Raw genomic sequence first — 140,632 nt, forward strand, 5'->3', positions numbered from 1 at the left:
AACCAGCATCCTGCACGGCTCTCCAGAGCTCGCATTGGTGCAAAAGCAAAGGGTGAGCAAAAGCCACAGCGAATGTTTACATTTTTAAAATTATTACAGTAAAAGACACAGTGCCATTAACCCCCCGAGACACCCCACACCGCCTTGCCTCTTGCACTCCCTCTTTTATGTCTTCGAAGAGGTGTGATCAAAAATACAGTGAATGCTACTGCCGAGCGTCATCCAACCAAAAGGCAGGTTGGAAGGAAACATTATAGTGCATCCTTACCCGCTTAATTCAGGGGATCTGGCACCAGGCAACTTCTGAGTCTTCCCCAAAGTCTAAATGCCCCTGAAAGGTAAATGGTTTGCATGGAGTCTGTATACTGAGGCAGCCAGGACAGAGCCAGTAAAGACAGGAAAAGAGACTTCTAGAACTGCTTCACAAAGTGACAAGGCCATTGGCATGAGTGAGTCCCAGGGAGCGGGAATATTTTGAGGGGGGATTAATTACAATGTATCTTTCACCACAATAATTGTTTAAAACTCTAAGCACGCGCCCTGTTTTTCGGTCACACCTCATCGTGGGGTCCCCGAGGTCCTCTGAGAAGTCGTGGCTGGTGCACCCCGCGCCCAGGGTGTGGGAATCTGAGTTTGCACCAGCAGCCGGGCTGGAGCAGCGGGACACCGCAGGGAGGCGCCGAGGCTCCAGCTCGGCGGCTGCTCGGGGCCACCTGCGCGCGCGGGGCGGGGCGGGGCGGGGCGGGTCCCGGCGGGCAGCGTGGGCGGCGGCGGCAGTGGACACCGAGCCCGGGAGCGCGGCGGGGCCGGGAGGCCGAGCGGGTCGCCGAGCAGGTAAGAGGCGCGGGCACGCGGGCACCTGCCCGGCGGGCGAAGGCGGGCTCGGGAGGTGGGCGTGAGGGGTCCGCAGTGTCTCCTGATCTTTGAGGAAGGAAGCGCCCAGCGTCTGCGCGCCGGGGCGGTGGTCCTGTGTGGCGGGAGGGAGGCCGAGCTTTCCCATCTTCCGTGGCCTCGGACCACGAGGGTGACTAAGGACACCGGGGTGCAAACTCACATGCACCCCACAGTCAGCCCGCTTTGGGAGGGAGCGCGAAGTGTGCAATCAACAAACCTAAATTCCCCAAGGAAAAGCCTAGAGGTAGTCGGGCCTTTGACCAGCGCTTGTCTCCTCAGTGCAAACGGTGTCCTAGCGGTAGACCTCTGCGGAGGCCGCCCTTGAGGATCTGAGGTTCAGTGAAAAGAAAACCCCCTTCACCGGGGTGGGGGAGCCCAGGGTTCCAGTTCAGATCAGCAAATTCAAGTGGATGGAAAAGCTGTGGGGGTGCTCACTGAATAAGGGAAGAAAGATGCAGGGAGAACTCCAGTCCCGGGGTACCCGCGGGAGGAAGGAACGGCTGAGACAACAGCACGCGGACTTAGAGAGACCCAGGAAGTCCAGGAGCCTGGGAGGAAGGTTCCCGGAGGGCTCCTTGGAGGAGGTGGGATTTGAGAGGTCTGTGCTGTAGAATCAGTGTGGCCCTGAAGTCTGGGCGGTCTCTGTCTTGGGCAAAGCCCCTTCCTCCCTCTGCATCCTTCTGTGTCTGTGCTCCTGAAATGATGCAGTTTCTCAACCAACTGTCAGATAGGTCTGTGTATAGTAAGCACTCAATAAATGCAGGCTGTTAATTTCTGCTAGACAGTGGCTCCTGGGGCAGGGACTACGTCATCGGTCCATGTCTGTGTCCCCAGCAGCAGCCTGGCACCTGGTTCCTGGGAAGGTGAGCTCAGGGAGGTGGCAGTGGGTGGAGCCACCCCACTCCTCCTGAGGCCAGCCGGGCTTGAGGAACTGGGCTAGGTCCCGGGGGCACCTGATGTCTTGGTTTCATTATCAACAGCTGATTCCCCTTGACCTCACCACAGTACTGGTCACTTCCGCCTTGGCCCTAGAGGAAGCTGCATTCTTGAGACAAAGTTAGGTGCCTTTGGTTTTCTGATAATCTTCGGGCACCGCACGGGGGTTCCTGCCCTCTAAGGGTGACTGGGAATATGTGAGAAGCAAAGGTCTGAGGCAGAAGAGGGAGAGACATCCGCCGAAGCCACAGACACTGTATCCACAAAAGAGCCACAAAGAGCCACAAAAGGCTTCATGTAGTCTTTTCTGTAAGTGCTTATGCTCATTCATTCACTTGAGATCCGTGCCTTGCTGAGGATTCCGTGGGCTCAGGGACCAAGCCTGCCTCACCCCTCAGTGCCCCACCAGGCAGAGCAGCTGGCACACAGTAGGTGCTCAGAGAGCATTTGTGCAATGCACACAGCTCCACTGTGGACTGGGGCTCTTGGCTCCGAGACAGGAGAGCCCCAAAACTGACCTGGAGCTTCTTCTTCTTCTTCTTTTTTTTTTTTTTTGTCTCATCCCCACTCACCTCCCACCGGAGGGGTGTAACCCCTCTGATCCGTCTCATCAAAGTGTGACACGGTACAGCTGGGGACAGGCTGGGTACTCTGTGGCTGCTCCTGGTTCAACCCAGAGAAGAAAGCATCGTACATGATGACCCCACCCCACTGCACCAGAGCAGTCATGGAACGGTAGAACTAGTGGAACCCCAGAATATAATAGAGGGCACCCCGCATCTCAGAGGTGAGGAGACCGGGATTCACAGAGGGTCAGACGTAGTCTCCATGATTCCTAACTCCACATTCTTTTGTCACTAGGTGGGCTGGGAACTGTACATACAGCAATACTTCTGTATTTCCTAGTCCCTCAATAAAGTGGGATGAAATACTAGAGGGAGAGATAGAAAGGTAAACTGGATTTCAAGTTGCTCGGTAAACTTTTTTTTTTTTTTTGTATCAGGGATTGAACTCACAACCTCACACTTACCAGGCAAGCGTTTGAGCTAAATCCCGAGCCCTAAACTTTTATGTTTTAAAAACCTCACCTCTCATGAAAAGAAAACCACAATTATGCATGTTTCATTTTAAAAGATTTGTTTTTATTGTTGAAGAGCTCTCCGTGGGGCTGCGCTGTGGCCGGCCAGCTGCGCCCGGGTCCGGAGGTGCACGGTGCGCACTGCCCAGAGCCAGCACTGCGGCCAGCCTTGGAGCCGCATGCGCTGTCGGTGCAGCCGCCCAGCCCGCCCTGGGGGCCCTGTTGGGTCTGTTAGGATGGAGCCTTCTTCATTGCTGTGAAATGGACCCCTGGTCCCCAGTGTGGATTCTAGGTGCGCAGGAGGAGGAGACGGGAAGCCAGGAAGGGCGTGGAGCCAGGCTCTGGCCGCCGGTGGGGCTCCTTGCATTCCTGAGCCAGGCCGGGCATAGGTGAAGCGGAGAGGCAGGAGCCGGGCAGCGCAGCTGGAACCTCTCATGTGGTTTCACGCGCCCAGGGGTGGTGGCTGCAGTTTGACCTGAGGACAGAAAAGAAGCTATGCCAGTGGCTCAGACAGAGAGGCTTGTTCTGTAGCTGGCCCTGGCCTGCTTGAGGGCCTCCTGCCTGGGCTGGGCACACCTGAGCCCTGGGGCCTTGGGGGGGGGGGGATGGCAGAAGCACAGCCGGCCAGGGACCCATGTGGACCCTGCAGGGCCAGCCTTGCCCTGGGCAGCGGTGCAGCAGTGAGGGGGAGACACACAGGGACACTCTCCTCTCCTGGGCTCTGGTTTAAACCAGATCAGCATCCCTGAGCCTCGGTTTCCTGCTTCATTACCCAGAGGTGAGAACTTCCAGGGCCACCACTGTCCAATTAGCGCGCCTTCGGGGGACCTCGAGTCTGGGGCCTGCTAAGCAACTGTTAGAGCAACTGACCTCGGGTTGCCCGTGACACTTGCTGCACTGGGAGTCTGGAGGGGACAGTTTCTGCTGCTGCATTGGGCGTGGCAAACCCCTGGAAACGGGTGGCCTCCCTTTGAAGCTTCCATCTGTCTCCACCTGGTGGCGTCTCCCCAGTTGTCATGCAGTGAAAGCATCTGTGTGACTTGCCCCCCTCTGCTGTACCCCACCCCTCGTCCTCCCTGGAGGTCCCTGGGTGCTCAGCCTGTAGTTTACAGAGGCCAAGGAATGGTCAGCGCTTGTTTGCTGAGGCATCCCTTTGTGCCCACACAGGAAGGGCTACATGCTCCGCATGCCTCAGCCCCCGGCCACCCACAGCTCCCTCGGAGGGGCTGTGCCTCCCTGGTTCTCTGCAGAGCTGGAGAGAGATGAAGTAACCATCACACAGGCAGCCAGGGAGGCGTTGGGATTCCCTCTCTGAGCAGGTTTGCGGCCCCACACCCTGCTGGAGGAGCCCCAGACTCCTCACTGCGTGGTGAGTGAGCGAAAAACAGAGATGCCAGCCAGCCTGGTGCTGAAGGGTCGTGAGTTCAAAGGCAGCCTGGGCCACACAGCAAGACCCTGTTTCATAAAACAAAAGAGACGTGGGAAAAGGGAGGAAAGGAGCAAAAAACTAGGAAAAGGGGCCACTTAGTGGAAATTGGAGCAGCTTGTGGTGTTGATAGTTTGTTCTGAAAAATGGACTTAGTTGGTTTTCTCCTCCTCCTCCTCCTTCTTCTCCTTCTCCTATTTTTCTTTTTCCTCCTCCTCCACCTCCATGTCATGCTGGTTTTCTGAGAGTCAAATCCATTCATCCTCTCATTCTGAAATTCTAGATGCCCCAACCCAAGCTTCTCTCTAGTTGGAGACCTTGACGGTGACCAGTTTGCCCACAGGACCAAATTCCAACCTCATCTCTAGTTATGATGATATTAATCATCATAATAACTACAAGCTGGGTGTGGTGATGCATGCCTGTAATCCCAGAAAACAGGAGGCTGAGACAGGAGGATTGTTGTGCATTTCAGGCCAGTGTAGGCTATATAATTCAAACCCAGCCTAAACTACATAGGAAGACCTTGTGTCAAAAACAAAACAAAACAAAACAAAATAAAATAACAACAATAGTTAACATTTTTGAGAGCTTTCTGTGTGTTAATCACTTGGCAGCATTTTCTCCCGAAAGCCTCCGGCTCCCAGGGGATATGTGCCGTGTCCTTCTCCAGTCTGCAGGTGTCCTACAGGTACAGAAACTGAGGCTAAGAGAGACTGAGCTCTCCAGGTGGCAGTGCCAGGGTTTAGGTCTGAGTCTATCGTCAGATTGCATCTCCCCTGAGGGCAAGGACTGTGCCCAGTTTCCCCGACTCCCCATCAGCTGCACGGTACTTTGGGACATTGATATCTCTGGAGAATTCAATCCAGCCCCCCCCCCCATAACAGCATCTGGTTCCTCAGGTCCCTTATATAAAAACGGTAAAATGGTATAGTGTTTGCATAGCACCTCTGCATACCTCCTGCATACTTTAAATCATCTTTAGTTTGCTTATAATACATAAGGCAGTGTGAATATAAATGGAAATAGCTGTTAGATTGTATCATTTGGGGAATAATAACAAAAAAAAAGGTCTATATAAAACCAGGCTTGGTGGCTTACGCCTGTAATCCCAGCACTCAGGAAGCTGAGGCAGAAGGATTGTTGCAAGTTTGAGACCAGCCTGGGCTACAAAATGAGCTCAAGGCCAACCTGAACTGCATAGTGAGACCCTGTCTCCAGAAAACCAAAAAGCAAGAAAAAAAAAAATGCTGTACATATTGGGTACAGATGCAGGGTTTGGGAGATTTTTTTTTCAATCCCTGACAAGCTGTATCCATACTTGTGGAGCCTACAGATAGAGGCGGCCACTGCCTGAGCCCTCTGTCTGGAGTGAATGAAAGCTTGAAAAACCACAGCCTGGACTTGAGCCCTCCCGTTGCCTGCCTTCGAGGAACCTCACCTTCCAGCGTTCTAGTAGCTGTCCAACCCCTTCATGCAGAAATGGGCAGCAGTGGCCCACAGGTAGTCTGGGCTGCTCAAGGCCTTGTGCAGAAAGAAACTGATAAAAGCAAATACTCATTTCCCCACCCACTCACCCCCACCCCCCCAACCACACCCTACCCCACCCCCAACCCCCCATATTCAACCCTGACAGTCAAACTTGGCAGAGTGCCAACTAAAAGTTCCCAAGCATGCTCATCCTAGGGTGGGATCCTTCTGCCCTAGATTCATCCTACTCTTATCCCAGTCCCTTTCTCTCTCTCTCTCTCTCTCTCTCTCCCTCTCTCTCTCTCTCTCTCTCTCTCTATATATATATATATATATATAGATAGATAGATAGATAGATAGTAGGCTGGCCTCACACTCAGGGCGATCCTCCTGCCTCAGCCTTCCAGGTACTGGGATTACAGATGTGCACCACCGTGCCCAACCTTAGTCCCTCTTACACTTCAGCTGTTCCCCCACAACACAATGCAAGACGGGCAGTTGGTGCTCCTAGGAGAAGCTCAATTCACCTTCCCACATGTATACCTGAGTATACTACTCTTAAGAAAAAGACATCAGCCACCTGAACCAGAATTGTTGAAGCGGGTAGACTCAGATTTTTTTTTTTTTCTTTTTGAGACAGGGTCGTGCTGTGCAGTTTGGGCTGGCCTTGAGCTCACTTTGTAGCCCAGGCTGGTCTCGAACTCACAATGATCCTCCTGCCTCAGCCTCTTGAGTGCTGGGATTACAGGCGTGAGCCACCATGCCTGGCTTAGACTCAAATTTTAAGTAAAGCATGATACTAGCACTTAAGGAGATAAAAGAGGAAATTTACGAACTCTTGAGAGAACAAGAAGTCACAGATTCATCCCTTTTTCTACCACCACTGATGCAGCGGGGGCCAAAATGCAGTTCAGTCCCTCGGTGACTCCTGACTTGGGCACGGATGGTAAAAAGCATTTCAGCGCACCTTGCCTTGTTCAAAGGAGGGTTGCTTCCCCTTCTCTGTTATAATAACACACATTCAGCTCATGCCACCCGCAGGGATGGTGAAGACGTGGAGATCAGAGAGTTAGCAGAGTGGCCCAGGTTTCCAGGAAGAAATACGTCTCCTGTGTTGTGCAGGTACAGGAGGCAAAGGCTGGTGGTGGGACCTTCCATGTGGGTCTTTACCCTCCAGGAAGGCTGTCACCAGGCCACAGCCAGACAAGGACCCAAGAACAGACCCTTGAACTCGAAGCTAAATCTCATCCACTAGGAAAGGAAAAAGGAAAAACAAACAAGCAGACAACTGGGGAGACAGAGGAATGAAATCACCTGCAGTTTTCATTAAAAACTGCTTACAGAGCTGGCCATGTTGGTGCACGCCTGTAATCCCAGCACTCGGGAGGCTGAGGCAGGAGGAGCATTGCGAGTTCAAGACCAGCCTGGGCTACAAAGTGAGCCCAAGGCCAGCCTGAACAGCACAGTGAGACCCTGTCTCAAAAAGACCAAAAACAAAAACAACAACAACAACAAAACACTGCTTACAGTGAAGAGAAAAAGTCTTACGTGAGAACAAAGTCAAAACATTAGCTAAGAAAAAAAACTATTTAAAATAATAGATACTGTCAATGGCATACAATATGAGGATGGATTCTGTTGAAGAATTAACTGATGGACAAAATGAGCAGATTGGAAATTATCCTCAAAAGCATCTGGGAGCTACCTGTGGTGGCACATGCCTGTAATCCCAGCACTCTGGAGGCTGAGGCAGGAGGATCACTGTGAGTTCAAGGCCAGGCTGAACTGCATAGTGAGACCCTGTCTCAAAAAGACTTTTTAAAAAAGGTTAAATATTTCAAAATTACAGAAAAGTGAATGAACACAGGTTGGAAGGACTCAGAATAACCAACAATAGAAATAAAGAAGAAAATTACACAGAGATATCAGGTTGAGAATAAAAATACAAAACCCAGAGGAAGAGCAGAGAAAATAACAGACCACTTACACAGGAGCAAGAATCAGCAACACTTGATAGAGGAAGTAATATTGCTCAGAACTGAAAGAAAAGAACTTGTTCAACCCAGAATCTTCAAATCAGCCAAGCTGTCATTTAAACATGAGGTCATAACAAAAATACTCTTAGGTAAATAAAACCTCAGAAGGTGGAGCACACAAAGAGCCACACTGAAAATACTCTGGGAGGAAAACCTTAATAATAAAAGAAACAAATCTAGGAGATCCCACGCAGAGCTGTGAAAAGTTACACACTGCGCAGGGTGTGTAAATCAGGTTCCCATGCCAGAAACAGAAAGGTATTCAGCACTTTAGGAAGGAGGGTATTTTACACACCTCATTCTTTTAAAACACTGGGAAATCTTGAGGCCCTCTAAATATGCCCAGATCCCTGGCCAGGCTGGAGAGCACCAGTGACCGCCAAAATTGGGTAGAGGAATCACAAGACTTCCTGGAACCCTTGAATTCCAGAACCTGGGACTGTCTTCCAGATCCAGGAATACAAGGCTGGTGGCTGCCACTCCCAGATCCTGGAACTCCCAGTGTGGTTGCATATGTCACGTGAGGTCCTTTGACTCAGTGATAATAGAAATTAAAAAGTAGGCCAAGAAATGTGAGTATACAGGCAAAGCTTTTTTGGTTTTGTTTTGTTTTGTTTTGTTTGTCTTTTTTGAGACCAGGTCTCGCTATGCAGTTCAGGCGGGCCTTGAGCTCACTTTGTAGCTCAGGCTGGTCTCCAACTCACAATGATCCTCCCACCTCAGCCTCCTGGGAGTACAGGTGTGAGCCACCATGCCCGGCGCTTGGTTTTGGTTTTTTAAAGACAGCTTCTTGCTATGTAGTGCAGGCTGGCCTTGAATTGCTTGTGTAGCCCAGGTTGGGCTCAAACTCATGGTGATCCTCCTGCCTCACCCTCCCAAATGCTGGGATTACAGGTGTGTGCCACCATACCCAGCAAGCAGGACTTTTCATTGAGAAGGAAGAGAAAATGATCCAGGGGACTTTGGCTCAAAGAGAGGCACTGAAGGGGACGTAGCAGTGACAGAGCAGATCAGGCCTACAAGGTAACAAAGGAACAGGGCCAGCTCTCATAGGGTTGCTGAGGGGGCAGGATCTGGTTGTCCACTCTCAGACCTGGCTCTGTGCAAGAGATCCTTGCGGCCTGGAGCAGTCTGGTGCCATTGAGATGATCGCTGCTGCTTAGTTAGGGAGGTGACCTCAAGCTGGGGTGGTCCGTCTGCAGAGGCTCTGCTGGAATCCAAAGTGACCACCAGTGTGGAACAAGGACTAGAGGCTTCTAGACACCACACCAGGGGATCTATAACAGGGATTTGTAAAAAGTATCAGTTGAAAGTCCCAGCAATTCTTGAAAATACCTTACTTACTCTTCTCTTGATGTCCTTGGTCTTGCAGGGGAATGAGATAGGTTGGGTACACTTGAGGTTAAGAAGCAAGTTTCAAGAGCAGTGCTCCTTAAATGAATAGTAGGCCCCCATGCGGAGCAGAGCAGGAATCCGGTCCAGCAGGTGCTCCTCATGCTGAGGTAGGAAAGGAGACAGGTACAAAAGGAAGACAGAGACAGAGGCCAGGCCTGTTCTGTGGACTGTCTCTGACTGTCAAAAAGCCGGAGGGGAACATGTGTGGAGCTTGGCCTGCTGGGTGTCACTGCAGTGTAACCACTTGCTTGGTGGCTTCCAACAATAGCTTGGTATTTACCCTTTTTTTAAATTTTTTTTTTTTAAAGACATTAAGACAAAAGGGGACATAACAAAGCAGATCAGATCAGAACAATGAAAAGTAACATAGTATTTTACCACAAGACAACCCATAATTAACAGTAACTACCATAGTGTCTCTTTCTTTGAAATAGTTGAACATAGTTTCATATACAACAGTATCAAGCATAACAAAACAGTATAAAGCCATTCAAGAGAATGAAAGCATTACAGGGCTTTCAGAACCAAAAAGCAGAGGACGAACAATGGCTACTATATTATCTCATTTTCCATAGAAAATTTGTTTATACTGTCACACATAATAATATCCAATAAGATATAACAGGATAGAACCAAAGGCAACAGAAAAACAGAAGCACAGTAGGACTTCAGAGTAAGATGATACTAAATCAGCTCTGGCTATTCTAATGTCTTCTTTTCTTTAAAGTAGCTGTTTATACTATCACAGATAATAAAATCAAACAAACTAGGATAAAACCACTCCAACTAATGAATGCAGACATTATAAGGCTTCAGAGCAATGTAATGGGGGATCATGATTACTATAAACTCTTACTATTTTTTTTTGTTTTTTTTTTTTATTTAAAGAGAGAAAAAAAGACAAAACAAAGCAGTAAAAGGGTACAAGTAATACAGAATTTCAAGAAAAAAAATACAGTAAGAAATCACTAGTTAATAGATTACATGTTGTCATCTTAGAAACAGTTGTCCAAATTACAAAATTAAAGCATACAGAGTGGACATTCATACAGTGAGATTGCAGACAGTTCTGTTCAATGATTCAACAAAAACTCAGTAATATGGTTTTCTATCCTACACATTTAAATATACATGCAGTTATACCCTTTAGATCACTTTATTTTCCACTCTTTTTTACAATAACAATTACACTTTTTGGGTTTTATTACTCCTACAGTTTTTTTTTTTTTTTGGAGGGTTTCTTTTTGTATTTAAGGAGAAAAAGAAAAAAAAACAGAAAAAGGGTACAAGTTATACAGAATTTCAGAAAAAATAAACAATAGGAAATCACTAGTTAATAAATTACATATTGTTATCTTAGAAATAGTTGTTCACGTTACAAAATTAAAGCATATAAAGTGGACTTTCAAACAGTGAGACTGCAAACAGTTCTGTTCAATGATCCAACAAAACTCAGTAATACGGTTATCTACCTTATACACTTAAATATATATGCAGTTATAATTCTTTAGAGCACTTTCTTTTCCTTTCTTTTGTACAATGACAATTACACATTGGGTTTTATTACTCCCACAGTTCTTATTACTTTTTTTTGAAGAGAGTAAAACCAAATGTGACATAACAGATCAGAGTCAGTCAAATCAAAAGGATGGACAAAATAGATAATGTAAAAACAAAATACTAGGTGATCAACAATGGTTACCATACTGCCTCTTGCTATCTTAAAAAGAATTGCCTATATCATCAATTATAATAAAAACTCCCACAATTCTTATAACATTTTTTTGAAGAGAAAAAAAAAAATGTGACAAAGCAAAACAGGGTCAGAACAGAAGGATGGACATAGTACATGATGCAAAAACAGAATACCAGGTGATCAACAATGGTTACCATTATGCCTCCCTCTTACTATCTTAAAAAGAGTAGTTGTCTATATCTTCAGGTATAGTAGAATTGAACAAAACAGTACAGAACAAAAAAAAAAAAATAGTACAGAACAAGACCAATAAAACCTACATTCGAGACCTTACAGGACTTCAAAAGAAGATAATAGTCAAACCACAATGGGCATCATAGTAAATCTTATTGCCTTCAAAGTGGTTGCCTATACCCTCAAACTTGATACTATCAAACAAAATATAGTAAAATCAGTCAGAACAAGATGGGGTATTTACTCTTACGCCCCATGAAGTCAGCTGGGCCAGGCGGGTGGTCTCGTGGTTTCGGTCAGATGTCTGAGGGCTTGTCTGCTCTAGGTGTCTGAAAAGGTCTCTCACATGGCTTCCAGTGATGCTGGCTGTCCCTTGGGAGCTCAGCTGGGACTGTCAACTAGAGCGTCCACCCATGGCCTTGCCGTGGGCCTGGGGACTCTCACAGCATGGCAGCTGGTTCTGACAGGGACAGCCCCCAGGGCAGGGCTTCTGAGGGGCAGATAGCAGAGGCAGCCATGTAAGGACAATTCCTAGAACTGCCAGCATCACCTCTGACATGTTCTGGTGGTCTTTGCAGGCACAGGGGCCACCTAGGTCCTGATGGGCAGAAGAGGAAGTGGGGTGGGAGCCATCTCTGGAAGTGACAGGGGGCTGCAGCTGGGAAGCACTGGCGCATCTGGAGACAAGATGCCACTGTTCTGAGATGGCAGGAGGCTTTGAGCAGGTGTGGAAGGCAAAGAGATCTGACATCGGGGTGCCCACCTGGCTCTGGCACTGGCTCGCTGCTCAGGCTTCCTGTGTTGCCACGAGCCTGATGACTCCAAAGCCTTGTCCACGCCTGGTGGACACAGAATGGCTAAGTAATCAGCCCTTGTCATTGACAATGGCTGTCTCTGGTGGTCACAACAAAGGATGAGCCAGGAGCCACAAAGCCCAGTTGAACGTGGAGGAAACAGCCGTGGAGAGCTCATGAGGCTGGGGTGCTGTCACTAAGCCAGTCCATTTCCAGAGTCCCTTCTCTGTCTGCTCTGCCACCTACCTGTGCATGGGACAGGGACCAGAGGACATTCTGAGACAGGGGACAGCACCTTGAGGGAAAACTCAGTCGTCCCCAGAGCCCAGGAGGAGAGAGTGTAGGTGTCAGGATGGCAGGAGACAGGCAGTGTCCGCATTGGAATGGCCTTCGCTCTGTCCATGGGGACACAGCCTGCAGCCCCCAACCTCCCGGCTGGACTGGACCTCTCCCCCAGGTAACGCCACCGTGAAAACTCACGGCTAACCAGGTGCTGACTTGTCCACTTTCACGGCCTTTGGGACCCAGCCAGGCCTGGAGGGAGGGCCTCCTGACACCGCCTGGCCCCACCCTCGCTCCAGACTTGGCCTCCTCCTCTTCCTCCCTGCCTCGTCCCTTGCAGGCCCTGTGTTTGCTCAGAACCTTACCCCAGGGCAGAGAGCACAGAAGTATTTACTTATGTCACTGCCAGCCACCCTCCTGGAGGCCCTAGGGGGACGCCCTGAGAAGCTGACTTACATAACCTGGTCCACACTGCAGGAAGGAGATGGAAATAAATACCTCTCCCCCTGTCTCAGATGTGTTTCAAAACGGGATAGCTGGACATTCCCTTCCCTTCCCCTCCCTCTCCTTAGCACCATCACTGACTTTAGTCTTGATTCTGGTGCAGCTGGGGGATTGTGGAGCTCTTTTTAGCGGTAGAGAGGGGAGAGAAATGAAATACCCTAAAGGTGCTGCATGCCCAACACCACCAGGACCTTTATTTATTATCTCATTTCTTTCCACCACACTCCCGTGCAGGAGGCCCCGTTATTACCTCCATTTCACAGGAAAAGAATGGAAGCACAGAAAGGTTAAGAAACTTTCCAAAGGCCGCTCAGCAGAGCCAGGCCGGTCTGGCCCTAATGTTCTTAGTTTTCAGACGTCTCACCTTGAATCCATAGCATGGGCATTCTTGAGACAGCAAAGTGTGTCAGTCTCTCTCTGGGGAGGCTTAATCAGTGCTTCCGGCATGACTCATCTCCACTCGGGCCTTCCCTGGGTACTGGGCTTGGCTGTGCTGGGTGTCTCATGGCCCCGTCCTCTCACCAGATCCCACACGTCTCTCCCTGAGGTTTCCCTGCCCTCGCCCCAGACTCCTGTAGTCCTGGAATGTAGCTCTTCCTTTCTCCACCTCGCAAAATCCCAGTAAAAACTACAGTCTCATCCACTGAGCAAAGCAGTGAAGTGGAGTGGTTGAAAGCTTGAACCCAGGCCAGGTGCAGTGGCACATACCTGTAATCACTGGTCCTTGGGAGGCTGAGGCAGGAGAATTGCAAATTCAAGGCCAGCTGGGAACTTCGGCGAGAACTTATCTCAAAAATGATGAGTGTGGCTCAGTGGAGGAGTGCCCGCCTAGCGTGCATGTGGCAGCCCTGGGTTCAGTCCAGCACAGTGGGGAGGAAGCCTGAATGCTGGAACATTCGGTGTCAGTTCCACCTCATTCTGCCCACTTACACTGCCTGAAACTGCTAGACAGTTATTGCAGCTCCCTGAACCTCGGTTTCCTCACCTGTCAGGTGGAAATGATGCTGTCCACCTCCGGCCACATGAGGCTTATTTGTGGCACACAGCGGGCACCCGTTAAGTGTGCATTCTCACCATAGAAGCCTCTGCATGTAGATCAGATTCGGAGTCAGATTCTCTGGGTTCGCACTCTGCTCCCTTGAGAACCTTGGATCAGAGACTTTGTCTTCCTGGGTCTGCTGTGTAAATTTAGATGGTTGTATATGCTCTGTTGGGGTGAATGGTGCAATCAAATACAGTTCTTAGTGGTGAGGGGAAGAGGAGTTAGGAACAAGCCAACATGAGCTATTGTTATATCCCTGGGAATCTCACCCTGCTGCCCGAGGTTACACTGACCACCCAGCACCACTCAAATGCTACCACCACTCATGACCTGTTTTTCTCTTGTTGCTGTGACAAAATACACAGCACCCAAAGTTAAGAAAGGAAAAGTTTTTAGCTCACAGTTTGTGGAGGTTCCAGTCCATAATCAGCGTGCTCCGAGGTGGGGTGACTCCAAGGTCCATGACTGCGTGAGGCTTTGGGGGATATTCAGACACAAACCATAACACGACCCTTCTCTCACAGCCGTCCCAGGTTCAGTGTCACATCTGCACCATGGTGGCGGCCATGGGGTTGGGAAATGCCAACAGGCCCTCTGCCCAATGCTGCAGGTCAGCCACTGACTCCTGGACACCCACTGCTCATTCGCATTGATTTATCCATCCAACAATCATGTCTTCATTCCTACAATGTGCAAAGAGCACCCAAAGTATCAGGGATTGAGAGGTGAAAGAAACCATGCATAGCCCCTATACTCAGAAAGCTCAGGGTCTTGGGTGGGACACGGCTATTCCTCAAGTAGGAGATGCCAACTGTAAGCTCTGATGAGAGAGGAGCCCAGAGTCATCAGAGGGTACAGTGTTGGGGACTGGTATGACCCTGGGTTAAACATCAGCAGTGTCAGTTGGGGAGGAAAGAGTGAGCCAACATAGTCAAAAGCCCTGGGGCAGGATTGGAAGGGACTGACCGAGTTAGGCTCAGACAGAAAGGAAGCTGCAGGAGCTCCAGCCTCCAGACCCTGCATGGCCTCGCTGGCCAACCTGAGTTCTAGTGTGACGTAGCCCTGAGGCTTTTAAAGCTTCATGAGGCTGCATGGTGGGGAAGGACTGCAGGACACAGAGCAGAGGCAGGCTGAGCAGGACCCAGGCCAGGGGAGACAGGAACCCAAAGCTGGGCAGGTGGCAAAGGCAAGGGACTTAAAAAAATGTGTAAGAAATGATGACAAATCTAAAGGGGCTTGGCGACTGGGGTGGTAGACTGGTGACAGGCAGTGAGGTGGCTGCCACTCTAGGGACTCAGGTCTAGACGCTGCTGGAGAGGGAAAAGCCTGCTAAGGAGTTTGGAGTTGGGTCATCTTAGGCTAAGAGGCCATTGGACACCTGGGCAGATTTGTTTCTAGAAAGTTCTCTGGGCTGGCTGTGCAGCTGGTAGGATTGAGTGGAGAGGGCCCTTCCATCCTCTCCCTTTGGGGTGGACAGATTGCACCGAGCACACGCCCGACCCACCTGCCTGTGGTGTGAGTCGGGATAGAGGTGGGCGCCCTTCCCCAGCTAGGAATCTCGCTCCGAAGATGAACGTGCAGCCCCAGGCTCCTGCCCTGCCCGCAGACACCTCTTCCTGACTCTCAGCGGCCTCTTCCACGGCAGCCAGGTCCCCGCATGGGGCAGGCTTTGACCGAGCTCTGCGTCTGCTGAGGCTTGTGGGTATTTAGCAGTGGCTGGCCTGGCCAAGGTCCTCACACACCCTGGGCAGCTCTGGACACTCACACACACGCACACACTTGCCTCCCCCTGCCCAGCCCGCGTCCCTCAGGCCTGGACGGGGCCCCTGTGTGACCTCACACCCAGCCCCTTCTTCCCTGCCGGGGTCCCTTTCTTGCTTTCTCATGTCTCCAGGACCCCTGAGTCACACTTGCCCGCCCATCCCCATCCCCTCACCCTGAAGGTCTCTTTTCCATTCCCATCCACGCTTTACTGCAGAGCAAGGTGGGTCTGGGAAGCAGAAGACCGGGTCCAGATCCTTCTGCAGCAGCTCTGTGACTTTGGATGAGTTCTTGGGCTCTCTGAGCCTCAGTTTCCTTCTTGTGAAGCAGAGTGGGTGTGGTGAGAATTTAGTGGGATCATGAAGGTAAAGCCCCAGGCGTGGTGGTCACTATAGAAGAAGGGACCAGCGAGTGACTGTGAGGGGCAGTGCTCCTCCTCCGCCTGCCCGGTGCCTTAGAGTCGGACCCAGTCCGCACGACTGGGCTCCCAGCTGTGGGTGCACCTGGATTCCGCCAGCCTCACACCTGTGCTTTAAGCACGAGACCGAGAGTTTCCACACAAACAGGTTCCAAGCGTGGCCCTGTGGGGTGTGGGGCACCCTGGGGATCCCTGATGGACCTCAGAGACAGTGTCTAGGACAGGTCAGCACCAAAAGAACTCAGAACCAGCAAAGCCACCAGGCACAGTAGATAAAGCCCACAAGACTTTAAGGACCTCAAGAAGGTTTTAATTTCTTTTAAAAGGAGAGGGCACTTGTTAAGGTAGAAGAAAATACTTTGCATTTTTTATTTTATCTTTTTGTTTTGTTTTTGGTACTGGAAATCGAACTCAGGACCTTGCACTTGCCAGGCAGACCCTTATACCACTGAGCTATAGCCCCAGCCCAATATTTTGATTTTTTTCCTTCACACTGGGAGCAAAAAAATTTTAGAGGCTAGGAAAATGTACTGTGGCTGGCTGGACTCCAAAAGTTACAACATGGCGCTGACCAGCTCTTCCTGCCTCAGCATTTGCCACTGGTGTTTAGTTGGTCTTTACAACCCGCATGGGGACACGAGAACGAGGACTTCCGTGTCCACAGTGATGAGAGAGGCAGAGGTGGGATTTGGACCTAGGTCCCTGAGCCCACACTGCTGCGATCTAGTACACCATCCAGGCCTTTACCAGGTCATTATTTTCTCCAGTGGCGTCCTTGAAGCCTAAGGACAGGAGAGCCACTGCCCTTCAGAGCTGAGAAGCCGAGGCCTGGAGAGGAGCTGGGAGTCCCTGGCCAAGTCCTCGGCTAATCAGGGAGAGAGTGTAATCACCCCTGACCAGCTTTGCCCTGTCCAAACCTGCCCTGTCCCTCCATGTGCACCCTCCCCATGACTCCCTCCCCAGATGGCCCCTGCCTTCCTTCTGTCTCCTTCCCTGCCCAGGCTCCCGGCCCCCAGGAGGACGCCCAGTTCTGCGTGGTATCCATGTCCCACCTCACGACCCCATGTTCCCCCACCCAAGCAGGCTGGGGGCTGGCGCTGTGCCGGGGAAGGGTGTGCGGAGAGCGCAGGTCTGCATGAGGCGTGAGGCCCCCGGACAAACGCCCCTCTGTGTCTCAGGCCCTGTTGTGACTGGCCACCGGCCAGCTCCCACCACAGCTGCTTGAACAGCCGGGCTTGTTCCTCTGTGTGTCCTCCCTGGAGCCGGGCTCCGGCAGGAAAGGAGAGGCCCGAGAGGGTGGGAGGCAGGCAAGTTGGGGGGGAGGCCCATGTCCTGGCCTGCACAGTAGCCTCGAAGGTATAGGATGGAAGGGCCTGAGAGGGAGGTCACTGAGCCCCAGCCACCCATTTTGTAGAACAAACTGCAATCCAGATGGAACAAGTGGCTTCTCCATGGTCACAGGCTAAGTGACAGGGTCAGGCCAGAACCCAGGACTCCTCACCTGCAGCCAGGGCTCTTGGCCCTCACATTCATATTCCAAGGTGGCCCTGCTGGGAGGTGAGGCGATCAGATCCGTAGACCTTAGACTAGGTCCATAGACCAGAATGAATGCCACATGCTAAGATTACAAGCACTCTAGAAGCCCGAGTCAGGAGTATTGCAAGTTCAAGCCCAGCCTAGGAAACTTAGTAATTTGAGATAAGCCAAGCTCCTGGAAAAGGCAAGATGTAAAGCCAGAAAGCCAAAAGCCAGACCACCTAAAGGTCTATTAGGAATAAACTCAGATTTGTGGAGACTACAAGCCTGCACCACCATGCCTGGCTTGGCCTTGATTCTTAACCAAATAAAACAAATAGGGGTCGGCCCAGGAGCACCGAGGCGATTGCTGACGCCGCCTGGCTTTGCATTGTTTCCTGCCCTCTCGCCTCCTATTTTCCCCCCAGAAACTTGCAGTTGCTTTGTCCATGGTGTATGAAATTCAGTTACATCTATATAATCTTGTTTTAGTGGGTGACGAATACCCCGAGACCTAGTACAGGGAGAGCAGGAGGCCCCGGGAAGGCACAGGCCAGGCGGAAACTCAGCATGCTGGGGGGTTCCCCCATGGTTCCCTTAGGGCTGGTTGGGTTCTTGCTGCTGGTGGGTTACCGTGGAATCCTAGGAGGCCACCACCTCTGCCAAAGGTGGAAAATGGGGTGGAGGTGGGGCTGAGGCAGAGGAGGGACATTTCATTCCCGTTTGGAGGGCTCCCCTTTTGGAGGGGCTTAGCTTTCTATCCTCAATGTAACCCCACTTCTGACAGAAGAGGAGAGCAGCTGTCAGCATGAACAAACACGTCAGCAAATTTACTGCTGTCGTCTTTTTCCTGGGCTGCAGGGTCCCCATCTTCCCCCTCACCCCTCGGCCAGACTGGTTGCTCCCCTTGTGCTGCCCGGGCTTGGCTCACCCTGCTCCTTCCTGTTGGAACCCCAGGCTCGCTGTCCCTCTCCGGCTCTGTCACGGTCGCGCACTCCCACTGTGGCGGGCACAGGGTCCAGGAGCTTCCTGGGGAGGCAGTTGTTCTGAAGCCTGTGTGTCCCAGTGTGTAGGTGTCCACCCTCACACTTGACATTTAGTGTGGCTTCCACACTCCGTAGGCTGGGGCGGTTTCCAGAATTTTGCAGAAAGGTCTCAGAGCTTCTAATGTGACTCCTGTTCTGGGTTCATCTGAGTGCTGATCCTTAAAAAAAAAATACATATATATGTATAATTCTGGAGTTTTTCCTGTTAGGAAGTCAGACCTCCTGGAACAATCCATTTTCACCTACTTTTTATCTTTTTTGTTTCATTTAATGAAACATTTTCTGAACTCTCTTCTAACCCTTCTGTTAATCCCCCTCCCCTATACTGGCTCTGAGAATTAAACCCAGGGTCTTGGCATTGAGCTACCTCCTCATCCTGTTCTTTTTTTGGTTGGTTGGTTGGTTGTTTTGTTTTTTTAGACAAGGTCTCATTATGCAGTTCAAATTGGCCTTGAACTCACTATGTAGCGCAGGCTGGCCATGAACTCACAGCAATTCCCCTGCCTCAGCTCCCAAGTAGAGGGATCACAGGTATGTGTCACCATGCCTGGCTCCTTTTTATTTTTTTATTTTGAGACAGGGTCTTTACCAAGTTGCCGAGGCTGGGCTCTAACTTGCAGTCGTCTTGCCTCAGCCTCCCAGCGGCTCTTTCGTCATATTTTAAATTTCCTGGAACATTCCTTTCTCCTAGCATCCTGTTCTCATACAGATGCAAATCTTATCTCTCCTAGGGATGCTGAGGTTCTCTTCTGCTCCCCGTATTGGCTGTGTTAAACACCTCCACCCGTTGTTGATTGGTCTCATTAACTGTCTCTGCATTTTATTTGTGGTTTTTTGACCTTCCAAAGGTCTGCAGGTGTTTGATGATCAGTTCTTAAAAGTTCTCTCGATGTAATGCAAACCGAATCTGTCCTCCTTATCTGTGGCTTTCCTGCAGGGCAGGAGATTCGTTGTATCCGAGGAGCCTGGAGAGCCCATCCCTAAGTCACAGCTGAGGCTGAGTTGCTGGACCGAGTCAGAGGCTCTGTGTGTCTGGGGACCGAGGCCCGGCTAACCAGCCAGCTGGAGATGGGACTGGTGCACTCCTGGAGGGTCCAGCCTGCGGAGACACCTTGCAAATCCGACCTGGTTAGGGAGCCAGGCACAGCATGAGAGGCCTCCTAAGCTCTTGGCAGAGAAAAGGCTTGCAAAGGAAAAGTTGAGAATGGTTATGAGTTAACTGGGAAAACGGATTAACTGTCCCAAGGATGGGACAGAATCCTGGCTGGCATGGCCGGATGGAGTGTTCTCGTGCTTCCGGGGAGGGTGGGGAGCAGATGCAGTGGAGGTTAGGTGGGAGGTGGGTGCTGCAGAGCTCATGAAGTCAGCTTGCTTGGCCAGGAAGGAATCTGCTTACCCCATGGCCTCCTGAGCCCCCTGAGCCCCCTGAGCCCCCTGCCCACATCCTGCCCCAGCTGGCCGGGGACCCAGGCCTCTCCCTCTGCTCCTGTCACCAAGCTGCTCCTGGCTGTCTCATGCTGTGGTGCTAATGCTGACCACCCCCATCTGATCTCTCGGGTTCTCTCGGGGTGCTGTGTGTCTGAGCTCAGGTGGTACAGGGGAGGCTACAGAGGCAGTGGAGAGCATCAGCCTTGGGATCCGCTATAGAGGAAGCCAAATCCTGTGTATTAGGCTGAGCTTTGGCCTCCTAAAGACATCCTCATCCCAATCCCAGAGCCAGGGACTTAGTTTACAAGGTAGAGACTTCGTAGTAGGATGACGTGATGCCTCTCTAGATGGAGGGTAATCCTAGATTAAAGGAATCACAAAGGTCCTATTACAGGGGGTTGGGAGAGTCGAAGAGAGGAAGAGGGGCTGCACAGCTGGTTTGAAGACGGAGGAAGGAGCCGCAAGTCGTGAAACACAGGCCGTTACAGTCTAGTTTTTCAGTGTATGGACGCTGAGAGCGAGTAACCTGGACTCTCTGAGGCTCAGCGCCTTCATCTATAACACAGAGAAATTGATTTCCTAGCGTGGTAGCTGATAGGACTAAACCCTTATCACATGGTACCTATGAGGCCAGACATGTGGTCCTGTAATTCCACTATGGGGAGAGTGAGGCATGAGGGTCACAAGTTCGAGGCCGGCTCCGGACAACAGTGAAGCCCTGTCTCAAAGTAAAAATCAAAACAGGGCTAGGGATGTAACTCAACATTCTCTGGGTTCAGTCCCCGGTTCCCACTTTCCTCCTCCACAAAGAAAGATATCAATTGTGTTTGTGGTCACTGTCCGTCTCCTCATCTTCACGATTGGTTGTCTACATGCAGATGCACGGACGGCCGGGACATTTTCCATCTTATCTGGATCTTGTCAGAGGCAGAGCCTATGAAACTTAAGAACAGGCCTAACAGCTTCACCCAGTGGTTCTCAACCAGGGGCAGCAGGGCTTCCCAGGAGGCATTTGGAAATATCCACAGACATTTTCGTTTGCAACATGTAGTGGGAAGAGGCCAGGGATGTTGCTAAACAGCCTGCGGTGTACAGGGTGATCCCCGTGACGAGGATTATCTGCCCCAAATGTCACTGAGAAACCCAGCCATTCTCTAAATGGCTCAAAATATGAACAGGCAAGAAGAGTGATGAGCAGAGTTCTTCCTCAGCAGGCTGCTGACCCTCACGGGGTCCCCAGGCCTCCTCTTTACCTCCTTAGGGTCCCCCACTTGCTACTAGATGTGGGGCAAACCACTCGATCTCTCTGAGCCTCTGCTTCACAGCAACAAAATGGCACTCAGAGGCCCTGCCTTGTATTGAGTCAGCATGGAAACACAGTGCCAGGTATTTTGTGGCCCCTTAAATGTGAGCTCCCTTCCCTTCCTGATTAGAATGCCGGTGTGGAATGTTTATCCTCCACCACACTCACTGAGAGGCCTAAGCTCTTTAACTCTGTGGCCTCCCTGTCCATCCCTGCCCAGGGCAGCGGGACACCAGGAGAAGCACACAGAAGCTCATATGGCCCCTTCAGTCTCTTGAGAACTGGGCCTGTAGCTCAGGTCCAAACGCTGAAGGCTGAATGGAAGCCTCAGGCCACATTCCAGCTCTCGTCAGTCTCAGCTAAGGCACTGGGCACAACCTGCCACCTGGGACTTCTCTGTATAACAGTTCACACACAGATCTCAGCATGTCTGCTGGTCTTAGGTTAGAAGCTCCCGAGTCCCCTTTCCTTATACCGCAGGCCACAAAAATCAGAGAGGACCATCCAAGAGATCGCTCCACAGGGCAGGCCAGTGTTCCCGAGCTACAGCCCCTCCTCTGCCATCGGACTCCCCTGGGGTGTTGGTCAGACACCTCTGTGACCAGTGCTGGAGCAGGCATGGGGGAGAGAAGGATGTACAACAAACGTTGACTGAAGGAAAGATTATGGAAGGAGACGATTCCATGTCTCATCTTCTTTGATCTCTAGAATGTTCTCAGTACTGTTGGGTTGGGGGAGCCCTGGTTGACTGAATGATGAAGAGCAGGTAGGTGGTGATACGGGAGGTCAGAGAAACAGATGGATAAATGAAGTAGAAAATGTGCTTCCTGGATTCTGAGAGCCAGGTCTACGGAACATATAGTTGACATTTAATTGTGTATGGCCTCCATGTCAGCGGAACCGAGTTGAATTCAGAGCCTATCTTTGGATGTTGGTGTGGTGGAGGCTGAGGCAGGAGGATTGCCATGAGTTCAAGGCCAACCTTGGGTATATATCGAGTCCAAGGCCAACCTGAACTATAGAGAGAGATCTTGTATTAAAAATAAACAAAAAACTAAACCAGCTAAGCAAACACACCACAAAATAACCAGAGCACATCTTGGGGAGTTACGAGACATAGAGGCACAGAGCCCTCAACAGACAGAATAGATGGGGTGAGAACAGGGTAGCTTGTGAACTTAGTACACAGAGAATGCAGGAAGTGACCATAGGATTCAGGTAATTTGAATTACTGTGACCTCAACAGAAGGTTCGAAGATTCATTCCCAGGGGTTCCCTATGTACTATTGCTGATCAGACTCCTCCATGTTGTTCTCCTGGGATTGCTCTAGTCTTCCAGGAATGTGCTCATGCAGATTTCCCTCTTCTAACACCCACAAATCAGTATTTACAAGGAAGGGTAAGTTTTGGGGACACCCAGCTATGAATGGCTGCTCCAGGCACGAGAATCACAGGTTGAAAAGGAGCTTCAAAATTATCTCCACATGGGGCCCTTTTGGACACAAAACTCAAAGCCCAGCAGAACAGATGACTATTCAAGTCACACGGCAGGTGGAGATCCTGGCCCCCCGAATTTTATCCCAAGACATGAATCTGCAGCTTGCTCTTCCTCAGCCACCCAGCAGCCCCTGACCATCCCTTGGGATTCTACACCTCCCCAGGGGGAGCTTTCACATTTCCTCTGCCCCTGCCCAAAGTGGAGGTACCAGGGAAGTTCTGGGGAGCGCCTCTTCCAGCCCCCTCCCTGTGAGCCCCTCCTACCAGGTCTGGCTTCCCAGCCTCCCTGTTTTTGTGCTCAGCCAGGTAAAGTCCAGGAGGAGCAGAGAGAAACAGGACTAAGACGGTAGAGGGAAAAAGGGGCTGGGGATGCACCCACTGCACCCCAGGGGCTCTGCTGGGCACGTGTGGTCCTCAGGGATTCTTACAACCCCACAGCACAGCACATGTGAGCCCTACATTACAGATAAAAATCTTGAGCCCTGCAGAAGTGTCTCAGGGAACTGGTCAGGGATTCAATCCAGGTCTCCTTGACCCGAAGCCTTCACTGGGTCATGAATTACTCAACAATGTACTGTGTTCAATGCGAGCAGGCATTCTCGAGAGCCACCCAGGAAGAGCTGGGACTGCTCTCCCGAAGGCCCACATCAGCAAGGTCAAGACTGACAAAGACGAATGCAGAGTCCTGCACTCTGTTTCCAAAAGACGCCTGCACAAATGTAGAGTGGGGCCCAGGGCAGTGGACTCGTGAGAATAAACACCGTTCCTCTGCCGCACTGCCCCTCATTTTCCACAGCACTCGCAGTTTATGATGTCCTTTCTCTGGCTCGTTAGGGTTCTGACTGATCATGAACAAGCACAGTCTCAGCAAGAGTGCAGGTCAACCGTGTCTGTGAGCAGTGCCACGGCTGCTAGGAGCTGTTTCTTTTAGTGACCCCGTGTAACATCAACACATTTTGTGTCCAGCCACTATGCTAAATATAGGACGTGATAAGCCTGACCTGGTGGTACACAACTGTAATCCCAGTACTCAGGAGGCTGAGGCAGAAGGATCCATGTGAGTTTGAAGTCAACCTGGACTACAAAGTGAGCTCAATGCCAGCCTGAGCTGCATAATGATACCCTGTCTCAACAAACAAATATATATATATTTTTTTCACTACCAGAGTCACTATGGATATATATATATATTTATAATATATATATAATATATATAGTGTTTCTTCAAGTTTTCACCCCCCAACACCCCATAGGGCTGTGACTATTCTGCTTTACAGATTAGAAAGCCAAGAAATAAAAAAAGTTGGTGAAGGTTACACACCAATAAGTAGTAAAATTCAGGTTAAGGACTGAGAAATAGCAAGACAAATGTCATTCTGAGCATTTCATGCCCCTTCAGAATCGCATCTATTTTTGTAATAGTTAAGGTAGACAGAGGAATGATGGATACCATCACCATATGAATTCTCTGGAGGACCTGAGAATATCCCAGAAAAGAAAACTGTCAAAGATCATACAGTTGCTGTTTTCAAAGGCAGAAAGTTCCTTTTCTTGAGTTTAACCAGCAACCTGCAACCAACAGCTGTTGCCACCTACTGGTGGGAGGTAGCATCGTTGCGCTGAGAGGGGTTACCTAATTTAGAGCCAAGTTTGAACTCAACTTTTATACACAGAGGTGCACTGAGATCTGACAGGTCGTCATTCGGAAGGGACAGAAAGACAGCAGAAGAGGACGAGGACCAATGGGTGAAAGCTACAAGGTGCCACCACGATGGGCAGTTTTCTGACAAACCATGACAGTAACTCTCTGGACCGGGTAGGAATGTATGGTGAGGCTCCTGTCTGTGGAAGAGATAAATTGTGCTGAATCTCCCATCTGTGAGGTGCCTGGTGGAAACCAATCTCAATGTCTTAGGACATCAAGGGCTCTCTTTTTTATGGTAGTACAGAAATACATTTTATCTATCAAGCTTTTTGAGATTATTTACAAAAAGTGGGGTGTAGAAAATATAAAAATTGAACAGTATCATTACAAACTTACTTTGTACATTATCAAATATTTCTAGTAAACGATTTTTTGTTTGTGTTTTGAGGCAGAGTCTGGAGATGTAGTTCAGCCTAGTCTTGAACACATGATGATCCTCGTGCCTCCAATTCCCAAGTGCTGGGATTACAGGACTGTGCCACCACACCTGGCATCACAGTTATTTCTTATCCAAACACAATCTGACTTCAGGACATGAAGTTATACATGTTTACATTGTCTAGAATAAATACTTAACTCCAAATTATCTGACAGTGCCTATCATAGTTACTTCTGTCTTGGTGCTGGGATAAAATACCTGACACTCAAAATTAAAGGAGGAGAGATTTATTTAGCTCACAGTTTGTAGACGTTTCAGTCCATAATCACCCGGCTCCAAAGCAGGGTAGTGTGGCAGAGGGGCAACAGTTCATGGCTGCAGAAGCCAGCAAAAGCAGTGAGAGAAGGGAGGGAGAGGGGAAAGGAGGGAAGAGGGGGAAGGAGAGGGAGGGCTCTTTCTTCCCCTTATATGTATCCAGTCTACAGGATTAGGGCGGTGCCAGTCCAATCAGTGGGCTGATCCAGCAATCACCCGCTTTTAATCCCAGCATTGCACCTTCAATCAATCGCACATTCTAGCTTCAGCCTCTGATAAAGAGCCATCTAAAACCACATGAGGCTTTGGAGGAACATCTAGACCTAAGCCATAACAGCGCCTTTACCAGATATATTCAGAAAACACTTTAGGCATTGAGCAAAAGGATCACAATTAATTAATTCCATGGCTTGCAAAGTTTGATTATATAACTATAGGCAATGAAGCTAATTCCCAGTATTTTCACTGCATGGAGTAAGTCACAGTAGGTCACTGGTTTGTGCATGTTGATAGACTTACTGTAGAGAAATTTGGGGAAGTTATCCTCCGTTGCAGGGAAATCCATTTAGAAAAAGATTTTTCAAATTAATCTGGTTAAGTCTTCCCAACCAGTATGTGAAAACAAATTACTGCAGTGTGGAATGTCTTCCAGAGATATGAATACAGAGTCCAGCACATGGCCAAGTGGATTAAGAGGACCCTGGAGACAACCTGATCATCCCAACTGCATGAACTGACAGCATCAAGGGCTTTTGTGGGTTACCTACTCTGAGCTGCAGTTGACCGTTCCTGGGTGTCTGCTGGGGTCGGGAATGTGTGTGTTGTCATATCCAGGGAGGAATTTGGGAGTCGGGCAGGAGGCAGAGAGAGTGGCACCATTTATCTTCCAGATAATGGCGCTTACGCTTGACCAAGGGCCGGCCAGAGAGCCATGAGTCAGTAAGTAAATGATCCTAACCCGCGGCCACTTCCCAAACTGACTTCCCACTCCAGGCCATTTGTAAACAACCCGGAGGAACAACAGTTCCTTGTAGATTCTGTAAATGTGACTGGAGCTTGGCCAGAGACAGAGACTCAGAGAGAGGTCAAGGGCAGGGACCAGGCGGGCAGGAGTCAGGGCCAGGCGCCCAGGGCAAGGGCTCTGGCTCTGGGCACTGCACCCCAGTCCGTGTGGGTTACCTCCTTGCTGTGCTCCCCTGGGCCTGTGCACTTCTTGGGAGGGTTTGTGGAAAAAGAGTTGTGACTTCAGACAGACCCCAGGCTGAATCGCAGAACGCTTATTGCGTCAGCCTTGTGAACTTAGGGGGTCTCTGCGCTCCTCTGGGCCTCAGGTCCCCTCTCTGCAGAATCTTCCCATTGACTGGATAGGACTGAGGGTTAAATGTGGTCACTCACGAGAATCACTGAGTGCGTGCTGTTTTGCTGTTGCTGCTGTTGTTGTTAAATAAACCTGTCCCTGTGAAAGCAGACCTCGCCCTGCCTAATCCTTGTTTCCTGGGGGGACCCCCCCCCCCGCTGCACCTCACTGGCAGGCACTGGGGCCCACACATGACAACTCCCACATCTTTGGCTTCGGTGTTCCACCACCCTCCCTCCCACCTTCGCTGATGGCAGGAACAGAGATGTCATTGACAGCCTGCAGCCTGGCGAGATCTGCCCTGGGGTTGCTCACTCTTCTAGAAAGAGGAGAAACAGGGTCCACCCAAGAGGGAGTCCACACCTGGAACTCAGCACAGGGAGGTCATCCCTGAAGGCCCTGCGGAGGAGCCTGTGTCCTGTGACCTTAGGAGGCAGCGTTACCGGTCAGTGCTTGTGTGTGCAAGTGTGTGCATGCCTGTGTGTGTACATGGATTCTTGCAGTGACTGGGGCACCTCGGGGACAGTTTGCAAGGCCTGGATTGAAATGCCAGCTATGCAGGCTCCCAAGCTGCATGATTACAGAGATGGAGCTTTATGGCCGCAGGTCTCAGAGTCCTCCTTCAAAATGAAAAGAGGGCCAGGGATACAGCGTAACAGCACAGTGCCGGCCTGGCCAGCACAAGGTCCTGAATTTGATTCCTGGTACCGGAGGGGGGAAAAACAAAACAAAAAAGAAAAGAAACAAAGGAAAGGAAGTCCTGTCTTAAATAGCATTTTGCTAATTAAATCAGCACATGATTGAGAAATATCTGGCACAGTCATGACAACTGGCAGCTGTTTTGTCGGTGGTGTGTTATTTTTGTGTATGTTGGGTTAATTGTGGGTTTATCCAATGATTGTGTTACATCTTTCTCACTGAGCGACTCGGTCAGTGCCCACCTACTCGTATTTCTATTTTTATCTATTTTATTTATTTACTTATTTATTTAGGTACCAAGAATTGAACTCACAACCTCACGCCTGTCAGGCAGGTGTTGTGCTATGGAGCTGTATCCTCGGCCCTTCATATTTCTGTTTTTAAAAGGAATTATAAAGCCAGGCACGGTGGCACACATCTGTATCCCCAGTACTCTGGAGGCTTAGGCAGGAGGATCACAGGGAATACAGGGCTAGCTTGGATTACAAGATGGGAGTTTATCTCAAAAACATAGCACATGCAGTGCGAGGTGATAATTGTTACTTGAGCCCCAGAATGGCAAGACCAAATCTAGGTCCTCGCAGTAGAGCATGAACTTCCAGGGCAGATTTTTCTTTCATTTCTAGTGTATTCCCAGCACCCGGCACATCCCCAGGTGGCATAGTGGCTTCTCAGTGGATATTTGTTTCATAAATATGCAGCACTCTGATATAATGTTTAGGTATATGTACATGTGTAACAAATATTTTAAAACTTTGTGGAGACAGTGGTCAAGGTAGCGGTTACTTGAGGAAGAGAGGAAATGGGACTGAGACAGAAGAGATTTAAACTTCATCTCATTTTTTAAAATAAAGAATTCATGGGCTGGGGATTTAGCTCAGTGGCATAAGTGCCTACCTTGCAAGCAGGCAGTCGTGAGTTCGATCCCTGGTACCGATAAAAAGGAAAAAGATAAATAAATAAATAAATAAATAAATGAAAGAAAGAAAGAAAGAATTCATGTTAGGTACTGTGATACACACCTGTAACCTCAGCCACTGAGGAGGCCAGGGCAGGAGAATCACAAATTGAGCCATGCTGAACAATTTACTGTAAAGGCCCTGACTTCAATCCCCAGTCTACCAAAACAAAACAAGAAAACAAACTGAAGAAAATACAACTGTCACTATTTGTTGGGTTAAGGGGGTATAGCTCAGTGGCACAGTGCTTGCCTGGCAAGCGCAAGGTCCTGAGTTTGATTCCTAGTTCTAAAAAACTTTTTTTTTGTTAAACCTGAGCGATACATATGTGGGCTCCTATTATCTAAATAGTCATAACTTAAAAAGTTCTTAGCCAATTGCAGTGTCACAATCTGAAATCCCAGCACTCTGGGAAGCTGAGGCAGGAAGATCCCAGCCTGGGCAACTTAGTGAAACCATGTCTTAAAATAAAAATATTAAAAAGGCTGGGGATGTAGCTCAGTGTAAAGATCTTGAGTTCAATCCACTGTACTGAAAACATTTTCTTACTGTTATAAAATAAATGTATGCAAAAATAATTTTTAATGTACAGACTCTCTCTTCTCCAGAAGATGGAGTGGCTGTGCTGGGGCCCCAGAGCACCCCAGGGTTACAAGAGTCCTAAAGAATTCTCAAGGTAGATCGCCCATGAGCCTGCACATCGCCTGTAGCTACAGGAAACTGTCACTTGGAAATGGTGTTTTGTAGCCAGGAGGGGTACCAGGGAACTGGGAGGCCAACTCTCAGGAAGCTGAGGAAAGAGGATCATTTGAACACAGAAGTTGCAATATAGCAAGACTCTGTCTCAAAAAATCTGATTTTTTATTTTTTCTTAGTCCTATAGTTTTTTGGCTGGGGGCAGGGATTGTTTGGGGTTTTTTTGAGGCAAGTTCTCCCTATGTAGTGCTACCTCACCTTGAGCTCAATACATAGACCAGGTTGGCCTTGAACTCCTGTCAGTCCTCCTGCCTCAGAATCCCAAGAGCTGGGATTACAGGCATGTGCCACCACACCTGGCTTAATTTTAATTAAGAAATAGAAATACTTTTTCAGGCATTGTTGCAGGCTGTAGAAAGGAGCCTAGGATGGGAGGTGGACAGACTGGGCGAAATTCTAATAGGTAAACTTGGGGTTCCGTGTAGCTTTGGGTAATTCAGTTTCATCAGCGGAATAGCAATGGTAACTCACCTCACATGGTTTTTAGATCAAAGTAGACATTTGGTATGAAACGGGAGGAACTGGGTGAGTGTGGTGTATACCCCTGAAAGGTCACAGTGCAGAGTTCATGGCTTCAGTTCTTGGTGGGTTTTTTTATTTTTCTTGGTGGATGTTGTTATTTTTCATTAGAACCTAGCTAATAATTTTGTGCAAAAAAACCCCCAAATGTCATGGAAACTGAAAATATTTTCTGCATTTGGGGGACCACCGTTCTCACTTTTGCCCTTCTTAAATCCCTGAGGTTCCTAAGATGCCACCAAAACATCCTGCACCTTCTACGGCTTTATGATGCAGTATTTTATTAAAGTAAGCTGCATAACAGCAGGTTTAATAAATTAGAGTTTAAACTATAAAAATAGGCACTTACAGGCATTTTTCAGACCATATCTGAGATTCTTGGTTTTTCACAATTGGCTGGTGCTCCAGAAACATAACCTCGTGAATTTCAGGGATCCACTGTACTGGTGAATAGATTTGAGAAACGAAATTCCTTGGAAATCTTGAGTATTATCTGTAATCCACCCCCCAATTCTAGGATTTTAGTCATGGACCTCGTGCTGTCAAGAAAGGACAGCACGGGAGACTATTCCACAGCCATCCAGATGCAGACCAAACGAGGCATCACACAGGCATGATGAGGGTCACTGTGGGTTTTGAGTGAAATTTCTCTTTCATTCTCACCAGGGTCGAGATGACCACTCCCACCACTTTGGGGGATTCCACCTTCTTCTCGTTGAACATGACCACGAGGGAAGAAGATTTCCTCTATAAGAGTAAGGTCAACCTGGCTTGAAGGCACGGGAGGGTCGGCAGGGTATGCCGGGGTCCCCTTGGGGCACAGAGGTCAGATGCGGGCCTTGACACAGGGGCTGGCTCTGTGCTGACCCAGTTCCACCACTTGCCACGTGCATGGTCCTGAACACATGAAGTCTATGCTCTGGGCCTCAGTTTCCTCATCTGCAAGATGGCGATATTCATGAAACTGCCACATAAAACAGTTATGAGAACTCCAAGAGATGCCTCAGTCACATACAGGTCCTAGAACAGCCCCGTGATCTCCAGTGAGACTCGGTGCCTAACCAGCACCATTTTTGGAATCCCAGATACTGCTGTTGTTTTTGTGATAGGGTCGTAGAGAGCAGTAGGATTTGAAACTCTTTCAAAATGTTTCTAGCTGGGTGTGGTGGAGCACAATCTGTAATCTCAGCACTTGGGAAGCTGAGGCAAGTGGATTGCCATGAGTTTGAGGCCAGCCTAGGCTACAAAGTGAGTTCAAGGCCACCCTGAACTTCATAGCAAAACTCTGTTTCAAAAATCTAATAAATAAATAAGAAAGAAAGACCTGATTGTATAGGGAGACTCTGAGTGCCTTTCTGCCATTTCCTTTGGCTCTGTGAATATGACACAGGCTTCCCCTCACACAGAGATGCCCACCTCCACCACCACTCCCTGTGATAGACTGCCCCAGCCTGGCACCTACAGGGGGCTGGATTAAGGGCAGGAGACCCAGAAGGGCAGCTCTTAGAACAGGCTCCCCTGGTTATCCTGCTCCCTGCCAACTGAATAACCCGACCCACTGAGACACACTGCATGCATCTCTAGAAAGTTTCAAGGGGAGGTCCAGGGTGGGCATGGTGACAGCCAGCAAGATGGGAATGTTTTTACTTAACCAAGCTAGTGGCTCTTCATTAGGCAATTATGCTCTCCTGGGCAGTTACCAACTTAGCAAATAAAGGCATTTTAGAAAGGTTTCTGTTCATTCACACAAATGCACAAATCATAAGGGGGGTAAATTGTCACTAAATACACACACCAGTGTAACCATGCCAGGAAACAGAACTCGCTGTGTAGCCCAGGCTGACCTTGAACTCACTCTGATCCTCCTGCCTCAGTCTCCCAAGTGCTGAGATTACAGGTGTGCACCACTACACCAAGTTCATTTGCATTACTCTTACACGCAGTATTGTAATATATAACAGAACATAAAACTACAGTAAAAATCACAGTACTGTATAAGCAAAGCGTACTATCCTTCTTGCAAGAAAAAACCATACAGGTGATAAGTCCAAATAGCTCCCCTTGATTGTAAGTCTGAGCAGTCATTAAATGGGTATGTTGATAAGTGAGGAATATCTGCACTTTTTACCATGCACGAGGCCTTGGGTTCAATCCCCAGGACTGCAAACAAGAAAAAAGAAAAACCAACAGCAGTGAAAGAAAAGGTAATTACATGGAAAGAAGTCTACGAGCTTATTATAAAACAGTATGTAGAAGAGGTTTATATTTTTAGCAAGTGCTTATTTTTCCACATTTAGGAATATTTTCTCAGGATCGACTTTTCAGATATAGGATCGATAAATTATTTTACAAATATTAATAAACATTCAATATGCAACTGTAACTTTTGTATTATCCAAAGCAGGGAGGCCGGGTGTGGTAGTACTTGCCTATCATCCCAGCACTCGGGAGGCTGAGACAGGAAGAGTGCTGTGAATTTGAGGCCAGCCTGGGCTGTATAGTAAGACCTGTCTTAAACAAAAGCTGGGGAGCTGTTCACATGTCTGTTTTACACGAGACGTTTGAAGCTGCGCTGATGCTCTCTCAGCCTAGGACAGAGTCCGGCAGATGACATGCTGGGTTGTGGTCCTTCAGGCCCTTCTGGGTTAGGGGTGCATGGCCACTGCAGAGGTGCCACTGTCTCAGGTCATCAGTGAGGCCTCTTCCTTCCCTTGATTCAGAGGGGGAACCTCAGGTACCATAGTGGGCCCCGCCCAGCCTGCATTCAGCCTGCGCATGCGCCCTGTTCCCTCTGCAGGTGCTGGAGCCATCATCGCCGCCATCGTGGTGGTGATCATCATCATCTTCACCGTGGTTCTGATCCTGCTGAAGATGTACAACAGGTACGGGATGCCTGGGCTTTGGAACTGCCTGATCTGTGCAATTGGAAATAATTCACATCCCTAAGGGTTGCGCAGTCCTAATTAGCAGAGCTGAGGTTCAAACCCAGTCTATCTGGTTTCAAAGAAAATGCTCACCAAGCCCCTTTGCTAATTGTAATCTGGGTGAAGCCCCCCCCCCTAATCTGAGACAGCTGGGTTCTGTCAGCAGAGCGCTGTATGTTTATGCACGCATGAAGAGGAGAGAGAACAAGAAAACAACAATTTGATGAATTTTTCAGTGAAGGACTGGGGGGTATTAATTATACTATTTGTGCAACTTCTCTGAGAATTTGAAGGTTGTTTTTAAAAAAAGAATTATGACATAGCAATAAGGTGAAATATCATGTAGACATTAGAATTCATGATTGTTGTTAGGCGCTGAATTTTATGGCGCGTGGAATGAAACCAGCATTCACATTTGAAGCACAATCTCTTAGCTATGTAAAAAGCTTTTAAATAATGCCAGCGATCAATCTAGCAAGCATAAGGATCCTGCAAAAATGTAACTCACACTAAAGCTTTGAACAGAAAATATATACAGTAATATTTTCATTTTGGCTTGAATGTGGCCACTTCTGTCACACTGTACTTATTCGTTAAGAGCAACAAATAAAAGTAAATGTAATCTAAGCTGAGCAAAAAATGCAGGGTCAGTCCAGTTGATGTCTAAATTCTCTGCCAGTGGTAAAATCCCATGGCTGGCAATTAAGCAGCATGAGTTCACAGTGACCGCATCCATCTCTTGGACCCAGAGCCTGTTCCCCGTGCCGTGGGAGGAAAGAGACTCAGCCCTGCGTATCTGTGTCGTTACAGGAAAATGAGGATGCGGCGGGAGCTGGAGCCCAAAGGCCCTAAGCCAGTTGCTCCTTCTGCCATGGACCCAAACAGCAACAGCAGCCAGCAGCCTGCAACGGTGACCTTCAGCCCTGTTGACCTCCACTCGGAGGCTCGGTGACCCCATGCTGCCACCATCTCTGCCACTGTCCAAAGAGCTTTCTCCAGGGTGCACACCCGGAAGCACACTTCTCCGGCAGCTTTACCACGAGTTCCTTGCGGTCAGGCCGACAGAGCATCTTTCATACAGTCCCCGCTTCTTCCTTAACTGCGTCCTGCCCTCGCTCACCCTGACCGTGTCCACAGCCCCGCTGCCACCCTGTCAAAAAGCTGTGGATGTTATTTTGTCATCAGATGAGACAGAGCTCTGCTGAAACCCACCAAAGTGGATCTGGCTGACTCCTGACATGTGCGATAGCTAACAGACAGACAAGCTTGCAGGAAGACAGACAGACAGCCCTGACTCTTTTGATCAGGAGTTGGGTCAGGGAATGCTGCCAAGAGTGTCGCCCAGGGTCTACCACTGGCCTCATCTCAGATGAGTGCCAAATCCATTGCTTTGCAGAGTGAAATGCTCAACCCCATCATCAGATGCTGGGGAACTAACTTGGACTAACCAGAAAGCCAACTTGTTTATATGTAACCTCTTCCACTATTAGATAACCCCTGGGTGATCAGTGATTGGTTAATGTATTTCTCTCCCTTGAAGAAAAGTTACAAGAAAAATGGACTATTTTTTCACCCAGAGGTTTATGCTTCATTAGTAGAGTCAGTAGAAGGCAGGACGACCTTGAGACACCATGGCCTCTAGGATCAAAGCTTGTTGCCTTGACCAATCCTGGTAGCCGGTCAGGGATCCTTCAGGAGGAGGGTGGACCCCAGCTCAGTCTCATTTCTTAGCTCCCCAAGAAGCTCTTATGGTCTTGTTAACCCCTTACCTCCCAGGACCCGTAGTTGGACACTGATTACACTGCACCTCTGTCCTTCCTGGGCACTGGGAAGAGACTCTAGACACATCTGAAGCAGCCCATTCCCGGACCATTTCTCTGTAGAGAGCTAGGCTGGAGAGCGATCTCCAGAAAAGGGGAAGCTTTGGCGCTAAGGAAATTTGCCCTACTTCCTGATGGGTGGCTTTGGGAAAGTGACTCCGCCTTTCCATGTTTGGTTTCCTGACCATGAAGTAGAAATGGCAGCACTTGCCTCTCTGGGTTAGTGTGAGTCAAAGCAGCTTAAATACAGTGCCTGGTGCCAAGGAGATGCCCGCTAAACAGCACCCAACATTACACAAAGGCCCTGGGTTCAATGCCTAACACTTAAAAAAAATCAAATGGAACGAAACTCCCTGGACTAGCTCTGGAGAAATACCAGTAAACTCTCCCTTCTTCCTTCTCCTCCATCTTCTCTTCCATCTCTTACGTCTGTGCTTAAATTTCCTGTAAGTACCAGGCACTCTCCAAGTCACATCAGTTATCTCACAGGATTTAATTTTCCCAATAGCCCTGGGAGGTATTATTTCCCATTCACAGGTGTGAATTTTCAGATCAAAAAATATGCACTCTCCCCGAGTCACACAAGCAGCTGGTAAGTTGCAAAGCCAGGACAACACCAGGCTTCTTTGAAGCCAGAGTCTATCTTTCCATCGTATCACTGTTCCCTGCCATCCTGGGCTTCAAATGCACAGATTCCTTTGTGAGCTGAACAGAACAACAGGCTTGTCCATGATTTGTGAGGTGCTCAGAGACCTGGTTTCCAAACTGAAAGGAGATGAAGCCATTTTGGCGATATCCTTTGGGTTTCCATGATCGGAGCCAAAGCAGCCATTTCTCAACCCCCTGGGGCTTGATTCCTGCTTCACCTACTGCTAAAGACTCAAGGAGGAAAGGTTTAGAAACCAAGACAATTTTGTTTCTTTGAGAGCTGAACTCGGCTCCCGCCAATGTATACGATTTCTGGGTTTTTTTTTTTTTTTCTTTTTTCTAAAATTATCTGGAATGTTCCAGACTTTTCTGCCCATAGTGAAAGCTTCCTAGAAGCAAACAAAGGGGTATTTGTGTCTCATTTTTTATTAAAGAAGGTAGCTCAATAAACATACCCTGGAAGGGCTCTTTTATGAAAGAAAGCTGAGGTGCTACTAAACACGTGCAGACAGGTCCCTGCGCCCCGGGAGCCGGCAGCCGGGCTCCAGGCAGGGGTTATATAACACAGCTATGCATTTTGTTTGTGACCAGGTGACTTTCTTAACTGAGTGGACGCTCCTTCATTTGGGCACTGAATCGATGAAGGGTATTAAACACAAAAAAATGTTTAAAAATAAAAGAAGTTTAAATCAAACCCGTTTGGCATTGATTTCAACTAATTGAAAGCCATCAGCTATCTCTTGTAACACTACCTTTCCCTGACAGCTTCCCTAGGTGCTATGGGATACCGAGTCTCTGCACCACGGTGTTATTTCTGCAGGCTGAGGGCCAAGGTGGCTGCTGCCAACAGACTTCTCTGTGAGTTAGAAACGTTGTACAATTGCTCGAACATGACAAAGGGAATCTACTTCGACAGCCTGCAGGTAAACATGAAATGCTGAGCAGTCAAGCTATGCAGAGCTCCGGGGCCATAGGAGAATGAACTTCAGATCCCCAGTAATGATATTATCATAAACTACAAGGTGTCTGATAGACCCTTTCCACCCGAGAGCTCCTTTGGCCCTTGATAACGCCCTTTGGGAGGAACCATCACCGTCTCTACTTTATGGATGAAGAAGCAGGCTTGGGGGGTAACTCTCCTTGGTGATGCAGTCAGCAGCTTTCATTCTTTGGTGCCCACTTCTGTGATATTTGGGGAAACCCTCCCCCCGAAGAATCAAGACTGCTGGGCATGGTTGCACATTCCTGCAATCCCAGCACTGGGGAGGCTGAGGCAGAAGAGTTGCCATGAGTTCAAGGCTAGCCTGGGCTATATAAGCGAGTTCAAGGCCAATCTGAACTACATAGTGAGACCTTGCCTCAAAAAGCAAACAAACAAACAAACAAAAAAAAACAAGACTATCTAATGCTATAAAAGCTTTAAAAGGGGGCTGGAGACATAGCTCAGTAGCACAGCACCTGCCTGGCAAGCCTGACACTCGAGTATCTCCTCAGAATCCCTTGTAGCTAGGATAAAGGCACATGACCACTCACTCTACTAATCAGGCACTCATGCCATGGTGACTCAGCATAAATACCCAGGGACATAAAATGACAGGGTCTGTGCAGAATCTGCCCTGGTGGCAGGTGTGTCACATCCTCTATTTCAAGAAGCAGCAATGCTATAGGCAGCATCATTAAGAACCATCCGTGAGGGGCTGGGGATTTAGCTCAGCAGCATAAACGCCTGCCTTGCAAGTAGGCAGTCATGAGTTCGATCCTCAGTACCGATAAAAAAGAAAAAGAAAAAAAAAAAAAAACTATCCGTGAAGCTGGATCTGTGACTCAACAGTAGCAGCATGGCATCTGTGGCAGGCTGGCACCTTCGTATGACTTTAGCCTACCTGGCAGCGTACCTGTTAGCCTGGCTCCAGGTTTTTTTTTGTTTTGTTTTTTGTTTTTTTTTTTTTTGGTACAGGGATTGAACGCGCGACCATGCACTTACAAGGCAGGCACTTATGCCGCTGAGCTAAATCCCCAGCCCTGGCTCCAGTTTTCTGACAATGCCAAGAACTTCGGATCCCCTGTTCTGCTTAAATCAGCAAAATCACATCCTGCTGTGTTAGCAGAGAACTTTATCTCCGTGAGAGATTAGTTCATGGTCGCCCCCCTGGAAAGTGGCTGAAACTGGAACCCAGGTCTCCAAAGTGCTGCTATTGCATGCAATTGTTTATAGCTAAGACTATGTCACCAAAGGGTTCCACAAAGTGCTGTGGCGTCAGAGAATTAGTTACCTTCAATTACAGGCATCCCAGAGACCTCATGACTTCGCAAAGGTTAATAAAGAGACATTTAGAAAGAGACCAGGAAGGCGGGGATACAGCTCAGTGGCACAGTGTCTGCCTGGCAAGCATGAGGTCCTGAGTTTGATTCCTGGTACCAAAAATAAATACACAAATAAAAATAAAAAGAGACTAGGAGACTAGATAGAATTTTATAAGTAAATTTTTATATCAAAGTACAACACGGGTACACAGAACTTGAATGTATTCATAGTTTAAGTTTTTTTCACAAACTGATCACACCCTTGCAATCAGCATAAAGATAAAGAAATAAAACATTACTTCACCCAGAGGCCTCCCTCCTCCTCCTCCTCCTCCCTGTAACCACCACCCTGAGTCCTACCGCCCTACAGCACCCTGAGTTTTTCTGTTCTGTTGATCTAAATGTAACTCCTTCAATTTTTTTCTGTCTTCCATATGTTTCTCTTTTGAAAGATTACTCAGGCTATTTGGGTCTATGTATCTCCATATAACTTAGTGTCCTTTGTGGATTTGGGTTTTAGAGTAATACTGACCTCCTAGCAATTTTGAGAAGGCAAACAAGATTTTAATAGGGATTGCATCAAATCTGTGGTTCAATTTAGTAGTACCATTTTAAGATTTTTTTGTTTTTGTTTTTGAGATCAGGCTCTTGCTAAATTATCCAGGCTGTGTTTGAACTTTCGGTCACCCGACCTTAGCCTCCCAGAGTGCTGGGATCACAGGCGTGGGCTTCCATGCCCAGCTAATACCAAGTCTTTTGATCCATGAGCATGGATGTCTTTATCCTGTATTTTCTTTACCTGTTTTCAAAAAACTTTTAAAGTTTTAAGTGTTTTTTAATTAAAATTATTCCTATTTATTCTTTTTGATGTTATTTAAATGGAGCTTTCTTAATTTCCTTTTCAAATTATCCATCACTAGTACAGAAGAATGTAATTTGTTAAATTTGTTGACTCCCACTGGTTTTTGGGGGAAGTAGGGGAATCTTAAGGGTTACATATGTGATTGTCTTCTGAAATAGAGATTTTACTTTTTCTTTTGTAATTTGAATGCTTTTTTTTTCTTTTCTTTTCTATTGTTTCTCTGCCTATAACTTCCAGTACTGTGTTGAACAGAAGTGTTGAGAATAATCAGTCTTATCTTTTTCCTGATCTCAGGGGAAAACAAGTCACTATTAAGTGCAATATTAGCTCTGAGTTTTTCATAAGTGGTCTTCATTTGGTTGAAGGGTTTTTATCAGGAAAGAGCATTGGATTTGTGGAATGCTTTTTCTGCATCTGTTAAGAAGATAATCACTTGTCTTTTCTCCTCTATTCTTCTGATATGATATATTACATTGATTGATTTTCATATGTTAAGTCACTTTTGTATTTCTGAGATAAATCCCACGTAATCCTGGAGTAAATTTTTTGGTTTTTGATATAGAGTATCACTATGCAGTTCAAATCGGCCTCAAACTCACTGAGATCTTTGTGCCTCCGCTTCCCAAGTGCTAGGATTACAGGCATACGTCACCACACTGGGCTTTGTGAATTTTTTTACATATTGCTGGCCTTCGCTAGCAGTATCCGGCTGAGGGTTTTTCTGTCTATGTTTATAAGATACAGTGGTCTGTAGCATTATTTTCTTATGATGCCTTTGTTGATTTGGGTTTTAGAGTAATACTGACCTCCTGCAGTAAGTGTTCCTGCCTCTTAATTTTTGGAAGTGTTGGTGTTGACTTCAAATATTTCACAGAATTTACCAGTGATGCCATGTGGATCTGGGCTTTATTTTTGTTGCTTATTCATTTTGTAATTTTAATACAATTACAATTCAAACTGTTGTTAAAGGTCTATTCATATTTTCATTTCTTCTTAAATCAGTTTTATTGATTTTTGTCTTTTTAGGAATTTGTTGGCCAGGCTATAATCCTAGCTCTCAGTAGGCTGAGGCAGGAGGATTGCTGCAAGTTCAGGGTCAGCTGGGCTGCATAGGGAGTTCAGGACCAGCCTGAATCTAGTGAGACCCTGTCTCAAAAAAAAAAAACGAAAGAAAAGAAAAAGAAATTTGTCCATTTTGTCTGAGTTAGCATTCAATTTTTAGTGTTCCGCTACAATTCTCTTTGTTTCTAAAATACCAATAGTGGTGCCCCTTCTTTCATTCTTGATTTCAGTAATTTGAGTGTTCTTTTATCACCCCCGCAGCTCTGTTTGGTGCAGCTAAAATTTTGTCAATTTTCTTTTCTTTTCTTTTTCCTTTTTTTTGGGGGTGGGGGTGGGGGGGTAGGACGCTATCCTCACATAGCTCAGGCTAGTGCTGGCCTTGGTGTGTACCCCAGACTGGCCTCAAAATTGAGATCCTCCTCAGTTTCCTGGCATTGGGATTACAGTATATGCCACTAACTCTGGCTAAATTATTGTACCGTTACAAAATTGGGGGGTTTTTTTGTTGGTTTGTTTTTTGAGACAAGGTCTCACTATGTAGCCCAGGCTAGGCTCAGACTCACAGAGATCCTCCTGCCTCACCCTCTCCAGTACTGGGATTATAGGTGTGTGCCACCATGTCCAGCTTTGTTGGTTTTTTCCTGTGGTAATTTTCTATTCTATGTCTGCCTTTCTAAATCTCTTAATGGTATTTTAAATGAGTAGTCTGTGTGTGTATGTGTGTGTGTGTGTACTGAGAATCGAACTCAGGGCCTCACACTTGCCAGGCAGGTGCTGTGCCCCTGAGCTATATTCCCAGCCTGAATGGTATTTTAAATGAACACAACTTTTTAATTCAAATATTGCATCAATCAACATTTTCCTTTGTATCCTGCCTAAGAAATCTTTGTAACCTAAAAGTTATGAAGATTTTTCTCCTTCATTTTCTTTCAAAATCATGTTTCTTTTACTTTTTCCATTTAGATATATGATCCATCTGAAATTGATTTGGGCTGGGGATATAGCTCAGCAGCACAGCACCTGCCTGGCAAGCACAAGGTCATGAGTTCAATTCCCAGTACCAAAAAAGAAAAGAAATTGATTTGGGTTTGGGTTTGTGTATAAGGTAGGGTCAAGATTCCTACTTCCTAGATTAAGATATATTAAGTACATATAGCAGCTCCCTACAAGGAATACAAGCATTACATAATACCAACATTTGCTAAAAAAAAGAAAGAAAGAAAGAAAGAAAGAAAGAAAGAAAGAGAAAATAAGAAAGAATATTTAAAATATTTAAAATATTTAAACAAAAGCTGGGCATGGTGGTACATGCCTATAATCCCAGCACTTGGGAGGCTGAAGCAGGAAAATTGTTGTGAGTTTGAGACCAGCCTGGGCTACATACTGAGATCAAGGCCAGCCTGAATGCCATAAATTGAGACCCTGTCTCAAAAACAACAACAACAAAAAAAAAAAACCCAAAATTTAAACTAAACCAGGCATGGTGGTGCACACCTCTAATCCCAGCATCTGGGAGGCTGAGGCAGGAGAATCTTTGCAAATTCCAGACCAGCCTGAGCTACAAAGTGAATTCAAGGGCAGCCTCAACTGCATACTGAGACCCTGTCTCAAGAAGACAAAAAAAAAGTTTGAACAGCAAATATCATGTATGTTTTATCATCAAAAAAGCATTTCAAGTGGCCACAGAGTTGCTCTAGAGACTCAAAGATACTATGAGGTGCTAAGACCTGGAAATGCTCAGAAAATGTTGGCCGTCTGTATCCTCTTTTCATCCTCCTCCCCATCATCAGATTTTCAGGTTCAGAAAGGAATTCAAGCTGACCTGATCCAACCTCGAGTAGGGGCACAGCCACCGAGCCTGTCCAGCATGGCAGCCACTAGCAGCCTGGGCTCTTGTGCCCTTGCAGTGCAGGTCTTTCCAACTGTGACATGCCACAAGTGTAAAGTGAAAACTGGTCTTCTGGCTGGGCTCTGCGGCACATCCCTGTTATCCTATAATCCCAGCACTCAGGAAGCTGAGACAAGAGGGTGGTTGTGAGTTCGAGACCAGCCTGGGCTACAAAGTGAGTTCAAGGCCAGCATAAACTACACAGTCTCAAAACATTAATTAAATTAAATTAAAACACAACCTAGAACACATTCTTTGTGACAGGAGGAAGTTCCAGGTGATGGGTAAATATCTTGGTGAGGCATCTAGTTCCTGTCAGGCGCTATCTCTCAATAAATCTTTCCTACTTTTTTTTTCAAGACAAGTTCTCACTATGTAGTCCAGGCTGGCACTGAGCTCACTATGCAGTCATGGGTGGCCTCAAACTCACAGTGACCCAAGTGCTGGGGTTACAGGTATGCACTGCATCTGACATCTGGCAGGTTTTGTCTGTCTTATATCAGAAGCACTCCAATGCTTGGCAACTTCAAAGCAAGGGGGAGCCACCACAAGTGCTGGAGCAGGGAAACCAGGAGACCACATCCGCGCTCTCAGGAAATACATCCTGCCACGGTGTGCAGAATGGGTTGGTGTGGGAGAGACTGGAGGCAGGGAGAACAATTTAGAGTCTATTGCGAGAAGTAACAGGCGCATCTGTGGATCTGTCGGCTGTTAAATGCCTATTCTAAATAGCCCTCCAATTGTCAAGTTTTTCTTCTTTTCTTTCTTTCTTTTTTTTTTTCAGTAGCTATTTGTGGGTGTACAGTAACCCATCAAAAATGTCTCCAGGAATCGCTCAAGCCCACTGGATGGGAGTGCACAGCAGGGCCATTGTCTCAGTTCTGTAGCCCTTTGTCCTGGGACACCGTCCCCTCCTCGGAGAATTTCCTGGCAAAGATGCAAAGAGCTGGGCTCATCCTGTAGGACGATGACATATCCCGGTCTGGGACTCTGACGACTCCACACTCACGAGAGGCAGGTAGAAGAAACAAGCCTGACCTTCAGGTCGCTGCAGTCTAAATCCTCCTTGTCTGGGGACAGCCTGATTATTATCGTGGAGGGTTCCTTCCTGGTTTATGTTCCGTGTCTCAAATAGATTTCTCCTGAGCTCTAGTGCTTTGACACTGTGCATTGACTGGTCTCAGAGAAGTATAACAATTTTTTTCCAGCTTTACTCTCACTGGGAGTGAAGAGATTTAAAAAAAAAAAAATCATTGAGTAGGCCGTGGATTTAGCTCAGTGGCACAAGTGCCTGCCTTGCAAGTACGTGGTCGTGAGTTGTAAGACTTACAAATATATAGGCGGTTTGCTCTACATTATAAAGGCCAGGAGAGTCCTGTTGGTTTTGTTTGTGCTTATACCGCCTTCCGCGGTAGCCTCTTAAAGCTCTTTCCGATCTCTTCAATCACCCTAAGTTAAACCCCTGTCACTTCTGCCCATACACTGGGACAATCTCCCAACACCTCTCCCACTGTCTAGTCGTGCCTCTGAACAATACTGTGTTGATCTTCTAAAACCAAGTGACATCAGAGTCAGTGCACAGCTGTAATCCCTGTGTGATCAGGCTCGCCCATCAAATGTTCCCAGGTTTTGTGCGACTCGTGTTTCCTTCAGGAGTTAAATTCCAGGTTCTTCTTATCGAACAAAGAATCGAATTGAACAGGCAACAAGCACTGTCAAAACTTATTTGAAAAAAAATCAAGAGTGAGAGAGGAACTGTGGAGTGAGGGTGACCTGAGTAATTAAGAGGTTGCTTTTCCCTCTTAATTACAGATGAAGGTTCATTCTGGAGACAGCAGGGCAGGCTCTCCTGAGCAAAGCTCTGCTAACAAGCTCCTCTTGGTGTCTGAGTCCTTTTATAATATCCTAATCTCAAGGAAATGCACAAGAATTTCTACATTTGGGTCTTGAGCAGTGTTGCTGGGATCCCACATCTCAGGTGGAGGCCGTTCTATTGAAAATCTCAAATTCTCAGAAGTCTATGTGCAGGGCTTTGGAACTGTTCTAGGATCTTGTAACTAACAGTTCATGCCTACTTCCCACACAGCTTTGTGACATCCTGATCCCCTATGTCACCAGCACTCAGGAGTCTGAGCCTGTGGATGGTCATGAGTTCAAGGTCTTCTTGGCCTCCATAGTGAGTTCAGCTCCAGACTGACCTACAAAGTGAGATCCTGTCTGAGAAAAACAAAGATAAACAACAAACACTAAGCAATATTTCATTCTTCTAAAAGTATCTGTTGGAGTCTTATTTTATTGTGGGCAAAATCCTAAGCATTTATAGGAAGTGAGAAAGTTGTGACAGGTGATATCCTGTGTGATCTTGTTGCAGGCAGCTGAGTTAGTTAGAAATATTATAGGCAGTGAGACAGGGCCAGGTCCTCAAAGGAGCCAGTGCAGAAGCCCAGGATACCTTGCAACTGCTGGGGAGACTGATGCCTCCTGCTGTGGGCCAGGCCTCAAGACAAAAGATCAAACAAATACACTCATATCCTAAGGACTGATATTGTAATAGTTTTCTGTCACCCTGAGGAAGCCAGAAGTCACCATCCCAACCCTCTAGGGAAGAGTCGGGGCTTTTTGAGAATGCCCAATTTCCATGTGACTCCCTTCCCCATTTGTATCCAATTTAATCAATTTTACCTGAACTACTAATCTTATTGGCTAACCATAATTCTGTCCACCTTATGCCCGTCTGCCTTGTGAGTTCCCATCTTCCCCCACCTTGGACCCTTCTCACCCCATGATTTTACTCTATAAAAGTCCCTGGAAAAGACAGAGTCCTTGGCAACCTGCTCGGGACCCCTTCTGCCTCTCTCAGACAGAAGCTTGCTTTCTCTCAATATATTCTCTTCTTAACCTCTGTTGTTCCTGAAGTTCATTCTTCAATTTTATAGAACATGAACTCGTACCAGACACAGTAGGTCGGAGTTTCGTTCCTCTGTATCAATCTCACCCCCCAGGACCTCCTCACCTCTTAAGACTCGTTCCACTGCCCACATCTACTAGCCTCCTCCATGTCCCTTGAACATCCAAACAGCCTCCTGATACCACATGGTGGATCCATGACAGACAGATGCGAGGATCTTGGGTACAACAGGCAAAGAATTGCAAGTGTACCCCCAATGGCAAAAGAAAAGGTAGCTACATTCATTGAAGATAATGGGAAGACAGGGCTGCTCGGGGCAAGTCTGCGCCAACAGAGACAAAAGGTAGCACCAACAGAAAAGTGGTTTGTTACAACAGGAAGCTAGCAAGCATGAATTTTAAAAGCAGTGCACCAAGCCCAGTTATCTCTCATGACATCTCTAGATAATATTTGCAGAAATGATTGACAGTGGCTGAGTCATCTCCAGGGCTTCCAACATGCAAGCCTGTCCCAGAATCTACCCAGATTAAATTACATACATGAGATGCAGGCCCTGTGCATGAACCATTAATAGAGTTTGAGTGAGGGAAAATGGGACAGAAGTTCTGGTCACAAGATCTAGCAGATTGTACCTAGAGCTACAGAGATTTCCTGAGTCTTTGTTATTTTTATTTCTGCTTCTACTAGAATGACAGAAGGAGGATGAGGCCTGGGGTGTTGCCCAAATTCAGTTGGGTGGAAAAAAAAAAACCACCTTGGGCTAGGGATTTAGCTCAGCAATACAGGCTCCTGAGCCCTGCATCTGGGGCCAATCAGAAAGTCCCAACTTCCATTCTTCTGGTGCACAGCCAAGCAGGTTTTTGATAGGATGGTGTAGATCTGAAGTCAGCCTGAGGAGTGGGAGACATATAAGATGATGGCCGGTACCCCTGTCACTACTGTAAGGTCACTAGTGGTCTGCTGTCACCCTGCAGAGCATGCTTCTTTTCCTACTTTGGTTGACCCACACTCGCCCTGCAAAGAATATTTCTTTTGCTACCTTTAACATAGCATCTCACTACTTTTGTGCATATCTTGACAATTTATTCAGGACAACAAAAACCTGCCCACAGCACCCCAGAACCTCAATAACATTTTTGGCAAAGCCAGCCAGCTAAGGCCCTCTGGGCATAGTTTTGTTTCTCTAACGTGTGGATTTCGGCAAAGAAGGAATGAGATAGAAGATTAGGGCATGGCAAAACTGGTTGGGGACGTGGGGGTGACCTGTTAATTATAAGATCTTGTACACAATCACAAACCAGTTCCCAAACCCCTACGCATGGACTTCTCACTGAGAACTCAAGTAGGTTTGCGATGGGAAGGCCTAGACCTGCCATCAGCCTGAGGCATAGCATCCAGCACCTCCCCTCAGGACTGTAGGTAGAAGCTCCTGTAAGTTTCCTCAACACTGGGACAGCAGGAAAGGACAGAGACTCCCCAAAGAGCCTGCAAGCATGGTTTCCCTTATGATATCCCGTCCTGCTTTCTCCACGGGGTACTTTTATCTTGCTTTTCCTCTGTTACTCAGGCAAAGCTCACTCCACACAGCCCTGTTTCTTCCTCACTCTTTGATTTCTTTCTTTTTTTGTACCAGAATTGAACTGATAACCCTGCACTTGCCAGGCAGGCATTGCACTGCTGAGCTGTATCACTGGCCCAGGTTTCACTTTTTCAAATAAACTTTCCTCCATTTTTAGCTTGTGTTATTCAATTCTTTGTTTCAGGTGAGAAAAACCTGGGAACTAACTCCAGGAGATATTCTTGTAATCCACAAGTGAGACCCCCAGAGTTCCCAACCTCAAGCCCAAAAATGGGGCAAAACATGTTTTTTAAAAAGCAGCGCTGATTTATTCTATCCTGGGCCCAGCGACACAGTGCAGTTGGAGTTTGAACCTGATCTTTGACATAGTTTACCAATTTGTTTATAATACAAGGCCCAATAGGAGGATTAACAAAGGTCTTGCAGCTGCCATTATTAAAGCTGTTAACCAAAAGGAGAAAGAAAACCAACATTTAAATTTAGACAGAGGCCTCCTTGGGATCTCCACAAGGGAGAACACAAGATTATCAGTTACATTTGGCAATCTTAAGCTTTAAAGAGTCCTTGGAGGGAGCGACAGTACACTTATCTTTAGGTTGATCGCCTTCGGAAGCCAGGACCTGCTTGAAGTGGGAATGATGAATCCAGGCAGGCTTTCTGGCTACTTTGATGGCAGTTGGAGTGCTGAGGACTACAGTGTAGGGACCTTCCCATCGAGGCTCAAGAGATTCACGGTGATGCCGCTTGATAAGGACTGGTGTCCCAGGCCCCACAGCAGGGCATTTGTCCTCGCAGTGGGCCTCAAGCAGAGGATATTGTTGTCGAAATAACCAGTGGATGGAAGTCAGAACGGGCTGAAGAGTCTGGAGGGACTTAATAAGATCTTGATTAGCTAAATCAGCTAATTTTTTCTCAGAAATCTTAGGGATAAGAGGGGGAGGTCTCCCATATAAAGCCTCAAAAGGGGAAATACCAGTAACGTAGAGGGTACATCTCCACATGAGAGGACAAAAAAGGAAGGAGACTCACCCAGTTTTGCCAGTTTCTAAGGCCATTAGTTATTACCATCTTTAAAGTCTGGTTCATCTGGCTGCCACATAATCAAGTCTCTTGGAAAGATAGGCAACAGGCCTCTGCCAGAGTCCCAAACTCTGGGTCAGTCCTATGGCTCCTAGAAATTCTCGTACTTGCTTTTAGTCACAGGGACTGGAATCTGTTGGATGGCCCTGCATCCGCTGAGAGGAAAAAGTCTTATTTTTCTTTATAGAGAGTCTAACAACCAATGCAGTTTTTCTGCCCAGCAGAAACCTCTTAAGCCTGGTCTTTAGGGTCCTCCCGGTTGTCAAAAATCTTTTAAGCAATCTCTAATAACTGACTGAAGGGCATTTCCTCAAATCTCTCAAGCTTTTGCAATTTTTGCTTAATATGAGGGGCCAACTGGGTTACAAAGGCAATATTAATGGCCCTTGCATTTTTAGGTGCTACCGGTGTATAAATGTGATAGGCCTTTTGCAATCTTTTCAGAAAACCCCGAGGGAGACTTATTAGCCAATTGCCTCACCTCTGCTATCTTGGGCACATTGGTGGGTTTTCTGGAGTGCCCTAATGGCTACCAAGAACAACTGGCGATACTGATCGGAACCTCCTTACCTCTGGTCGTCCGACTGGGGTGGGACAAAAGGAAAACAGGGTTCTGGCATTCTGGATCAGAGGGCAGGTTTTATCTGGATGGCACACTGCTTTTTTTTTGCCCCAAGGTACCAGGTGGCAGGCCATTGTTTTACTGAAATTATATACTTAACAAAAAGGGCTTTTTCATAGGTAACAAAATTATTTGTGCCTCATAATCTCCCAGATGTCCACAGCACACGCAAGAACTTGTATTTTATCTCTATAATCTCCAATCACATTAGGCACAATAGTTTTTTTTTTTAATTTAGATTGGCTTTTTCCAGTACAAGCCAATTGTTCCTTTTTCTCTTTTTTTTTTCCAGTAATCAAAATCTCTACTCTGTCTTTATAATCTATAGCATTCCTGGAAATTCCCCTCCCCGCAAACTCACAGTATTGCAAATTATCCTGTTGGGCTCTTTGCTCTTGATTTGCCACATAAAGCTGGCTAAGAGCCCCCAACAATAGCCATGCCACAGAAAGCATTTTTTCTTTTACATTTTTGCTCTAAGACAAACCACTTTTTTTTACTTTACCAATCAATTACTTTTTCTCTTTCTTTAGACAACATTAAAACTTTTAACAAAATCCTTGAAGATTTTCTTTTCGTAGTCTAAAACATATTTAATAATTTCATACCTTTTCACCACATTAAAATGCTACATTTTAAAAACTGTAACTTTTTTAATTGGCTCAATTACAGTATGACCTGTTTTTACTTGGTAAAGTTTATATGATTTTCAAAAACCAGAAATATATTATATATATATGTATGTATATGTATATATGTGCACATATATTCACATTTTAACCAGAAAGAAAAAAACTTTTTAAAGACATGCCAAGGTTGCAAGTAATCAAGGACTAAAACATTAAACAAGGCACCACAAAAGACAAGACTGATAGGATTATTTCCAAAAGACGAAAAGTATTTCCAAAAGATGAGAAGTATAAAACAAAAAGTGGGCTTTATTCTGAGAACACGGAGAGAGATGACCGGTACCCCCACCACCACTGGCATCCGGCCATCTCTCTGGTGGGCATGTGGCGTGGGGGTATGTAAGTAGCCTCGGTTTGGGGTGGAACCTAAGGCAGGCATTAGGGATGCACAGGTAGCCCATTGGTCCTAGGTTTGGCGCCATAGGTAAATTCCCAGGGGCGGGAAGATGGTGTCACAGGTAAATTCCTAGGGGGTGGGGGAAATAGGGGCTTCCTGCTTCCGGTTGAGGCTTTCCTGGCTACAGTGTCCTGTCTGGGCCAAAACCCTTTCAAAGACCAACATTAAAGACACAAACGAAAGTTTTTTTGTCCATAGTTTAGCAAGCTAAAAGGGAAATAATTTTTATTATGAACCTTGAGTCTAATAAGCCACATGGATGCTGCAACAGAAATGGGCAAGGAGCCCCTAAATTAGTAACAAAACTTTTTTTATTGGTAGCAGGGATTGAACTCATGACCTCACACTTGCCAGGCAAGCGCTTATGCTGCTGAGCTAAACCCACAGGCCCTAGTAACAAATTTAACAAATTCAAATGGTCAAAAAAAAAAAAAAAAGTTAGTAACAGATTCAAACAGGTAGATAACCCCAAAGTACAAAAAACACTAAACACCAAGACAAATGGGCAAAAATGAGCCCCAAAACACAAACAGGCCCCAACGCCACACACACACACACACACACACATGGGCCTAGGCCCCCCACACGGGCCTAGGCCACACACATTACAAACGGGTAAGAGCCCCCAGAATCCAGTGCAGAAGGAGCACTAGCTCATCTGCTGTCACTGTGTGCATCCAAATTATAAACAGGCAAATGGGCCAAAGCCCAAAGTTATGAATGGTCCCCAAAGCTCTAAATTACAAAAGGGCAAAAAAGCCCCGGAAGTTGTCTCATTCTATCTGCAGTTACAAATGTGCACTCAGATTACAAACAGGCAACAACAACAAAAAACAAATACTTACAGATGTTTAGCTGATTGATCGGTGACAAAATAATGGGAGGGATCCCCCAGTACTCCCAGACGAGCCCCCAAATCTTGTAATCCACAAACGAACCTCCCAGAGTCCAAAAATGGGGCAAAACATGTTTTTTAAAAAACAGCACTGATTTATTTTATCCTGGTTCCAGCGACACAGTGCAGTTGGAGTTTGCAAAAGCTGTGTGTCTCCCTCAAAACTTTCCAGACTTTTTGTAGAAAGCACAGTTTACAAAGTAAGGGGTTATGGGCACGGATCAGGAAATCTGCTAAGGAATGAGGAAGACCTTTGTTTCCCTTTGCAGAGCACAGAGAAGTCTAGCAGGAATTAACAATCTTTTGTCAACCTATTTTAGCACTCAGTTTTAGCTAACATCTGTTATTTGTAGAGGGCAGCAGTGGTTAACATATCAACTAGGTCAGGTTCCCAGGGATTTGCAATTCTTTTTTTTTTTTTTTTTTTTGTCTTTTTGAGACAGTTCAGGCTGGCCTTGAGCTCACTTTGTAGCCCAGGCTGGTCTTGAACTCAAAAGGATCCTCCTGCCTCAGCCTCCCAAGTGCTGGGATTACAGGCATGAGCCACCACACTCGGCTCGGATTTACAATTCTTTACAGCAGGGAGCATTGATTAACATATCAATTAGGTCACCCAGAAATAATGACACATACAGAGCAGTATGGTGGCATTACAGGTACTTTGGTCATATAACTTAGGCATTGCTTAACACAAACATAATGAAGCTCTTTTTGCTAGCGTACAGCAATATGAGCACCATGAAACCCCATAATGTCTAATTGGCAAGTCACTTTTAGCAAGAGCTAATGGAGTTCACTGCTTTACTTTCTTTTTTCCCTTTTCTCTCTCCTAGTAGGGTCCTGATCCCCTTCTTATTTTGTTTGTTTTTATTGTTTGAGGTAGGGTCTCACTATGCAGTTCAAAATGGCCTTGAACTTGCTGGGATCCTCCTGCCTCAGCCTCCTACATACTGAGATTAGAGGCGTGCACCACCACACCTGGCCCCTGATCTCCTTCTCATCCCTTCTCTCCCACTTGGGCTTTCATCTGTTGAAGGGTTAAAATCTTTTATCCTTTTATCTCATGCTTCTGGGACTAGTTCCCTGGTGTGTCTCACCTTGAGGGAGGGGAATGTGTTACAGGCAGCTGAGTCAAATAGAAATATTATAGACAGACAGGGCTGGGTCCTCAAAGGAGCCAGAGCAGAAGACCAGATACCTTGCAACCTTGGAGGGGGTAGACACCTCAGTTGCAGGCCAAGTTTCAAAACAAAAGGCAAAACAAGTGCAACCACACTCTAAGGTTAAATATCAAGGATTGATATTCTAAATAGGTATCCATCACCTCAAGGAAGCCTGAAGAAGCCACTAATCCAACTGGCCACAGGCCAAGGCCCTGTTGCCCCTTGCTACATGACTCATTTCCCATTGGATCCTGATTTAATCAATCTTACCCAAGCAATTATACTCATAATCTTATTGGCTGCCCATAGTTCTGTCCCACCTCATTCCTGCCTGCCTTGTGAGTTTCCATTTCTCTCCAATTTGGACCTGCCTCCCCTTGAGGTTTTGCTCTAAAAGCCCCTAGAAAAGACAGAGTGTTTGGAAACCCACTTGGGTCCCCTTCTGTCTCTCTCAGACAGAGGCTTTCTTTCTCTCAATAAATATATTCTGCTTTTAAATTCCTTTATTCCTAAAACTCATTCTTTGATTTTAGAGAACAGGAAATCATACCAGACATTTAGCAGGTTGGGAGTTTCTACAACCAAAAGAAAAATGGCAGTTTTTAATTTGAGAGGTAATTGTATGTGTCCAGTAGCAGAGATTAGTGACTTCCAACACAATCTTAGGGAGAATTTGCAATTCTGAACCATGCTGTAGAAAAATATTTCCAGCTGTCTGTGCAGGACTTATTCCTTGGTAATAATTGCACTTGTTGCTGAAGGAAACTTAAACTCTTCTGCTGCAAGATTTAAAACTGTCATGAAAGGCACATTTTCAGAGAACCCTGGGCACTTGGTACACAGCTGTGGATCCGACATCAGCATGATCTTAAAGGAAACCTTGGACATGGTGCACCAGGCCTGGACAGACATACCACCCCAACTCCACAACCTACCCACTTCTGGGCAATTAAGGAAGCCCGTCTGATCTCTTAAGAGTTTCTTATTTCTTCGGCTGGGTGACTTAGCTCAGCTGCATAAACATCTGCCTGGCAAGCGCAAGATCGTGAGTTCAATCCCTGGTACCACAAAGAAAAAAAAAAAAGAGTTTCTTATTTCTCAAAGGATCAGATGGAGCCCCTCCAGCAGGTTCTACCCTAACCGTTTGTCAACTCCACCCTGATCTTTTAGGAGTTAATTCAGGTAGCTATTTGGAGCCCAAGGATATGAGAGTAAAGCTCCAGTATAAATTACTGTACATTTATGGCGGTGGTCTAACATGGCGGAAGGCCAAAGCAGGAACCACTTCGTCCTTCTTCTTCAGCTCTAATTGCGACTCCCCTTCCTGTTTGCACACACAGAGAATTCCGGTTGGTCCCTCACACGTCATCAATATCTGCCCATGTGCCAATTCAGTCCAGAGGTCATGTCTCCCTCTGCCTCTGTATCCAGTCAAAGGACACAGCCCCTGGGTTACGGGCTCCTTTGCACATCTTCAACTCAATAAACCTGTTCGTTTTGTACTTCTGCTTCTCTATTGGGTCAGAATACTCTAAGAGAGTTCTAAAAAAAATACGAAGCCATGGGTATAGCTTTGCTAGAGACATTAGGCGGGTGGTACACGTGAGTCTCACAAAGGATGTTTCTGGGGTCTGAACTTCTGCATGAGATGCCATCTGAAGGACCTCAGACCCAATCTCTGTCTTTTCATGGAACCCCATTGTTGCAGGCAGCTGAGTTAGTTAGAAATGTTATAGGCAGTGAGACAGGGCTAGGTCCTTGATGGAGCCAGTGCAGAAGCCCAAATAAATTGCAACAAGGGGAGATAGACCCTCCTGCTGTGGGCCAGCCCTCAACACAAAGGATCAAACAAATACATCCATAACCTAAGGACTGATATTCTAATTAGTTCCCTATTGTCGATGTCCGCTCCCGGCCGGCAGGAAGGACACACGACAAAGTCTGGCAGTGGACAACCTTTTCTTTTATTTTTCTTCTCCGTACAGCCTGCCCTGGGATCGCTCCCAGCCGAAGCCTCCTTTGGTCCGCTCCCCGCGGCTCTTTCTGGGCTTCTACTTCCGGGCTTCTTCTTCCCCCCCAGGGGTGGCACCAGTATATATACGGATACAGTGTCCAATCATGTTAAAGTAAGCAAGGCAAGCTGATTGGCTAACATCATCAGTTGCCAGGCAGACTATATTGTTGAGCGGGTTGCTTACGCGGTAAGCAGGAAACTAACGTGCTCGATGGGAGGGGTAATCTACCTCAGGCTTTACTCTTTACTACAGGCCTCACGTCCGCCAAATGAGGCGACCGGGCTCGGGGCTGCGGCTCCCAACACCCTATCATCTTGAGGAAGCCTGGAGTCTCCATTCCACTTGCCCAGGGAACAGTCACTGCTCTCTAAGAATGCTCTCTTTCCACTTGACTCCCTTCCCCATTTGTCCCAAATTTAATCAATTTTACCTGAATTATTAATCTTATTGGCTAACTATAGTTCTGTCCCACCTTATGCCTATCTGCCTTGTGAGTTCCCAGTTTTCCCCACCTTGAACCCGCCTCACCCCATGATTTTACTCTGTAAAAGTCTGTGGAAAAGACAGAGTCCTTGGCAACCCGCTCAGGATCCCTTCTGTCCCTCTTCAGACAGAAGCTTTCTCTCAATAAATATATTCTGCTCTTCACCTCCGTTGTTCCTAAAACTCATCGATTTTAGAGAACACGAACTCACGGACATAGCAGGTCAGGAGTTTCATTCCCCTGTATCACCGTGACACACCGTGGGGAAAACCCTGCAGATAGCAGCCGCCTCTCTGTTAGGCTGTATCCTTAAGACCAGCTTGAGCCTGAAGGAGTTGTGTGGGCTGCAGAGTATGGAGAGGTCTCAGGAAGGCTCCTCATGCGTACACTTGGTCTTCCCCACCAGCGCACACAACTCCCGCTGGCTCTTGAGTATTTGCTCTGGGGCAATGAAGACTGAAACTGACCAAGCAGTAATGGTAAATGGTGGGGACCGACCAAATGCGCAATGTACATTTATTGGAAAGAATAAAAGGAAAAGCTCCGCACTTGTTTATGGAGATGTTCCATAAGCTGTACACTGTAGCAATTAAAGTCCATCAGCTTTGGGGCTGGGGATTTAGCTCAGCGGCATAAGTGCCTGCCTTGCGAGCAGGCAGTCGTGAGTTCGATCCCTGGTACTGATAAAAATGAAAAAGACAAAAAAAAAAAAAAAGTCCATTGGCTTCTTTTTCCTCTTCCTCGTGTACTTTTTTAGTTATTTTTATTGTTGCTGCTTTTTTTTTTCTTTTTGTCTTTTTGAGAGAGAATCTCACTATGCAGTTCAGGCTTGGCCTTGAGCTCACCCCATAGCCTGGGGAGCCTCGGACAATCCTCTGCCTCAGCCTCCTGAACGAGTGCTGGGATAACAGGCTTGCACCACCACATCCGGTGTGCTGTTTTTTGCCCCCCTCGGTACCAGGGATTGAACTCACAAACTTCTGCTTGCCAAGCCTCACTCAGAACTATGCTGATCCAGTTCAGCTGAGTGTTTCTTACTCAAGCAGACATGTGTGTTAACTGTCACAGGCAGATACCCATGCACAACACTCTTAGGCCCATGTTGAGAAGATCCTGGTGGGTTTGCAGATAGGCTTCAAATTCTGGCCTGGCCTTTGAACCACAGTGGTGAGATGTGCAGTTTGTCTTCACCATTGCTATGCCTCAGTGCCCGCATGGCCCAGCTGCTGCACATGGCCGTTTCTATGCTCAACAATTAGGATCTAGATAAGGATGAAAGGAGAAGGCCGAGAGACAGATAGGCCAAACTTAGAGCTGCTGCAATTGGCAATGCTTTACACACACCTGAACTGTCCAGAAGAAAACAGCTGGACGTGTGCTTATACCAAGCTACCACCTAAGGTCTGCTCCATGTGTCAGGTGACTGATGGGCCTGACCTGTAGGACTAGAGGACTGAATGTGCCCACTCCCAGAGAGGGCCTAGGCCGGCCAAAACCCCCACTTCCTGCTCTGAAGAAGAGGACTAGCTGGGCGTGGTGGTGTACCCATGTAGTTCTGCCACTCAGGAGGCTGAGGCAGGAGGATCACTGTGAGTTCAAGACCAGCCTGAACTTCAGAGTGAAGCCCTGTGTCAAAAAGACAAAAAATAAAAATAAAATGAAGTCAAAGATGATTTGAACCACGGATCACTTATGACCATCACTACTGGAATAAGTGTAGGCTTAAAGGTGAAAAAAACCCACCCAGGGGGCTGGGGATTTAGCTCAGCGGCATAAGTGCCTGCCTTGCAAGCAGGCAGTCGTGGGTTTGATCCCTGGTACCGATAAAAAGGAAAAAGACAAAAAAAAAAAAAAAAAATCCACCCAGGTCTCAATCCACCTGGGCCTCTCTGGTTTTTCGTTTTTCTCACCTGGGTTAGGCCACAGACTGGTTGGCCAGCCAGGTTAAGGAAGGCTTGTTTGTTCATGGACCAGTAGGATAAAAATCTGTCTCTATCTCCTCCTCCAGCCATTTGCTTAACATGGACATGAGTGACCAGCCATTTGTAATGGTGTGGCTTCAACCCCAAGCAGACGGACCAGACTCTGCAAGTGGGTTCTGTATGCTTGACTGATACGTGATTTTTTAGTAACTCATTTCTTTTTGAACCTCACTTTATGCATTTGTAAAATGGGGATAGTGTCTATGCATTAGTGTGCTACGGTTGTCCCAACAAAATACCACAGACTGAGTGGTCTAAAAATCAGAAATATGTTTTCTCACAATTTAGGAGGCTAGAAATCCAAGACTGGGCATGGTGGCACATGCCTGGAGTCCCAGCACTCAAGAGGCTGAGGCAGGAGAATCACTGAGAGTTCGAAGCCAGCCTGGGCTACATAGTGAGTTCATAGTGAGCCTGCCACTATGGCCAACCCTTCCTGCGTCCTTACCTGGTCTTTCTTCTTACATATTTGTGTGCTAATATCATTTATAGGGATGCTTCATTTTACTGGACTAGGGTCCTCCTGGTGATCTCATTTTAACTTAATTACTTCTTTGAAGTCCCTGTTTCAAAAGCGTCCCATTTTGAGCTACTATAGATTAGGAAGGAATTCAATAAGGGAGCGAGGGTGTGTGGGACAGGATTCAGCTCATAACAACCTGCTAATTATCGGGAGGCTATTATGTGTTTGAAGCAATAATACAAAGCTTTATATAATACACACACCCCTTCCCCATGAGTATGAGACCTGTAGAAAAGAAAGACACTGTCATCTAAAGCCAAAGACAAGAGAGATAGGAAGAGTGGTCCCATAATGGCTTCTCTACCCCATCTGACCAGCACTACTCTTGTTCTTTTTTTTTTTTTTTTTTTTTTTGTCGTTTTCATTTTTACCGGTACCGGGGATCGAACTCATGACCGCCTGCTTGCAAGGCAGGTACTTATGCCGCTGAGCTAAATCCCCAGCCCCTACTACTCTTGTTCTTGAAGGCCTTATTTTAAAAATATGTTAAGACAACTGGGGATTAGCTCAGTGGCACAAGTGCCTGCCTTGCAAGCAGGCAGTCGTGAGTTCGATCCCTGGTACAGATAAAAAGGAAAAAGACAAAAAAAAAAGACCAGCCTAGGCTACAAAGTGAGCTCAAGGCCAGCCTGAACTGCATAGAGAGACCGTGCAAGACCAAAAAAAAAAAAAAAAGTTAAGACAATGTGGAATATAACATAAATGGGAAAAGAAACAAAACTGATTTTTTTTTCGTACCAGGTATCAAACTCATGACCTTGTACCTGCTAGGCAAGCACTTACGCTACTGAGCTAAATCCCTGGCCCACAAAAGTGACTATTACAGGTTTCTTTCCAGCTGTTCACCTCCTGGCTACACTGTAAACTCTCTGAGGACTGTTAAACTTCCTTCCTGTCTCTCACTGAGGACACTGTGATGACCAAGTAGTGAGGACTCAGTAAAAAACAACTAACCAAACTATAGATTCTTGTAATAGTTTATGTATTTCTAGCAAGTCCCATTTCATCAGCACATAGACCTTAGAGGGAAGAACGCCATCTAGTGATTTCTGTCCTTAAAAACCTACAAGTGTCACATTCAAAACCCCATCCACATCCATGTCTCAGCAGTTTGATTTTTATATGTGCGAAAACTAGAAATCTTCTTATAGAGTGATAACTTTATATGTTAGTGACAAATATAACTAAGATTTTATTTTCCATATTTTCAAAAGATTTCTGAGGGATTGGGGATATATAGCTCAGTGGCTGCCTGGCAAACACAAGGTCCTGAGTTCAATTCCCAGTACAAAAAAAAAAAAAAAAGATTTCTGGCCTTTATATAATTATAAAGTGAATTTATTGTTTTTTTCTTTTTTTGTCTTTTTCATTTTTATTGGTACCAGGGATCGAACTCACAACCGCCTGCTTGCAAGGCAGGTGCTTATGCCGCTGAGCTAAATCCCCAGCCCATAAAGTGAATTTATAATTGGTGAATTTGATTACTTATAAAAAGAAAAAACAATGCAAATGTTTTGGAGTTTATCACTGACAATGGAGTAACTATGGAGAATGCCACAAGGAATTCAAGAAGCATAAAACATTTATTTAGCCAAGCGTGGTGGCACACACCTATAATCCCAGCACTTGGGAGGCTGAGGCAGGAGGATTGCTTTGAGTTCAAGGTCAGTTTGGGGTCCATAGTGATGATTTCAAAACCAGCCTGAATTACATAGCAGAACCCTGTCTCAAAAAAAGTTTTTTTTTAAATAAATAAGGCAAATGAAGTTGGGAATGGAGGCACACTCTGTAGCATTTAGAAGACTGAGGAGCTCAAGGCTAGTCTGGGCTACAATAAGATTCTATTACAAAACAAAAACCCAAAACCTTTTTTTCTTTTTGCATTTTTGAGATAGCCTCGGGAATTACAGGCATGTACCAACATACCTGACTCTTTCATTCGATTTCAGTTAACTTTATTTTTTTTTCAGTTAACTTTAAAAGGCACTCATTTTGGAGGTCACGCAGCTCAGCCATGTATTTCCAGTCTTCCACCAGCTTTTTGTGGGTCATGACTTATAAGTTGTCTGTTAGTTTTCTTAGACCTGAAGGGCACTTTTGTTGAAACAATTGACTCTTCACTCAGGCCTGTGCAGGTGTCAGATGAATGACCTCTTTGATGTCAAGAAACTGAAAACCCTCTCTGAGCACACACCAGCACCGCCATCTTCTGCCTGCACACCCTCTGAGGAGCCATGAGGCTGCCTGCATAGGCTACTGATTATCTTACTGCCAGTCAACTTTTCTCATGCCTTAAATCACCCTGCTTCTGGCCACTATGTTCTCTCTTGCTTGGATGGCCTGCCCTTAACTGTAGGGAATATTTTTCTACTTGACCCAAACTCAGTCTATAAAACCTGTTTCTTTTCCTACTTTTTATGAAACTTCGCTACTGTTTAAAAAATCACCATGCTTCTTTATCCCATAAATACAGTCATATTCTTGGCACTGTACTGCTTTGAAACTTGAATTTGGTACCCGAAGCACTTTGACATGAAAATGTCCTCTGGTTCTCTTCCTATATTTGCTCCTCTGTACAAAGGTTGACCTTGTGGGGTTGATTGCCTTTGTGACCCCTACCTTTTCAGCCAAAACAACTTATTTTGTTCTCATCATTTTTGCTACTTGCTATATCACGAGGAGCCAACTGACAATAGGTCCTGTAATGGTTCATACATTGTGTCAACTTAAGAAGTTTAACTAAGTGACTCACCAAGGAGCCAGGGTCCTCACTTCCTAAACATCCTCACCTTGTGCAAGAGGTGGAGAGGGAGATGGTGTGAGTGCTGCACGCACCATAGTGGGTAGCCTGCTTACAGTGTAAGGGAGGAAAAGAGGCTTGCTCTCCCCCTATTTTTTCACTCTTGCTGCTTCTGCTGCTTTCTGCTATGAAGAAGTATTGCCCCAGGGGCTGGGGATTTAGCTCAGTGGCATAAGCGCCTGCCTTGTAAGCAGGCAGTCGTGAGTTCGATCCCTGGTACCGATAAAAAGGAAAAAGACAAAAAAAAAAAAGAAGTATTGCCCCTGTGCCACGCTACCCTGCCTTGGAGCCAGCTGATTAGGGAGAGAAACCTCCACAAACTGTGAGCAAAATTCCTGTCTTACTTATGGGTGTCAGGTATTTTGTCTCAGCAAGGAGAAAAAAATAACCAAGACAAGTACCACTACATCCCTAAACCTTATCCACCATGCCTGGCTAATAAACTCTTGCAAAATTAGTTGTGATTAAATGGGTCTACTTCATTAGTATAATTATATCTATTGTGAAAGTTACACTTTTGATGTAAACATCTTTTTTTTCTTTTTCTTTTTTGGTACCAGGGATTGAACTCATAACCTCACACTTGCCAGGCAGGTATTTTTGCCCCTGAGCTAAATCCCCAGCAAAAGTTACAGTTTAAAAAAATTTTCTTACTGTTAAATTTCATACTTCCTTGACAAAAGTTTATTCTTGTAACCCAAAGGTTTGTTCTAGGATGAAGATATTCAGCTTGATACAATATTGTTTCTAATTCAACTATTGTGCACTGGCCAAAAAGTGTGCTAAACTCTGGTTTGGGTACTAAGAATAAAGAGCACAAAGACATGGTCCCTGTTAGGGTTTTTTGGCATGGTAGAAAAAGAAAGGCAGAAAAGGAAAAAGGTCTTTATCACAGGCACAGGAGAGCTGTCAAAGAGTGCAAAATCCCTCCGAGATAGGCAAGCTGCCGGGCTTTTATTAGGTTTGATAAGGGGTTGGGTGTTGAAGGGGTGGGCAGGATGATGTATTGACAGCTGATTGGGAGGTCAAAGAGGGCTTGGAAGAACACAGAAATCAGTATTGAAACAGCCCTTTTAGAGTCCAGCGCCATGTTGGGCAGGCACCACAATGGGCCTGATGCACCCATCAGTTCCTGTATTCAGAGTTTATCTTATGGAGTCTAGTACAATGGTGCACACCTGTAACACCAGTTATTCAGTAGGCAGAGGCAGGAGGATTGCAAATTCCAATCCAACTTGGGCAACTGAGTGAGACTGTTTCAAAATAAAATAATAAGGGGTTGGGGTATAGACAGGTGATAAAAGCATTTGCATCACCTATAAGGCTCTGTATTTAATCCCCAGACACACACACACACACACACACACACACACATATACACACACACACACACGTTTATCTTATGAGATACATGATTATAATACAGTGAAAGCTGGGTGTGGCGCATGTCTATACCTTAGCCCTTGGGAGGCTGAGGCAGGAAGATTGACACAAGTTTGAGGACCGTCTGGGCTACACAGAGAGGCCCTGTCTCAAAAAACAAAAAAAAAAAAACAAAAAAAAAAACGATGGAAAATAGGTAAAAGCATAAGTGAAATATAGAATCCTTTTTGAAGTCATCTAGACCCAGGGATTTCTACTTATTTATTTAATTTTGGTGCTGAGGACTGAGCCACCCAAACCTATGGCCTTGCTAGGTTCAGGCTCTATCAGTGAGCAACACCCTAAGCACCAGTCTAAGATTTTTGGAACACTCAGTAATTGTTTAATTATTAATCAGCCAGGAAGTACTGAGCATTACTAAGCAAAATGATTCCTGGTGGAGACCATATCTATAGTAAATCCTAAAGGGAGAATTAAAACTGACCTTTAAAAGTTAAAGGTAACTAGCAAGGCCAAACCTTGCTAGCACATGGCTGTAGGCCCAGCACTCAGGAGGCCAAGGCAGGAGGTTTGGCTAGCTTGGACTACATAATTAGTTGAAGATCATTCTGAACTACATATGAGACCCTATCTCAAAAATAAATAAAAAGGTTAAAGATAAACCGACAAGTTGGGAAAGGAAAAAGGCTGAGAAGAAACAGTGGCTTCAGTCCAACAGAACTACACAAAGAGCCTGAGAGAAGCCGCTCTAAATCTAGAACCATAGAAAGCAGCTGTACTTAGACATTTCAACTTACAAAAACTTATTGTGTAGGGGCTGGGGATTTAGCTCAGCGGCATAAGCGCCTGCCTTGCAAGTGTGTGGTCGTGAGTTTGATCCCTGGTACCGATAAAAATGAAAAAGACAAAAAAAAAAATAGGAAAAAAACCTTACTGTGTGACTAGCCTCTCAGAGTCCCTACCCACCCATGACATCCTCTGCTAGCGCTCATGTCCCGCTACACTGCCAACAGCGGTGAGAGTGGGCCTCTTGGAAGCATGTAAGCTAAATCCAGTTGACTAAATCTCAACTGCATCCTTTTCAGAGATGCTGAGCCATAACTACCTCTCTGAAACAATCCTAGATTCCTAATGCAAAGAAACAGCGTGATGATAGGTGTTTTGTTTTGTTTTTCGAGACATGGTCTCACTACATTGTCCGGACTGGCTTTGAACTCACTATGTAGACCACGCTAGCTTTGATCTTGCAGTGATCTCCTCCTGCCTTAGCTCCTCCAATGCTAGAATTAACAAGCATCCAGCTAATGCTTTAAAAATAGCTCAGTCAAGCTGGATGTGATGGTGCTACACACACACACACACACACACACACACTCGGTAATCTGTTACACAGTGATAGCAAATACGCTTACCAATGTGCTCAAAGACATTCTCCAGGGAAAAATGTATGTTTCTTTCTACCCATCAGTTATTTTCATCTCTGTTTTTGGATTAGTCTACAGTTCACTAGGTAGGTGTCAGACTCCTGAAATGTGGTTTAGTTTAGTTTAGTTTTTGAGATTTTAAAGAGTGTTTCCTTTTAAATTTTTTTTTACTTATTTAGTGTGTGCGTGTGTGTCTTTTTGAGACAGGGTTTTACTATGCAATTCAGGCTGGCCTCAAATTGACACTGATCCTCCTGCCCCAGCCTCTCAAGTGCTGGGATTGCAGGCATGCACTACCACGCCCAATTGATTTTGACATTTAAAAAGACCAAGCCTATGAAAACACTGGTGGTTTCACTGGGGATAGCGTCTTAGTTTTAAGACCTATTTTGATCATCACAACATCAAAATAAGAAAAAGCCAGGCATGACAACGCAGGCCTGTAATCCCAGCACTTGGGAGGCTGAGGCAGGACTATCATTGCGAGTTTGAGATCAGCCTAAACTACAAGTTAGTTCAAGATCAGCCTGAACTGCACAGTGAGATCCTCTGTCAAAAAGACCAAAAAAACAAAAAAAATCAAAATGAGGAACTTTTTTCTACAAAAATCTTTACTGCCAGCCAGCTAAGGCAGGAGGATGGCTGCAAGTTCGAGGTCAGCCTGGGATACACAGTGAGTTCAAAGCCAGTGTACACTACAAAGCCAGACACTGCCTGAAAAAAAAAATCTCTACTGCCAACTAACTTTCCACACCTACAGAGTTCATCAGAGAGGTGGTTCATTTGTCTCAGATTTTCCAGTGTAGGCTGTTGGTAATGGAATCAGTTGGTTGTAACAATTCAAGAAACAGATTCCCTCATTAGTAGAAAAGCCTTTGTGGGCTGAGCCTTACACTTCTCTTTTTTCTAAGGCAGGGTTCCCCTATATAGTTGAGATGGCCTCAGTCACAGTGATCTTCCTGCCTCAGCCTCCCAAGTGCTGGGATTACACCAGCTGTCTATTTTTTGGAAAACTGGTCAGAAAAACCTTATCTGAAGGGACATTTGTGAGTTACTTCTTAGTCACTGCAGGTTCAAAAACACACAAACCAAGAAACTGCCATTGCAGACCTAACCTGTATATGGATAAGTGTCTGTAATTCAGTATGGCTGCAGGCTCCTGAAATGTGGAAAAGGGAGGAGTAGTCAAATCAGAAAGGGCTTTGCAGGTCACAGTAATAAATTTGGGCTTTACCTGGAGGATAATAGTTGGGAAATCAGTAAAAGGCTTTAAATTGAGGAGTGACAGGTTCAAAACAATCATCTTTGCCAGGTGTGACAGTGCACGCCCATAAACCCATAATCCCATCGTTTGGGAAGTTGGGGCAGAAAGACCAAAAGGATTCCAGGCCAGCCTGAGCTGCTCAGCGAGTTACAGGCCACCCTGAACTAAATAGCGAGATCTAGTCTCAAAAAACAATTATAAAAAGATAATTATCTTAGAAAGGAAACGTGGATATAGGGTGAGATATCAACCCTGAAGGCAGAAGTCATGATTAATAGTTTGTTTCAAATATCTAGACCTTTCCGTCACCCCATCACCCCAAAAAAGGAGGAGAAATAATTTAGAAATCCAGACAACAATCCAAATGGCCAAAATTAAAGAGACAAGGAGGGATAAAAAAAATTTAATTCACAAGCTATTACCTATTAAGAGAATAGGCAAGACTTGGGTGGTTGGGTATGAAGAGAAAAGCTGCCTTGTTCATTAAGAATGAAAAACAAAAAGTTGAAGCATATGAAAGTGGATTCATTTTGAGACACACTGAGTCTGAGGTCCCTACAGGACATCTAAGCAAATATAATAGCACAAAGTTGAAAATATAGGTCTGGGGTGGGCCTGTGCCTAGAATACAGAGGTTTGGGATATGAACAGTAAATGAAATCAAGATAAAGGCAGGTAAGTCACTTTTGTGAAGGAAGAGAAAAAGGGTCAATGCCAAAATCAAGAGGAAGGTATTAATAAACTTGGCAACAAAAGGACAAGGACAGTGAAACAAAGTAAAACAGGCTAATCAGAGCCATGAAGAGCCAGGGCGGTGAGGCACTGTGGTTTTACACTCTCATTTGGTCACATGGTTTGTTCTAAAGAGGTCACTCAATTCCTTTTCTTTGACCAGCTGACAAAACTTTCATTCCTTCAATAAATTTTTGGGTTTGGACTATAGCCACTGTTTCAATTCTACAAACACATTAGTATTTAACACACACACACACACACACACACACACACACACACCCTGATTTGAGAGAACTTACTAGTGTGGGGAAAGACGATAAACATTAAAAATAGGTTAAACACACACTAGAAGGTGACAGACAATATGGGGTAAAAAGTCGAAAAAGGGACACTCAGATGTAGAGAGGACGTGTGATCAATTTCCAATGGGAAAGTCAAGAGGCCTTCCCCAGCAACAAAGGCTGTGCAAAACAAGGTTACCAAGATACCCAGGGACAGGCCATTCTGGGCAGAAGTTATATCCACAACAAAAGCCTTGAAACAAGTTTAGGGAATTCGGGCAAACTTGGTATTAGAGGTCAGAGAACAGGTGACTTTGAATTTGCTCTGATTAAAATCAGAGGCCATTCGAGTTTTCAGCAGAAGAGCGTCAGAAGATTCTGACATGCTCAGTGACAAATGATCAGGTGCTGAGCGACCGGGGCAGAAACAGGAAGACTAGCTACAAGGCTGGGGCACCAGTTTGGCCAAAAAGATGCAGTGCCTTGCACCATGACGACATTGTAGGTTTCTTGGCGGTTTGGAAGTGGGATGTCAAGAATGATGCAAGGGTACTGTCCTAAACAGAAGGACAGATGCTGCAGTGACTAAAACAGGGAAGCCTTTGGGAGGCGCAGGTCTTTCTTCTTCTTGGCTTTGCTTTGTTTTGGGGGATCTGAGCGAAGACTGAGGAGCCGAGTCTAGGCATGTTAAGCTGTGATGTCTTATCAGGCGTCCACGTGGAAACGTCAACCCCGCAGCTTCCTAAGAAGCCTGAAGTCCAGGAAACAAGTCTGAGCAGGCGAGGCCCTGCCCCACCGCAACCACAGCTCTCGGAGGCTTCCGGCCTTTCGGCGCGATTGCGACAAACGCATCTAACTTCCAGCTTCTTCCAAAAGCCGAGCAATTTGGGCTAGAATGCAAATTTCACCACATACCTCAACTACGATAACTGATATAATTCATAAAACCCAACCACAGCTTTTACAATGACAGGAGAGGCCGCAGGCTTCTCGCTAATTGACGGGCCACTTCACCAGTGTCACTCTGAGGTAACTTTTTCTCTTCCACCGTTCGATGGAACCCTAAGAGCCGGAGGCCTCCCCAATTACGGATCGAAAGACGGGTCATGCTACTTTGCTTGAACAGGACTGGTCACGCGCCACAAAAGGATTCGCGGGGGCGGAAGGGAGGAAACCATACGATTCTCTCTCCTGCTCCCATTGGTAGAGGTCGCCGGGTTTCACGACCCCATTGGCTACTGGGGAGGCTCTGGACCGGTAGAAGCCCGTCCCCTTGACTCGCGTGCGCAGGCGTAGTTGACCTTCTGCGCACTGAGCAGGCGCGATTTCGTGTTGGTTGCGAGGGACGGGAGTAGCGGCGCGCGCTGCGTCCTGGCGCTCCGCTCCCCTTCGTCGGTCCCGCCCTCCGTCGCGGCACCGCGGTGCACTCTGGGATAGGGAGCGATCTCCGAGCGAGGCAGCAAGATGGACGCGGGATTCTTCCGCGTAAGTAGAAGCACAGGGATCTGGGGAAAGGTGAGGGGCTTCTAGGTAACGCCAGGTAAAAAGCCTAAACTCGGGGCAGAGTGGCCCGCGCAGGGAGGTCTCGTTGATCTTAAGGATCCTCGAGGCCGGCGACGCTTTCCCTTGCGCTACGGAGACCGGTGCGCCTCTGCGCAGTCTCCTCCTCCGGGATCGTCCCCCCTACGCGGCGGCGATGGCCGGAAAATGGCGGCGGGAATGGGCCAGGGCATTTCCTCGCTGCGCGCCTGGCCCGGCCTGTAGGTCTAGCGTCGCGCCTTCCGCGGGGTCCTCGGGCCTAGTCGAGTCTGGAGGAGGAAGTCTTTAAGGGGAGGACGGAGGGAAGCCAGAGGGGACTGGCGGCGGGCGGGCAAGTAGAGTAGCGTTTGGGGGTATACTCCAGGGGAGCGCCTTTAGGCGAGGGGCACGGGGCGAGGGGTTTTTAGCGGCTTCTTCTAGCAAGCGGGTGCCTCCTCCCACGTCCTTCCTCTTGGTCTTGCGCCTCAGCAAAGGCGCCGGGTCAGAGTTCTCGAGAGCTCCCGCCCAATTTGATATCCCTTCCGGCAGGGAAAGGCAGATAAATCGGAGTTGAGACGTTTGCGTGGGAGGCGGAGGGCAGACGGTGCCACGACAAGTATCTGTGTGCGGAGGCAGGTTACGGGGTGTACCAATTTTCCCGCCCTTCACTATATCCCCCCCCCCATATTGTACTCGAAGTCCGCTGGCGGAAAGGTTACTTTTCCACAGGCGCTGCGGCAGGGGAAGAAGGTACCTTGGGGGTAGTTGAACTTAGGGGTCTAGATTTTATCACTTACCAGACTGGTACTGGGAACTGTATGCCACTCCTGTTGGAAATTAGCTCCAGGTCAGGATTCACAGGAGTGAGAAGGAACACTTAACAGAACTAAAGTGGAATACTAATAATCGCTTTAATTTTCAAAGAAATGTTAAGGCAAAATAGAACCACCTAGAGGCCACTTAGATTAACCAGAATCTCCTCTTTGTGTAGTAAGGTGGATTTTTATCACTTTGGAAAATTTGCTGTTTTCTGTTTTTAGTAGGTTGGTTTTTTGATTTGTGAGTTATTTTGGTTTGTTGGTTTGTTTTGAGACAGCGTCATACTATGTGGTACAGGGTGGCCTCGATCTCACAGCGATCCTCCTGCCTCAGCTTCCCAACAGTTGTGGGCCGCCTCCACGCCACCCCACCCTGGGGTTTTTTGGTGTTTATTTTTGCTTTTTTTTTTTTTTTTTTTTAGAAAAAAGTGGGGGAAAGGCCACAATTTCAATAAAGATATGTCTCGACACTCGAATACTGGCATTGAAGGGGTTTGGGTTTTGTGTGTATATGCTTGATTTTTCGAGACAGCGTCCCACCATGTAATTCAGGCTGGCCTTCATTATGTAGCCCAGGCTATTCAAACTCGATGATTCTCTTGCCTCAGCCTCCCAACTGCTAGCTAGCACTACAGACAAGGGCTGCCTTGCCTGACCTTAAGTTCTTTAAATGGCTTTTAAATATGTTTCTCATCAAAAGTTGGGTGTTATTTCACACTTTTGACCTATGACACTTATTTGACTTACTAGATCCTGCAAACAGTAAGATGATTATTTACAGAATAACAGTTTGAAGTGAACATGTATTTTCATACTGCTGATGAACTGCCCCTTTTAATAATTTATGTGGAGGCATTTTGTGAATATTCATTTTTTTCCTGTGATGCAAAAGTAGTACCTTGAAAGAGGTAGAAATTTGGGGAGGGGGCTAGGTCACCTGTTTCTAGTGGAAATGAGATCCTAGTAAAGGAGTGAGGTGCTTGATAAAAAAAATTTTAAGCTAGCTTTTGAAAGTTTTTTTCCTACTGCCTGCATTAGTTTATTTATTTATTTAGGTTCTTGAGAAAAGGTCTGAATAGGCTGCCTTTGAACTCACTGGGTAACTCACCATGCCCTTCCCTTATGAGAAAGAAATTAACTGAATTAAATTATCTGAATTGAAAGATTATAGAACTGTTATCTAGTACATTGCAAATCAAATTATAAACTGAATATTTCATATTAGAAATGAAATTTTTCAACCTGCCACAGTGGTGGACGCCTGTAATCCCAGCACTTGGGAGGCTGAGGCAGGAGGATCACTGCAAGTTTGAGGACAGCTTGGGCTATACATACTGAATTGAAGAACACCTTGGACTATATATATAGTGAGACCGTCTCCCAAAGAACTTCCATTTTCTGAACCACTGCCACAATTCAAGTATTTGGCATTTCATTTCTGATGTATGCAGCCCTACAGGATAGATTTCATTATACTATTTTAATTTTTAATTGTCATAGTAATTGTAGATATTTATAGAGTACAGTATGACATTGCAACATGTTTGTGAGTAACTTTGTATAAGCAATCCAAGCAGTGTAATTGACATTGACAGTTGTTTCATTACCCTAATCTTTTGTTATTTACCCATTTTTGGTTTTGTTTCCTTTTTTATTAGCCCCGTTTTAGCAAGTAAGGAAACACCTTCAGGAAGGTTAGGTAACTTGTTCTGGGAATTTAAGGCTAAATTGTGGGGTGAAGGCTCTCATTCAGGTTCCTTAGGTTTCTAAACCAAATTTTTTTGATCGCTTCCAAAGGACTGTGGCGGACTTAGTGAACCAGTCAGTAGAATTCAAATCACACAGTTATTTATGTCTGTGTTTAATGGGGTCAGTGGGAATGATAAAACAAAAATTAATTAGTGATCACTTGAAGGTCTTTTTTAGTATGTGTTGCTAAAGCAGGCATTAATCTATTTTTAAGCCTTTATTTTGCTAAGATAGTCATTGAAATTGAGTTTAGTAAAACCTGTATCTGGGCATTTCAGATTCTTTTAAAGTTGTTGAAAACTAACAACATGGTCCCAGGGTATTGTTTTTTGTTTTTCTCTCTGCTAATATATATTACCACAGTAAATCTGAAGCTTGGTTGCTATTGGTTTTGAGAAGAGAGTAAAACATCAAATACTTAAGTACATTCCCACTTACACTGAAAAACCTCACATTTCTGTTAGCGCAGAAAAGATATGAAAGGCTGCAAATCAAACTTAACATTGATTATGGTGAAGTGAAGGTGTTTCATGCAGCATATGTTGTGTTTGGCTTGTGATAAGCATATATTTTGTAATATTAAAATACCAAGTTTTTAAAATGTCTGCTGCATTGGGAAAGGGTTTATGTTTCACATCTGTCATTGTTAGTTGTAGTGTTTCTGTTTACATTAGTTATGTTAACAATTTACTAGAATACTTTACCCTATTTTTACTATAGAGGTCATCAGCTGATAAAAGGTAAGAATTTAACTTAGAACCCTTCTGATGTTGTATTTCTCTTCCTATAGGGAACAAGTGCAGAACAGGATAATCGGTTCAGCAACAAGCAGAAGAAATTACTGAAGCAGCTGAAATTTGCAGAATGCCTAGAAAAAAAGGTAATTTTCTGCCTAAGACTTTAGCTTTTTTCTTCTTGACAGGATTTTACTCTGCTGTTCAGGCTGGCCTGGAACTAATTTTATAGCCCAGGCTGGCCTCAAACTCTCTCAGTGATCCTCCTGCTTCTGCCTCCTTAGGGCTGGGATTATAGGCATATGCTACCGCCCATGGCTATAGCATAAGTGATTCATACATTTGGAGAGTTTTCTGGAGATAACATAGTAATCTGAGCAATGAGAAAAACATTCCTAATAGGACATTTGCCACATTTTTACCATCATACATAGAAAATAGCCAAGTAAGAGGGGTAGGTTACCATAACAAATGAAAAGATGGTGTAAATCATGCATGTTGCTGCACACCTGTAATCGAATTGCTCTTGAGGCTGAGGCAGGAGAATCCCTGAAAGTTTGAGGTCAGCCTGGGCTATTTATGTCTTTTTGAGACAGGGTCTTGCTATGCAGTTCAGGCTGGCCTTGAGCTCACTTTGTAGCCCAGGCTGGTCTTGAACTTGAAATGATCCTCCTGCCTCAGCCTCCCAAGTGCTGGGATTACTGGTGTGAGCCACCATGCCTGGCTTAGCCTGGGTAATTTAGCAGTTTATGAGACCCTGTCTCAATTAATGATGAGGGAGAGGCTGATGTCTAGTGCAGAGGCTCTGGGTTCGACCTACAGGTCTTAGAATAAAGGAGGATTTCATAAGCTAAAAGAAATTTTGGATGTAAAGTTGGACTCAATAGTTGTTTGCATGTTTTATTAGGTGGACATGAGCAAAGTAAATTTGGAGGTTATAAAGCCTTGGATAACAAAACGAGTAACAGAAATCCTTGGATTTGAAGATGATGTTGTGATTGAGTTTATATTCAACCAGCTGGAAGTGAAGGTACTAATATACAAATGGCCTCTTATTTCTGAATATGTGACATAATTTGTGAATATGAAAACTGAATTTTTCTATGGAATACAAATATAGGAGGGTTATTTTACAATGTTTGTTGTGAAAAGAATTCACTATGTAAACAACTGTTAAGGCTGGAAGTTTAGTGAAGGTGCATAGTTTTGAAAGCTACACAGGTGAAGAATCAAACTTATTGTTTGTAATTTTGCTGTTACATGTTAAGTTACTTTGACAGCAATTTTCTAATGATAATGTGATTTATGATTTAAAAGGCCTGAACCAAAATGGAAGTTATTCCTTGCGTCTGAAGTATAGCACCATCACCTTATTAGGTCACAGCAGAGTGAGTGTCCCAATGTCGCTCTGACCCAACTCCCTTGATGATGCAGTGTGTATTTGGAGGTGAGTTGTGTACAGTGGCCAAACATCAACAACAACAAAAAAACACAAACAGGAAAGAGCAATTGGTAAAGCTATACACTGCTCTTTTAAAATACTCTTATGAGGTGGACATTTTATGTGAAGCATGAGGGGCAATTCTGATGATTGGATATTGTTTTTAAAAGAACTGAAGTCTTTAGTGTCGCTGCATGTCAGCTAGTCATCAGTTATATCATAGGCACAGGCTTTTTGTTTGCATTATAGTTAAACTTCAGACAAATTGGTACTGTTGTTAGAAGCATTAAATATTATTGTTCCTTTCTTCATACCTGAGATAGTACAAGATGATAGAACTGATGCTTTAAAACTTTTTTTGTTATAAAATAGTTTGCTCTTTTGCTACAGCATTTCAAAGGATAGTTAAGATGTGCCATGTTACTTTTGGCAAATATACCAATGTAAATTTACTTTTACATTAATCCTTTTTCCAAAGAGTTCGCCCTTGTGTTTTGACAGAACAGTTGGCATTTCAACTGATGAGGTATTTCAAACTTAAAATAATTATATTTTGTTTTAAATGTTTTTAAAGACTTAATTTTAAGGACGCTTTCTATGAGTATGTTCAGTTTACCTAGAAAACCAGGGATATGGGAGGATGCTTTTTAAATGATGATTAAAGATAGATTTTATTAGAAAAATGTTTTGTTGATATGTGTTTTAGTGTATTTAAAAGACCTAAATATCTGGTAGTATTCCCCTTGTAGTGAGCATGAGATTAAAGTTTAGAACTTTTTAAAACAATCTTTTCTTTTTTGTGGTTGTGTACTCATTATTGCTTGTTCGTCTTTTGCAATTTAGATAAATGATATAACATTAAACTCAAGGTGGTTGAGTTGCAGTAGGGAGTCGGAAGCAAGCCAAGGGAACATCTTTCTCTACAGGGGACTTGGCGATTCCAAACCCCCAAGGTTCCAAGAAGAAACTGAAGACACCTGGAATCTGTACTTGCTTTGTGCTATTGAGCTGTGCTTGTTCTACGGACCTTGTTGCTTGACCAACAGATTTAGTGTTTAAAAACCCAATTATTTTTGGAGAAATCTTGACCTCTTAGCCCTTTGTGGACAGTTGATATTTGAAGCATTGTTATAATAGATTTTCCTTATGTGTTAGTTAGGCTTTTAGTTTAGTCTTCAAAAGTTACAGAGTGCATGCATAACTTGTTAGTTTTCATAACAATAGATATTTTATAGAAAGTTTTCTACAGTGTTAGAGAAGTGAACAGTTTATATATTTTTTTCCATTTCTCATTGGGGGAAATTCTCCAGTCAAGCAAACATTTTTCTTGTTAGTAAATGCAAGAATTTGTGGATGTTTCATGATGGTTTTTAAAGTTGATAAATAAGGCCCACTAACAGCCATACAGTCTAAAACTACTTATAAAATCCACAAAGGATTAACAGGCTGCTCTGATGCTTTTAGTAGAGAGAGAGAGAGTTTGGTAATCTGCTAGAGATTTTATTGCTGAGAAGTTATTGGGGAAAACTTTAAAATAGTAAAGACTATATATGTATGTAAGCCCCTTATGGTAGATTTTAAAGTACTAATTTAAATGAATTTTAGGTTGCTTGTTTGGTTGCAGAGTAACCTGTTTTTCTTCCTGTCATGTCTTTTTGCAGAATCCAGATTCCAAAATGATGCAAATCAACCTGACTGGGTTTTTGAATGGGAAAAATGCTAGAGAATTTATGGGAGAACTTTGGCCCCTGCTGTTAAGTGCACAAGAAAACATCGCTGGAATCCCTACTGCATTCCTAGAACTAAAGAAAGAAGAAATAAAACAAAGACAGGTAATAACTTTTGGGTTTTTTTTTTTTTTTTTTTGGTCTTTTTGAGAGGATTTCACTGTGTATCACTATGCAGTTCAGGCTGGCCTTGAACTCACAGTGATCTTTCTGCTTCAGCCTCCCATGTGCTGGGATTACAGGCATGTGCCATACCGCTGGTTTACTTGCTTTTTGTTTTTAGTTACAGTCATTTGAGACTACTCAAAAGACTATGTTTTGCATGAGCTGATTGGGATCTGCTCACTGTTTGTCTGTTTAACAGGCTCTTACTCTGTTCAGGCTGGTCTTGAATTCATTATGTGGCCCAAGCTGGTCTCAGACTCAGGGATTCTCCTGGCTCAACCTCCTGAGTGCTGGGATTATAGTTGTGCACCACCACACCTGCTTGCTTTTTGTGTTAGCATAATTGCACTTGAACATTTAGTTGTGATTCACTATTCCTCAACCCAAATAAAAGACTTGGAGTCCAGTAACTTGTTAAATTGTTTTATAATTCTTATAAGTACAAGTGTATTAAAAGAAATACTAAAAAAAAAAAAGGTAAACTAAATGTAAACTTGTACAGCAATGTAAAAAGTAAGGGCAGGTAGCTGTTGTGGTGGTATACATGCCCCTTATCCCTAGAAGCTGATGTAGGAAGACAGAGATAAATTTTTTTTTTTAAGTATTTGCTTATAAACAGGTATCTAGTTTTCACTGTGTGCCTGCCATGTGAGTGAAACAGTCTTGTTCAAAACACAAGGCTGATGAAATGATACTTGTAACATTGGTTTTTATCAGATGTGTATTCTTTGGTTTGCATGTTCCCAAACACTCAACTGTGTGTACTTTGAAAATCTGACCTCGCAGATTGAACAAGAAAAATTGGCATCAATGAAAAAGCAAGATGAAGACAAAGATAAGAGGGATAAGGAAGAAAAAGAAAGCAGTAGAGAAAAAAGGGAGCGGTCTCGAAGCCCCAGAAGGTATTCTATAAAGAAAGTGTATCTAATGTTTTTATAGGCATTCTAGGTGGTCTTAAATTCTGTGACATATATATCTCAAAGTTAAAAAGATAGATTTAGCAACATTATTCAGGCACTTTCTTCCATTTTAATGATTGAGATATGGTTTGCCTCTAGATTAAAAGAATCTTTTATGTTTTGAGACCGATCATTTGACTAAAATGATCCTGTCTAAAATTTTGCTAAGTTATCTAGCTCTTCATTTCTAAATAAAAATTGAGGCTTTTCCTATATTGCTTTAGTTTAAATACAGTGTTTAATTTTTTATTGTATTCTGGCTCATTCTTTTTTCTTTCTGTTTTCCTTTTCATTAGAAATCTGTACTCAGCCATTCATATAATACTTACCTAATTCCCTGTTCTGCTTTCCTTAGATGGTTGTACTGAACCCAAACTTCAGATCATTTATTTGTTTTCTTCCTTCCAATGAGACTATTGTTAGGTTCACATTTTTAAGTCCACGACTCAGCTTCTACTATGTTTGTGGTAAGAGGTGAGAATTACATTAGGCTTCTCATTTTTAGGATTTTTTGTATTTCATTTGTAAATCACTGTTAGAATTAATACATAAAGGGAGGAGGAGGAACATTCTTTGTCCTTTCGGTTGTATTTGATATTAAAACCTCTTTAGAGAAGTAGTATTTCTAGAGGTAAACATCAATCCTGATGGTAACAATTTGACTATTGATGGACTTGGTCTTGTTTCACTGTAAATAAGAAATACCATTTTCAAGTTACCCAAATTCCTATTAAAGAGGAAAGGGGTTTTTCCTCTTCTCCAAAAGGTAACTTATGCAAGTTTTGGTGTTTTTCTTTTGAGCATACCGCCTTAATTGCACCAGTTGTGTTTTTGACGTGTGGAGCTTCTGCCTGCTGAGACAGGTGGTGTTACCTGTCTGTATCTGAACACTACTATGTTAGGATTGATTTTTTATTCTTGAGCATCTTTCTTTCCTCAGAAAGAAACAGTACCTGGGGATGATTAAGAATCTTAAGTCTAGTAGCTCAGCGGCATAATAAGCATGTGCCTTGCAAGCACGTGGTCATGCATTCAATCCCCAGTACCAAAAAAAGTCAAGTCTAGAGTTCCAAGTCAGTGCTTTTTTCTTGTAACTGATGCACTTGAGGATGTTATCTTTCATTTGCTTGTGCTCTGGTTTTCTCTTGGTCCTTTCTCTGTCAAATACCTGACAGATACCTTCCTTATGAAACCTTAGACTAATTAATGGTATGACTTATAAGGTTAATCTTTCTCCCTTTGATCTCTTCCAATCCACATTATTCAAAAACCTGAAAAACTTGCTTTTATCCTAGACGCAAATCCAGATCTCCTTCCCCTAGAAGACGGTCTTCCCCTGTCAGGAGAGAGAGAAAGCGCAGTCACTCTCGGTCTCCCCGTCACAGAACCAAGAGCCGGAGTCCTACCCCTGCTCCAGAGAAAAAGGAAAAGACTCCAGAGCTCCCCGAACCTTCCGTGAAAGTAAAAGAACCTTCAGTACAAGAGGCCACATCTACTAGGCAAGTACATACTTCTGTAACTATCTGTTTTAGACTGAGTAATTCCTGCAAATTTGACATCCCTGCTTTCATTCATAAAGTTGTAAAATCAACTCAGTAAATTGAAATTTGTATGGGACAGCTGCTGGTAACTCATATCTGTAATTCTAGCACTTGAGAGGCTGAGGCAGAAAGGTTGCTGTGAGTGCCAGGCCAACCTGGGCTACATAGTGAGACCTTTTATCAAGAAAAGGAAGGAATTGTATGGGAGAATATAAGAATCCCTCCCCCACAAAGGTGACTGCTGTCTGTTACATCATTTCTGATATATACTGTAAATTGATTTTTGTTTTTGTTTTGTTCAGGTTTTTTTGTCTTTGAGATAGGGTCTTGCTGTATAGTTCGGGTTGACTCTGAACTCAGTATGTGTCCTATACTGACCTAGAACTCAGTGATCCTTCTGCCTCAGCCTCTGGAGTGCTAGGGTTATGGGCGTGCACCACCACACCTGGTATATTGAGAACAATTTTGTATTTTTAAAATATGTATGTAGTTAGAATTTGTATGCTATTGACCTGTGTGTTTCTTTTGGAGCCAAAAAGAAGTCTCCTGGATTTTGAGCCCATTTTTGAAAGAGAAATATGTGATTTCATTGTATTGACTTCAGTGACTGAGTAAAAGAGTAGGAAAAAAATAAGCTTTTGTTTTCACAGTGATATCCTGAAAGTTCCCAAGCCTGAACCCATGCCAGAACCTAAAGAACCTTCTCCAGAAAAAAATTCCAAAAAAGAAAAGGAGAAGACCCGGCCAAGATCCCGGTCACGCTCCAAGTCAAGGTCACGGACCCGCTCCCGCTCGCCTTCTCATACTCGGCCAAGACGGCGCCATAGGTCCAGATCAAGGTGAGTTGTAGCCTTCTCATCAACCTGCATCTCAGATTGTAGTGTGCTTGTCTCACTAATTTCAAAATAGTAGAAAATATTTAATAGCAGTGTTGTTGTTTGCACTTACATGGGGAATTTATAAACTTGTTTTTCTGTGTACCATAAAAATGCATATGTGAATTGAAAATTGTGACTCTTAGAAGTTGTTTTTAAGCCAGGCATTGTGATACATACATACCTGTATTTCCAGCACTTAGGAGGCTGAGATAGGAGCATAGTGAGTCCAAGGCCATACTGGGGTACAGTGAGACCCTGTCTCAAAAGTTCAAAAATTTCACTCAAGAAAATATTTAGGGAAAAAAAAAAAGTTCAAAAATTTTATTTTTAAAGTTGAATGATTATGGCGTGGCATGGTGACATATGCCTGTAATCCCAGCACTTGGGAGACGAGGCAGAAGAATCATTGCTAGTTTAGGACCAGCCTGAGCTACAAAGTGAGCTTGAGACCAGCCTGAACTGCATAGCAAGACTCTGTCTCAAAAACACAAGGGAAAAAATATTTAGTAATTGGGGCCTGGCATGGTGGTCTTAACTGTAATCCCATTGGTAGGCTGAGCCAGGAGGGTTACTGTTCGAGGCCAGCCTGAACTATCTAGTGAAATCCTGTCTCAGAAAGAAAAGGCAGTGATTGAAAAAACTAAAGAAATTCTTTGTCCGATGTGTATTCAGTTGAACTGTGTTTGTTATGGCAGATCATACTCACCTAGAAGGCGGCCAAGCCCGCGAAGGAGACCATCTCCTCGAAGAAGAACTCCACCTCGACGCATGCCGCCTCCTCCGAGGCATAGGAGGAGTAGATCTCCAGTGAGGAGGTGAGGTGTTCCGTTGTTTTAGTTTGGAAGTGTCAAAAATTTTGACACTTTAGGATAATCTTTATTTTGGGATAATGTATTATCTCACTGGCAGAAAGATCTTAGAGGATATTGTCTTGTAAAGAACCCATTGTAGTTGAAGTGTAATGCTGTTTATGAGTTGTGAGAAGTGTTTAGTGCAGCTGGTTCACGAAATTCACCACCTTGTAAGGTACTTTATTTTTAGGACTTGGTTAAGAAATTCTACCAAGTAAGAGAATTGGCCATCTTCCTTTTGACTTGCCACTGACTTCTGAAAAGTGGCTTATTACAGTGCAAGTCAGCTACATTTATGAATTTTAAAATAATAAATACTAGCCAGGCATAGTGGTGCACACCTGTAACCCCCTACCAGAAGGATTAGACGGGAGGATTGTTAATTCAAGGCCAGCCTTATAACAAAAAAATTAACTAAATCTCCCCAAACAGACCTGGAGCACTGGTAGCAGTTTTTGTGACTTGTTTGTGTTTGTTTTCTGAGACAAGGTCTTACTATGTTTAGGCCTTTAACTCACTGTGTATCCCAGGCTGGCCTTGAACTCCTGCTTCAGCCTCCTGCTTCAGCCTCCTGAGTGCTAGGATTATAGGCATGCACCACCATGCCTGATTTGTGCCATCTCAGTAATACATGTTGGTTGTTTTGAAAAAACTATGACGAGAGGCTGGGGATTTGGCTCAGCGGCATAAGCACCTGCCTTGCAAGCAGGCGGTCGTGAGTTCAATCCCCGGTAAAAAAAAAAGAGCTATGACTAAATTTAAGATTAAATTTTGCACAGATTTTTCCTTTTTTTGTGTGCGCTGGTGATTGAACTCAGGGTCTCAGTCATGAGTACCAATGAGCTACACACCCCAGCCTTGGACAAGATTTTTTAGGGTTAATTCTTTTTTTGCGGGAGGGTAATTAAGTTTTTTTTTTTGTTTTTTTTGTTTTTTTTTTTTTTCTTTTCAGGGAAACAAATCAAATATAAGTAAAGAGGGAAAATATCAAATAACCTCAGTGAAATTTACCTCTGCAGTTAGGTTCTATAGAGCTCCATACTTAACAAAAAAGAAAAACAAAACAAAAAACTTACTTTGGGAGGAAGAGGTTGTCAAGTTATATCGAACACTTACTGCCACTATTTAGAATTGCAGACTTGATTTTGCTCCTTACAATGAGACTATTAATGTAAATGGTTAGTCATTTCAGTTACTACACTTTTCTAAAAATTTTCTGAAATTGCTTATTTCTCTTTAGGAGAAAATAATGCTAGTATATTACAAAATTAGTGGAAACAGCTATTTCTTCTATTGGAGTTTTGCAAACAGCATGTTTTAATTGTGCTTAACTAAGCCATTTAACAGTCAAAATATTTTACAGATTGTGTAAGATTCCCTTTCAGCCAGTTTTTAATCTCACACTTAAGGTAGGGTTTCTTTTTTTCAGGTTCTCAGGAATTCTTCTGCCAAAGGTGAATTCTGCAGGTACACATAATTGCAACCAAACTTAACCACAGATTTTGCCGCAGAATTCGAGAGGCCCCTGCTTCTAAGTTTATGTAGCTAAATGAATTCCTAATCTTGCAGCTTTTTCTAAAAATGCAGAATAAAGGTTGCTCATTGTTGTGTTATTGAATGAAAAATACTTTTACACTCAATTTTGATTGCAAACTCCAAAACACTAAGGTCATTCCTAAAGAACAGAGACTGGTTAGTTACTGTATTACATAGCACTCAACAAGTTTTATAACTTGAGAGACAACTCAGAAACATCACAAAAGTTATTTCTATTTAGTCTCAGAACTAGCTGTTTCCTGTGTTAGGTTCTGGTTTTGTTTCTCATTTTTTTAAAAACTCATTTATATGCTTAGCTACATAAACTCAAAAGTTGGATTAAAAATAGCTATATTTTTGTGTAAACTATATGTATCTATAAGGTCATTTTTTGTGAATATGCAGTTCGTGAATATGACACATGCTTTATTCCACAGAAGAAGGCGCTCATCAGCATCCTTGTCTGGGAGTAGCTCATCATCCTCATCATCTCGTTCCCGGTCACCACCAAAGAAACCTCCCAAGAGGACCTCTAGTCCCCCTCGAAAAACTCGTAGGCTGTCTCCTTCAGCAAGTCCTCCAAGGCGAAGGCACAGACCATCACCTCCAGCTACTCCACCACCAAAAACTCGTCATTCCCCAACACCCCAGCAGTCAAACCGCACAAGAAAAAGCCGTGTTTCTGTGTCTCCAGGGAGAACTTCAGGTAAAGGTAAAAATCACATAAAAATATTGTTCTCTTAGGCTACAAAGAGTGTAGTGTCGTCCCCCCCCATATGAAGCAGGTTCTTCATAAGTTTGCCTTTTAGCTTATGTTTCTTTCCTGTATTGAATCGTTGGGCTTCATTAAGAGTTTACTTGTAAAAGCTACTTGCTTTTGGACTTGCCCAGCAATAGTCTCTTGGAGTTGCGGTCACTCATCGGAGTTTGTGTTGAACGATAAGGCTTTGTTTTATTATTGAGACCAGTTAACCCTATATTTCCTGGTGACTTTTCTTTTGAAATTAGAAGATTTTGTACTCTGTTTTACTTCTCTTTTGGCCACATTGTATTTCCAAGGAGAGGACACAGTGTCCTCTTAAAAATTTGTGGTTTTTGGGTGTGTGGGTTTGTTGGTTTTAACTTAGGCACTAGGTGAAATTCTTCTGAGTCTTGTCCTTCATTCTGTAGATTGATTTCTCAGGAATTTGTGATCTGTGATCCTGCTAAGCAAGTGCAAATCTGTTTAGTCCGAGTAAAGAGAGTGTGTGTGTGTGTGTGTGTGTGTGTGTGTGTGTGTGTGTTTTGAGAATTGAACCCAGGGCCTTCATACTGCTTTTAATACTAAATGTGAAAAACTTTAGGACTCTTGAATAATCTGTGGTGGTTAGGGCTGAAATTATATATACAGGCTGAAAGACAAAGAGAGGAATGGCAGGACTATAAAAAGTGCCGTGGTACTGGTTGCATTTTAAAGAGCAATCTGTAGGTTAACATGCTGGTGTTCTGTTGACATTAATGTTTTCAGATTAGAAATAAGCAAATGAATGTTGGCAGAATTTCCATAGTCGGCCTCTGGAGACTGAAATTTCTAGTTAGTCGCCCTGCTGCTGTGCGCTCATGCTGCACTCGTTCCCCCAGACTCCGCAGTGTGATGATATTTGGAGAAGCGGCGCTCTTTGTAGTGCAGGCATAGATAAACTGTGAGAGCCAGGCATGGTGGCACATGTCTGTAATCCTAGCACTCAGGAGACTGAGGTACCAGGATCACAGTGAGTTCAGCCCCAACCTGCGCTACATAGTGAGACCCTGTCTCAACTCCCATGCCCCCTAAAAAGTTAGCTGTCAGAGAGGAAGTAAGAGGACTAGCAAATACTATAATGGCAACCTCACCCTTGTGAAAAGTAATGTGGGAGCACAGGGATTTAGTTCAGTGGCTCAAGCGCTTGCCTGATAAGCATGAGGTCATGAGTTTGAACCCTGGTACCAAAAAAAAAGGGAATGTGTGTTTTATTTTTCTTTTGGTTGTTGTTGATGGTGGTGGTGGTTTGGTTTTTGGAGATAGGTTTTCACTGTGTGGTCCAGGCTGGCCTTCAACTTCTGGCAATCTTCCTGCCTCAGCTCCCCAATATGCGCCAGTGTGCCTGCCTGGGTTTTTGTTTGTTTTTAAACTGAAAGTTTTATTTGGTGATACTAAGATATGATCATTTATGGGAGATAATCTCAGTATCACTTTTTATATATACATTCATAAATTTTTTGTTCAATATTAGAGAATTTTAGTCTACTCATGATTTCCAGTCATGTCTAAGTGTCTGATGCTCTCTGTACTGATCTTTGTCTTCTGTGAGGTTTGCACTTCTGAATATTTTCTTTGTCTGGAACCAGAAAGCTCCCTAGGGGAGAAATTCAAATGTTTCTAGTATTGCTTTGTAAGAACTCAGGTTCTAATTTTCATCTCAGCCATAGGGTTGTAACAGTTGCTAAACACAAGAAGTAAATCCTTGTTAAAATAGGATAGTTGCTAAGAATTATTAGTTACCTTTTTTTTGAGACTGGTTCTCACTACAGTTCAGGCTGGCCTTGGACAGCCCAGGCTGGTCATGAACTTGAAACAATCTGTCTGCCCCAGCCTCCGATAGTTATCTTTTTAAAAGAGGTTACAAAGGTCCCAGCACATGGGAGACTGAGGCAGGAGGATTGCCACTAGGAGACAGCCTAGGCTGTAATAGTGAGTTAAGGCTAGTCTAAGCTACATAGTGAGACCCTGTTTCAAAAAACTGAAAGGATGGAGATGGATGGATGGATGGATGAATGAATGAATGAATGAATGAATGAATGAGGTTGAACAGGTGCCAGCTTCTTATGTTTTGGTTTATGCTGTTAGCAAAGAGACATGTGCATAGGAGAAAAGTAACAGTGGAGGACAAGGGACTAGTTGTGTTTTTGTGGGTCCTGAAACAGTTTCCCTATCCCAACAAAACCTTGCCAAAAACATGCTCTAGGCTGTGTAGTCAGAGGCTGTTACAGCCTGTGAAGCTAAATATAATATGAGCTATAGGAATGACCTTTTTTTTTAATGTAATTAAAACGATCTCGGCCCTCTAAAGAAAATCAAAAGGTGGAAAAGACCTTAGAGAATGTTATCAAGAAATAGGTTTTTAGATTAAGTGACTTGGTCAGGTCAGCTAGCCAGGAATAATACACTTTGTTTAGCTTTCCTATCCTAAAATGCCTTTGATTGCTAAAGGAGGCTAAAAGTACAATTTTAGAAATTCTTTCATTGTGATTTCCACTTAATATCAGAACAGTGGGACCACTGAAATGTGATGGATTCACGTTTGTATTCTGTGGAATAATCAGGGTTCAAGGGTTCTGCTGTTTGTGTGCCAAAGAAGTGGGAAGGAGAGGGAAAGTGTTCAATGAAATGTTTCACAGGGGTGGTTGTCCCTCTGGTAGTGATAATTCCTAATTTATTTAAGTAAATGTAGCCGTATTAAATACACTGTATTGGCAGGTGTGGTGGCACGTGCCTATAATTCCAGCACTCCAGAGGCTGAGGCAGGAGAACTGCCACAAATACAAGCTAAACTGCATAGTAAGACCCTGTCTCAGCAAAACAAAAAAGTAATCTTACCACATAATTTACTGTTTCTGGTCACAAAGTGGCCTGCCTTTATAAGTGATCTTTTGGGCATTTGAGAGATTGATAAATAGGATTGTTGAAGTAAATTTAAAATTCTGTTTTTAGAGTTGCCTATTTGATTTTCTGACTTCGTGTCAAACTGTAGCACGACAATGATTAAATACAGTTGGCTTAGTGAAAACTGAAATCATGATAAAACATCAAATGTGTTTTTCCGTTGGGAAAAAAATATTTGCTTAAGTAGGCATTTACCAATTATCTTGCAAACATATCCATATTTTTAACAACTTTTTTTTAGAGGAAAATGTATTATATCTAAAAAGCAACTTCCAAAACAAGTTTTGAAACAGTTCTCAAAGGTGAAAACTTGGATGTTTGGCTTTATGGATAACTGTATATCTTTTTTTTTTTTTTTTTTTTTTTTTTTTTTTTTTTTTTTTTGGTGCTAGAGATCAAACTGGTGACCTCGCATTTGCAGGCAGACACTTAAGCCACTGAGTTCTATATGTCTTTTTATAGGAATTGAGGATTACTCTTAAAAATAGAGGATATGGACTAGAAAATAGTCTCAAATAGTTAAAAAATGTTTTAATTTGTTTCATTTCTCTACATTTGCTAAAGTACATGTTTTAATCTATGCCTACTATCAAAATTCATGCTAATTAGATGCTAATGATTCTTTACCCAAACCAGTGATCTGTCCAAATGGTTTATTAAGTAGGACAATTAACAAAGTTCTGGTCATTGAAAAAGGTATTTTCAGCTTGAGTATTTTTAGCAAAGGCGAGATTGTGATTTTGCTGCTGTTGCAGTTCTTGATAAGTTTCAACTGCAGTCTGAACTAAACAACCCATGATAGTTGCATTTATCATGTAAAACTAATAGGAATCTCTGGGGTGTCACATCGTTTATAGATTTAGTTACTAGAGGTGTTTCAAATTAACCTGCATGATTAATGGTTATCATTGCATATAATTACCATTTTGGTTGTAATGGAATGATACTGTAAGCAGAGATAGTGGTTGTTGGAAGTCAAAAGTTGAAGCCCTGATTAGATGGTCTCAAATACAGATTTAACCCTTAAAGAGGGTTAATGTAATGCTCTGGGAGGAGCATTACAGCTTCATTTCCTGCTGGGGTTAATTGAGAAATCCTGGCCATTGTGTCTGTAAGGACACTTGAGATCTGCCGTGTAGACAGCAGAGAGACTGAAGGCTGTGTAGTGAAGGCCTAACCAGCCCTGGGAACCAACACGGTGAGTTCATACGTCAGAGGTCCGCCATTAAGAGGTAGTTGTCGTAGTTTTTCCTTATAATTAGTTACAAGATTATCAGGTAATCCTGCTCCTTTCAGTGCAGAGCTGTATTGAAAGTTTTGAGTAATTTTTATAATTGTGATCATCTGGATATTAACTTAAATCTCCCATGTCCTTCTGAACATAGGTGGTGCAGCATAACAAGCATGGTGCTTTTGGGTGGCTAATTATTCATCTTTTGGGGACCAAATATCTTCCTGTTAGTTTCATTAGTTTGGTTTTATGTTGAGGACTACAGATTCACAGAAGCTAGTTCTGCATATTTCCCTGTGGATAAAAGGAAGGATTGGAATTAGTGGTACTATCCATCTTGAGATTTCCTGTTGACTCTTCTAAGCATAAAATCATCTACGCCTTCTTGAGTCATTTTAGGATTGTACTCCAGGTCAAGATACTTTTAAGCGTTAAGATTATCTATGCCATCTTGAGTCTTTGTCTTCTGATGAATTGTAATCCTTCGCTAGCCCATTACTGTGTACGCCTAATAAACAGTGGCTGCTTTGAGAGGGGAGGAGGCCAATCCAGAGACATTGACTTCCTAGCCATTAATGGAATACTGTACTTGGCTGTTTTTTATTTTCTCGCTGCATTCATAAAACTGATGATTGGGACTCTTGGTCGGGTTCCCAAGGGAGGGATTGAACTCAGAGCCTTAACTCTGAGCTGCATCTGCAGCAATTTTATTTAGTTACAGGGTCTTGCTAAATTAATTCCCTGTGTTGGGCTCAAACTTCTACCCTTCATCCCTCAGCGTCCTAGAATGCTGGGGTACTAGTGTGTGCCACTGCCCAGCCTGTCGGTTGCTTATCTGTGGTATCTTTACTGCCTGGTGGTGTTTTGTGTGTGGGTGTGTAGTGGCATTTTGTTTTGATGTGTGTTTATGTAGTGGTTTTTTGAAAGCTGTGTTGGTAAGAGTCTCTGAAGTTTGAATATGTATTTGTTTTAGGTTGTGGTAATTGACTTACACTCAGATTTATTTTCCTGAGTTCAGTATAACATAGAGCTCGTTCTACTTATCACAGTTCTCAGCTTCTCATAACTGTCAACTTCTTTTTGAAGCTCAAGCAAACCACTGTAGACAGTTTTGAAGTTTTTTAACCAACATACAAAATTTTTTCTGCTTAAGATGCAAATTCTTAGTAAATTCTTTTTGGGAATAGACATACCTTTTTTTGTACTATTAAGAAGGCTTTTTGGGCTAAGGATTTAGCTCAGTGGCACAAGCACCTCCCTGGAAAGTGTGAGGTCATGAGTTCAATCCCCAATACCAAAAAAAGGAGGGCTTCTTGTATTGTCCTTATTGTATGTAAGTGGGGGTTTTCTTGGTTTTGCTTTGTTTTTAGTGACAAAACATAAAGGTACTGAGAAAAGAGAATCACCATCACCAGCACCAAAGCCTAGAAAAGTAGAGTTATCTGAATCTGGTAAGTCTTGTTATGGTTTTCTTTTTAGGTTGATTTTACCTTTGCATATCTGGTCACTTCTTTCTGATTGAACTTTAAGTTATGCTTACTGAGGAAGAACTAAGATTGAAGTTAGACCTGGTTGGAATCTCCAGCTGTAACTAACAAATTTTTTTGTTTAAATAATTAATTATCTGAGTTTGTTTCATCTTTGAAATGGGGAAATATATAGATTTCTGAGAGTTAACTGTTTGACTTACAGCCCAACCTGTAATTCCTAAATAAGGTTATTTTGATTTTATATCATAGTTGTATTGCCTGACCCAATCAGATAAAGGTTAAAGAGACTATAATGTTGAAATTATCTGTATGGGTAACTAAAGAAACACTTTCTAAATGTGTCCATCTTTCAGAAGAAGATAAAGGTGGCAAAATGGCTGCAGCCGATTCTGTGCAGCAGAGACGCCAGTACAGACGACAGAACCAGCAGTCTTCATCTGGTATGGCACTGATGAGCTCTTCAGCCTGCATTTTTAAGTAACAAATGCTTAAACAATAACTATCCATCAGTGTGTAGTGATTATACTTCAGAGAAATATTTGTGCCACATAGAAATCTGGAGGGACAAAATTGTTTAAAAATGGAACAGTTACGCTATATTTGGTGGTGCGTATCTGTAATCCCAACCCTTGGGAGGCTGAGGGGGAGGATTGCTATGAGTTTGAGGCCAGCCTGGGTTACATAGTGAGTAAAAAGAGGAAAGATTCAATACTTTTCTCCAGTCCCCCAATCTTATCCACCAAAAGCTGTTATTCAGAAAGTTTTGGTGCATATCCAGAGATACATGACTTTAAAAGGGGGACACTTTCACTATATATGTGGAACATGTTTGTTTATTCTTAGGAGTCTTCATTCTTTCACCAGCCACAATGTTTTTTTATAAGAATATACCATAAGGGCCGGGCCAAGGATTTAGCTCAGCGACATAAGCACTTGCCTGGTGAGCTCTAGGTTGTGAGTTCAATCCCTGGTACAAAAAAATGAAAAAAAAAGAAGAATATACCATGATTTATTGACGATAGACAACTGACATAATAAATTATGTATATTGTAAAAATTGTTAAGGTGGTTTCTAAGATTTTTTTTTCCTTGTATATAAATGCATATAAATCTGTAAAATAAAATTAGAATTGGATTTGTTAGATTAAAAACTATTCCACAGCCAGGAAATGTAGATCAGTAGCACAGTGCCTGCCTGGCAAGTGTGAGGTTGTGAATTTGATTCCTGGTACCAAAAAAAAATAAAGAGAATCTTCCACAGGAGGCTGACTCAAAAGGACCACAAGTTGAGACCCAGCCTAGACTAGTTAGTTCAAAATCACCCTGACCAGCACAGCAAGATCCTAACTACAGAAACAAACAAAAAATACTATTGCATAGGAACCTGATTCTTCCATCCAGGTGCTCTGTTCTTATTAGTTTATTTGGTAATTGTGATGAGTAGGCTGTATGTACTCTGGCGTTTCATTTATAGGGAATACAGGTCAGACCATCCTACAGTAGCCTTAAGAGCTTAGAGTAACAGGCTTCAAGTTAGTTTCTGAGATGCTTTCTCACTTGGTTATTTGGGAAATCACTAGACTTTAAGAGATGTTCTTATAGTATCATTGATGCCTGATCGGATTGTACTATGGAAGTGATTTTTTGTATGATCCTATATAGTAACGTAGGCTTGGCTTTGAAGTCATTGAGTATACATGGATTCTATCTTGGTCCAAAACTTGGGGGTTGTATACATGTTACTTGTGCTGTACTCAAGATTTGGACAGGCTCTGCTAAGCGCAGATGGTGTGTATCATATGCCTTTACTGTGTAATTGTAGACTCTGGCTCCTCGTCTTCCTCTGAAGATGAACGACCCAAGCGATCCCATGTGAAAAATGGTGAGGTGGGCAGGCGGCGGAGACATTCCCCTTCCCGGAGTGCATCTCCATCGCCACGAAAACGTCAGAAAGAGACTTCTCCTCGGTAATGATTTTGTTTAATGGTCTTTGCTGATGCTATGTAGTTATAATGAAGTTCATAACTTAAAGGGTGGGTTGCAAGATTATTCTAGAATCTGGTTAACTGATAGGTCAGATTTTGTTTGGGTTTCATAATTTTGAGTCTTTGTTTTACTTTGTTGGTAGTTACTAGTATTGAATGAAAGATTGGTAAGTTTGAAGCACTGTTAAATATGTGTATGACTGGGAGAACAAACCACCAATGTAATAGCATTAACACCTGAATATCTTTGAAAACTTAAAAATGTCTCCATCAGTTTACTTTAAGTCCGTTGAAATAAATTATTTAGTGAATGGAATTCTTGACATTTGTTTTTCTCCGCTGCTCTCAGGATGCAGATGGGAAAGCGATGGCAATCGCCAGTGACTAAAAGGTTGGTTAGATACTACTTTGTAAATTAGGACTTCATACCAAAGTTAGTGATGAAGTTTCCTGTCGGTGCCCATATCCCCTGCTTAGAGTGGCTGTGGCTGTGGAGAATTTCCTAAGTTACCTTGGTTTGAATATTCGTAGCCTGGCTGATGAGGGAGAATTGTATGTAGGAGTTCAATTCAGAGCGTCATTTGAACTTAGATTTACATTTTGTATATCTGGTTGCTACTGCTGCAGAAATTTCTTCAGATTACATCAACAAGTGCCCATAGTTAGAGCAGTGTATAGGTATTTTCCCAGAGTAGGTGATCTAAACCCCTTAGATCTAGTGGAGGGACTTTGTATTTGTGCGAACTTGAAGAAAAAGCAAGAAACTTTAAAAATACTGGAAGTGCAGGTAGGGTTTCAGCTGTGTCTTTATTGAAAGTTTTTCATCATGTGTTGTATATTAGTGACTGAATATTAACATTTCAGAGCCAAATGTGAGACCTGATTCATAGGTGAGAAAACAGGTACATGGACCTGAGTGTGGGGAAGTGAGTTTCTTAGGGTCACAAAGTGACAAGGCCTAATCTTAGAACTGTTTTTTTGTTCGTTTGTTTGTTTTTGAGACAGGATCTTGTGATGTGTAGTGCAAGCTGACCTTAACTTTGTAGCCCAGGCTGGCTTTAACTTCTGAAGTGGGATTATGCACATATACCACGACTCCGAAAAGCCAGAAATTAGAACTGTACTGTTGACATTATACATACTAGTCTGTCTGGACCAGTTTTCTGCTTTTGGAGGGCATTAGCTGTCAATAAAGAAAAAAAAATTTTGTTTTTGTTTTTGTTTTGTCTTTTTTGGTTTTTATCGGTACCAGGGATTGAACTCACGACCACCTGCTTGCAAGGCAGGCGCTTATGCCACTGAGCTAAATCCCCAAACCCTGTTTTTGTTTTTTTGAGACAGGGTCTCCCTGTGTAGTTCAGACTGGCCTTGAACTGTTTGTAGACTTCAAACTAATTGCCTTGGAATTCACAGCAGTCTTCCTGCCTCAGCCTCCCTAGTTCTGTGATTATAGTCATGTACCACTATGCCTAGCTCAATCAATTTCTAATTACAACTTGAATATCTTATCCAAAATGCTGGGAGCCAGAAGTTGTTCAGATTTTAAAGTACTAGCATAGACTTTTCCAGTTGAACATTCCCAATCTGAAAGTGTGAAACGCAAGAAGTTTTAGGTATAATAAGGTATTCATAAGGTTTTAGAATATGGAGCATTTGGGTTTTTCAGATTAGAGATGCTCTTACCCAGTGCTTGTCCTTGTGTAAAACTTAAGCTCTTTTTTGGTGCAGCAGTGGGCATCAAACTCGGGGCCTTGTGCACACTAGGAGAGCTCTCTACTGAGCGGTTTGCCCAGTCCTGTTTATATCTCAGATTTTGAAGCTGCTTCATTTTAGGTAACCTCATTAACAAAAATGTGTTCTTAAAAAGCCTCTCTTGGAGCTAGTCAGAGCACCGTTTGTGGTGGAACAAGGCTGGGCATTTATATTGTGGAGGAAGCTGATTCTTGATAATAAAAAGTAAAAACCTAGAAGAGGGCCAGGGATTTAGCTCAGTGGTGTAAGCACCTGTCTGTCTGGCAAGAGCAGGATCATGCGTTATCCCCCATAAAGGAGAAAAAAAAAAACCCTAAAAGATAAATTAGATGCTACAGTACTCTTTTTTTGTTTGTTTGTTTTTTCCCCCAGCCACTTGCTTGACCTCTTGCTTGCTCCCATTTCGGGGTGCTTTTGTTTTTTTCATTTTTAAAATTTATTTTTACCCCAGGCCTGGTGACATATGCTCCAGGTCTCAGGAGGCCGAGGCAGGAGGATTGCTGCAAGTTTGAGGCCATCCTGGGCTACACAGTAGATGTGAGACCTTGTCTCAAAACAAAACAAAAACTATAGTTGTAGCTTCAAGGTCAGTGCTATTAGAAATTCCATCAGTTGCTTAGGATTTAGAGAAAAATTATTTGGACTTAAACTCAATATCATTTTAAGAGGAGAAATAGGGCTGGCTTTAACTTTTTTTTTTTTTTTAAGACGAGGTCTCACCATGTAGTTCAGGCTGGCCTTGAACTTGGGGTGATACTCGTGCCTGAGCCTCTTGAGTGCTCAGATTACAGGTGTATGCTACCATACCCAGCTTGGTTTTGAAAATTTTATACGTATTTTTAACTTTTTTGTAAACTATTCAAAATGCAGCATTAGTTTCTATAAACCATAAGCAAGTCTAAAATAGGAAATTAAATCTATTATTAAATTGGAAATTTTCCTCCCAGTTAAGGAAAGCATCAGATAATAAGGTTCTCCTTAGCTCTGGGTTTTTGGGTTTGCTTGTTCACAAACAAACATGGCAGTCTTCCCCACACAAACAAAAATGTGGCCATCTTTTTCCAAAATAGCAGAACAAATTAAGTTCTTGAACCAAAGCAACACTGTATTCAAATAAAGTTTGTCATAGGACTGCTGTTTAATGTGGTACAGCATTTGTATCAGTTAAATTGTATAACCAGAGTTCAGAATTTAGATTTATGTGCCTCAACTCATTATTATTGTTATTATTATGGCAGTAAAGATTAAACCCAGCCTTCACAATGAGCTGCATCCCCAGTTGTGTGTGTGTGTGTGTGTGTGTGTGTGGAGACAAGGGCAAAGTTTCCCAGGCTGGGTTTAAACTTGGTGTTCCTTCTGCCTCCACCTGCCAGAGTGCTGGAATTCCAAGTGTGTGCCACCACATCTGACATTTGTTCTGCATTTTGTTTTCATCTTTGTTTTTGTTTCAACTGTATATTAACCCACATTGGCCCAGTGGTGGCTTTGTTCCTATAACAGCGTTGGTCATTTGTCTTTGGACTGTTGTTTTTAGGAAAGTATGTACAACTCAGACAATGGAGATACATTTTTAAACATTAAGAACCTGTAGCAGTGACCCCCAAATTGGGTGTTAAGCTATTGGCATCTATCAACATTTAAAATTTTTATCTTAGAGATTGTACAGCAGTAGGTCCCACCAAGGAGTTTAAGCATCACCAGTAAAGCCTTTCCAGAAAACACCTGGCAGGCAAAAGTGTCAGTTTCTCCAGTGCTTACAGTGCGCCTCCTGACTAAAGGGGAGTGCGTAATAGTCTTCAGATTGTTTTTGTAAAGCTGTGTATCATCAACATCATGTAAATGTTGAATCCTACCTACATTCTTGATCTATCATTTGAAAAAGTTAATAGTAACTAAAAGTGTGTTTTCTGGGGCACTTAATTATAAATGCCACTAACTCAAAAATCAACTGTAATTCTTTGGTTTAGTGGTAGACGAAGGAGAAGCCCCTCCCCTCCACCCGCCAGAAGGCGCCGCTCTCCTTCTCCAGCTCCTCCTCCTCGGCGGCGCAGATCGCCCACACCACCGCCACGACGAAGGTACCTGCAGATGCCAGTGGAGCAGCCCTGAAACTGATGGGGCTCTCTTACTAGAGCCGCAGTCACAGTGCTCACCTGGTCATAAAAAGGCTGCGTACTTTGATACGAATGAGTCCATGCGTGAAAAGCTCAAAACATACAAATCTATAGAAATGGAAAGGAGATTAGTGGCATAAAGGTTGGGCGGGAGTGGGGAGTGGCAGTACTTGCACAACTACATAAGCCACAGATTACACTTTGAAGAATGTGTAACATTCTTAACATAAAGATGTTAAGTAAGTGGTTGGGTTAGCTGTTTAGTGACTACAGAAAGAAAACACGGACTATACTATACAGTCACGGCAGATAGGTGCCTCTTTAAATTACCAGCGTTAGCACCCTCCTTGATTCATACTGGCATCACATGCTTTCTGGAAATTTCTGTAATATTCTTGCTATAGCAATACGTAGGACTTGGTCTAAGGAAATGCCAGGCAAACCCAAATTGAAAGTCATTCTGTAAACTTACAGTGCTCTTCAGGAATGTTGGTCCAGGAAACAAGCACACTTTGATAGATACTAAGGAGATCTAGGATCCTGGTTCAGAGAGAAAACATTTATTAGTGGAAAATGGAGTCATTATCAATATTTTGATTAATACTAAGTATAGAGGATAGTTTTTATCTTTTTTATATTTATTAACATGGGTTTGTGGAAAATCTTCATTGTTGTAAATCTTCTGTACATCTAGAATTATTTTAAAGTAAGGAAAAGATATTTTAACAACATTGGTGAAACACATTGCCAAGAAATACAATGGCTGCCTACCATTCTTCAGTGCGTTTTATGTGCCAGGAAAAGTGTTAGGTGCCTTAGAAACTTTACTTGTAGTCCTCAAGGTAACCTTGCGTGGTAGCTGGTACTGCCATTTCTCAGGTCAGGAAACAGGTTTGCAGTTACTAAATACCGAAGGGGAACTGTGAAACCAAACTCCACAATATTGTTCCAAAACTGGCTCATTGTTGACATGATTCTGGATAGGAATTTATTTTGAAAGGCTGGACATCTGAAAGACCTGAGAGACTATTAAACAGTTGGGCCTAAATGCTGTGTTCTAGTATGGTTCATAAAAGGTTACATGGGTTATGTCAGAATTGCACATTACAAGGAAGGCTGGGTTGGGCTTTCACAGAGATACATTGTGCCAGGTGTTTGACTTCCATTGAAAAGTGGTCTTTTGAGACAGAAAATGGGACATTTCTCTTTGAAAGGAAATAGAAGTATCTTTAAAACTTGTGTAGTGAACTCTGATTATTAATACAGAACCCAGATACACCGCGTGATTTAGCCCTTTATGGCATACTTTCTGACGGACTTGGCTGGGGTCAAGAGTTGCTGCTGCAGTTAGCTAGTGGTCATATGGTGACAGATGGACCTCACAGTTGATTTTGTGATTTTTTTTTTTTTTAACTGAGAATAAGAGAATGTCTTACCCACTTAGAAACAGTGCTAACTATAGGGTAGCTATTGTTTACTCTGGTTTTTTGCATTCATTGTGCAGTTCCTGTTGGGCCATGCAGCTTAATGGTGTGTGTTTTTCTTAGGACTCCCTCGCCTCCCCCTCGGCGGCGCTCACCTTCCCCAAGAAGATACTCTCCTCCCATACAGAGGAGGTACTCTCCATCGCCACCTCCAAAGAGAAGAACGGCTTCGCCCCCGCCCCCTCCTAAGAGAAGGGCATCACCATCCCCACCACCAAAGCGCCGAGTCTCCCCCTCTCCACCTCCCAAGCAAAGAAGCTCCCCAGCCACCAAGAGACGCTCGCCTTCTCTCTCATCAAAGCATAGGAAAGGGTCTTCCCCAAGCCGTGCTCCCAGGGAGACCCGCTCACCACAGCCAAACAAACGACATTCTCCTTCCCCGCGGCCTCGGGTTCCTCAGACCTCAAGTCCTCCTCCTGTTCGAAGAGGAACCTCGGCATCACCCCAAAGAAGGCAGTCCCCATCACCGAGTACCAGGCCTATTAGAAGAGTCTCCAGAACTCCAGAACTTAAAAAGACAAAAAAGTAAAACTATTTTATGCTTTTTTGTTGTTGTTGTTTGTTAAGAATACTTAGTTGCATGCCTCTTTATGAGGAAACTTCCCATTATTGAAAGGATACAGTAAGGAATAAGCTATGAATATAAATTATTTTTAAAAAATATCTTTTAGGGAGCCAGGGATTTTAGCTCAGTGGCATAAGCACCTGCCTGGCAAGCATGAGGTCGTGAGTTGGATCTCTGCCCCCCCCCCCAATCTTTTAGATAATATTCAGAAATTCTTTTCCATTTTGAGAATAGTTTTATGCAGTGAAAATTAAATGCCACACAATAATATCTGGTTCTTAGTAGTATCAGGTGTTTTGTTTTGAGAAGGTCTCACTATGTTGTCCAGGCTGTGCTTGAACTTACGGCAGTCTTCCTGCCTCAGCCTCCCGAATGCTGGAATTACAGGCATCCACCACTACACCTGGCAATACGAGGTTTTTTTAAGAGACATCCTTCTAAAACTAAACTGGTGCAATGTACACAGTTTTTACAGTATGTGATACAGATAAAACTAGTCTTCGGTACAATAAATAATTGGCTTTACTAATTTCATACGGATAGCATCATGAACACAGGTGGGAAGAAGACTAGGGCACAGTACTTACATGATGTAAGTTTGATAAATGAGCCTGGCTTAGTGGCAGCAGCTATAACCCTGATACTCTGGGAGGGCAGAGGCTGGGCAATTAAACGACTTGGTAATACCTTAAAAGGGCTTGGGATGGAGCTCTGTGAAAGTTGGTAAAAAGAACTGGCAGACTAAATGCTGTGAAAAGCTCCAAGTCGGTGACTTGACTGCACGTGCAATATAGTTGATTATTTTGAAGAACTGTCTTTTCTCAGTACTGTTCATATTTTTTCTCTGCGTCTAGGGCTGCCTCACCAAGTCCACAGTCCGTGAGAAGGGTTTCATCCTCTCGCTCCGTCTCTGGATCTCCTGAACCAGCTAAAAAGCCCCCAGCACCTCCATCCCCTGTCCAGTCTCAATCTCCCTCTACAAACTGGTCACCAGCGGTACCAGTCAAAAAGGCTAAAAGCCCAACACCAAGCCCATCACCAGCCAGGGTGTGTATCTGCCTCATTTGGGCATCCTTTATAAATTTGCATGTGGTTATTTTGAAGCAGAAAATATGGTACTAGAATATTAAAACACTGTGGGTTAGTGTTTTTCCCCATGTGAGTCATAAAACTGATCTTGAACACATTTCTGTATTAGGTAGTCAGTAGTTAGTTGACTGAATTGTGCAAGCTAACTGATGGATTGTGAAGAATTTTAAGTGATTGCTTAGAAATGTGAAATTTAAGGAGTTAGTAGGGCTTGGGAGCGAAGCTCAGTGCCCTGGACCCAAGCTGTAGCACTAAAAAACTATAAGATTATAAATGTTTTGCAAAAACTTCGTGGACAATTCCTGGCTCCGGATGGTTCAGTTTAGATTAAGTTTGCAATGGGTGTGAAAGCCGTGTGCATTCAGCAAAAGCCATACTTTGAGGTTTGTTCTTGGTACAGATTAGTGATCAGAACTACTGTGCTGTTTTTCACCTTGAGTACGGTATTTGATAGATTACTTCATAAATTAGGCTCTGTGTTAGGTGATTTTGCCCATTTATACTCATTATAAGTGATCAGAGTATATTTAAGGTAGGTTAAGCCATGTCCCTACTACAAGGTATGTTGAGTGCATTTTCAGGCTGCGTATTTTGAGCTTACAGTAGGACTACAAGGTTTATTGGGATGTGAGCCAATCAGAAATTGAGAAACATCTCAGTGCAGTAAAGATGAACAAATCTGCCTCCACTGTAAAGAGAGACAAGCCCAGACAGTGACAAAGCACCCCTACGGGCATGTGTTTAGACCAGTAGGTACCAAGGTGTGAAGGCCTTCTGCCAGTAGGCAGGCAACATCAGCGATGGGCACAGCGTTCCCATCCACTCCCCAAGCTCAGAAGGTGGAAGTGAGCTCGTCTGGAGCCAACCCTTGACTCCATGCCTGGTGACCCGGCTCACATAAAGTGAGGACACCTGGCTTGATGTAAACTTAATTGGGATTAGTTTAGGAGTCCGTTACCCTCAAGCCACCTGCTCTTCTTAGAATACTGTATGTGGAGTGTACCTAAGCTTTTAAGTGTTTCCTATCTCTGGGAACGATTGTCTTGGCAGCTGGCCTAGAACCTTTTTCCCTGTCTTTAAGCCTTCATGGAACTCAAGAGATTTGTCCATTTCAGTATTGCCTTGAGGAAATAAAATGTTCTTTCCTTAGAACAGAATTCCAATCAGATAGATTATATTACTTTTTTTTCTGGATTTCTAGAATTCTGATCAAGAGGGAGGTGGGAAGAAAAAGAAGAAAAAGAAGGACAAGAAACACAAAAAGGATAAGAAACACAAGAAGCACAAAAAACACAAGAAGGAAAAGGCGGTGGCTGCAGCCGCCGTGGCTCCCACAGCCCCTGCAGCCGTCGCCCCCACCACAACCACGTCAGCACAGGAAGAACCCGAGGCGGCTCCGGAACCCAAGAAGGTATCACAGGCACGTTCTGTCCTCAAGGTCACGAGACCCTTGCTTGGATCTGGAGAAGTAGCTCGATTTCCCCAGGGCTTGGCTCCCTGGCAGCTGTATTCTAATCTGTCTCTTGGTGACCTGCCTAGAGCCCAGATTTGCTGGGACCAAGGATAGGAACAAAAGGGGCTGCCAAAAGGCTTAATGCCGTTAAGATTTATTTTCTAATTATTTTGATTTGGGGAATCAGACCTAGGCTTATGGTCATTCTAAGTATATACTTGTTGAATTGTACCCCCAGCTCCATTTTGAAAATAACTGAAATAAATTCACCCATTTAAAGCATAGTTACTATTTTTTAGTATATTCAGAGTGGTGCAGCCGTCAGCACAGCCTGACTGTGCCCTTGACTCAGTATCTCCCGCTGGTGCCTCAGGACTTCACGCACTAACAGCACCTTGGTTCTTGTGACTTTTTCAGGAGACTGAAAGTGAAGCCGAAGATAACCTGGACGACTTAGAGAAGCACCTGCGGGAAAAGGCTCTGAGGTCCATGCGGAAGGCTCAGGTGTCCCCACAGTCCTAGGTGGAAATGTTTGTTAGGATGTAAATTTAATTTGGTTTGTACTCAATTCAATTTCAGAATTGCTAAAATGTGTTTGAGCTTTAGACTATAACATTTGTTGTAATAATTGCTAGGTTGAAGTTCACCATGTAAAAAAAGGGGGGCATGGATTTACATTGCAAAGGTATCCACAGTGTATTAGTGACATTCTTTCATTGACAGCTGACATAAATTCATTTAGAGTAAAATATTTTAAGCCAAAAAAAAAATCTCTTTTTTAAAAAAAGGGATTTAAGTATTGTTGGCTTTCTTGTGGTTTCTTTAAATGCCTCTGGCTATTCCCAGGGGGCTTCCCCTGTCCTTTTTCCTGTTTTCTTTACTTTTTCTCATTTGAGTCTTCATACTCATTTAAATTACGCTTCCAGCCTTGTATGGTTTGTAAGCTTGTCCAGAAATAAGACCACTGATGAAGTACCACGAGAGTATATGTGAGTATACTAATGCCACAATCTTCCCTGTTGCCTGTGGAGTCGCTACTGAAATGAATCAGGATTTGAGCTCTAGTTTGAGACAGAAAAATGAAAGCATGTTTTCCAGGACACTAGGTTGGTCTGGATGTGGAACAAGTGGATTGGGAACACTGGAATTGGATTCTTTCTCTTCCCCCTCCTCTTCCTTCACAGCTCCCTCTTCCCTGCGCTCCCCTTGTGAAGGCAGTCAGCTGTCCCAGGGAGGATCGATCCTTCAGTTACATGAAATCTTTTTTTTTTTTTTTTTTTTGGAAATGTCATGGCTACATTAATATTTTCGTCTTATTCTTCCAATTGGGATATATAATGTTCAGAGCTCTTGTATTTGGAAGCTGGAAGGGCCCGGACTTCGAAATAGTGTCTTGGTTTCTCTTTTTTTTGTTGTTGTTGTTGTTTATTTTATTTTTTTTTTTTAAACTAAAGCTATATGAAGCTTGTGGATTAAACAATAAATTTCTAAATTTAAAAATGTTTGCTACGCTTTCTTTGTGCCAAAGGAAAACTGTCAACATTTTAACTTCTTTGGGCAGGGAAGATACAGGTGATGAAGGTTTCGCCGTCTTTATTTTAATAATTACTGTGGTGAGTACTGTAAAGGGGAAGTGCGAGGTAACAGCGTGAGTGTAGAACAGCTTTCACAGGAAAGAAGTGACGGGGCTGGGCGTGGTGGCGGACACCTTTACTGGTGATTCGGCAGGAGGGTCACCTTGAGTTCAAGGCCAGCCAGAACTACATGGCGAGAAGCTGTCTCAACAAACCAAATAAGAGGTAAAAGGAAAATGTTGACACCAGAGACCCAAGCATTCATACCCAGAGGTTGCGCCTTCTCTGAATTAATAGAATATAGGTGGTTAATTTATTCATCGTTTCTGACAGTTGAAGCAAAAATGGGAACAGTGCACTACCACTGGGTAACATGGGGAGATTTCATCTCGCAAACTAACAGGATTGGGCTGAATTTGCTTCGGCAGATTTATTGCAACTCAGTCTGTTCCAGCGATACTGGCTGCCTTGTTCTTAAATCCAACTAAGTTGATTTCTCAGCACCTTTGAGCTTCCCTGCTAGTTCTTTCCCCTAAAAGGCACTCTGAATTTTATAGCATGCTCTTGCCCTGGTTTTCCTCCAGCATTTCCCTAGTTCCCTCTCTTTCATTTTTATGCATGGCAGTTATTGCTTCCTAAAATGATACATCTTTAGGACCCCTGAGATTTGGTGGCGATTGTCGTGCATATCAGGTGCAAATCTGATGTGCCAGTAAGTAAATACCTTGGACCATTGTCTCTGCTTGCCAGGCACTATTAGAGCTTGAAGTAAAGCAAGTGCAAAGACAGGCTAAGGAGCACTGACTCGTGGGGCGGAGGCCGGCACACAGCTTGCAGAGTGCATGGAACAGAGCTGAGTCTGGGGGCCCAGCATTTCTGCCACTGCCTTCTGCGCAGCCTGGGACAAGTGACATGACCTTCAAGTCTTCTGTACAGTGAAAAGTTGGAATCTGCCTCACTTGGTGTTGAAAATGTAAATAATGCATATAAACCAATGATGCCACAAAGCAGTTCTTATTTTGGCTAAGAAGATACATATCCATTCCAGTGACTTTGGCAAATTTATGTATTTATTTGTTTAACCCAGCCTGGCCTTGAACTCACTGTGTAGCCCAGGCTGGCTTTGAATTCACAGCAATCCTCCTGCCTAAACTTCCCAACTGCTGGGATTACAGTCATGTGCCACCACACCTGACTTACATGGTAACGCTTACTTTTAATTCTCAGGCAATTTTAGGAACTCCAGAGCAGCCCACCATTCTTACATTCCCAGCTGCAGTCTACAAGGGTTCCAGTTTCTCCATGTCCTTGCCAACACTTGCTAGCATCTATCATTTCAATGATTACCCCTCTGGATGTGAATTGCTATCACACGGTGGTTTGATTTGCAGTTCCCAGGTGGGTAACGATGTGGAGAGTTTTTCCATGAGCTGCTAGGTCTCAGTGTCAGTGTGAGCTGACTCTCTGCTTAAGAATGTTTTTGAACTGCAGCTATGATTACTCTGGGGCCAGGGCCGGGGCTCAAAAGTCTTGTGCAATAGAGCTGATGGTGCATCCGTGCGGTGTTTTGTAGTCCAGTTGTCATCCATTATCTGTAGGAAATTCCTTCCATGACCCCCTTTGCTGCTACTACTAAATTCCGAGGATGCCTAAGTCTCTTATTTAAAACAGCATTGTCAGGCCCAGCAGCACACCCCGGTAATTCCAGCACTTGGGAGGCTGAGGCAGAAGGATCATGAGCTTGAGTCCTACCTGGGCTACAGAGTGAGCTCAAGGCCAGCCTGAGCTACGTAGTGAGACCCTGTCTCAAAAATAAACAGTATAGCTTTTGCCTATAACCTACACAGACTTCACATGCACCTTAAATAAAACCTAGATTGCTTGTATTCCTAATAAAATGTAAGTATTATGTACATAGTTATTGTTAAAGGAAAATGACAAGGAAAACACTGTACATGTTCAGCACAGGCAATTCTTTTCTGATTATTTTGGATCTGCAGGAACAACAGATTCGGTGAGTTACCTCCTCAGGGTAGGGCTGAGAGGACTGTGCTCAAGCAGAAATTTCTCAGCGTCTCTTACAAAGAGAATCAGCAGATTCAGGGACAGTATGACTTCAGATAACCAGCAGAAGCAGGCATAATTAAGGTGGTCCCTCCCACCTAGGATTTTCCTCAACTTCCTAATTTCTAGCACGACAATCACATAAGACAACACAGAAACACTGCCCAAATATGTGTGGGTATCAAAAGAACACTGAGGTTTAGAATATAGTTTAGTATCCTGAGAAATGTTTGTTTACTGTTTTTTTTTTTTTTTTAGACCCTGTCCAACCTCTTCTCAAAAAAGTTTCAAATTGTGCAGTATTATTTCAAGGATACACTGGACATAGTGGTAGACATCTATAATCCCCATACTCTGGGTACTGAGGCAGGAGGGTTGGAAGCTTAAGCCCAGCTTGGACGATTTTTTCTTTTCTTTCTTTCTCTTTTTCTCTTGCTCTTCTCTTTTTCTTTTTCTTTCTTTTTTTTTTTTTTTTTTTTTTTTTTTTTCTGGTACTGGGAATTGAACTTAGGACCTCATGCTTGTCAGGCAGGTGCTCGACTACTGAGCTATATCCCTGGCCCAGATTATTTTTCAAAATAAAAAGGACTGGAAATGTAGCTCATTGCAGAGGCCCTGGGTTTAACCCCCATTACTGAAGGGTAGATGGATGGATGGATAGAAAGATAGATAGATAGATAAGCTCCAAAAGTCTGTAAGACTTCTTGCTTTTTGAAAGCTTATTTTCAGTATTTTTGATAGAGAGATCCACCTTAACTCATTGCAGATATTGCCTCATGGGAGTTGTTGTTTTTGCTTATTTATTTGTAGCCCTGGGAGTTACATCCAGGGCTTCCTCACTGAGGTAGATCCTTAGTCCTTTTTTCTTTTTCATTTGATAGAGTCTTGCTAAATTGCCCAATTGGCTCAAATTTGAGACTCTTGCAGAGTCAGACAGAGCTGGGTCCTTGAGAGAGTCAGTGCAGAAGACGGGAATGCATCTAAACTGGCTGGAGGGCTGGGGATTTAGCTCAGTGACGTAAGCGCCTGCCTGGCAAGCACGAGGTCATGAGTTCGATCCCCAGTACCTAAAAAAAAAGTAACCCTAAGGCACATCTGAAGAAAATTAAAATCCTAGCGGATACATTGACATACTTCCTTAAGGGATAAACAAAAGTTTGAGGTTATTGGTATCACCCTTTTGAGATTTCCCATTATCTCATTAAGGATGGGTCATCCTCTCTAAGGACTAGGTCTACGACAACTAGGGCTAAAACCTAAGACGGAAACTACAAACAAGACTGAGATTACTCTTGACCACGGTTAATGTCATCACCTACACTCTCTTGCTACCATTGAATCAATATTACCTAAGCGACTATACTTACAATCTTATTGGTTAATCATAATTTTGACTCACAATGTGCCTGTCTCGTGATTTAGCTCTACAAAACTTCTTTTGAGAATCGGCCTCGTCCGCAGCCCATTCGGGCTTCTTCCAGTGTCACCCATCATTCATTTTATTACAGGACACATCCTGACTTCAAAATGTGGGGGAAAAAAACTAAAAAAAAAAAAAAATGCTATCTTCGATTTCATTCCATTTGCAGTACGGGAGCGAAACCCAGGGCTGCTCTACCACGGTTCTGTTCAGAAAGGTCTGGGCAGCAGCGAGGCATGCGAGCCAGCTCAGGGACCTCCTGGCCCGCCGTCAGCTTCAGTTCTGTGGCTCCCTCTGCCGCGCTCTTTCATTTTCTCTCACGTCGCAGCCGTTTTCTAGATCCTCCACAGGGTGGCGCCTGGTGCCCGGGTGGCCACAGTGGCAGCTGACGCCCAGGAGAGCCGTCCTGCGCCGCGGTTCTTTTTCTTCTTTCCCTGGCCCTCTAGCTCCACCCACCTTTCCTGAAAACTCTTATCGGGGTTCAGTTGCTCTCTGGGGGGTTCCAGAGGTGGAGAAACAGGCGCTAGGCTTTTAAAGTCCGCAGGCTGCAGCCCATCCCAAGTCAGATTCCTTCACAGTGAGCCCTTTCCAGGTCCCACTTGCATACCTCAGTGACTAAACAACTCATTGCTTGGTTACTTTTCTCTCGTTGCTGAGACAAAATACCCAACATCCACAAGTTAAAGGAGGAAAGGTTTATTTAGCTCACAGTTTGTAGAAGTTGCAGTCTCTAAGTGGCTGACTCCAACAAGGCAGGGTGGCTTTGCAGAGAACACTTCATGGAGGGTACAAGACAGCAAAAGCAACAAGGGAGAGAGAAGACAAGCCCTTTATATTGTATCCAGGAGACTGGGATTAGAGCAGTGCCAAGGGAATCCTTGGACTGATTTAGTAATCACACACCCTTAACTCTAACACCTTTAATCCCACCACTGCACTGCAATCAACCGTTCAGTAATCCAGATGCCTCTGAAAAAGCCCCGCCTATAACTAACTGCATGAGGCTTCAGGGATGTCTAGACCCAAGCCCATAACAGATTCATACTTACGATGGCCTGTGTTTGACTCTATTGGAATCCCATGCAACTGATAAAGGTCAGCAGTACCCCAGGTTCAGAAACGGGCTCTCCCTGCAGCTTAAGACAATATTTGTCATTTCACACAGTTTTGGGTTAGGAATTGGAAGAGGCTTTAGTGAGGGGTTCTGGCCCAGGGCCTCTAATGAATCTGGACAGTTAGACTGCGGTTAGAGCTTCGATCACCTGTAGATTACCCTGCACTGAGGATCCACCTCCAAGATGGCACCTTGATGTGGCAGCTGGCAGGAGGCCTCAGTTTCTCACTGGTGGGTTCTGCTTGGCAGACGGCTTCCCCCACAATGACAATGACAGGCACAGGGAAGGAAGCCACCGTGCTTTTTATGAGCCGCTCCCTGAACTTGCACAGGGTCCTTTCCACGCTTTTCTAATCACGAGCCACATCAAGGGAAGGGTGATTAGGCTTCTACTGAGGGGAGCGTCAAAGCCTTGCGGGTCAGTTTTCAACCTCCATCGCTGGAGCTGCTGAATCAGGCCCACATCTGAGGCCCCGTGCTAGACACAAGAACTAGTTAACGCCACTTATTGTTTAACCAGTTTGGGCTGGGCTTCCTGACCCCTGCTCTTCAAAGGGCTCTGGCTAAGTGCCCCATGGGAGTATATTCATCCTCCTCATCTAACCCTCCAGACCTGCTGTGTCCTGCCCTTTTTTTTTTTTTTAAAAAAAGGGTCCCAGGTAGGCCTAGAACTCACAGTTCTGCTACCTCGGACTCTCAAGGACTGGGATTATAGGTGTGTGCCACGTGTGGCTCATCTTGTCCTTTTTTTTTTTAAGAAAAAGAAAATAAATTTTATTTATTTAAATTTTTAAAAATATTTTTTTCAGGGGGCAACAATGGTGCATACATTGCGCCCCAAATACCTTGTCCTTTTAAGTGAGAGTGGAGCCCAGGTTCTATGAGAAGAAAGATGGGTCCTTCTCAACCTTTGGCCCCTTACCCCACAAAAAGGCACAGCCCCTGTCCGTGGCCAGGGGAGAAACTGGCTATAGGAAACCATATCACTATGCTGACTCAAGATAATCAGATTCTATCAGCTAAGATGGGACTTTTCCCCCTGTCTTGCCTGCAAAGGAAACAGAGAGATGAATGACCTACTCCGGTTAGAACCAGCAAGCAGCCAAAGTTGGTTCCTGAACTGCCTTTGGACTCCTCGGTCTTTCCCGCCCCGCTCCTTGCCTGGAATCCTTCACAAGAGTGTTGTGTGATGGGAAACAGCCAGGGTTGCAGACATGCATGCTGGGCTGGAGTCCCAGCTCCATTTCTTCCCTTGCTTTTCCGCTAGGCTTCAGTTTCCTTATCTGTAAAGGAAGATAATTATAGTAACCACCCACCAGGGCTGACAGGAGACAGAGAGATGATCACATGGAAAGAACTTAGCACATAGTGACCAGAAAACACGCAGCAAATAACAACTGTGGCTGAGTCACAGGTGCTGAGGAAATTCCTATAAAATAGAGATAACAATACCTACCTGAATCGCGAGGCATGGAGAGACATTTTTATTTTTGTTTATTTATTTTTTGGGGAAAGACATTTTTGTGAGCATCCATTGTGTACTGCAGAGAGCTATCTAAACATGAAAAGTGGTTGTTTTCCTCAATCTTGGGGCAGGGGCAGGGACAGGAAGTGGGCAGGCTGACCAGAGTGGCCAAGTGTCTCAGAATCATTGTTCCGCCCTTGGCCTACGTGAAGTCCTCGGGATAGGAGAGGCAGGCAGGGTGGAGGACAGATAAAGCTCTGGGTCCTTATCTGGACCTTTCCCTCCATGCTAGGGCCCTCCAGGGAGAGAGAAACTTCTGGACTGTCCTTGCTGAGTTCCAAGCATTCCAGAGGGCTCAGTGGGGAGGAAGCCTGTCACTGCCCGACCCAGCACCAGCATCAGCCTCTGCCCTGGTCTCTCTGTCCAGGGCCTGACCTGCCAAGAATTCCAGTTCCCAGCAGTGACGCCCAGCAGCCCAACCCTCCTGAGAGGAGTGACTGGAATTTGGGCTCAGGGGTCCCAGATTCTTGTGGTTTGGTCGCTTCCATTCTCCGCGCAGGGAGCGTTAGCTCTGCGGCTCTGACATGCGGGTGCCTCGGGTCTGGTGCACATGTGCCAGGGTGCCAGGGGTTGAGAAAAAGGTGGTCACAGAGCTGCTCCTCATTCCTTCCCAGGCCTCTGGGGAGCTTGCTGCCTGCTTCTCTGCCATGCCCTCTCTGTGGGCACCCATCATCTCTGCTCTTGGCCTGGGATCTCCCATGCAAGGTGCCCGTGTGATTGTGTGCTTCTGACTCATCTTCAATCTGCAGCTCGCTAAAGATGAGCAACACAGGGTGCCCTGAAGACCTCCCTTGGGTTGGTAGGAAGCCCCAGCATTCCCTTCTTCCCCATTCTCTTCCCAGCTATGTAAATTTGATTTTGAACTTTTTATTTGAGGAGATGAAGTAAAAACAAATCTATTTGTTTATCTATTAAAAAAAAAAAAAAAAGAAGAAGTAACTAGGGCCTGCCTACCCCTGAGCCTTGCCGAGGGCTTAGCATAGTGAGCTCATGATGAGTTAGCTCATAGTGAGGACTGTGCTGTTGGCCAGCCTCGGGGGCCTTGATGAATGTGCATTCTGTCCCCAGGGCCTGTCGGAAAGAGTTGTGGCCACACAGGCTGGAAACCCTCTGCCCCTCTGTCCGAGTGGCTTCGGGCAGGGCTCTCCCAAAGGGACCTCTGACCCTTCCATACATCCTCCATGCCAGGAGCATGGTCATGCCTATAATCCCAGCACTCTGGGGCTGAGGCAGGAGGACTAATGCAAGTTCAAGGCCAACCTAGGCTACCTAGTGAGTCCAAGGCCAGCCCAGGAGACCCTGTCTCCAAAACAACGAAAGTGCTACCTAGAGGCTGAGTTTGCTGAGGATCCTCCTTGGTGCTGTGGTTGGGCAGGAGAAGCCAAGGGCAGAAGCTGTGTGTACTCCACCATCCAGAGCGGCTCCATTGCTAACTTAACTTCTACACAGTGAGCTTTCACATGAGATTCTTGTTTAGTTGTGGTTTTAAAGCTTTACTGAGGTAGCTGGGGCACGGTCCCAGGACTGCATGGAGCTGAGGCAGAAACATCACAAATTTGAGCCCAGTCTGGTCAACTTAGTAACTTAGGGAGACCCTGTTCTCAAATTTTTCAGAATAAAAAATTTAAAAGGGCTGGAATCGTAGCAGAGTACAAAGGTTCTGCGCTCAATCCTAGTACAAAATGAAGCAAAGACGGAGAGAGGGTAGGGGTGCAGCTCAATGCTACAGCACTTGTCTAGCGCACTCCTAGCCCGGTGTTAGAGCCCCAGCAAGACAGAAACAACAAACAATCAAATAAATAAATGAAAGCAAACCTCTCAGTAGCCACCATCAGGCTTTCCCTCACATCCTACTGGGCAGAGTTGCTAAACCTGGTGGCCAAGCTATAGCTTATGTGTGTGTGTGTGTGTGTGTTCTGTTAATGGACAAGTTGTTTTTTCTAAATTTAAACCTCAGTATTCAGGTGTAACTGCACTGTTGACACTTTGCGATAAGCAAGTGGGTTCTGACAGACACTTGAGCTCTGAAAGGTTCGCCATCACTGACATCGGCTCCCCCTCCTGGAGGTGAAGAGCTCCTGAAGGCCAGGGGTGCACCACAGGAGGACCAACCCCGGCCAGGTTTTTCTCCTCAGAAAGAAAAGGTGAGCATGAGAGGGGAAGACACTTGCTCAAGGCCCTGCAGCTGGTGAGCAGCTGAGCTGAACTCTCAGACAGGCACATGCCTTTGCCCGGCCTCTTCTCCCTGACATCTCCATTATCCTCACTCTGTGGAGAGGAAAAGTGAGGCTCCTACTTTGGCCCCCGGAAGCCTGCTTAGCCAGGACCCCTGCTCCCCCAGAGTCTGTGTGGAATAACAGTATTAATCTTCCTAGGTTGACAGCTCCATGTGCCAGCTGCCCACTGTCACCGGTGAGGTAAGGTGCTCCTGTTAAATCCCATTTTATCAAAAGACACATGGAAGTCAGACAGAATAAGCAGCCTGCCTGGGGTCCTGCTGTTGGAGTGGCGGAGTGGTGCTGGTATTTGAACCCTGCCTGGTATCCCAGGGCTAGACCCTGCCTAGGGGTCAGCAGGGAGCCCAGGCCAGTTGAGTCAGGGGCAGGGAGGCAGCCCCCAGGCCAAGCAGGAAGAGTGAGCAGTAACAGGAGGAGGCCAGGTGGCCCCGAATGGGGCCGGGACCAGGCCAGCTGGCAGACCAGCCCAGCATGCAACCTGAGCCAGGAGCCATTGCCACCCACCCACCTCGCTTCTCAGGTTCCAGGTCTCCTGCCCAGGCCCCTACAGATCGAGAAGTCCAGCTCCACATTGGACAGACAATGAGTGCTCACAGGACAGCTCAGCAAAACGGTGCTTCTTTCACCCAGAGGCACCTTCATGAAGTGTTGGTCCAAGGCCCCATTTTTCACACAGGAAAACTGAGACCAGCTACGCATGCAGGATTTTGTTTGGCTCTGTCTGTTTTATTTCCTGCTTCATCCCATTGCTCACAACAATGCTTGGCACATACTAGATACTCAATAAACACTGGTAGATGACTGACTCACTGAGTTTGGTTTTTAGCCTTGCACAGCAGGCAAAGCCTCATGTGACACAAAGCCTGCTCCAGAACAGAGCTTGTTCTCCAGCGGCTTAGGGTAACAGAGAGAGCAGCCATCAGAGAAAAGCAGGCTGTGCCCTCACACAGGAATCAGTGTCTTATAGGCAGACATGTGCCCATGGGGGAACACACACACACACACACACACACACACACACACACACACGGCCTCACTTTAGTTACATGGAGCCAGCTCAGGCATAATGCACCGAAGAGGAGGCAAGATCACTGCAACCCGAGGGAAGGAAACTCAGAAGCCCAGAAAATAAAAAATGACATTGCTTGGCATCGTTGCTATCCCTCCGGGGCTGCTCGCCAACTCTGTATTGTTTTGTTGTTTGTTGTTTTCTGAGGTAGGGTCTCACTATGTAGCCCAGGCTGGCCTCGAATTTGCAGTGATCCTCCCGCCTCAGCCTCCAGAATGCTGGCATTCCGGCCGCGCACCACCAACCCTGGCTGCCCACTCACTTTGTTCCTCCTTCACTCAGCTTTTTTGGGGCTCCTGGCTGTGTCAGGAAGGCCAGCTTTATGGGTGCTTCCGGGTCAGACACCCAGTGGAAGAGAACTGATGGCTGGGAGTTGCTATGGTCCAGGGCCGCCGCCCAATACCCAGCCTCTGAGAGCAGGTGGGGTGGGTCCAGAGCGTGGGAGGAGCGCGGGCAGCTACTCCCGTCCCTGCCCCCGCCCCATATTCCCAGACAAGGAGCGCTGAGTCTCTGCCAGGGTTGAGTGCCTACAACCTGTGCAAGCACAACACCACCCATTGTCCCTCATTACTCATTGTTTTAGGACCCTTATGTCATCTTCTTCTGAACCAGCTCATTTGCTCATGTCTGTGACTGCAGCGGTTACTCAAGTTTCAGTCTGTGCTACCCAACTGCTTCCTCCCAACGCTTCTTGCGCTGCTATCAAGTATTTTCATACACTGTAAATCCAAACCCCTAAAAAAGAGGACCTAATTGGTTCCCCCATGCACCAACTTGTTACGATTGCCCCTATTGGCCACAGCATTCACATCAACCTCTTCATTGGTTGACCACTAACCTATAGAATGGCTTCCTGGAGTTCATGTCCATCCTTGCCATGCCCATCCTTGGGTAGCAGTGGTTGGGGCCTTTTTTTTAAACTTTGGTTTTTGCAAATGTTTTCTTTGCTTACCCTGCTTTTTCTGTGGTCTGGGCCCATTCCCACTGCTCTGGTCTCTTCATTCTTTGTTCGTTGTCTACTGATGATTAATGCTTCTCCTTCCTTCAATTTCTTTAGTGGTTTTTTTTTTTTTTTTTCCAGCTAATAACTGATTTTGGATGCACTTCTGCTAATTTCAAGTGATGGCCACCCATATCTCCTCAGGCAAATGTCCTCCTCCTTTGCGCATCTGTTTCACTGTAAATATATCAGGGCTATTAATTTCCACCTCACCGGGTTATAAAGGAGTCAGTTATATATGGGCTCCTGCCCCAGAGCAAGCACTAAACATCAGTGTCTGTGCCTCTGTGGCTTCAGCCCTTACCTAAAGCTATCAAAAGGCTAGAGGGAGAGTTACAGCGAGAGAGAAGAGGCTTGAGTCTCAGGCTCGGCTGGGCATGTAATTTGCTGTGTAACCTTAAGCAAGTCTCTTCCCTTCTCCTGAACTGTTTTGTTTTGTTTTGGTCTTTTTGAGACAGGGTAGTTCACTTTGTAGCCCAGGCTGGTCTCAAACTTGCAAGGATCCTCCTGCCTCAGCCTCCCAAGTGCTGGGATTATAGAAGTGCACCACCACGCCTGGTTTCCAGAACTGTTTTTCCCATCTGCTGCATGAGGATTGGAGTAGAGGAACATTTCCCAAACTGAAAAATGGAGAGAATGTGAAAGAAGAAGATGGGTGAGGGCGAATATTTAGCTGAATATTTTGCAAAAAGTCACATAGCACCTCTTCAATATTAAAGACTCTAAGATTGTGTTGTTCAGTAGCCTTCAGCCACATAAGATATTTATTTACAAAAAAAGATATTTACTTGCCTTTTAAGACAGGGGTCTCGGGGGCTGGAGGTTTAGCTCAGCGGCATAAGCACCTGCCTTGGAAGCAGGCAGTCGTGAGTTCGATCCCCGGTACCGATAAAAACGAAAAAGCCAAAAAAAAAAAAAAAAAAAAAAAGACAGGGGTCTCAAGTTGTCCTTGAATTTGTGATCGTCCTGCCTCAGCCTCTCATGTGCTGCGATCAGAGGCATGTATCACCATACCTGGCTTATCTGTGATTACTTAAGTTAAAATTAATAAAATTCAATTCCTTTCCCAGGATTCAGGAGGCTGAAGCAGGAGGATTGCTCAGAGTTCAAGGTGGACTGCATAGCAAAAGCCTGACTTAAAAAGACAGGAGAAAAAAAATTTTTTCCATTTTTTCATTTCTGTTTCTTCATTTCATTAGTCATACCTCCAGTGCTCAGTGGACACGTGGTACCAGTGGTTGCAGTGTTATTTAGAGCTGACCAGAATGTTCCCCTTATCACAGAGAGCCCTATTTGGTAGTGCCACAGTCCAAGAAGACCTTTTTGACTTTTGTTCCAGCATTTCCCTAACTCCGCTGATCCACATTAGCTCTCTTCAACATCTCTGACGAGCATAAGGAATATTCTGTTCCCAGGAACAGAAGCTCCTGGAGAACAGAGAGGGGACTCTTTCCAGCAGTGGGATTTCTCCAGGGGAGGGAGCTGCCTATGTTCAGGTCGGGGCTTTTGGCTAAAGGGACCTTATAAGAGACCTTTGTGTGGCTGGTATGGAAGAGGACAGAGAGCTTAAACTGTATGTGGTCATAAGCAAATGGAGCTTTAAAAGGAAGGGGAGGTAAAAGATGAGAGTGGGTCGCAGGTGGGAGAGGGGCTGGCCATCTGGTGGGACCATGAGCCTGGGGCAGAGACATTACCAGGGCGGGATGGCTGAAGGTTCCTGAGAACCGGGGCTCCGATGTCTTATTGGGGTGTGTGTGTGTGTGTGTGTGTGTGTGTGTGTGTGTGTGTGTTATTTCTGGTACAGGGAATTGAACCCAGAGCCTTCAGACTGAGCTATATCCTAGCCCTTTTTTTCTTTTTTATTCTGAGACAGAGTCTTGCTAAGTTGCTAATTTCCCAGCTGAGGCTCAAACTTGCTATCCTCCTGACTCAGCCTTCCACAGTGCAAGATTACAGGCGTGTGCCACCATGCTTGGCTTGATGTCCATTTTTAATTCATACATGCACTAGAGCACAACTCCCTCTCCACTGCCCACAGACCAGTAGATGCCTAACCAGTCTTGACCCAGACCTTCAGGAAAGTGGGGAAAAAAGAACTCTAGCCCACCAGTGGGGGTAGAAAGGGCCTTCAAGGGGGTTGAAAACTGAAGACCAAACATTCACTCCAAGCAGGTTATATGAAAGGAAGAGAAGTAATGGTTGACTGAGAGAAACAGGCTCTCAGTCTCAAAGTGCCCAGGGAAATTGGGAGGTGTGACATCCCTTGAGAGGCTGAGGCAGGAGGATCGCTGAGCATTCACGCCAGCCTGAGCTGCGTAGTGAGCTCAAGGACAGACTGAGCTACACAGATAGCGAGACTCTGTCTCAAAAAAACCAAAGAAGGGAAACAGGCTTGGCATGGTGACTGCCTGTAATCCCAGCACTCGGGAGGCTGATGCAGGAGGATTGCTGTGAGTTGTGTTCAATGCCAGCCTAAACTACATAAGGAGACCCTGTCTCAAAACAAACAAACAACAACAAACAGAAAATAGGCCCTGTGAGTGCTTGACTAGTGGGATATGGTGGAAATGACCCAACTCTTATGAATCTGTCGGTTTCTACTTCCTATTCCTCGGGACACTTGTTTTTGGAATCCAGCTACAATATGGCATCCAGGACACATGAAGCAGCCACAGACATGTGTTCTGACCAACTGTGCCAGCTAAGTTTCCAGCAGACAACCAGTGTCAGTGTCAGACCTGAGTCAGGAAGCCTCTAGATAGTGCCAGTTCCCTCTACCACCCGCCCGCAACCACCTACACCACCAGCCTTGAGCGGACCGCCAGCTGAGCCTCTGCCTTCAGACAACCTGGACAGCCAGGAGGATCGTGAGTTCCACGGTCTGGATTTAAGCCACCACAATAGTTAAAGAACAAACCATGGAGGTTTGTTCCAGGGAGAGGAGAGCCAGTAATTCGTGAAATCTCAAAACATGAGGGATCAGCAAGCTAGAGCACTGGGAAAGCAAAGGAGGCCAACATCTGAATGACCTTGAGGTCCAATAAGGTTTCTGTTGTGACTTTGAAGAGTTGGACCAGCTGTAACACCATGACTAGATCAAAGACGTGGATCCAGGGGCTGGAGGTTTAGCTCAGCGGCATTAAGCGCCTGCCTTCCAAGCATAAAAAGGAAAAAGACAAAAAAAAAAGAGACGTGGATCCAGGAGGAGGGTTTAGAAATTCCTAGCAATTGTGCTCAGTGGCAGCTTGAACTGACCCCCCCCCCGGGGGGGGCAGGTTTGGGAAGAGGGTGTGACACTGATTGGGACCTGCAGTTCCATTTGCTAAATGTCCCTGTAAATACCAGAGCCTGCCGATAGAGTAATAAAAGAGGGAAATTCTTGCTGGGAGCTTCAGCCCTCGTCCCTATAGCCAGAGTTTGAGGAATCTGAACCCCGAACTTCATCCTCTCACACCCTCTACTTCTTACGAGCTGTAGGCAGGTGATTCACCCTCGCCCTGCCTCAGTTCCCTTATCGGTAACACTGGGGTGATAATATATCAGCACTTGCATTTTGTGAAGATTCAAGAGGCAGATGCGGTAGGGAACACATGTAATCCCAGCTGCTCGGGAGGCTGAGTCAAGTTTGAGGCCCGCCTGGGCAACTTAGCAAGACTCTGTCTCAAACTAAACAGTGAAAAGTAGCTCAGTGATAAAATGTCCCTCAGTTTGATTCCCCCTATTGAAAAAATAAAAATAGAGATTAAGAAAGCATATGTAGGGGCTGGGGATTTAGCTCAGCGGCATAAGTGCCTGCCTTGCAAGCAGGCAGTCGTGAGTTCGATTCCCAGTACCGATAAAAAGGAAAAAGACCAAAAAAAAAAAAAAGAAAGCATATGTGGAAAACTCTTAGACCAGGGCTTGGCATGTTAAGGCCTATTACATGCTAGGTATTAATATTAAGCAAATTACTTTTTGAGACAGAGTACTACTGGGTAGTTTAGGGTGGCCTTGAACTCACTGTGTACTATGTAGCCCAGACCTGGCCTCAAACGCATGGCAATCCTCCTGCCTCAGCCTCCTGAGTACTGGGATTATAGGTGTGTGACACCATGTCCAGTTAATATTCAGCAGATTACTTTTGAGCACCTGCTATGTGCTGGACCCCACACTACCAGTGAGAAGAAGACACAGGCCCTGCCCCGTGAAGGTAGCCTTACTCGGTTCCTGTGCCTTGGGTTTCCTCAGGCTTTCTTTAGATGTATTGCTCCATTGGAGAGACCCTATGAGGTTGGTGTGAGAGTGGCCTTAGCCCCATTTAGCAGGTGTGGAAACTGAGGCCCAAAGAGGAAAGCTGATGTCCTCTTTGCAGTGTCTTAGTGGCTGTCACCTATCTGTGTGCCCCTTCTACAAGGGTACCGAGGCATACGTGGCCAGAGCCTCTGTGTCTCCTGTGGGCCAGCTGTGCCACCGCTATCTGAACCCTCCAGAAAACAAACTCTGGGAAGTGAGGCTCGGGGACCCCCACAGACCTGTGAGGACACAGCAGAGGTTCTGGAGGTGTGAGGTCGGGGTGCCAGCCCCAGGCTGCTCCATCCCCACGGATGGCCTGGAATAGTGGGTGTTTTTCCACATGATGTGGCCACACAGCACCCCACCCAAGGTCATCTTCATGGACGCCTGGGATTCCACATTCATGATTCATTCTTTCGGGTTGAGCAATGGCTCCGGGGAATGTCCTTCACAATTCACCTTCACGAGCGGAGGACGGGTCTCTCTCCTACCACAGTTGGAGAAACTCTGGCCTGGAAGGGGATGTGGCTCGCCTGAGCACACACAGCCCCTCAGTGGCGAAACGAGGGTGGGTGCTAGCACAGCTTGTGCTGCTCCTCTGAGACGGGGACAGCGGCACGCCACACCCCCATGTGTCTTGGGCCCCTTTGCAGCTCACACAGCTCGCTCCATCCAGGCTGGCTCTGCAGGCAGGAGTCTCAGCCATGGGCGTGGGCTTGGGCTGCGGGGCCTGTCGTTTTTCCTCTGGAAACAGCCTTCTTCATTCCTTAGAGAACTAGGCAAAGGTGCCATTCCCTGAGCCCTGTGGCTGGGTCCCAGAGCAGGATTTCTAGCCTCCTTCATAACCTAGCATAGCTCCTCTGTGCATTCTATGGGCAGTTCCAGATCTTTCCAGTGCATTCTATCATGTCTAAACCAAAGTAGGTTTCTCCTGCTTGCTTTAAAGAATTCTACTTATCTGCACATGCTTGTTATCTCAGCACTCTGGGAAGCTGAGACAGGACGATCACAAATTCAATCCCAGCCTTGGCAGTTTAGTGACTTAGTGAGACCCTGTCTCGAAAAAAACAAAAAAGGGCTGGGAGATGTTGCTCAGTGTGAAGAACCTGGGTTCAATCACCAGTACTAAAAAACAAACAACCTCATTGAACAGAACTGTTTGCAGTCTCACTGTTTGAGTGTCCACTTTATATGCTTTAATTTTGTAACAACTATTTCTAAGATGACAATATGTAATCTACTAACTAGTGATTTCCTTCTGTTTCTTTTTTTTTTGAAATTCTGTATAACTTGTACCCTTTTTTGTCTTTTTCTCCTTAAATAAAATTTAAAAAAATAAATTAAAAATAAAAACAACCTTGAATGAAATATATACTTTAAAACAGACATGATGGGGGCTGGAGATTTAGCTCAGCAGCATAAGTGCCTGCCTTGCAAGCGTAGAGTTATGAGTTCGATCCCTGGTACCAATAAAAAAAAAAAAAGCCAGACATGATAGTATGCACATGTATCTCAGTACTCAGGAGGCTGAGGCAGGAGGATTGCTGTGAGTTTGAAGCCAGCCTGGGCTACATAGTAAGACCTTGTCTAAGAAAAAAAGAAAGCTGGGTGTGGTGGCTCACGCCTGTAATGCCAACACTTGGGAGGCTGAGGCCGGAGGATTATTGTGAGTTTGAGACCAGCCTGGGCTATAAAGTGAGCTTAAGGCCTGTCTGAACTACATAGAGAGACCCTGTCTCAAAAAGACAAAAACAGAAAGAAAAAGAAAGACCCACTTTACAATGAAGACATGGGGGTGTGAAGAGGAGACGCGAGTCTGAAGAGATGGTTTGGGGTCTGCGAGCCGGGTTGTCACCTTCCAGCCAGGCTTTTGCCTCACACCGCACTACCATCCGGGTCCTTAGAAAAGAGAAGGGCATGGGCACACTGTTGGTGCACAGCACTGGGTTGGCTTTCAGCCTTCATATGCCCCACCTTGGCTGAGTCCCTCTGTGTGGTGAACAACCCAGGCAACTGTATATGACAGCCCTGGGGTTAACGATGATACCCGCCTTCTGTGGCCCTGATCGGGTATGGAGTGTTCTTGCCACCGTGCCCAAACACTTAGTAAGAGCACAGTAACAGTATCTATTGTGACAGCATCACTGCAGGCTGAGTCTCAAAGGCTCTGACAGTCTGGGACGAAACAGCAAGTTCTAGCACCTTCCTTCCACACCGCCTACCTCTGCACCTCACAACCTTTCCCACGTGGCCTCCTCCTTCTCTCCAAGGGTCCCCAGGAGCAAGGTTCTGGCTTCTTCACCCCAGGGCCAGTCCTAGATGTTTTCGGAGGATCCCTGCGGTGAGCCCTGGCCCAGCCTCCTCTTCCAGTCCGGGTTGTGGAGTCTCTTGCAGCAACCCAAGTCCCCAGCCCTCTGCCCTTCTCCCAGCATGGGCCTGAGAAGCCAGAGCTGGGGTGCTGTGTGCAGGGGCCCAGGGAGCTGTGTGTGCTGGCCCAGCGCCGAGCTCTCGGGCTGATCTCACAATGGCTCCATTCAGCAGGGAAGGAGCTGGCCTGCCTGGAGCCCATGGGGTGATGTTGCAGGCTCCAGCAGCGGAGTGCGGTGGAGGGGAGGGAGGCAGAAGCAGAGAAAGGGGTTGCTAAGGCGGGCAGCGTGACTGGGTCATGCTCCCCATTACCACCACCTGATATCAATCAAGGTGACCGCCTCACGCTTTGGGCCCTGAGACCCGATTCCCTGGGTTCTGTGAGACAAGCGTGGGAGTAGACGAAGAAAAGGAGTTAGTCATGGGGTTCTGGGGAGAAGGAGGTGGGGCCCTGAACCCACGCTCTGGCTGGCATCTGCAGGCCCATAGCCAGAGGGTGATGTGATCTTGATCCTGGAAAACAGCCTTTCCAATAACAATTGGGGCACCCTAGCCTCCCCATACCTTCTGCCTCAGGGCTCCAGGGTTTCCTGCAGGGATCTGCATCTTCCTAAAGGTATCCCTGCCCCATTGTCTCTCACCTCCACTCCCAAACCATCCAGCCCTCAAGTTAAAGCCTTTGCTGGCTCTCTATTGCCGGGAGGACCATGACCTCAGGGTTCAGGTTGTGGGCTTTCCACCTGAGCTCCAAACCTCTTTATTCCTGAGAAACCACCCAACCCAATTCTCAGTCCACATGGTTTGAGTAACAGTCAGGCCTAGGGTCAGGCGTGTGGCACCAGCCTGGCCTATCAGAGTGTTGTGTGCTGCTCCCAGACAGTGATTGGTTCAGGCACAGTCACATGAATTAACTCAATCCAATGAGATTTAATTCCGGAACTGTTGAGTAAAGCTTTGTCTAAATGAATCCTTTCCACTGAGCTTGGGGCTGGGACTGTGTCATCCTGGAGCTGTCTCTGGAAAGTAGGCAGCACTGCTCCAAAGCCAGCCCAGGGAAGAGCAGAGGGATGGCAAGACCACATTTTGATGGCATGAGCTGCATCCCTATAGTGAAAATTTCAGATTCTTCAGCCAATAAATTTCCTCTCCACCTAAGCCTCTTGGTATTGAGTTTTCTGTCTCTTGCAACCTACAACATCAGACCAGCACAGCCAGCCTTAACCACCTCTAGAGGCCTACCTGCCTTTCTGTAGACATGTGAAACTCACCTTTCTCCTCAAGACTCCCGTGCCCGTGGCACCCTCTGCTTGCATCTGCTGGGCTCTCTTCCTGGACATACTTGCTTTTCTCCTTTGCACTTGCCCAGCTCTTTAAAAAATCCAGTTTAAAGGCCAGCTCCCTGCCAGGGACATTCTGCTCTTTGCTCCTGTCCAGTTCTGTTATGGCTTGTGTCTCCATGTTCCCCCAAAGCCTCATGCAGACATAGGTGAGGCCTTTTCAGAGGTGCTTGGATCTAGAGTGTGTGGTGCTGGGACTGATTCACGGTGCAATGCTAGGATCAAGGGCACTAGGATTAAAGCTGTGTTTGCTTCCACCCTAAGTATCCTGGATAAGATATAAGGGATAGAAAGGTCTGTGGCTGTCCCTTGCTTGTTCTGCTACCTTGTACCTACCGTAAACTTTCTCCCCTGATGCCTGTCTACTGTGCCACTTTGCCTTGGAGTCAGTCAACTGTGTGCTCAAACCTCAGCAAACTGTGAACCAAATAAACCTTTCGTCTCTTAACTTTGGATGTCTGGTATTTTGTCTTAGCAATGAGAAAAATAACTGAGATAACTTCACTCCAGAGCAACTGCATGGTTTTGTTGTGATTTGTTTGCCCAGGTAGCTCACCCACTGGATCATGAGATTTTCACTGAGTTTCAGTGTGTGGTTTGTCTCTTCTCATTATCTGGTGCCCACCCTGGCATGTAATAGGAGCCCGGGAAATGCTTGTTAAATGACCAGAAGCACCATCAACCAGAGACGGGCCTGGCTGTGTGCTGGTGCTATGGGGATGAGGCACTGATTATTGAACCATTGTGTGCTGAGCAGCCGGCTCTTGTCCATCTCTGTGCAAAGGCTTAAGCTGAAAGGTCCTTATTCCCCCATCTTAAAGTCTATCTATTCATCCACAAAAGAGCCCGGGTCCTAGAATGTGTGAAGAGTTCAAATCTGGCTGTTCTGCGTGGCACTGGCGTGACAGAGGTGAATCAGGTTTCCTTGGGGTTGGGCAGCCTTGAGGTTCCTTATGCTGCAAATGCTCAGTGCCCACTGCATGCTGGGAGCTGCTCTAAGTGCTCTGTGTGTCCTGGCACTTCTGTCTTCTCTCCCGATGAGGAGTCAGGGTCAGTGTTCATTACAGTGAGGAGGAAACACACTGAGAGGTGCAGGTTGGTTGAAGCCAGGACTGGGAAGTGGCCAGGGTGTGGGGACCCCAGTGCATCCGCCTTCTCACCCCCTCCTGTTCTGCCTCTCACATGACAGGGACACCAGAGCCTTCTTCCCAGGGCTCTGCACAGCTCCACCTCCCCCTGCTGCGGGTGGTGCCCTGGATGGAGCTGGGCACTGCTGTCACCTCTGTTGTCCTCTCCGCTGGGTGCAGCTTCCCAGAAACCCCAGATTTCAGGGTCAAGCTGGAGGAGGAGGCTGCTGTTTGTCCCCAGGACAGTGTCCACTTGGCTCTGGCTGCTTGGCTGCTCATAATGGTCATTTGTCCACCCCGGAGTCCAGTGACTCTTGCATTCTCTGCACGTCTGCTCCAGAAGCGGTGATGCCGGCTCCAGCCAGGCCAGGGCCAGCTGGCTGGGAGTGGAGAGACCGGGGTGGCAGGACCGACCTGGTCCTCCGAGAAACTCCAGCTCGGCCACTGCCTCACTGTGAGAGCTCGGAAACCACCGAGCCTCCATGGGCCTTGCTTCCTTCTGGGAAATGGAACTCCCACGATGCCTACTTTATCTGGTGGCGTGGTGATGTAGGTTGCAGTGTATGCTGTGGGTACAGTAAGTGACAGTGGACCATCGGTCTCACGCTGCTGTTTGCTCAGCCAGGCAGTCTGCGGCTCAATCCTGGCTCTCCCCTTTTCTAGCAGTGTGACTTGTGACATCAAACAAGTCACTTCACCTCCCTGTGCTAAGTTCCTCGCCTGTTCAGCAATAGTGAAAAAAACAGCCGTGTGCCTGACCTGCGGAAAGTGCGCCATAAAGTCAGTGCTTGCTGTTATTCTTGAGCTGTGAGACCTCAAGCAACTCTGCTCCTCTTCGGGCCTGTGTCTCTGTTTATTCAGTGAAATGCAGACTTTGCTCTGAGTGCAGTTTGCTGACGGACATCCAGCTCTGTCCCACCCCACTAGGTCGGCTCTTCTCCGGGAGTAGATACAAGGATCCTCCTTCTTCAAGGAGGAAGGTGGCCGTGACTGCCTCATCCACTGCCTATCCCAGCACCCAGATGGACACAGCGAGTGATGGCCTTGAGTAAATGTGGATGAAGCCAGGCATGAGGGTGCATGTCTGTAATCCCAGCACTCTGGAGGCTGAGGCAGGAGGATTGTTGCAAATTCAAGAGCAGCCTGGGCTACAAAGTGAGCTCAAGGTCAGCCTGAACTGCTTAGTGAGATCCTGTCTCAAAAATACAGAAAAAAAGAAAGAAAGAACGTATATGCAATTGGTATTTTTTACCAGTGAAGGTGCTTGTTCTGTGCAAGGCACTCCCTCCCCCACCCCATTTTTCTGTTTAGTATTGGGATCAGATCCAAGGACACTCTGTGGCTGAGTTGAGTTCGTTCTTTCTTTTGTCTTTTGGTTTTTTGAGACAGGGTTTCATTATATAGTTCAAGCTGGCTTTGAGTTTACTATGTAGTGCAAGCTGACTTCAAACACATGGCAATCTTCCTGCCTCAGCCTCCTCAGTGCTGGGCCCTTTGTCTTTGTTTTTGTTTTGCTTCTTTGGTCCTGAGATTGAACCCAGAGCCTTCAGACTGAGCTATGTCCTCAGTCCTTTTGTATTTTGAAACAGGGTCACTGTAAGTCACTGAATTGCCCAGACTGGGCTTGAACTTCAGATCTGGAACAACTATTACGATGTGTGTTTTCTTTGTAGGGGAGGCGTCCGAGGCTGAGGGGTAAAGTAACATGTCTGGAGCCTCGGACCCAGGCCTGCCAGCTGCAGTTCATCATCTGACTTTCTCTGGGGTGCACTGTGTGCCTGCCCCCCGCTGACCCCCATTACTTATCCCCTGGGCTGCGGCACCCCCGACTGTGGGTAAGGAGCAGGCTTGGCTGTCAGGGACAGGAAGCCGAGGAAGGCCCAGCCTCCAGGAGACAGCCTGCCAACACCTGCCACTCCAGGAGTCCAAAAGCGGCCGGGCGCAGCTCACATCCTGCTGTTCTTCCGGAGCCAGAGCTGGAACAGTGCACAGGAAGGGGCCAAGGAGGCTGACCGCAAGCTGGCAGGGCAGGAAGGTGTGGCCCTTAGGAAGGGAGCAGGGTCACTGAGTGCCCAGTTCCTGGACATTCAACAGGACACAGAGCCCCAAGATGCTCGAAGACTACCCTGGCAGGGAAAAGCGATCAGCTCAAACCCCTGATCGTGGCTCGCCCCTAAGGAGGACAGGGTCTTGGCGTGGCCGGGTGGCCGGTTCTGCCAACTCCACCTTTGTTGTGCAGGGCCCTGCCCTCTCCCTGGCTGGCCGGAGGGAGTGTGCTGGTAAGGAAGCGGTGCTGGCCAGAGGCCTGAGGACTGAAAGCAAAGGGGAGGCCAAACATGGAGAAGTGGAGTCCAGGAGTCAAGGGGCTTTTAAAGCCAGGGGAAGTTGAATTTCCTGGGCCGGAAGTGTGTGCAGAACCTTAAAAACAAGAATTCTCAGCTTGGGGTGGTGGCTCACACCTGTAATCCCAGCACTCGGGAGGCTGAGGCAGGAGGATCGTTGCAAGTTCAAGACCAGCCTGGGCTACAAAATGAACCCAAAGCCAGCCTGAACAGCATAGCGAGACCCTGTCTCAAAAAAAAAAAAAAAAAAAAAAAAAGCCAAACAGGAATTCTTACTGCCCCAATCTTTGTTGTTTAGTGGGAGCTGCCTCTGCTGGCTCCACAAGCTTCCAGGGCCTCCGCTACATCCTGGCCTGTAACAATGGTCCCTTGTGGGGGAAACACAGGACCTACATGCATCTGGAGGTCGGAGGTTGGTGGATGCAGCCCTGGGCACTGATGACACAGACTGTATGGGGCTTGAGCCGCAGACTGCAGAGCCGGGAGGTGTGAGCAGGACACGCCTGGTACCTGTGTAACCTTGGGTCATGGTGCAGGCTGTCTGAGGCTTGTCTCTTCCATAACAGGAACAGCAACCTACACTGGTATTTTCCGGCCCCTGTTCTGTGCCAGGCACCGGTACAAACCCTATCGGTGGGTTATTGCTTTCAGTCCTTGCTATGAGCCTACTACACAGGGGCTGTTTTCAGGTGAGGAAAGAGGCAGGAGGATGTTTGATAAACTGCATGGTCAGAAGCAAAGATGCAAAAGGAGGAGGCCTCACTCCAGACACCGTGCGCGCTGTGAGCCATGTCACCGAGCACAGCCGTCACTCAGGGCAGTTTTCAGAGCCAAATGAATTCATGACCATAAAGCTCGTAGATGGGGGCCTCATACATAGTAGGTGCTCAATAAATGAAATGTGAGCTCCTGCAGGGGAACTGGCAAGGATATGGACGCCCAACTCAATTTGTTTAAATATCAAGGGAGTTGATTATTTTCCAACAGCAAGTTCAGGGGTATTCCTGGCTCTGGGATCAACAGATTCAGTGGTTCAGCGAGGTTGTGGGGACCCAGGAAGTTACTGTCTCTTACTCTGCCTCCCTTAGCATGAGCTGCAGTCCAAGCTTCAGCTACCCTCTTGGCAAAATGGCTTCTGGCAACACCTGGGAGATCAGGTGTGCTGGCTCCTCCTCAACAAGGAAAAACGGCCACTCCCCTGTGGGGCCTGGCAGTACACACAGGTAATCCCAGCACTTGGGAGACTGAGGCAGGAGGATCACTGTGAGTTCGAGGCTAGTTGGGATATATAGTGAGTTCAAGCCCAGCCTGTATTATATAGTGAGACCCTGTCTTTCAATAGCCCCCCAGAAAGATAAAATAAAATATAAAAAAATTAAAAATAAATAAGATCAGTCCCCTACACTCAACACTCAAAACCTTTCTTCCAGTCTGATTGGGTGAGCTGGGTCATGTGATCATCCCTGGACCAACGGCCACACCAGGAGAATTCCAGGAGCTGATTGGGAAAGGTGCCTCTGGGTCTGCCCCTGAACTGAGTCAGGGGTGACCTTTCCCAGAAGCAGAAGGTTTTGTTGGGAAGGCCTGGGGGCTGTGGATGTAACCTAAAAAGATTACTGACCTCTGTCGCCTGGGAAACTGGGGTGGGAGGAACCCCTGGGTTACATAAATAACTTTAGCACAACATGATGGCCATCATCTGGTGATGTGGATCCAGGGAGGAAGTGGTTTATTTGGACTAAGGGTGGAGGTGTGTTTGCGGGGATCCCTGGAGTCTTCGCTTCTGATTCCTGAAATATGAGAAAGATTTCCCCAGCTGAGACAGCTGGGAAGAGGGTCAGAGGGTACAGCTGTGGGCTTTGTAAGGAAGAGAAGCCAAGCCTGGAGGAGTGTGCAGACCAGGCCTCAGAAAACAGAACCCACTGCTTTCGGCCTCTCCTTCCTGTGGGGGGACAACAACAGGGACCAATACCAAGCACCTGCAACGTGTGTGCACTCCGCAGCCATGTAACCTCAAGACAGCTCTGTCTCTGGGAGAAGTACTGTTACTGCCCCATTGCACAGATGGGTAAAGGGAGACACAGAAGTTGAGCAGTTCTCCTGGGGTCACGCAACTGATAAGGACAGAGTTGGGCTAGGAGTCCTGGCTATCTGACTCCCAAGTCAGTGCTTTCAATGTGCCCTCTACGGCCCTGGCCAAGGCCCCATCCTAAGCGTGGAGGGGTTTGCAGGGAGGAGAGATGAATCCCCTCAGGTCAGCGTATCTCCAGGGAGTCGCTGCAGCTGGTGGTGGCCTCAACTGTGGGTCCACAACTGGCAGACAAAGGCGGGAAGCGGGTTTTGTTTCTAGGGGTAGGGAGTTGGCCACTGGCCGAAACCTCGGCCCTTCCTCAAGCCTTGGAGCTGGGGTGGAGGTGGGGAGAGGGTGTGCTCCCTCTAAGAACAGGAAAGCTTCCTTCCTCTAGCTCTCCATGGCTTCAAATTCTGAAGTAATGTTAATTTCCGTGATTTCTAATACCATGCCATTGGGCGGGGACAGATGCATTGCAGTATAGAACCAGAAGCTACATTCAACCACGTCATTCAGAAACTGTAACCAGGTGTGGTGGTGCACGCCTGTAATCCCAGCATTTGGGAGGCTGAGGCAGGAGGATGGCTGTGAGTTCTGGGCCAGCCTGGGCTACATAAACAAGTACAAGGCAGGCTGAACTATACAGAGGCCCCGTCTCAAAAAAAAAAAAAAAAAAAAAAAAAAATTTGTATTATTTTTTCATTAAAGCAGAAATCCTGGGTTGAAAATGTAAGCTGTAATTGCCTTTCCAGCTTAGCTTTTTGTATTGCTTTTTGACTTTTTTTCCTCCCCAAATTCTCTGTAATGAACATATTTTACTTTTAATGAATTCTCCCCTGTAAGAGAGAACAATACAATTCATTATTAAATTCCTCCGTGGAATACATTTCCATAAACCTATGCATTTATGCACAGAATGTCTCTGGAACACAACCCAGGAGAATGATTTCATCGTGGTGGCCTGGGGGAGGGCACATGACACAGACTGGGGTGGCACGGGGCGGGGCTGCCTTCCTGCTCTAGGCTCTGTGGCACTGCTCAGATTTTCTTCTTCATTTGTCTCACCATTTGCTTGTAGTCCCTCTTTCTAGAGAGCTTTTTCTAAATCAAGAAGAATAACAAGACTGTGTAACCTGAAATCCCTACAAGTCCCCTCCGGTCATCCTTGGGGTCAGTCTCTGGGGTCCCAGTTCCGCACCCTGTCCTGCCTCTTTAAGTGACACCCCTTGGCGACACCCTGACTCCATCTGAGAGGCTGAGCCAAGCTGGCTGGCCTGGGAGTCAAGTGGCTGTGGGCGCCTGGCAGCTGGGGGACCAAAGCTGGACAGCGTCCCGCTGCTGTCTCCCTGGGCTCCGCCCTCCCCAGCAGGGAGGGCATATTAGTGACCTCCTCCCCAACCCTTGCTGGAGCAGGCCGCCACTTTCCCCTGGCTCCTCTCCTTGTGGCTGCAGCAGAAAAAAAAATTTAAGTATATTTTAATCTTTAAGAGCTGTCAGGGTGGGGGATGTAGCTCAGTCGCAGAGAACTTGCCTAGTGTGTGCCCGCCCCTGGGCTTAATCTCTAGCACCAGACCAAACAAAACAAAAACCAACCCAATGACCACATTTCTTGGGGCAGCACAGGCTGTACACTCAAGGGGTCCTCCTCCTTGTCCCTGTTTGGGCCTTTGCAAGGACTGTTTCTGGCATGGTTCACAGCCTCCATCTTCCCCACTAATGTCCACTGATCTAGCGCCACCTCTGGCTGATGGGCCCTTCTCCAGGAAGCCCTTCCCGGTCAGTCCTCTCATAGGTCACTCTCCTAATGCCTTGGACTTTCCTAGTGCAGAGGTCCAGCTGTGCCACATTTACACTTGCTGTGCAACTCTGGGTCAGTTACCTAGCCTCTCTGTGCCTCAGTTTCCTCATCTGTGAAACAGTGCTTAGCTCGTGGAATTGTAAAGATCATAACTTGACCCAGATACAATAGTACCTGATGCGCGGTCAACACATAGTTGGTACCTCAGGTTCTCAGCACATGACAGTTGGAATTGCCCTTCTCTAGTCTTCCCCCACCCCAGGGACTTGTACAAGCTTCTTGGAGTCTTTGGCCAGGTCATGGTATTCCATGCGCATTCAGAGCTCCTACGTATTAGACTCTTGGCAATTTTTTGTTTGAGGTTTTATGATTGAAACCCACAGTCTTTTTTTTTTTTTTTTTTGTCTTTTTCCTTTTTATCGGTACCAGGGATCGAACTCACGACTGCCTGCTTGCAAGACAGGCGCTTATGCTGCTGAGCTAAATCCCCAACCCCAAAACCCACAGTCTTACAGATGTGAAGCAAACTCTACCACTGTGCTACACCCTTAGCCTTAAAAATTCTTGTTAAATAAATGAAACAATTGATTCAAGTCAACAAACATTTCTGGGGTGTTTGCAAAGTATGTAAAATACCTTTGTCCACATCTGACACATGCAGCCAAGTGTAAATCCTCGGGATGGGTGCCTGAGCCTAATACTTGGAGCAGCCCCCCTTACAGATGGGCCTTTCTTTCTTTCTTTCTTTCTTTCTTTCTTTCTTTCTTTCTTTCTTTCTTTCTTTCTCTTTCTTTCTCTCTCTCTCTCTCTCTCTCTCTCTCTCTCTCTCTCTCTCTTCTTTTGTATCACCAAGTTTTATTATTCACATACTTCATAGAAAAAGGATCTTGGTAAATGGGTCAGGATCGTGTTTAAAAATGTAGGTTTGTACATATCAGTTTACACACACACGGGAAAAGCAGAGTCTCCAACATCACCACAGCAGCTGTGCTTATCTGAGCCCCTGCAGATGCAGCCCTGGCTGCACGTAGCACAGCCCAGGCAGGGGATGAAGCTCTTTTTTTTTTTTTTTTTTTTTTTTTTTTTTTTTTTTGAGACAGAATCTTGCTCAGTAATTCAGGCTGGACTTGAACTCACTATGCAGCCCTGGCTGGCCTTGAACTTGCAGCAATTCTCCTGCCTTGGCCTCCCGGGTGCTGGGATTACAGGCACACACCACCATGCCCGGCTAGCAGCTCTTCTTGTAGGAGGCACATTTGCAGTTTTAGCATCTGCAGGAGCTGGTGCAGGTGCAGAAGCCTTCAGTGACACAGGAGCAGTGGGGTCTGTTTCAAATCAACTTGAGTCAAGATCAAAACGCAGGTGCAAAGAGGCAGAGAGGCTGCTGTAGACGTGTTCCCGGGAAGGTACAATTTCTATCGTTTTTTCCTGAAAACTTTTTCATTGTAGCGCTTGCCACTAGCTGACATGGTACATGTTTGTTATAGGCTCGGATGTCCCATTAGAATGGGAGTTCTGTGAGGCCTGAGAATATTTTGCTCATTCTGGTGTCCCCAGGACCTGAAATAGTGCCTGGACATCCAGGCATTCTGTTTATGTCCTTGTTAGACATCCTGCCCTCTGACAAACCTCTCCCCAACTCCCACTTCCGCCTTAAAAGGATGACCTGGCTGTGGCTCACCTAGCCCTGGGAACTCTGTGTATTTCCCCCAGTCCTGTGGTCATCTGGCTTTTCTTTTTTATTTTATTATTATTAATTTTGTTGTAGTTGTTGAGACAGGGTCTCATTATGTAGTACAAGCTGGCCTTGAACTTGTGTCAATCCTCCTGCCTCAGCTTCCTGGGTTCTGGAATTACAGGGGTGCACTACCACATCAGTGGTACTTGATCACTTGGCAAATTTAGAGAAGGTCAGGCCTGTGGTTAACATTAACAATAGCCAATCTTGGTTGTGTAGTACATGCCAGCTGTTTTTGTGGAGTATACCATCCCACCATTTCAACCAACAGTGAAGTGGTGTGTTGGCCCCATTTCCAGAGGAGGAAACTGAGGCTCCTGCAGATGAGGAGCTGCTTGAGGTCTCTGGTGCTGGCCAGCAGCCTGAATTTAGAGTTGGTGTCTATGACCACTATATGCATTGCTCACTGCATAAAGCCTCAGTCATTTATACCACAAATTCAAGGGGGATGCTCGACAGGTGTCTTCAAACATCTTTGGCAGGCAGCGAGCCACAAAGGTGGGCTGATTCCAGCACCCAGGCCCAGGGAGGATAGGATTGTCCAGCAACCAGGATTCGGAAAGAGTGGAGGTGCACTTCCCCCGCCTCTGTTCTCCATCTCTGAAGCTCTTTGGAAAGATGCAGTGGTGAGGGCCGGTGCCTCCCGTTTCAGCTCAGGACCAGGGAGGCTGAGGGAAGAGGCCTGGAGTGTCCGGGGCTATTAAATGCAAAAGGGAAACCAGCCAAACCACAAACAAGTCCTTAAAAAGAGAGAAGTCCTGGACCAAGCTCTGCCCCTCGCTTACTCAGAAGGGGTGGAGACGCGGTTCCCTGGACTTGAGTTGGGTTTTCAGCTTTTCTCTGCCTCCGAAACGCCACCATATTTATTTTAACTTGAAATAGCTTGAACACATCTGGGTGTTCTGTTTATGTCCTTGTAAACAGCAAGAATACAAAAAACTCTCAAAATATGCTTTACCTAGATACACCAATTTTTCTATTTTGCTGCCTTTCTTTGTCCCTAGACATAGAAAAATATGCAGATAAAAAGGGAGATGTCAGAGATACACATGCACGTATATAATTGTTTGCTTTTTTTCTGAGTCACTTGAGGAAAGATGGAAAACAGTACACCTTCTTTGTTTTCATTTTTATGTTTTGGAGATGGAGTCTTGCTATGTGGTTCAGGCTGGCCTGAGCTCACTGTGTGACCCAGGCTGACTTTGAACTCACAGCGATCTTCCTGCTTCAGCCTCCTGAGTGCTAGGATTCCAGGTGTACACCGCCATGCCAGGCAGCAATGTTTTAATTTTTTATTATTTATTATTTTTTTTTTGTCTTTTTCTTTTTTATTGGTACCGAGGATCGAACTCACGACCACACACTTGCAAGGCAGGCGCTTATGCCGCTGAGCTAAATCCCCAGCCCCTATTTATTATTTTTAATAGCATGCTTTTCTCTCTAGTACAGAATCTGACCTAAGGTCACATACGGCTTCTAATGATCACATCTCTTTATTCTCCTTTAATCTGGAAGAGCAACCTTGCCTTTCACTGAACTTTAAAAGAATACAGAGCAGTTGTTTGAGGGACTGTTCCTTGCTTGGAGTGTGTCTGAGGTCCTGTCAGGATTGGGTATGGCTGTGCCCTCTCCGCTACACTATTACAGAGGAGGTATTGTGTGCTTCTTGGGCAGCACTTCTGCAAGTGCCCAAAGTCAGTCTGCCTGGATGATGTTAATTTCGATCACCTGGCTGAGGAAGTTCTGGCTTTTTCATTGTGTAAATTACAGTTTTCCCCTTGCAAAGAAGGAGCAGTCGGTGGGGACACCAAGAGGTCATGTAAATATCCTGTTCTTGCTGATTCTTGCAGTTTTTGTTTCTGATCAGCAGGAATTGGTGCTCTGTCCCCTTTCACCCTCTTTGTCCTTGTCAACCTCGCTTCCTGTAGGCACTGGGATGAGGCCTTGCTTAGCATGACATGACATGAGAGGCCACCAATATCAGCAAGAGACAGGGCGTGGGCTTGGACATCCCCCTCCCAGCCAGGAGCCTTCCTGGATCAACCCAGGAACTCTGGTCCCTCCAGTGGTGGGGTGGACCCCGCATCAGCTTCAGGGGAAGAAAAGACTCCTGAAACCTTGCCTAAAAATTAAAAGATAGAACTGGGAATCTAGCTCCGTGGGAGAGCACTTGCTTGGCATGCAGCAGACCCTGGCTGGGTTCAGTCCCCAGTCATACAAAAAGCAAAAAACAAAACAAACAAAATGAAACTAAGAGGCAAATCAGACAAGAAAAGCAGATAAAGGGCTGGGTTCCGCCCCCAGGCCTCCGGCCACGGCTGTGATTTGCTCAGACAGGCCATGTTCCTCTGCCACAGGCTGTTCCTATTGTGCTGTCAGCCCCGGCAGGGCGCGATGCTGTGGAACGCAGTGTTCTGTGCAAGACTGTCAGTCCCGGTCCAGATACCGTACAGTCTTTGCAACCGGAAGCTTGTCTCTGTAGAAGGAGGTTAGAGACTGCTTCACACGGGAACCACACAGCCAGAACTGCCAAACATCACACAAGCCAACTGCAAGAGAGCGAGGGGGCAGCTGGGGACGTGGGATGCAACTCAGAAAAACTCGGACTGCTGCTTGTCCAGGTTCCCGCGATCCATGGCTCCCTCCCTGGGTCTCCTCTGGCTGCAGAGCTCTGAGCCAAGGAGTGAATGTATGCTTTTGAAGCGTGAAAGGCTCTTGTCAGCTTTGAAAAAAATACACCTGCCTGTTGAATTTCAAATAGCTTCACACCCCCTCTGCTACCTAGCTGTGAAATCCAAAGGACCAAGTGTTCCGGCCTCCAAGTACCAAATAAATGAACCATGAGCTTCCAAGGATAGAGAAAAAATGTCCTTCCTTACAACAAATGTTATGATTTAAAAGGATCGACATATTTTGCTCAGATGTTGCAGGGACACAGCTGAGGAATGGACACCCCTGGGATTCTCCCGAGGCAACAGCTAGCTGTCCCCGTGTCCACAGGCAGTAGGGAATGGTCACCTCCTCGGAGCCAGGGCCCCAGCCCTGGGGTAGAAACTTTCTCTAGGTTGAAAGTCACATCCGTCTTCTAAGCTCAGGCCAAGTGGCAGGGCAGATGACTGGACACACAGTGCTGACCACCGAGTGGCTGGGTTGGGTGGGGGCAGCATAGGGCTTGAATTCAATCCCAGCCCTGTTTACCACTGCTTCACCCCCAGGAGTGATTAGCGCCTCTAACCCTCAGCTCCCCGTCTGCACTATGAAGGCATCCGATCTTCAGCTCGGGCGTGGTTATTAAGTGAGATGCTATATGCAGTGCAAGCTGTGGCTCCTCTTTAGCACTAGTGACTTCGTTAATAATGGTGAGGCACCAACAGTAACAACACTGATGATGGTGGTGATTTCTGAGCCTGCAGGCTGATGCTTTCGTCTTGGCTGGGAAGTTGGGTCTGGGGTGAGATTGGAGAGGGGATGGGGACCAGTGGAGGCCAATGAAGCAGTGGATGGCCCTGAGCTAAAGCCAGCAGGTACCGAATGTCACTGCTTAGGTGACCAACTCGGACAGTTCCTACCCTGGCCAGCAGCTCTATCATCAGCAACTTCAACATCACTTTTGGTGACTGTGTATATAAATGAACCATGTATTACTTAAGGGGATTATAATTTAAACAGCTGCAGAATAGACCAATGACGGATATACCATATTTTGATAGGAAAGTAGTGTGGTGTATTAAGATCACAGCAGGCTTTGTAGATAGAGATTGTCAATCAGTTAGTCAACTTTTTCTTTGTCTTTTTTTTTTGGTACCAGGGCTTGGACTCACAACCTCGCACTTGCCAGTCAAGTGCTTATGCTGCTGAGCTAAATCCCCAGCCCCTTCTTTTTTCTTTTTTCTTCTTTTTCTTTCGGGTGATGTCCAGGCCCGCAGGTAGACGCTAGAGGGGGCGTGGGGATGAGAAGAGACAAGAGACCTGAAGAATGGAGACAAGACAGTGCTCTGATCAAGTTTCATTTATTCGAAAAAAGAGTAACGAACATATAGGGTATTGGGGGAGGAGATGTTCTGAGATGTCAGCGGGTGATTTAGCAACAGTGGCAAGACCGAGGTAAAGTTATAGGGTAATTCAAATCTCCCGTGCAAAGGCTCATAAGGCGGGCTGATTAACATAATCTCTGAATGGGCCAAGCCACAGGGACCTGTGACCTAAGGAGACACAGGTTAGGCAAGGAGAGAAGCTTAACTACCAAATGGAAACTTAACATTAAGATGCCTGTTGTCTTATTAACATAAGGTGATGGCCAATGGCAGGGTTTCCCACAGGGTGATGCTGGGGATTTAGCTCAGTGGCGTAAGTGCCTGCCCGCCCTGTGCAAGGTTATGAGCTCCATCCCTGGTACAAAAACAAAACAAAACTCTAGTCTTTTTTTTTGGGGGGGGGGTGATGTTGGGTGCCTGCTGGGCAAGTGCTCTACCACTGAGCCACCCTCCCATCTTCGTTAATATTTCTGAGCACTAGAAATATTGTGTGCTACATGATGGCCATACAGAGGTGAAGATATGTGTGGGCCTGGCCCCACAGAGCTTATGGTTGGGAGGGGAGATAAGCAAGAGTTAGGCCTGAGTTTAAGTCTCAAGTTGTGTTTCCTAAACTAGTCACACATCTCTCCTGGGGCATGGGCTTCTCCAATATGGGAATAAATGTAGAGTGCTATAAACACTGTACACAGCCGATAAACACTGGTTCCGTCTTCTAAGAATTGGTAATTTGTTTTAGTTAGTGTTCTGTTTTCATAACTGAGTATCGGACACCAGGTAATTTTTTTCCATCCTGGGGAATAACGCAGGGCCTCATGAATGTGAAGTGTGATAGTCAGCTTTATGTTGCTATGACAGATACCTGAGAATAAGCAATTTAAAGGAGGAAAGGTTTATTCAGGCTCGTGGTTTCAGAGGTCTCAGTCCACGGTCACTGGCTCAGCACTTTTAGACCTGGGGTAAGGCAGAAACCTCCAGGCAGAGCAGCATGGCATGGGAAAGCTGTTCACTGCGTGAGAGTCAAGAAGCAGGAAGGGAGGGGGAGAGAAAGACAGGAAGGGCAGAAGGGGTAGGGGCAAGATACGTCCTTCACAGGCACAGCCCCAGTGCCGCTTCCTCCACAAGAGCCCTGGCTGCTTCATAGGTCGTTCTGCTCTGCAATCATCCATGGATTCATACGTCACTAATCCCGTGGATTAGCTGACGGTGAGATGAATCTTGGGGAACAACTTCTGTTAGTAGAGAAGCAGGGTGTCTTAGTTACTTTATTCACTGCTGAAACAAAATACTTGCCCAAAGCTAAGGGAGGAAAGGTTTGTTTAGGTCACAGTTTGTAGAGATTTTAGTCTATAATCAGCTGACTCCAAGGCAGGGTGGCACGGCAGGGGAGAAACAGTTCGTGGTGGGCAGAAGGAAGGAAAGCAAGCGAGGGCAAACACAGTTCTTTCTGTCCCTTCTGTCTGATCCAGACTACTTACGGCGGGCAGCACTCACACCCTGTATCCTGGTGCCCTGGATCGTAGCATTGTGCCGTGAATCAATCCCAGCACCACACACTCCAGGTCTAGGTGCCTCTGAAAGCCCCACCCATGACTGCATGAGGTTTTGGTGGAACATCTAAACACAAGTCATTCCACAGGGCTCTCTTTGCAAAGCAAAGTTCTTCAAAGGAAAACCTTTACTTGCTGTGTTCAAGGTTTGACAATTTGCACGGTGCCCTCATGGCATCTTTCCTATTGAGCCAAGCAGAGTATTTAGCTTCTTTTCTTTTTTCTTTTTTTGTCTTTTTCCTTCCTTTTTATCGGTACCGGGGATCGAACTCAAAACTGCTGCTTGCAAGGCAGGCGCTTATGCTGCTGAGCTAAATCCCCAGCCCCTATTTGACTTCTTTTCAGTGCACTAATCTCTTCAGCCACCACCCACCCTCTTCAGGTTCAATTTTATTTATTTTTTCAGTACAGTCCTAGGGATTAAACCCAAAGCCTGGCATATGCCAGCCACGCCCTCTACCACTGGGCTCATCCTCATCCCAGTCCTCAATTTTAAGCACATTTTCCTGGATAAACTGCAAATTATAAAAAATCTTTCCACTGAGCTTTTTACTTCTGATTCTCACTGTACGTCTGGGTAAACTGAGCCAGCAATACCCATGCCATTGTTCTAGTGCCGTGCTGTGATGTTTTGTTTTTATTTGAAACTGCACTATGTAGTATAAGCTGGCCTTGAACTCACTTATGTAGCTGAGGCAGACTTTGAACTCATGGCGATCGTCCTGCCTCAGCCTCCTAAGACTGGGTGCTGTTTTGATTGATTAGCCCATCACCAGATTAATTGGCTCATCCACCAGATTAATTAGTCCATCACCTTTAAATTTAGCCTTTTTTTTTTTAAAGAGTTATTGTTGTTTTTGCAACAGAGTTTTGCTATGCAGTCCAAGCTGGCCTTGAACTCACTATGTAGCCCAGGCTGGCCTTGAACTCACAGTGATCCTCCTGCCTCTGCCTCCTGAGTGCTGGAAATATAGGCATGTGCCACCTTGCCTGGCTATATTCAGCCTCTTGCAAAATTCCAGAGCATGGACAAAATGTAGACAAATTCTAGATAAGTACTCTATCACTGGGCTACACCTCTAACCCCTTCTACGTTTTATTTTGAGAGAGAGTCCCACTGAGTTACCCACTTGGACCTGAAATTGTGATTGTCCTGCCTCAGGTTCCTGAGTAGCTGGGATTACAGGCACGTGCCGCTAAGCCTGGCACTAGATCGTGTTACCTGTAAAGAGCAGAAGTTTATTTACTTAAGAGCAGAGTTCTGGATACCGGCAAGTCCAAGGCAGAGGGGCTGTCACCTGCGAATGTCTTCCTGCTAGTGGGGACTCTGCAGAGTCCCGAGGTGACACAGGGCTCCACATGAGGAGAGGAACGCACTCTCAAGAGACAGAGCCTCACTGGCCTTCATCCCAGATCCCCTCTCCAGATAACTAACCCGTTAATCCACCGGGGATGAATCTATTCCTGAGGGCAGAGTGCTCCTGACTAATCACCTCCTAAAGCTTCTCCTGGTCCCGCCTTCTAATACTCCACAATGGGGATTAAAACTTTTTTTTGTCTGATGCTGGGGACTAAACCATGGCCTCAAGCATGCCAGACAAACCCTCTACTACTGAGCCACGTCCTCAACCCTGTGGATTAAATCTCATCGTTGATATGGGAAGCTGAAAGAAACAACATATGTATACGTGTATGTATACGTGTATGTATACGTGTATGTATATGTATATAAAAACAGTGAGAGTAGTTATGCCACTGATTTCTCTGAGTTCACTGAAGAGAAGCATTTGTGCTGGTGTTGTCAGGACAATTGAGTGCTGATGTCTTGTGCTTTGGGTGAATGATTTGGGGATGACAATGTGCAATGTATGCACCATTGTTGCCCCCTGATTAACGTGTTTTCAAATTTTGTTTTAGCTTTTTTCTGTTTTTCTCTTTCTCCTTGAAATAAAAAATGGATTTGGAAGGAAAATAAATTTCACTGTGCATTTTGGCAGAGATACTCAAATCATAGTAGCAATTTTAAATGTTTTTTTTTGCCTTAATGGGTAATACGATCTTGGCTATCTCCTTAGACGTCATTTCTTTTTCTTTTGGACATGGGTGACTTATCCATTAGGAGGTGATTGTGTGACCCAAATAAATAGGTGCTTCTAACCCTCCACTACTCTTTAATGTGATTTTTTTTTGGCACTGGGGATCCCTCTACTGTTCTTCAGTGTTCACTAGGCAGAGTGGGTAGACGAGAGTCCCTAAAGCAGCAGCAGGTCTGAGCAAATGGTCACCAGACCCTTCAGACCTGGACCTCTCTGTAGCATCTCAACTCTTCCTCCAGAACACAGAGAAATGCCCACCTCAGTGCCTTTGAACTTCCCATTCTCTTTGCCCAGGGCACCGCTTATCTGGATATCATCCTTACTGCCACATCTTTACTCAAATGTCATCTTATCAGAAGGAATGTTCCCTTTTCATCTCTTTACCCTGCTTTATTCTTTTTTTTCCCCCTTTCTTTGGGGGGTGGTGGTGGAGGACAGGCTCTTCCTATGTAGTCCAGGCTGGCCTCAAACTCTACATAGCCCAGGCTGCCCTGGAATTCACAGTGAGCCTCTTGCTAAGCCTCCCCAGAGCTGGGATTACAAGTGTGCACCGAGTGCCCAGCCCTCTGCTATTTCCCATAGCTCTTATTGCCTCCTGACTTAATGGCCTTCACCTGGGTGTTCAACGTATGCCTTCTCAATTATAACGCAGTGTTTGAGAGGGTCAGGATACTCTCTGGTTGGAACCTGGAAGAGTGCCTGCCTAGCACATAGTAGGATGTCACTAAAAACTTGTGGCAGGAGTGAATAATGAGATCAAATAAGACCACTCACAATGCTTACCATATTTGCCAGTGTCTAGACACCGTGAAAAGTTCCTCCAGTGCAAGGGAGAGTAATCATAATTGGAAATTTCATACTGTGCCTTACTGGGTAGCAGGCCGGCCCAGACTGGCTGCGGGTGGGGGCTGGGCTGGAGAGGAAGCGCTTCCTCCCTGCCAAGCTGCAGCCCAGGCTAATGGCCTCCGTGGGAATCCAATCCAATTAAGGGCCTGGCTTCAAATCAACTGGGTTCCCTCCCTGGCTGGAGCGGGCTTCCAAGTGACAAAATGAAACCTATAACTTCTCCAAGATGAGACCAGCTCCAGGCAAGCAGGGGAGAAAAGAGCTGGGGGTAGGGTTTCCCCTCCCAAGGGAGCAGGTCTGCAGGGCGCACGAATGGTTCTCATGGAGGGACAAAGAGGAGAAAATGAGAGAAAAAGAGAGCTGAGGAGAGGGAGAGAGACAGGGAGAGAGAGAGACAGAGAGACAGAGACAGACAGAGACAGACACAGAGACAGAGAGACAGAGAACCAGGCACTCACGCTGGATCTTCCAGCTGCTGGGGAAGCCAGGGCTGGGGTCTGCTGGAAGCTGTGGAAAGGAATCAGGTACAAGAGAGGAGACGTGGGGTCAGGGAGCTATCTCACGGCACCGTGGCTGCCTGGCAGGCGTGAGGTGGTAGTTCAATCCCCAGTCCCTCCCTACAAAAAAGAGGGAGAAGGAGAGGACCCCGAGTTCCTGTCTTTCTTCTCCTCTCATCCTACTGCGTGACAAGGCAGGAAAGGACAGGGCCTGAGGTCACGCAGCTCCCTGCTGCAGGACTGGAAAGGTGACTGTGCGGAGTCGGGCTTCAGTGCATTCGGAGGCTCCTTCAGTCTCAACCTCCTTCTTTTTATTGTTTGTTTTTTCGCGCTGGGAACAGAACACAGGACTTGATGCACGCTGGGAAAGGGCTCTACCACTGAGCTACATCCTCCAGTACCACACTCCTCCCTCTTTTTTACTTACTTATTATTTGTTTTTTGAGACTGGGTCTCGGTGTAGCCCAGGCTGGCCTTGTGCTCACAAGGATCTTTCTGCCTCAGCTTTCTGGGTGCTGGGATTACAGCAGGCACACCACACCTAGGTCCCCTTTTGTTTTTAAAATATATTTTTGGGTAGGTAATACCTACACATAGGACAAAAGTCACAAAACAGGGCCAGGGGTTGCACAAGCGCCTGCTTGGCAAGTGCAAAGCTGTGAGTTAGATCCCGGTTCCAAAAAAAAAACAAAAAAAACTATTTTTAATTTTTTTGATACACAGTCTCACAATGTAGTGCACAGTAGCCTCATACTTATGGCAATCCTCCTGTCTCAGCCTCCCAAGTGAGTTCTGGGATCACAGGTATGTGCCACCACACCTGGTGGGAGTCTTACCAGTTTGTTTTGTTTCCTCCAGAGAGAAGTGTACATACGATACACAATTATAGCAAGATACACAAGAACAAAGGTATTACATGACATTTTTAGATGAATAAAAAAAGACCCAACATCATCAACGTTGTGCGTCTCAGAGAATAGAGATACTCTATTTATCAAGCATCTTTAGTGTTTGGTTTTGGTTTTGGTTCTGTTTTTCTGAGACAGGGGTTTACTTTGTAGTACAGGCTGACCTTGAACTTACTATGTAGTGCAGGCTGGCCTCAAACTCAAGATGACCCTCCTGCCTCAGCCTCTTGAGTACTGCAATTACAGGCCGGTGCCACCAGGCCCAGCCCCTGATTTTTTATTTTGTACCAGTGACCAAACTCACACCTTCAAGCTTGCCAAGCAAGCACTTATGCCACTGAGCTAAATCCCCAGCCTAGCCTCTGATTTTTTAAAAAACATAAACTTTGTATGCAGTTGCTTTCAAGAATTTTCTTATTGTTGATACTAGATTTCCTTGGGAACTAAAGGGAAGTTGTCCCAGGAGATTCTGCGCCTATGGCTACTTTGTTTTTGATTTTTTTTTTTTTACCTCAGTAATCCTATCAAATGTTTTTGATTGTTTGAGACACCGTCTCACTATGTAGTTCAAGCTGACTTTGAACTCACTTTGTGGCCTAGGCTGACTTCAAACTCACTGTTATCTCCTGCCTCAGCCTCCTAGATTGCTGGGGTCACGGTGTGCTCTGCTACCCCCAGCCCATAACTTCTTTTTGACGTGAAGGACCAGCCCTCACATCAGGGCAGACTCCAGCTTCCCTCGATGTTTCCAAAGGACTCATTATTCCCCGACTCGATGGAGGAAGAGACCAAGATTCAGTGAACTGACTGAGCTGGTTAAGTGCAGGGCTGGGATTTGAACTGGGAGCGTTTATGTCAAATATCCTCATCTCAGGACCATGAAGGAAAGAAATGGGGCTGGGGAGAGGGCTGTGCAGAAAACTGGAAAACAGCTTTTTGTTTCTTTGTCTTTTTGAGACAGGATCTTGCTATGCAGTTCAGGCTGGCCTTGGGCTCACTTTGTAGCCAAGGCTGGACTCTGACTTACAAATGATTCTCCTGCCTCAGCCTCCTGAGTGCTGGGATTACAGGAGTGTGCCACCATGCCCAGCTAAAACAGCCTTTTCTTTTGAGTGCCTATATTATACCAGAACCTTTATGTGGTTTCTATTCACATGAGTCCATTGTTCGGAGCATTGGTGATCAGGACGGGAGGCTTAGATTTGATTGTAGGTTGTGCCACTTACTAGCTGTGTGGCCCAGGCAAACTTTCACTTCCTACAACCTCGGTTTTCTCTATTGTGTTCCGTGGTAAATGCTACAATGCAGGTCTGTGGGTTGGTGGCTAGGAAAGGGTCTCTGTGTCCTTGGACCCACTGGAGCTCTGTCGAGAGCCTCGCAGAGCGGAACTGAAGTGTGTCACCAGCTCCGGTGTTTGTTCAGTGACTTGCTTCCTTCAGAGGAGCCTAGATCTACAGGGAAGCTGGAAAGGCCAACGCTTCTGCAAATACCACATTCACGTTAAGCTTCAACCAAACATGGCTCAGTCATAATCTGTGGCATTTTATAGGACCCAATTCACCATGTAGGGACACAGCTGAAGTCAAGCCAAGTTGAAATTTTCCATAGCCAGGCTGACTGGTATCAGTAAAGACTCTTTGAGCACTTCCCGTATTTGGGAGGCTGAGGCAGGAGGATCACTTGAAGGCCGGACTCAACTGCGTAGTGAAACCTTGTCTTACAAAGAAAAAAATTAATTGAGCAACTATTATTTGATAGATGCAAAAAAATTATTTGATAGATACAGTGAAAGAAAGGACCGTGTGAGCTGGATGTGGTGGCTCATGCCTGTAGTCATGGCACTCGGGAGGCTGAGGCAGGAGGATTATTGCAAGTTTGAGAGTGGCCTGGGCTACAAAGTGAGCCCAAGTCCAGCCTGAACTGCATAGCGAGATGCCGTCTCAAAAAACCAAAATAAAACAAAAAGATGCAGTAGAGTGCTTGTCTGGCAAGCCTGAAGCCCTGAATTTGATACCTGGTACCAAAACAAAAAACAAAAAATAAATTTATGATTCTTATTCTCTCACTCCGTCTGATTGATCTGATTGGACTCAATCACCATGAGGAGCCAGGCGCCAAGTTAGATGAGGAAGGCATAAATAATAACAACAAAAATTTATTGAGTGTTTGCTAAGGGTCATATGTTTTACCTGTGTTAATTGGTTCCATCCCCATAACAACCCGAGGACGGAAGTTATCACTTTATATAAGGAAATCACACAGATGAGAAATCATTTTTCAAACTTTTCGGGGGAGGGCACCAGAGCCTGAAGCCAGGGCCTCATGTGTGCTCGGCAAGTGCCCTGCCATTGAGCTACATCCTGAGCAGTATTTTTGCTCAAGAGAAGATGTGCATGTTGACAAGGTTCCTTCCTTCCAAGCATATCATAGCGTATTGTTATGGGTTAAAAACTGGCGGGCAACTTAACACCAACTAAATTAAATCAGCAGGGCACTGAGCGTAGATGATCAGTTGAGGAAAGTCGCCAGCATAAATAGAGACATGGAGAAGAGTGAGGCGTTGTGGGTTTCTCTAGGTGTTGCTGTTTGAGCCTTTGGTTCCCCTGGAGGAGGAACTAGCTTCCCCAGCGTGACTGTCATCAGAGGAGCTCAGGACCTTGTTGGTGAGAGTGGCTGTGGTTCACTTTGGGGGAGCTCTGCTCCTTACATCCAGCATGCTTTCTGGCTCTGGAGGGGAAGATGTGTGCCGTTTACTCTCCAAGAGAAGCTTGTCACGCTGGCTTTCTGGCATGTACTCATCGTGTACTCATCATGTACTGTTCTCATCGTTGGAGGAGCTTGGGACCTCCATGTCGCTGAGGATGGCTGTGGTGCTTTTCAGGGCAGCCCTGTCCTTGTTACGAGTGTGACTTTCTGGCTCCAGTGTAGAATCCTCAAGCTACTAGCACAACTCCTTCACCCCATTGGCATAGACTTTTTAGCTTCTACTGCTGACCTTTGGGTCTTCCCAACGCAGATCCATAAAACAGACGGTGTGAGTCCTTCTCATGGGCTTTAGACCTCCAGCTGGACTCAGGGGAGGCATTGTCATGGGCTCTAGGTTTTCATCTGGACTCACGTAGGACATTGCTGTGGGATCCAAGCCCTTGGCTATATATTCTGGGTCTTTAGTGTTGTAGTGTTGTGGAAAGATTTCCTCCACTTTCTTGTGTTTAACTCTGGGTGATCATCATAAAATAATATTATGAATTTTATGTCTTGATTGAAATTGTTCTCCTCACAACCTGACTACAACATATATCAAAAAGAAGCAGATATTGACATAAGATGTAATAATGGCTAACAAGTGTGTATTAAGTGGTACTGTTTATTATTATTATTATTGGGGTTTTTTTTTTTTGTCTTTTTTTCCTTTTCTTTTTATCGGTACTGGGGATCAAACTTACAACTGCCTGCTTGCAAGGAAGGCGCTTATGCCGCTGAGCTAAATCCCCAGCCCTGGTACTGTTTATTATTAAAAGCTTTGTAGGCAGGACCTCAGTTAATCCTCTCAATGACATCATGACTTAGTTTCTATTATATTCTCTGTCTAGTGATGGGGGGATAGCAGCGGTCAGGCAATTCTCTAGGGAGGCCACACTGGGCTCTAGGTCAGTACCTTGATCTCCCTGATGGGCATGGAATTGAAATCAACCCTTTAGCTCTAAGGGCTCTGTGTGGTGCAAGAAAGCATTTTTTGAGTTGGGCCTTGAAGGATGTTTAGGAGTTTGCCTCTCACCACTTGGTATAGTGTAATGCAGAAGAGCACAGTGTTGGGTTTGCTATCTTCCTGAGTGACTTGTGTAAGTTCTTCTTTACCCTAAGTTTCTTTATTTGTAAAATGAGGACAAGGAAAACTAGGCTTGTAATACACCATGACGAATGAACAGGATGGGCTATGAAAGCCCTGAATTGGCTGCTACCACGCAGTAGCAGCAGTGTAGGAGCTCATGAGGGCGGAAGGAGCGGGCAGGGCACTTGCACTCTCCCAGGGGCTGACATAGATTACTGCTGATCCTGTTAAGCAGGCTCTCATTTTTTCTTTCTTTTCTTTCTTTTTTTTGGGGGGGGCGGTACTGGGATACTGGGGATCGAACTCACGACCTCGCACTTACCAGGCAAGCACGCAATATTTTTTTAAAAAATTTTTCTTTTTTCCTCTTTAAAAGAAAATGGATTTGAGAAAAAAAAGGAAAAAAAAAAAAAAGGCACTCATTGTAGACCCACTTTACAGATGCAAAACTGAAGCCCAGTTATCCTAACCTGGTAAATGACAGAGGCAGGATTAGAACCCAGGCAGTTTGGCTCCAGAGTCCACAGGCTGAGGTCCCCTGGTCTTCTGCTGCGACTCAGATGTGACAGTCTGTGTCCAGCACCTAGCTCAGAAGGAGGAGGAGCAGCGTGCTCCCTCAGGAAAACCTGACCTTCTGTAAAGTGGTTATCATAATAGGAGAGAACTGTTCCATGGGTACAGGAGACCACAGCATAAATGGGCACAATCATTCATTCTGTAATTTTGTTTCTGTTTTTATTTTGTTTTTTGAGACAGGGTTCCACTCTGCAGTTCAGGCTGACCTTGAATTCACTCTAACACCAGCTGGCCTCCAATTTGCAATGATCCTCTTGCCTCAGCCTCCCCAGTACTGGAATTATAAGCATTGATCACTATGTCTGGTCTTCATTTCATAAGTTTTATGGATGAGCTGTTTTATAAGCCAGGAAAATCACTATAAACAAAAACTGGCAAAAATCTTTACTCTAAAGAAGCATATTTATGTGTTGACGGGATTTACAATAGACGAGGAGACCAATAATTAAAATAAGCATTACAGGAGAGAAATGAAGTGGAAGAGCAGTGAGACATAGCTTGCAGGGTTGCCTAGGGTGGCACTGGGGGACAGCTCTCTGAGAAGGTGATAAACAGCAAAGATTTGAAGAAGGCTAGAGAGAGTGAGTTGTGGAAATTCTGGAAGAAAGATGGTACAGGGAGGGCTCTTAGCAAGTGCAAAGGCCCTGAGGCAACAGGAATAGCAAGGAGGCAGTTGGCTGGGGTGGAGAACAGTAGCGATGAGGTCAGAGGGGTGTGTGGAGAAGAACACATCTCCACCCATCTTTAAAACTTTCTTTGTGGATTATAAAAACAAACACAGGCACGGGATGCAAAATAGGCTTGCTTTTCAAAGGGGGAAGGAGACTTGAATGAGATGTACTGTGCAGCCTCTCTGCATAAACATCTACAATCTCCCCGCCCCCAGCCTTCTATCCCCATCCATGTCAGCCAGTAGGGTGGCATGGAACCTGAGGTGGGACTGTGACCAGCTTTCCAAGTACAGGTTCAGGTCTGAGCTCCTGCCAGGGGGCTTCCTGGTGGGCAGGGGGAGACCTAGAGCTCACACTCCCTCAGGGCTTTGCGAGGAGAGGGCCGCAGTTTCCTCCTAGCTGACAGCTGTGTTTAGTCAAGGAAGCCCAAGGCATCCTGCCCTGCTTCTCTTTCGAGGTCCAGGTTATCTCCACCATGTCCTGGTGCGGTCAGCCTGCAGGGTACTACTGACTGACCCCGACTGGTCTCATGAGCCCGCATTCACCTCGGGAGAACAGGAAGCCCTGCCTCAGGCCAGGCTGGGACTTGAGGTTCTCTGGGATCCTTGGGTTGGTTTCAGCTTGGAATCACCATTTTGGTTCCTTTTAAGGCAAGGCAGAGGAGGCAGGCTGAAAGAGAACTTTAGCTCATGATCCTGTGAACAATAAACACTGAGTTCAGGTCAGAGTCCAGCTGGTCACCTGTTTTCATTTGTCCTGACCTAAGCAGTGGACTCCTGGCATTTATTTCTTTTCAGCTAACAAGCTGGTCAAGAGGGAGTTGGATATGAAGCCATGCTAGCTTGCAGGGTTTGGGGACAGCCAAGGGCCACGGCAGACAGCGGCCATCACTGGCCACACAGGACACACAAGCCTGCACATAACCAGCCTCCTTCTGGATAATTGAAAGTGAGGCTGAAGTTTTCAGGGACGTTGTTATTATTTATTTATTTTGAATTTTTTTTATAAAGTAAAGTTTGTTGAAAAGTAGCTGTACTTCTACTTCATGGTGACAAACAAAAACAAAACAAAGATGTGAATTTAAATAGTCTGCTCCAGAGTTGTTTTTTTTTTTCTTTCTGTACTAAGGCTAAATCCAGGACCTTTGTACTGAGCTACATCCTCAGCCCTTCTTTATTTTTAATTTTGAGACAGGATCTAGCTAAATTGTTAAAGTGCCAGCTTGCCCAGGCTGGTCTCAAATTTGTGATCCTCCTGTCTCAGCCTCTCAGAGTGCTGAGATTACAGGGACGCACAAAGACGCCTGGCTGCAGAGCATGCATTTCTAATCTCTGTGGTACACAGTCCTTATAAGAAACTGTGAACAACTTGCTGGGGCAGAGGTGTCTTGTAGGTTTCATTGTATTTTCCTGCATTCATTCAATCTTTTCAGACACTCTTGATGCTGGGTGTGGTGGGACACACCTGTAATCGCAGCACTTGGGAGGCTGAGGCAGGAGGATTGCTGCTAATTTGATACAAGACTGAGTTACATAAGTGAGTTCAATGCCAGCCTGGATTACATAGTGAGACTCTGTCTCAAAAAAAAAGAAAAATCCTGATTGAAACACTCAGACATGTGCTATGCATTAGTGACACGGAGATCACCCCAGTTCCTCCTTGGCCCTCCCGGAACTCAGAAATTAACCAAACCTAGCAAACAAGGTCACCTCCTTTGAAATGCTTATTTTTCTTCTTCTGCTTTCATTTTTCCTGCCAGTCAGCTGCTAAAGTCAGATGAGGGCACAAGTTTCTGAAGGCGACATTTGCCCCAGGCATCAACAACAGCAACCAAAGAAGCCAGATGCCTGCCACCAGCCTGGTCCAACCATTCCCACACCTGCCCTCAAGGACTTCAGAGCTTGGCCAGCTTCTTCTGTTTTGAGGTCCGCATCCTTCAGAATCATCTGGGTTCAGTTTAAAATGTGAGTTTCTTTCTTCCCCAGAGAATCTATTAGAGCAAGTTGGTGTGCAGCCACCTCCTTCAACTCCAATGGACACTCATTTGCCAGGTGAACGGGAAACAATCTGTCTAGGAAGAAAAACACCCAGCACAGAGGGGCCTGAGTAGGCTTCAAGGCAACGGCGTCAGTTTCAGCTTAAGCTCCGGGGTGGGGAGAGGGAGCCTGTTCCGCCCCTTCTACCCAGGGCCTAGCTCAGAGCCTGGAAAGTAGGGCCTCATAAATATTTGCGAATACCGGTAGCTGCCAATAGAGAAGTGTCTGAGTCAAAAGAGGAAAAACGAAGTCAGAGGAAGAAGAAAAAAAGTAATGTATTTCAAAGGAGAAGATGAACACTTTCGGGAAAGTTTTTCTGGAAAAGTCAGCCCCGCCTAACAGGGGGCGTTGGGGAGGTGGCCACTGCGGGAAAGGGCGATGAGTCCCGCGGCCGCAGCGGGGGAGAGGGCAGCAGGCGCCTCCTCGCCTCCCCAAGCTGGCCGAGGCATGAGGTCACCTGGCATCCTACCAGCAGCAGCTGCGGAGGACGCGCCGGCGCTGCGGAGGGAGGCGGTGTCAGGCGCCGGACCCCGGGGAATGGGGAATTTCCCTCCCGCTCCCTCCGGAGGGAGGCTGGGTGGAAGGAGTTAGAG

General features: G+C 45.7%; 2 protein-coding genes, 2 long non-coding RNA genes and 1 pseudogene across 23 annotated transcripts; 3 read left to right on the forward strand and 2 right to left on the reverse strand.

Moving 5' to 3' along the window:
- The first annotated feature begins 751 nt into the window (after window positions 1-751).
- On the forward strand, window positions 752-35,530 carry Ncmap (non-compact myelin associated protein). 2 transcript variants are annotated; one of them, XM_003471122.4, is made up of 4 exons: window positions 752-834; window positions 30,111-30,199; window positions 32,242-32,326; window positions 33,179-35,530. In XM_003471122.4, exons 2-4 carry the CDS (start codon window positions 30,118-30,120, stop codon window positions 33,318-33,320), a joined length of 309 nt encoding a protein of 102 aa, XP_003471170.1. In that variant the 5' UTR covers window positions 752-834; window positions 30,111-30,117; the 3' UTR covers window positions 33,321-35,530. The 2 variants fall into 2 exon arrangements, with proteins under 2 accessions (XP_003471170.1, XP_013009623.1); XM_013154169.3 differs by lacking the exon at window positions 752-834 and adding an exon at window positions 26,205-26,956.
- LOC134472961 (uncharacterized) lies at window positions 10,470-18,679 on the reverse strand. Of its 3 annotated transcripts, none has more exons than XR_010043018.1 (5): window positions 18,413-18,679; window positions 15,724-15,937; window positions 14,189-14,470; window positions 13,110-13,952; window positions 10,470-12,205 (listed from the first exon to the last, which is right to left on the reverse strand). It is a non-coding gene; the product is annotated as an uncharacterized LOC134472961 (long non-coding RNA). The 3 variants fall into 3 exon arrangements; XR_010043017.1 differs by having other exon boundaries at window positions 13,454-13,952; window positions 18,413-18,673; XR_010043016.1 differs by having other exon boundaries at window positions 10,470-13,952; window positions 18,413-18,678.
- An 11,555-nt stretch (window positions 35,531-47,085) lies between the features above and the next one.
- LOC106027951 (ubiquitin-fold modifier 1-like) lies at window positions 47,086-51,173 on the reverse strand (annotated as a pseudogene).
- A 13,332-nt stretch (window positions 51,174-64,505) lies between these two features.
- On the forward strand, window positions 64,506-95,438 carry Srrm1 (serine and arginine repetitive matrix 1). Of its 16 annotated transcripts, none has more exons than XM_063235771.1 (18): window positions 64,506-64,661; window positions 68,052-68,141; window positions 68,903-69,025; window positions 71,098-71,268; window positions 72,115-72,230; window positions 73,583-73,786; window positions 74,479-74,667; window positions 75,402-75,521; window positions 77,531-77,805; window positions 83,377-83,457; window positions 83,850-83,936; window positions 85,319-85,463; window positions 85,831-85,872; window positions 89,201-89,311; window positions 90,895-91,356; window positions 92,251-92,443; window positions 93,687-93,905; window positions 94,356-95,438. In XM_063235771.1, exons 1-18 carry the CDS (start codon window positions 64,641-64,643, stop codon window positions 94,458-94,460), a joined length of 2,754 nt encoding a protein of 917 aa, XP_063091841.1. In that variant the 5' UTR covers window positions 64,506-64,640; the 3' UTR covers window positions 94,461-95,438. The 16 variants fall into 16 exon arrangements, with proteins under 16 accessions (XP_063091841.1, XP_063091845.1, XP_063091843.1 ...); XM_063235775.1 differs by having other exon boundaries at window positions 93,687-93,896; XM_063235773.1 differs by having other exon boundaries at window positions 83,853-83,936.
- Window positions 95,439-103,640: 8,202 nt separating this feature from the next.
- On the forward strand, window positions 103,641-106,966 carry LOC134472962 (uncharacterized). 2 transcript variants are annotated; one of them, XR_010043020.1, is made up of 4 exons: window positions 103,641-103,779; window positions 104,011-104,052; window positions 106,023-106,120; window positions 106,400-106,966. It is a non-coding gene; the product is annotated as an uncharacterized LOC134472962 (long non-coding RNA). The 2 variants fall into 2 exon arrangements; XR_010043019.1 differs by lacking the exons at window positions 106,023-106,120; window positions 106,400-106,966 and adding an exon at window positions 104,393-104,989.
- The last annotated feature ends 33,666 nt before the right edge of the window (window positions 106,967-140,632 follow it).

Source organism: Cavia porcellus, unplaced genomic scaffold, assembly GCF_034190915.1.
Source record: "Cavia porcellus strain 051 isolate PalLab524CR breed Dunkin Hartley unplaced genomic scaffold, mCavPor4.1 scaffold_25, whole genome shotgun sequence".
In the NCBI taxonomy this organism is placed as follows: domain Eukaryota; kingdom Metazoa; phylum Chordata; class Mammalia; order Rodentia; family Caviidae; genus Cavia; species Cavia porcellus.

Coding starts and splice junctions, on each gene's coding strand:
- Ncmap (XM_003471122.4), top strand. CDS start 30,118: ATGACCACTCCCACCACTTTGGGGGATTCCACCTTCTTCTCGTTGAAC. Junction 30,200..32,241: donor AGAAGATTTCCTCTATAAGA/GTAAGGTCAACC, acceptor TTCCCTCTGCAG/GTGCTGGAGCCATCATCGCC. Junction 32,327..33,178: donor CTGCTGAAGATGTACAACAG/GTACGGGATGCC, acceptor GTGTCGTTACAG/GAAAATGAGGATGCGGCGGG.
- Srrm1 (XM_063235771.1), top strand. CDS start 64,641: ATGGACGCGGGATTCTTCCGC. Junction 64,662..68,051: donor TGGACGCGGGATTCTTCCGC/GTAAGTAGAAGC, acceptor CTCTTCCTATAG/GGAACAAGTGCAGAACAGGA. Junction 69,026..71,097: donor TCAACCAGCTGGAAGTGAAG/GTACTAATATAC, acceptor GTCTTTTTGCAG/AATCCAGATTCCAAAATGAT.